This window comes from Oncorhynchus kisutch, linkage group LG10 (assembly GCF_002021735.2).
Source record: "Oncorhynchus kisutch isolate 150728-3 linkage group LG10, Okis_V2, whole genome shotgun sequence".
NCBI lineage: Eukaryota > Metazoa > Chordata > Actinopteri > Salmoniformes > Salmonidae > Oncorhynchus > Oncorhynchus kisutch.
The window spans coordinates 8,245,708-8,372,940 of record NC_034183.2 but is presented as its reverse complement, the minus strand read 5'-3'; the positions used below and the strand labels follow the sequence as shown (position 1 = coordinate 8,372,940).

The window sequence follows — 127,233 nt, the reverse complement described above, 5'->3', positions numbered from 1 at the left end:
CTGATGGGGCTCCTTGTCCACCTCTCTGATGGGGCTCCCTTGTCCACCCCTCTGAGGGCTCCTTGCCCCCTCTCTGATGGGGGCTCCTTGTCCACCTCTCTAAATGGGGCTCCTTGTCCACCTCTCTGAAGGGGCCCTTGCCCACCTCTCTGATGGGGCTCCTGTGTTCCACCTCTCTTTATTTTTTATTTTTTATTTTACCTTTATTTAACCAGGTAGGCAAGTTGAGAACAAGTTCTCATTTACAATTGCGACCTGGCCAAGATAAAGCAAGCAGTTCGACAGATAAAACGACACAGAGTTACACATGAGTAAAAACAAACATACAGTCAATAATGCAGTATAAACAAGTCTATATACAATGTGAGCAAATGAGGTGAGAAGGGAGGTAAAGGCAAAAAAGGCCATGATGGCAAAGTAAATACAATATAGCAAGTAAAATACTGGAATGGTAGTTTTGCAATGGAAGAATGTGCAAAGTAGAAATAAAAAATAATGGGGTGCAAAGGAGCAAAATAAATAAATAAATAAAATTAAATACAGTTGGGAAAGAGGTAGTTGTTTGGGCTAAATTATAGGTGGGCTATGTACAGGTGCAGTAATCTGTGAGCTGCTCTGACAGTTGGTGCTTAAAGCTAGTGAGGGAGATAAGTGTTTCCAGTTTCAGAGATTTTTGTAGTTCGTTCCAGTCATTGGCAGCAGAGAACTGGAAGGAGAGGCGGCCAAAGAAAGAATGGTTTTGGGGGTGACTAGAGAGATATACCTGCTGGAGCGTGTGCTACAGGTGGGAGATGCTATGGTGACCAGCGAGCTGAGATAAGGGGGGACTTTACCTAGCAGGGTCTTGTAGATGACATGGAGCCAGTGGGTTTGGCGACGAGTATGAAGCGAGGGCCAGCCAACGAGAGCGTACAGGTCGCAATGGTGGGTAGTATATGGGGCTTTGGTGATAAAACGGATTGCACTGTGATAGACTGCATCCAATTTGTTGAGTAGGGTATTGGAGGCTATTTTGTAAATGACATCGCCAAAGTCGAGGATTGGTAGGATGGTCAGTTTTACAAGGGTATGTTTGGCAGCATGAGTGAAGGATGCTTTGTTGCGAAATAGGAAGCCAATTCTAGATTTAACTTTGGATTGGAGATGTTTGATATGGGTCTGGAAGGAGAGTTTACAGTCTAACCAGACACCTAAGTATTTGTAGTTGTCCACGTATTCTAAGTCAGAGCCGTCCAGAGTAGTGATGTTGGACAGGCGGGTAGGTGCAGGTAGCGATCGGTTGAAGAGCATGCATTTAGTTTTACTTGTATTTAAGAGCAATTGGAGGCCACGGAAGGAGAGTTGTATGGCATTGAAGCTTGCCTGGAGGGTTGTTAACACAGTGTCCAAAGAAGGGCCGGAAGTATACAGAATGGTGTCGTCTGCGTAGAGGTGGATCAGGGACTCACCAGCAGCAAGAGCGACCTCATTGATGTATACAGAGAAGAGAGTCGGTCCAAGAATTGAACCCTGTGGCACCCCCATAGAGACTGCCAGAGGTCCGGACAGCAGACCCTCCGATTTGACACACTGAACTCTATCAGAGAAGTAGTTGGTGAACCAGGCGAGGCAATCATTTGAGAAACCAAGGCTGTCGAGTCTGCCGATGAGGATATGGTGATTGACAGAGTCGAAAGCCTTGGCCAGATCAATGAATACGGCTGCACAGTAATGTTTCTTATCGATGGCGGTTAAGATATCGTTTAGGACCTTGAGCGTGGCTGAGGTGCACCCATGACCAGCTCTGAAACCAGATTGCATAGCAGAGAAGGTATGGTGAGATTCGAAATGGTCGGTAATCTGTTTGTTGACTTGGCTTTCGAAGACCTTAGAAAGGCACGGTAGGATAGATATAGGTCTGTAGCAGTTTGGGTCAAGAGTGTCCCCCCCTTTGAAGAGGGGGATGACCGCAGCTGCTTTCCAATCTTTGGGAATCTCAGACGACACGAAAGAGAGGTTGAACAGGCTAGTAATAGGGGTGGCAACAATTTCGGCAGATAATTTTAGAAAGAAAGGGTCCAGATTGTCTAGCCCGGCTGATTTGTAGGGGTCCAGATTTTGCAGCTCTTCAGAACATCAGCTGAATGGATTTGGGAGAAGGAGAAATGGGGAAGGCTTGGGCGAGTTGCTGTTGGGGGTGCAGTGCTGTTGTCCGGGGTAGGAGTAGCCAGGTGGAAAGCATGGCCAGCCGTAGAAAAATGCTTATTGAAATTCTCAATTATGGTGGATTTATCAGTGGTGACAGTGTTTCCTATCTTCAGTGCAGTGGGCAGCTGGGAGGAGGTGTTCTTATTCTCCATGGACTTTACAGTGTCCCAGAACTTTTTTGAGTTAGTGTTGCAGGAAGCAAATTTCTGCTTGAAAAAGCTAGCCTTGGCTTTTCTAACTGCCTGTGTATAATGATTTCTAGCTTCCCTGAACAGCTGCATATCACGGGGGCTGTTCGATGCTAATGCAGAACGCCATAGGATGTTTTTGTGTTGGTTAAGGGCAGTCAGGTCTGGGGAGAACCAAGGGCTATATCTGTTCCTGGTTCTAAATTTCTTGAATGGGGCATGTTTATTTAGGATGGTTAGGAAGGCATTTAAAAAAAATATCCAGGCATCCTCTACTGACGGGATGAGATCAATATCCTTCCAGGATACCCCGGCCAGGTCGATTAGAAAGGCCTGCTCGCAGAAGTGTTTCAGGGAGCGTTTTACAGTGATGAGTGGAGGTCGTTTGACCGCTGACCCATTACGGATGCAGGCAATGAGGCAGTGATCGCTGAGATCTTGGTTGAAGACAGCAGAGGTGTATTTAGAGGGGAAGTTGGTTAGGATGATATCTATGAGGGTGCCCGTGTTTAAGGTTTTGGGGAGGTACCTGGTAGGTTCATTGATAATTTGTGTGAGATTGAGGGCATCAAGTTTAGATTGTAGGATGGCTGGGGTGTTAAGCATGTTCCAGTTTAGGTCGCCTAGCAGCACGAACTCTGAAGATAGATGGGGGGCAATCAGTTCACATATGGTGTCCAGAGCACAGCTGGGGGCAGAGGGTGGTCTATAGCAGGCGGCAACGGTGAGAGACTTGTTTTTAGAGAGGTGGATTTTTAAAAGTAGAAGTTCAAATTGTTTGGGTACAGACCTGGATAGTAGGACAGAACTCTGCAGGCTATTTTTGCAGTAGATTGCAACACCGCCCCCTTTGGCAGTTCTATCTTGTCTGAAAATGTTGTCGTTTGGAATTAAAATGTCTGAGTTTTTGGTGGTCTTCCTAAGCCAGGATTCAGACACAGCTAGAACATCCGGGTTGGCAGAGTGTGCTAAAGCAGTGAATAGAACAAACTTAGGGAGGAGGCTTCTAATGTTAACATGCATGAAACCAAGGCTATTACGGTTACAGAAGTCGTCAAAAGAGAGCGCCTGGGGAATAGGAGTGGAGCCAGGCACTGCAGGGCCTGGATTCACCTCTACATCGCCAGAGGAACATAGGAGGAGTAGAATAAGGGTACGGCTAAAAGCTATGAGAATTGGTCGTCTAGAACGTCTGGAACATAGAGTAAAAGGAGGTTTCTGGGGGCGATAAAATAGCATCAAGGTATAATGTACAGACAAATGTATGGTAGGATGTGAATACAGTGGAGGTAAACCTAGGTATTGAGTGATGAAGAGAGAGATATTGTCTCTAGAAACATCGTTGAAACCAGGAGATGTCATTGCATGTGTGGGTGGTGGAACTAATAGGTTGGATAAGGTATAGTGAGCAGGACTAGAGGCTCTACAGTGAAATAAGCCAATAAACACTAACCAGAACAGAAATGGACAAGACATATTGACATTAAGGAGAGGCATGCTTAGTCGAGTGATCAAAAGGGTCCGGTGAGTGGAGAGGTTGGTTGGTGATTTAGACAGCTAGCCAGGGCATCGGTAGCAAGCTAGCATAGGATGGAGGTCTGTTGTTAGCTACCTCTTGCGTTCCGTCAGTAGATTAGTGGGGTTCTGTGTGGTAGAGGGGATTAATCCAAATCACACAACAACAACAAAATAAAACAATAGATATAGTTATAGAGGCCCAAGAAGAAAACATAATAATAATAATAAAAAAATTAAAATAAAAAAAAATTGTCCGATTGTCTATTCAGATAGCAGCCGGTAAGACAGCTAACGGTTAGCAGGCCGCAGATGGGCGTTCAGGTAACGTCGCGACTGAGGAGCCAGCCGAATAACTCCTTCGGGTAGATAACGTCGGCAGTCCAGTTGTGAAGGCCCGGTGGGGCTCCGCGAAGGCAGTAAAACGGGTCCGGATAGGTGACTGCAGCCCAGGTGTGATTGATGGAACTCAGGAGTGATTGACGGAGCTTGCTAGCTCCGGAATAATTGATGTTTGCTCCGGAATCGACGAAGGCCGATAGTCACACGGATAGCAGCTAGCTAGCTGTGAGATCCGGGTATGAATGTCCAGAGAGCAGTCGAAATCCAGGGACATGGAGAGAAAAATTGGTCCGGTATGTTCCGTTCCGAGCCGCGCTGCGCCGTACAGAACTGGCGATAGATTTTCGAGCTAAAGGATAGCTGATGACCACAAACCGTGGTTAGCTGAATACTAACGATTTGCCAGTAAAGGAGCTAACTAGCTTCTGAACTAGCTTCTGGATTAGCTTCTGGCTAGTTTCAGGCTAGTTTCTTGGAGTTTCTGGCTAGCTTCTTCTCTGATGGGGCTCCTTGTCCACCTCTCTGATGGGACTCCTTGTCCACCTCTCTGATGGGGCTCCTTGTCCACCTCTCTGATGGGGCTCCTTGTCCACCTCTCTGAGGGCTCCTTGCCCACCTCTCTGATGGGGCTCCTTGTCCAACTCTCTGATGGGGCTCCTTGTCCACCTCTCTTATGGGGCTCCTTGTCCACCTCTCTGAGGGCTCCTTGTCCACCTCTCTGATGGGGCTCCTTGTCCACCTCTCTGATGGGGCTCCTTGTCCACCTCTCTGATGGGGCTCCTTGTCCACCTCTCTGATGGGGCTCCTTGTCCACCTCTCTTATGGGGCTCCTTGTCCACCTCTCTGAGGGCTCCTTGTCCACCTCTCTGATGGGGCTCCTTGTCCACCTCTCTGAGGGCTCCTTGCCCACCTCTCTGATGGGGCTCCTTGTCCACCTCTCTGATGGGGCTCCTTGTCCACCTCTCTGATGGGGCTCCTTGTCCACCTCTCTGATGGGGCTCCTTGCCCACCTCTCTGATGGGGCTCCTTGCCCACCTCTCTGATGGGGCTCCTTGCCCACCTTTCTGATGGGGCTCCTTGCCCACCTCTCTGATGGGGCTCCTTGTCCACCTCTCTGAGGGCTCCTTGTCCACCTCTCTGAGGGCTCCTTGTTCACCTCTCTGATGGGGCTCCTTGTCCACCTCTCTGATTGGGCTCGTTGTCCACCTCTCTGATGGGGCTCCTTGTCCACCTCTCTGATGGGGCTCCTTGTCCACCTCTCTGATGGGGCTCCTTGCCCACCTCTCTGATGGGGCTCCTTGCCCACCTCTCTGATGGGGCTCCTTGTCCACCTCTCTGATGGGGCTCCTTGTCCACCTCTCTGATGGGGCTCCTTGTCCACCTCTCTGATGGGGCTCCTTGTCCACCTCTCTGATGGGGCTCCTTGCCCACCTCTCTGATGGGGCTCCTTGTCCAACTCTCTGATGGGGCTCCTTGTCCACCTCTCTTATGGGCTCCTTGTCCACCTCTCTGAGGGCTCCTTGTCCACCTCTCTGATGGGGCTCCTTGTCCACCTCTCTGATGGGGCTCCTTGTCCACCTCTCTGATGGGGCTCCTTGTCCACCTCTCTGATGGGGCTCCTTGTCCACCTCTCTTATGGGGGCTCCTTGTCCACCTCTCTGAGGGCTCCTTGTCCACCTCTCTGATGGGGCTCCTTGTCCACCTCTCTGAGGGCTCCTTGCCCACCTCTCTGATGGGGCTCCTTGTCCACCTCTCTGATGGGGCTCCTTGTCCACCTCTCTGATGGGGCTCCTTGTCCACCTCTCTGATGGGGCTCCTTGCCCACCTCTCTGATGGGGCTCCTTGCCCACCTCTCTGATGGGGCTCCTTGCCCACCTTTCTGATGGGGCTCCTTGCCCACCTCTCTGATGGGGCTCCTTGTCCACCTCTCTGAGGGCTCCTTGTCCACCTCTCTGAGGGCTCCTTGTTCACCTCTCTGATGGGGCTCCTTGTCCACCTCTCTGATTGGGCTCGTTGTCCACCTCTCTGATGGGGCTCCTTGTCCACCTCTCTGATGGGGCTCCTTGTCCACCTCTCTGATGGGGCTCCTTGCCCACCTCTCTGATGGGGCTCCTTGCCCACCTCTCTGATGGGGCTCCTTGTCCACCTCTCTGATGGGGCTCCTTGTCCACCTCTCTGATGGGGCTCCTTGTCCACCTCTCTGATGGGGCTCCTTGTCCACCTCTCTGATGGGGCTCCTTGTCCACCTCTCTGATGGGGCTCCTTGTCCACCTCTCTGATGGTGCTCCTTGTCCACCTCTCTGATGGGGCTCCGTGTCCACCTCTCTGAGGGCTCCTTGTCCACCTCTCTGAGGGCTCCTTGTCCACCTCTCTGAGGGCTCCTTGTCCACCTCTCTCATGGGGCTACTTGTCCACCTCTCTGATGGGGCTCCTTGTCCACCTCTCTGATGGGGCTCCTTGTCCACCTCTCTGATGGGGCTCCTTGTCCACCTCTCTGATGGGGCTCCGTGTCCACCTCTCTGAGGGCTCCTTGTCCACCTCTCTGAGGGCTCCTTGTCCACCTCTCTGAGGGCTCCTTGTCCACCTCTCTGATGGGGCTCCTTGTCCACCTCTCTGATGGGGCTCCTTGTCCACCTCTCTGATGGGGGCTCCTTGTCCACCTCTCTGATGGGGCTCCTTGTCCACCTCTCTGATGGGGCTCCTTGCCCACCTCTCGGATGGGGCTCCTTGTCCACCTCTCTGATGGGGCTCCTTGTCCACCTCTCTGATGGGGCTTCTTGTCCACCTCTCTGATGGTGCTCCTTGTCCACCTCTCTGTTGGCTCCTTGTCCACCTCTCTGATGGGGCTCCTTGTCCACCTCTCTGATGGGGCTCCTTGTCCTTCTCTCTGATGGGGCTTCTTGTCCACCTCTCTGATGGTGCTCCTTGTCCACCTCTCTGTTGGCTCCTTGTCCACCTCTCTGATGGGGCTCCTTGTCCACCTCTCTGATGGGGCTCCTTGTCCACCTCTCTGATGGGGCTCCTTGTCCACCTCTCTGATGGGGCTCCTTGTCCACCTCTCTGATGGGGCTCCTTGTCCACCTCTCTGATGGGGCTCCTTGTCCACCTCTCTGATGGTGCTCCTTGTCCACCTCTCTGATGGGGCTCCGTGTCCACCTCTCTGAGGGCTCCTTGTCCACCTCTCTGAGGGCTCCTTGTCCACCTCTCTCATGGGGCTACTTGTCCACCTCTCTGATGGGGCTCCTTGTCCACCTCTCGGATGGGGCTCCTTGTCCACCTCTCTGATGGGGCTCCTTGTCCACCTCTCTGATGGGGCTCCTTGTCCACCTCTCTGTTGGGGCTCCTTGTCTTCCTCTCTGAGGGCTCCTTGCCCACCTCTCTGATGGGGCTCCTTGTTCACCTCTCTGATGGGGCTCCTTGTCCACCTCTCTGAGGGCTCCTTGTCCACCTCTCTGATGGGGCTCCTTGTCCACCTCTCTGATGGGGCTCCTTGTCCACCTCTCTGATGGGCTCCTTGTCCACCTCTCTGATGGTGCACCTTGTCCACCTCTCTGATGGGGCTCCTTGTCCACCTCTCTGAGGGCTCCTTGTCCACCTCTCTGATGGGGCTCCTTGTCCACCTCTCTGATGGGGCTCCTTGTCCACCTCTCTGAGGGCTCCTTGTCCACCTCTCTGAGGGCTCCTGATCCACCTCTCTGATGGGGCTCCTTGTCCACCTCTCTGAGGGCTTCTTGTCCACCTCTCTGATGTCTCCTTGTCCATCTCTCCGAGGGCTCCTTGTCCACCTCTCTGAGGGCTCCTTGTCCACCTCTCTGAGGGCTCCTTGTCCACCTCTCTGAGGGCTCCTTGTCCACCTCTCTGATGGGGCTCCTTGTCCACCTCTCTGATGGGTATATGGTATATGGTGACCAGTTGTGGTTCCACAATGTGAATCAATAGTCAATAACCTGTAGTCATTATGTATGTTATCATGTATCATACATGTCTTCTAGATGTTTATACTTTAAACACATTTTTATTACTGTAGTTCTCTAAATGCATGTATAGTAGACAGACCAGTTTAACATCTATAGTTTTACCAAACGATTAAGTGATTAATCATTAAAACTCAGTTGGATTAATTGATGGTCACATATATTTACAGAAAGAAGAAGAGAATGAAAGGAAAGTAATTGTGCATTGGGAAAGGCCATTACTTTATATGATTATTTATTTATTATTTATTATTTATAGGTTTGTGTTTGTTGATAAAGTTGCTGAAAATATGCTTCAAACTTCTGGAAAAAAAAAAACATTTTTTTATGATCGTTTTTTTAGTTTTGTTCTAAGAGTTGTGAAAGATGTCATCTAACCAGATTACAACCAACTGGTTTATGTTACAAAAAGATAAGTACGTCTTTTACACGCCGAGGTAAAGCATATTTTATGTGCTTCACATACAGTAACCAGAATACAACCTCACCGTTGTTGCACCCAGTTGTTCCAGCTGGGCAGTAACTGTATGCGTCTTTCAGCCACAGAATCATCGTGGAGTAATTATGCTGAAACAGGACCCATTTATCCCCCCTCCCCCTGGTAGAAAATCACTGTGCAGTATTTAAATACCTTAGTCTGGGTCAATATGTCTACTCTGGCAGGGAGAGAGAGAGTGCGGTTTGAGAGAGAGAGGGAGAGAGAGAGAGAGAGAGTGGGGGGTGCAGAGAGGGATGCAGAGAGAGAGGATAGGGAGAGAGAGAGAGAGAGAGAGAGAGTGCGGTTTGAGAGAGAGAGTGCGGTTTGAGAGAGAGAGAGAGAGAGAGAGAGAGAGAGAGAGAGAGAGAGTGGGGGGTACAGAGAGGGATGCAGAGAGAGAGAGGATAGGGAGAAAGAGAGAGAGAGAGAGTGCGGTTTGAGAGAGAGAGAGAGAGGGGGAGAGAGGGGGGGTGCAGAGAGGGATGCAGAGAGAGAGAGGATAGGGAGAGAGGGGGATTCTCTCTCTCACACGCTATGGTTTTGCTTGCCTATTTATCCACAATAATGTAAGAAGATCAGTGGAGAGACAAGACCGGTCTAAGAGAGATCAACCTGAACCAACGGAGAACAACACCAGTAATCAGTGATAGTTTGTTAGTATTTTTTCATGGTTGGTTTGCTCTGGGAGAATCTGCCAAAGGCTTTCCTTATTCCCTCAGCTGCAAAACATGGCTGCCTTGCGCTTCAACAGAAAGAGATGGTGGAGTGCACCCTCTATGGGCCATGCAAGGAATAGCATGATGTGCACTTTACCATAGACTGATGGTAAAGTGGAATATGTTGATTGACTAAAGAGAGTTCCTTTTCACGGGATAGTTTACCTTAGATTATTATAAAGGTTGTGAAATATTATAATTCACAAGTTATTAATGTCCATAGTGTAATTACTCCATAGCGTAATTACTCCATAGTGTAATTACTCCATAGTGTAATTACTCCATAGTGTAATTACTCCATAGTGTAATTACTCCATAGTGTAATTACTCCATAGTGTAATTACTGCAAAGCGGAATAACAAAAAAGTATGTTGATTGTGAAAAAATTACACATTTAACGGTGAATGGTGGAGTGCACCCTCTATGGGCCATGTAAGGTATAGCATGATGTGCACTTTTTTTGAGTGAAAACCTCCTTCCATCAGCAAGGGCATTGAAGATGAAACGTGGCTGGGTCTTTCAGCATGACAATGATCCCAAACACACCGCCCGGGCAACGAAGGAGTGGCTTCGTAAGAAGCATTTCAAGGTCCTGGAGTGGCCTAGCCAGTCTCCAGATCTCAACCCCATAGAAAATATTTGGAGGGAGTTGAAAGTCTGTGTTGCCCAGCAACAGCCCCAAAACATCACTGCTCTAGAGGAGACTCAATTATCATTGAGTTATCATTGAGTTGTAAAGCCTCTCACAAACTTGGTCTCCTTTTTGCTTAGCGACTCCTGTGGCGGGCCGGGCTCCTGTGGCGAGCCGGGCTCCTGTGGCGAGCCCGTACGGGAGTTGTAGCGATGAGACAAGATAGTAACTACTAACAATTGGATACCACGAAATTGGGGAGAAAAAGGGAGTTAAAAAAAAAAAAATCTATTTTGTTGTTTTTCTATTAAAGAAGTGTGACATTTTGAGGTCAGGTCAAATATTGACTAAGCAGCCAGGAGGGAAAGAGGTGCCATCTTGGAAATGTTTTTGTGAAATATAATATATATTTTTTTAAATTACAAAAAAGCCGACACTTTTATCCAAAGAGACTTCCAGTCATGAGTGAAAATATTTTTTAAGTATATATAATTGCTTCAATTTAATATGATTAATATAGCCTTTACTTAGGGGTGCTTATGCCACCCTTTATAAAGCACAGATTTATGTTATATTTGACATAGTGGGTTATGTCATGTTTGACATTAGTGGTTATGTCACACAGTTATGCCACATAACAGGCAATGCAGGTGTAGAAGCACGGTGGCTAGGAAAAACTCCCTAGAAAGGCCAATACCTAGGAAGAAACCTAGAGAGGAACCAGGCTATGTGGGGTGGCCAGTCCTCTTCTGGCTGTACCGGGTGTAGATTATAACAGAACATGGCCAAGATGTTCAAATGTTCATAAATGACCAGCATGGTCGAATAATAATAAGGCAGAACAGTTGAAACTAGAGCAGCAGCACAGTCAGGTGGAAGTTGAAACTGGAGCAGCAGCATGGCCAGGTGGACTGGGGACAGCAAGGAGTCATCATGTCAGGTAGTCCTGGGGCATGGTCCTAGGGCTCAGGTCCAACTCTCAGCAATGAACTCCCAGCAAAATCAACCTCTAGCAAAATCTCTCTCCAAAAAGATCTAACAAAATGTCTGCAAAAGATCCTTTTTGAACCCTTTATAAATGAACCCTTTATAAAGCATTGAACCCTTTATAAAGCATGACATACGGTTATAAATGATTTGTAACATGTATGTTGTGTTTATGAAGCCTTTATGAAGAGTTTATGGAGCCTTAATTAGCTGCACATCATTTAAAGTGGGACCCAGCTGGTTCATACAGACGTTTTCCCTCAAAGCCTTAACCTGCCTTCACCGTGTAAACTACACAGCCTTTAACCTGCCTTCACCGTGTAAACTACACAGCCTTAACCTGCCTACACCGTGTCAACTACACAGCCTTTAACCTGCCTTCACCGTGTAAACTACACAAATCAAATCAAATCAAATCAAATCAAATTTATTTATATAGCCCTTCGTACATCAGCTGATATCTCAAAGTGCTGTACAGAAACCCAGCCTAAAACCCCAAACAGCAAGCAATGCAGGTGTAGAAACACAGCCTTAACCTGCCTTCACCGTGTCAACTACACAGCCTTAACCTGCCTTCACTGTGTCAACTACACAGCCTTAACCTGTCTTCACCGTGTCAACTACACAGCCTTTAACCTGCCTACACCGTGTCAACTACACAGCCTTTAACCTGCCTTCACCGTGTCAACTACACAGCCTTAACTTGCCTTCACCGTGTCAACTACACAGCCTTAACCTGCCTTCACCTTGTCAACTACACAGCCTTTAACCTGCCTTCACCGTGTCAACTACACAGCCTTAACCTGCCTTCACCGTGTCAACTACACAGCCTTAACCTGCCTTCACCGTGTCAACTACACAGCCTTAACCTGCCTTCACCGTGTCAACTACACAGCCTTTAACCTGCATTCACCGTGTAAACTACACAGCCTTTAACCTGCCTTCACCATGTAAACTACACAGCCTTTAACCTGCCTTCACCGTGTCAACTACACAGCCTTTAACCTGCCTTCACCGTGTAAACTACACAGCCTTTAACCTGCCTTCACCGTGTCAACTACACAGCCTTAACATGCCTTCACCGTGTAAACTACACAGCCTTAACCTGCCTTCACCGTGTCAACTACACAGCCTTAACCTGCCTTCACCGTGTCAACTACACAGCCTTAACCTGCCTTCACCGTGTCAACTACACAGCCTTTAACCTGCCTTCACCGTGTCAACTACACAGCCTTTAACCTGCCTTCACCGTGTAAACTACACAGCCTTTAACCTGCCTTCACCGTGTCAACTACACAGCCTTTTATACAGATGTTTTCCCTCGCAGTCTTGATGACACAGTTAAGAGCAGCATAACAGCATAACAGCATAACAGCATAACAGCAATAACACAGCCGACATCTGTCAAAACCTGCCTTAAATACATGAACCAGTTTCCACATCAGCATGAGTCAAAACTCATTTACCGCTTCCCTGCCACTGTTTAGTGAGACACACACACACACACACACACACACACACACACACACACACACACACACACACACACACACACACACACACACACACACACACACACACACACACACACACACACACACACAGCGAGGTGTCTGAGGTAGGAGAGTTATTTGTCCTCACACAGCTGCCTGCTGAGAGATTTTCTTTCGCCTGTCAGAACAGCTGGGATCTACTGTGAACACACACGCACGCACGCACACACACACACGCACACGCACGTGCGCGCGCGCACACACACACACGCGCACACGCACACACACACACTCACAGGAATAAACCGAGTAAGAGTATTTTAAACAATACACACACACACGCACACGTGTCACGGGGATTAACTTAGTAAGAGTATTCGAAGCAATAATACACACACACACACACACACACACACACACACACACACACACACACACACACACACCCGTGTCACAGGGATTAATTTAGTAAGAGTAATCGAAGCCCCTACACATTTCCAGTGGCATTGACAGAAATGCATTGATGGCAGGGGCCAGTAAAAATGTAGGTGGGCTAAAATTTGGAGCACTCAAATCATCATAAAATGATCCTAAAAGCCTACCCTACCTAACTGTAATCGATCGCACACAAAAAGCCATCTAACATGGAATTTCACATTACAGACCAACTGGTCTTGCAGGCCTACGTTACTCCATGACTCTGGCATTTAACATGTGACTCACACAGACCTACACATAATAACCCATAGTGACAGTCTATATAGACTAGAACACAATGCCCTGGTACAACAGTATTCATCACAATAGGCAGACAGTCTATATAGACTAGAGCCCTGGTACAACAGTATTAATCACAATAGGCAGACAGTCTATATAGACTAGAACATAATGCCCTGGTACAACAGTATTAATCACAATAGGCAGACAGTCTATATAGACTAGAGCACAATGCCCTGGTACAACAGTATTAATCACAATAGGCAGACAGTCTATATAGACTAGAGCCCTGGTACAACAGTATTAATCACAATAGGCAGACAGTCTATATAGATTAGAACATAATGCCCTGGTACAACAGTATTAATCACAATAGGCAGACAGTCTATATAGACTAGAGCCCTGGTACAACAGTATTAATCACAATAGGCAGACAGTCTATATAGACTAGAGCACAATGCCCTGGTACAACAGTATTAATCACAATAGGCAGACAGTCTATATAGACTAGAGCCCTGGTACAACAGTATTAATCACAATAGGCAGACAGTCTATATAGACTAGAGCCCTGGTACAACAGTATTCATCACAATAGGCAGACAGTCTATATAGACTAGAGCCCTGGTACAACAGTATTAATCACAATAGGCAGACAGTCTATATAGACTAGAGCCCTGGTACAACAGTATTAATCACAATAGGCAGACAGTCTATATAGACTAGAGCCCTGGTACAACAGTATTAATCACAATAGGCAGACAGTCTATATAGACTAGAGCCCTGGTACAACAGTATTCATCACAATAGGCAGACAGTCTATATAGACTAGAGCCCTGGTACAACAGTATTAATCACAATAGGCAGACAGTCTATATAGACTAGAGCCCTGGTACAACAGTATTAATCACAATAGGCAGAGAGTCTATATAGACTAGAGCCCTGGTACAACAGTAATAATCACAAAAGGCAGACAGTCTATATAGACTAGAACATAATGCCCTGGTACAACAGTATTAATCACAATAGGCAGACAGTCTATATAGACTAGAGCCCTGGTACAACAGTATTAATCACAATAGGCAGACAGTCTATATAGACTAGAGCCCTGGTACAACAGTATTAATCACAATAGGCAGACAGTCTATATAGACTAGAGCCATGGTACAACAGTATTAATCACAATAGGCAGACAGTCTATATAGACTAGAGCCCTGGTACAACAGTATTAATCACAATAGGCAGAGAGTCTATATAGACTAGAGCCCTGGTACAACAGTAAGAATCACAAAAGGCAGACAGTCTATATAGACTAGAACATAATGCCCTGGTACAACAGTATTAATCACAATAGGCAGACAGTCTATTTTATTTATCTGTTATTCTACCAGGTAAGTTGACTGAGAACACGTTCTCATTTGCAGCAACGACCTGGGGAATAGTTACAGGGGAGAGGAGGGGGATGAATGAGCCAATTGTAAACTGGGGATTATTAGGTGACCGTGATGGTTTAAGGGCCAGATTGGGAATTTAGCCAGGACACCGGGGTTAACACCCCTACTCTTAGGGTAAGTGCCATGGGATCTTTAATGACCTCAGAGAGTCAGGACACCCGTTTAACGTCCCATCCGAAAGACAGCACCCTACACAGGGCAATGTCCCCAATCACTGCCCTGGGGAATTGGGATATTTTTTTTTAGACCAGAGGAAAAAGTGCCTCCTACTGGCCCTCCAACACCACTTCCAGCAGCATCTGGTCTCCCATCCGGGGACTAACCAGGACCAACCCTGCTTAGCTTCAGAAGCAAGCCAGCAGTGGTATGCAGGGTGGTATGCTGCTGGCTATATAAACTAGAACAACGGTCACTAACCTTTTCTTTGTCCAAATGCAAGCCGAATGCATTTCTCTGCTGGGCCTACAATGTATCGCGTGATATCAATTAAACGATCAATAGCCTATAGGGCCTGACTATAGTTAATGGGCGGGAAAAGCACGGGGCAAAGTACTATGTCCAATGAAAACGTATTTCCTAAAGCTGATAGGCTATTTACGTTGACTGGAAATAAATATTGTTTTATGCATTTGCCTCTTTTCATATATAATAAGAGACTTCAGATTTTCTCCATGTTGGCCTACCCTTTATTATAAATAACATAGAGTCCCTTAGATACCATAACTCGAGTCTCAAGCTAGGCTATAAGGTATCACTGGTCAGAGGTCAGCTGCTATAAGGTATCACTGGTCAGAGGTCAGCTGCTATAAGGTATCACTGGTCAGAGGTCAGCGGCTATAAGGTATCACTGGTCAGAGGTCAGCGGCTATAAAGTATCACTGGTCAGAGGTCAGCTGCTATAAGGTATCACTGGTCAGAGGTCAGCTGCTATAAGGTCAGAGGTCAGCTGCTATAAGGTATCACTGGTCAGAGGTCAGCTGCTATAAGGTATCACTGGTCAGAGGTCAGCGGCTATAAGGTATCACTGGTCAGAGGTCAGCTGCTATAAGGTCAGAGGTCAGCTGCTATAAGGTATCACTGGTCAGAGGTCAGCTGCTATAAGGTCAGAGGTCAGCTGCTATAAGGTATCACTGGTCAGAGGTCAGCTGCTATAAGGTCAGAGGTCAGCTGCTATAAGGTATCACTGGTCAGAGGTCAGCTGCTATAAGGTCAGAGGTCAGCTGCTATAAGGTATCACTGGTCAGAGGTCAGCTGCTATAAGGTCAGAGGTCAGCTGCTATAAGGTATCACTGGTCAGAGGTCAGCTGCTATAAGGTCAGAGGTCAGCTGCTATAAGGTATCACTGGTCAGAGGTCAGCTGCTATAAGGTCAGAGGTCAGCTGCTATAAGGTATCACTGGTCAGAGGTCAGCTGCTATAAGGTCAGAGGTCAGCTGCTATAAGGTATCACTGGTCAGAGGTCAGCTGCTATAAGGTCAGAGGTCAGCTGCTATAAGGTATCACTGGTCAGAGGTCAGCTGCTATTTATTTTATTTATTTTTATTTTACCTTTATTTAACCAGGTAGGCAAGTTGACAACACCTTTATTTAACCAGGTAGGCTAGTTGACAACACCTTTATTTAACCAGGTAGGCAAGTTGAGAACAAGTTCTCATTTACAATTGCGACCTGGCCAAGATAAAGCAAAGCAGTTCGACAGATACAACGACACAGAGTTACACATGGAGTAAAAACAAACATACAGTCAATAATGCAGTATAAACAAGTCTATATACAATGTGAGCAAATGAGGTGAGAAGGGAGGTAAAGGCAAAAAAGGCCATGATGGCAAAGTAAATACAATATAGCAAGTAAAACACTGGAATGGTAGTTTTGCAATGGAAGAATGTGCAAAGTAGAAATGAAAATAATGGGGTGCAAAGGAGCAAAATAAATAAATTAATTAAAATTAAATACAGTTGGGAAAGAGGTAGTTGTTTGGGCTAAATTATAGGTGGGCTATGTACAGGTGCAGTAATCTGTGAGCTGCTCTGACAGTTGGTGCTTAAAGCTAGTGAGGGAGATAAGTGTTTCCAGTTTCAGAGATTTTTGTAGTTCGTTCCAGTCATTGGCAGCAGAGAACTGGAAGGAGAGGCGGCCAAAGAAAGAATTGGTTTTGGGGGTGACTAGAGAGATATACCTGCTGGAGCGTGTGCTACAGGTGGGAGATGCTATGGTGATCAGCGAGCTGAGATAAGGGGGGACTTTACCTAGCAGGGTCTTGTAGATGACATGGAGCCAGTGGGTTTGGCGACGAGTATGAAGCGAGGGCCAGCCAACGAGAGCGTACAGGTCGCAATGGTGGGTAGTATATGGGGCTTTGGTGATAAAACGGATTGCACTGTGATAGACTGCATCCAATTTGTTGAGTAGGGTATTGGAGGCTATTTTGTAAATGACATCGCCAAAGTCGAGGATTGGTAGGATGGTCAGTTTTACAAGGGTATGTTTGGCAGCATGAGTGAAGGATGCTTTGTTGCGAAATAGGAAGCCAATTCTAGATTTAACTTTGGATTGGAGATGTTTGATATGGGTCTGGAAGGAGAGTTTACAGTCTAACCAGACACCTAAGTATTTGTAGTTGTCCACGTATTCTAAGTCAGAGCTGTCCAGAGTAGTGATGTTGGACAGGCGGGTAGGTGCAGGTAGCGATCGGTTGAAGAGCATGCATTTAGTTTTACTTGTATTTAAGAGCAATTGGAGGCCACGGAAGGAGAGTTGTATGGCATTGAAGCTTGCCTGGAGGGTTGTTAACACAGTGTCCAAAGAAGGGCCGGAAGTATACAGAATGGTGTCGTCTGCGTAGAGGTGGATCAGGGACTCACCAGCAGCAAGAGCGACCTCATTGATGTATACAGAGAAGAGAGTCGGTCCAAGAATTGAACCCTGTGGCACCCCCATAGAGACTGCCAGAGGTCCGGACAGCAGACCCTCCGATTTGATTTCTATAAGGTATCACTGGTCAGAGGTCAGCTGCTATAAGGTATCACTGGTCAGAGGTCAGCTGCTATAAGGTCAGAGGTCAGCTGCTATAAGGTATCACTGGTCAGAGGTCAGCTGCTATAAGGTATCACTGGTCAGAGGTCAGCTGCTATAAGGTCAGAGGTCAGCTGCTATAAGGCATCACTGGTCAGAGGTCAGTCGCTATAGGATAACACTGGTCAGAGGTCAGCTGCTATGAGGTATCACTGGTCAGAGGTCAGCTGCTATAGGGTATCACTGGTCAGAGGTCAGTTGCTGTAGAATAACACTGGTCAGAGGTCAGTTGCTATAGGATAACAAGGGTCAGAGGTCTGTCGCTATAGGACAACACTGGTCAGAGGTCAGTTGCTATAGGATAACACTGGTCAGAGGTCAGTTGCTATAGGATAACACTGGTCAGAGGTCAGTTGCTATAGCATAACACTGGTCAGAGGTCTGTCGCTATAGGATAACACTGGTCAGAGGTCAGCTGCTATAAGGTATCACTGGTCAGAGGTCAGCTGCTATAGGGTATCACTGGTCAGAGGTCAGTTGCTATAGGGTATCACTGGTCAGAGGTCAGTTGCTATAGGATAACACTGGTCAGAGGTCAGCTGCTATAGGATAACACTGGTCAGAGGTCAGTTGCTATAGGATAACACTGGTCAGAGGTCTGTCGCTATAAGATAACACTGTTCAGAGGTCAGCTGCTATAAGGCATCACTGGTCAGAGGTCAGTCGCTATAGGTATCACTGGTCAGAGGTCAGTCGCTATAGGATAACACTGGTCAGAGGTCAGTTGCTATAGGATAACACTGGTCAGAGGTCAGTCGCTATAGGGTATCACTGGTCAGAGGTCAGTCGCTATAGGTATCACTGGTGAGAGGTCAGCTGCTATAAGGCATCACTGGTCAGAGGTCAGCTGCTATAGGGTATCACTGGTCAGAGGTCAGTTGCTATAGGATAACACTGGTCAGAGGTCAGCTGCTATAGGATAACACTGGTCAGAGGTCAGTTGCTATAGGATAACACTGGTCAGAGGTCTGTCGCTATAAGATAACACTGTTCAGAGGTCAGCTGCTATAAGGCATCACTGGTCAGAGGTCAGTCGCTATAGGTATCACTGGTCAGAGGTCAGTCGCTATAGGATAACACTGGTCAGAGGTCAGTTGCTATAGGATAACACTGGTCAGAGGTCAGTCGCTATAGGGTATCACTGGTCAGAGGTCAGTCGCTATAGGTATCACTGGTGAGAGGTCAGCTGCTATAAGGCATCACTGGTCAGAGGTCAGCTGCTATAAGGTATCACTGGTCAGAGGTCAGTCGCTATAGGATAACACTGGTCAGAGGTCAGTCGCTATAGGATAACACTGGTCAGAGGTCACTCGATTTCGTCTCTGCGTTATATTGGCATCGAACATGTCACCCTACCTAGGAGAGGGGGTGACCTTGATAATTTATTGTTAAAACGAGAGGCTGCCTGGATCTTTAACTTAAAGACCCTTTGCTCCCTTCGGTCTCAATGTAGACTTTGATCTGAAGCCATTCTTGTGATTATTGTGACTTTGCCATTGTAATTGTTTGTAAGCTTGTGTAGTCTAAAATGAATCTATGATCGTATGCTATCCATTTGTTGTTTGTATGCTGTTCTTTGTATGACATTTTAATATTTGATAATTAACCAATGACATTAGGCCACTCTTGGCCATGATTACAGACACCTGTGTCTTCTGACACTATATAAATGAGTCATCCCGCAGTGTTTGTGGTTATACCCTGATGAAGACAGCTTGGCTGTCGAAACGTTGGTAATTACATTTTTGCATCTGAGCTCCTAGAGTGTGCGGCTCTCTTTTATTTTCCAGTTGCTATAGGATAACACTGGTCAGAGGTCAGTTGTTATAGGATAACACTGGTCAGAGGTCAGTTGTTATAGGATAACACTGGTCAGAGGTCAGTTGTTATAGGATAACACTGGTCAGAGGTCAGTTGTTATAGGATAACACTGGTCAGAGGTCAGTCGCTATAGGTATCACTGGTGAGAGGTCAGCTGCTATAAGGCATCACTGGTCAGAGTTCAGCTGCTATAAGTTATCACTGGTCAGAGGTCAGTTGCTATAGGATAACACTGGTCAGAGGTCAGTTGCTATAGGATAACACTGGTCAGAGGTCAGTTGTTATAGGATAACACTGGTCAGAGGTCAGTTGTAATTTGCCTATTACTTACGAGGAACATCGGAGCATAAAGTTAAATAACTTGGCATTTTTATTTCACTGGACTGATGGTGTGAATCGGGAAGTGGAGAAGCGTGTTTCATGATCTCTAAATATGAAAACATTTATTTGGGCCTGGCTCCCCAGTGGGTGGGCCTGTGCCCACCCGTGCCTACGCCCCTGGTCATTTCATGCATGTACAGCTCAATAACATCATGCCAGCACACATCAGACTAGGGTATGACTGGTCAGAGGTCAGTTGAATAGAGTGGAGGGGAATGTATGTGTGGTTGGGAACTTATATCACTGTTTAAGTTGATTTATTTCCATTAACATATAAACTATGTATACAAAAATATGTGGACACCCTTCAAATGAGTGGATTCGTCTATTTCAGCCACACCCGTTGCTGACAGGTGTATAAAATCGAGCACATGCAATCTCCATAGACAAACATTGGTAGTAGAATGGCCCGTACTGAAGAGCTCAGTGACTTTCAACGTGGCACCGTCATAGAATGCCACCTTTCCAACAAGTCAGTCAAATTTCTGCCCTGCTAGAGCTGCCCCGGTCAACTGTAAGTGCTGTTATTGTGAAGTGGAAACATCTAGGAGCAGCAACGGCTCAACAGCGAAGTGGTAGACTACACAAGCTCACAGAACGGGACCGGCGAGTGTTGAAGTGAGTGGCGCGATAAAATCATCTGTCCTTGGATGCAACACTCACTACCGAGTTCCAAACTGCCTCTGGAAGCAACATCAGCACAATAACTGTTCATCCGGAGCTTCATGAAATGGGTTTCCATGGCCGAGCAGCCGCACACAAGCCTAAGATCACCATGCGCAATGCCAAGCGTCAACTGGAGTGGTGTAAAACTCACCACCATTGAACTCTGGAGCAGTGGAAACGCGTTCTCTGGAGTGATGAATTACGTGTCACTATCTGGCAGTCCGACGGACGAATCTTGGTTTGACGGATGCCAGGAGAACACTACCTGCCTGAATGCATAGTTCCGACTGTAAAGTTTGGTGGAGGAGGAATAATGGTCTGGGGCTGTTTTTCATGGTTGGGGCTAGGCACCTTAGTTTCAGGGAAAGGAAATCTTACCGCTACAGCATGACAATGACATTCTAGACCATTCTGTGCTTCCAACCTTGTGGCAATGCACGAGTGCAGAATGCGAGGCCCATACAGAAATGGTTTGTCGAGATTGGTGTGGAAGAACTTGACTGGCCTGCACAGAGCCCTTACCTCAACCCCATTGAACACCTTTGGGATGAATTGGAATGCTGACTGCGAACCAGGCCTAATCGCCCAACATCAGTGCCAGACCTCACTTATGCTCTTGGCTGAGTGGAAGCAAGTCCCCGCAGCAATGTTCCAACATCTAGTAGAAAGCCTTCCCAGAAGAGTGGAGGCTGTTATAGCTGCAAAGGGGGGACCAACTCCATATTAATGCCCATGATTATGGAATGTGATGTTTGATGAGCAGGTGTCCACATACTTTTGGTCATGTAGTGTACTTTGTATCCCTCATTTAGTCAAGTGTTTCCATTATTTTGTCAGCTACCTCTATATTGCAGTGTTTTCCAACCCTGGTCCTCCAGTTCCCCCTACAGTACATATGAACAAACACACCTGATTTAACTTGTCGACTAAATCATCAAGCCCTTCAATGAGCTTTTCAACAAAAATACAACAAAAATGTATATTGGTTGGTTTCAATTTTATACTAATACAATTGCTCAGAGAAATATATATATATATATATATATTTAACAAGTGATACATTTTTTCCTCTCAGAAAAATTCTCATCTTGCGATGATAAACACCACTGAGCCTTTTTCTAAAATGTTTTATGAGATTGGAGAACATCCTGGATCCTGGACCATTCCTCCATACAGAATCTGTCCAGATCCTTGATATACTTCATCTGCGCTTATGGACTGTTCTCTTCAATTCAAACCACAAGTTTTCAGTGGGGTTTCAAGTCCAGAGACTAAAATATTGATTTTGTGGTCCAATTAACAATTTATTTTGTGAATGTTAATGTGTGTTTGGGGTTATCGTCTTGCTGTAAGATCCACTTGAAGCCAAGTTTCAGCCTCCTGGCAGAGTTGACCAGGTTTTTTGACTAAAATCTCCAAGTACTTGGTCAAATTCATAATGGCATTGACCTTAAAAAGGTGTTTGTTAGCCATCTACTTACCAGCATGCCGGTAAAAACCCACGGTGCCGTGACTGGATGCCATAATGTAACATGAACTTAACACTATTTGACGAAGTGGTCGCTTTTCAATTCGATTGGACAGGTTGCACGGACAATTCCGATCATGTCACAGGTGTTCAGTGCACATTTAGAGCGAAGTTACTTTATCAATTTGGGAAGAACTTTTGACGTGTCTTGCCAGGAAGTGAATCCTGAAGACGGCTGCTGTGCCGCCATTGACAGTGGATCTTGTAAGCGCTGACCATAATGTAAGTATCAGAGTTCGATGAGTGTCACGTTCTGACCTTTATTTCCTTTGTTTTGTATTTAGTTAGTATGGTCAGGCCGTGAGTTGGGGTGGGCAGTCTATGTTTGTTTTTCTATGATTTGGGTATTTCTATGTTTCGGCCTAGTATGGTTCTCAATCAGAGGCAGGTGTCATTAGTTGTCTCTGATTGAGGATCATACTTAGGTAGCCTGGGTTTCACTGTGTGTTTGTGGGTGTTTGTTTCCGTGTCTGTGTTTTTCACCACACGGTACTGTTTTGGGTTTCGTTCATTCCACGTTTATTGTTTTTGTATTCAGTTGTTCATGTGTACTATTGCTTATTAAAAGAACCATGGACACTTACCATGCCGCATATTGGTCCTCCGATCCTTTTCACCTCTCCTCTTTGGAAGAAGAGGAGGAAATCCCTTAAAATGAGTCTGAAACAATTAGCCAACATTTGAGGGGGATCGAAACGTTAAGATTATTCGACTGTAGCTGCTTCGACTTGTGAACGGTATACTTTCTATAGCACACCTGCACCACCTTCCCTATCTCTTTGTCCTGCACCACCTTCCCTCTCTCTTTGTCCTGCACCACCTTCCCTCTCTCTTTGTCCTGCACCACCTTCCATCTCTCTTTGTCCTGCACCGCCTTCCCTCTCTCTTTGTCCTGCACCACCTTCCCTCTCTCTCTTGGTCCTGCACCTCCTTCCCTCTCTCTTTGTCCTGCACCGCCTTCCCTCTCTCTTTGTCCTGCACCGCCTTCCCTCTCTCTCTTGGTCCTGCACCACCTTCCCTCTCTCTCTTGGTCCTGCACCACCTTCCCTCTCTCTTTGTCCTGTACCGCCTTCCCTCTCTCTTTGTCCTGTACCGCCTTCCCTCTCTCTTTGTCCTGCACCGCCTTCCCTCTCTCTCTTTGTCCTGCACCGCCTTCCCTCTCTCTCTTGGTCCTGCACCGCCTTCCCTCTCTCTCTTGGTCCTGCACCGCCTTCCCTCTCTCTCTTGGTCCTGCACCGCCTTCCCTCTCTCTCTTGGTCCTGCACCGCCTTCCCTCTCGCATTGTCCTGCACCACCTTCCCTCTCTCTTTGTCCTGCACCACCTTCATTCTCTCTTTGTCCTGCACCACCTTCCCTCTCTCTCTCTCTTTGTCCTGCACCACCTTCACTCTCTTTGTCCTGCACCACCTCCTCTCTCTTTGTCCTGCACCACCTCCCCTCACTCTCTTTGTCCTGCACCTCCTCCCCTCTCTCTCTTTGTCCTGCACCACCTCCCCTCTCTCTCTTTGTCCTGCACCACCTCCCCTCACTCTCTTTGTCCTGCACCTCCTCCCCTCTCTCTCTTTGTCCTGCACCACCTCCCCTCTCTCTCTTTGTCCTGCACCACCTCCCCTCTCTCTTTGTCCTGCACCGCCTCCCCTCTCTCTTTGTCCTGCACTGCCTTCCCTCTCTCTTTGTCCTGCACCGCCTTCCCTCTCTCTCTTTGTCCTGCACCGCCTTCCCTCTCTCTCTTGGTCCTGCACCGCCTTCCCTCTCTCTTTGTCCTGCACCGCCTCCCCTCTCTCTTTGTCCTGCACCACCTCCCCTCTCTCTTTGTCCTGCACCGCCTTCCCTCTCTCTTTGTCCTGCACCGCCTTCCCTCTCTCTCTTGGTCCTGCACCGCCTTCCCTCTCTCTCTTGGTCCTGCACCGCCTTCCCTCTCTCTCTTGGTCCTGCACCGCCTTCCCTCTCTCTCTTGGTCCTGCACCGCCTTCCCTCTCTCTCTTGGTCCTGCACCGCCTTCCCTCTCTCTCTTGGTCCTGCACCGCCTTCCCTCTCTCTCTTGGTCCTGCACCGCCTTCCCTCTCTCTCTGTCCTGAACCACCTTCCCTCACTCTTTGTCCTGCACCGCCTTCCCTCACTCTTTGGTTATTGTTCTTCCATCCCTAAGCCCCCTTTTCCATTGAGTCTGAGAATTGCCAGCACACAGCAGGTACGAAGGAATGTTGTCCACAAAAGGAGTTGCATTGTGTGTATAGTATTTGTAATTTACCCCTGAAAATCCTATTTAGCCATTTTATTGTGTGTGTTGTTGTCTTAGTCGATGTAGCTTGTGTCACTGGTGCTAATCATGATTAAAGGAGTGACTGAAGCCAAATGGGTGACTGAAGCCTACTTGATTGAAGCCAAATGGGTGACTGAAGCCTACTTGATTGAAGCCAAATGGTGACTGAAGCCAAATGGGTGACTGTAGTCTACTTGATTGAAGCCAAATGGGTGACTGAAGCCTACTTGATTGAAGCCAAATGGGTGACTGAAGCCTACTTGATTGAAGCCAAATGGGTGACTGAAGTCTACTTGATTGAAGCCAAATGGGTGACTGAAGTCTACTTGATTGAAGCAGGGTTCATTGATCCTCCTCCCCATCAATCTCTGTAGTTGGTTGCATTTCCTAAAAGCCTAAATAATTCACTTTTATATTATGTGATATCAGATTTACTTAGTTTTATTTATTTTTTTCTTTCAAGCATTCGGACAGGAGATAAATTGTTACAAATTGTACAAATCAGCACACTTTAGGGCACCCGGGGGCCTATATTAGGCTTATTGAGCTAATTATTATATTTAAATGTCAAATGTCTCACCATTATTTCTCATGAGTGCTCAAAAGTTACCATGATCAGGGTTATGTTTAGTGGTCACCAAACAGGAAACTTACTGAAACAGGGAGGACCTATCTGCACTTGTCCAATAAGAAAAGCACATTTTCATTTTCCTTTCTAAAATATTTAAAAAACATCTTCCTTTGTGTGCCCTAATGGACACGACCAAGCTCAACTCATAACGAATTTGTAGAATACACAAATACACTAGATAATTAATCGCTGGTGCAAGGTAAATTACAGTAAAACAAAAAATCGTACACAACAACAGTGCTTTCATGAACACACATTACTTCCCTTTTCTGGGCTTAGTCTGATGTTATGTTCTGAAAAGGCAGCAACTTGAATGTTAAGGTCGTAAAGTAGGTAGGACTTGGAGAGCTCGCGTAGAGACTCAGGAACTGCTTGGAGTAGCTCTTTCTGTGGCGACACTTAGGAGTGGAGTCACTGCCTGGTCCTCGGGGGGTTTGGGGGGGGGGGGCAGGCCTGTCCTTCCTCCATCTGGAGTGGAGTCACTGCCTGGTCCTTGGGGGGTTGGGGGGGGGGGCAGGCCTGTCCTCCTCCATCTGGAGTGGAGTCACTGCCTGGTCCTTGGGGGGTTGGGGGGGCTGCTGAAACGGGTCACTGGAGTGGGGGGGGGGGGGGGGTTCAAAAGGACGGACAGAGTTCAAAGGAGGAATATGTCAACAAGGCCAGACATAAACTATGTAGGTGTCACAACTGACAATCTTTGAAGTGTTGTTTGGCTGTAGGTGAATGTTATTGAACATTGTTGTTTAGATTTGAATGTTGTGGATATTGTGTACTGTTGTTTGAGTTTGAGTTTGAGTTTATTTTTATTTTTACAGGGACAGTGCACATTAATCAACATTTCAGTAAAAGTGCCGGTTTTAGCCAACCGGCTAATTTTCAACCGCAGTCCCTGGGCAGGTTATTAAAAACAATTACAATATAGACAATAGCAACATAGGACAAGCAAGACATAGCATACAGACAGAGCAACATAGGACAAGCAAGACGTAGCATACAGACAGAGCAGCATAAAACAAAAAGCAGCAAGACAAAATTCATAAAAGCAACAAAGTGTTTCCACACCTCACAAGCTACAGACAACATGGAGTGGCAACACACAGCTAGGGACCATGTTCACAAATCTGATTGACCTTTAGCCATGTCTTCAAGCATTTTGTGAAAGTGTGATATGTGGTGCAGTTATGTGTGTCTGATGGCAGTGTATTCCAGACATGGGAAGCTCTCACAGAGAATGCAGATTTACTAAAGGTGCTTTTCCTTAGGGGAACTATACAGTCACCTCTCATGGCAGACCTTGTGGATCTGCTGCCATATGTCTGGGTTTTCTGTTTAACAAAAATATTGAGTGGAGGGGGAGCCAGGCCATTGAGGATCTTGAATACAAGACATGCGTCGGTGTATTGCACAAGATTTTCCCAACTCAAGAGCTCATGCTTTCTAAGGATGTGACAATGATGATGGCTATTGGGCTTCCTATCAAGCACTTTGAGAGCCTGTTTGTAGACAGACTGAATAGGTTTTAATGTTGTACAGCAAGCTTGGGCCCAACTAGTCAAGCAGTATGTTAAGTGGGGGAGTATCATAGATTTGAAGTACAGTTTTGCTACCTCTGTAGTCAAACAATTTCGTATAAATCGGAAATTAGCTAGGTTGAATTTGGTTATTTGAATTACCTTTTTCACATGCTTTTTAAAAGAGAAGTTGGAATCAAGTATGATGCCAAGGTACTTAAAATCGGATACCACCTGGAGCTTCTCCCCTAAACACATAGACATCTGGCTCAGTAGCATCTGTTGCCCTCTTTGTGAAGAACATGCAAACAGTTTTTTTCACATTGAGATGCAAACACGAGTCACTGAGCCACTTTGTAACCTGGACCATTACAGTAGTGAGTTCTTGTGCAGCTTGTTGTTTGCTCTTTGCATGCACATATATCACTGTATCATCTGCATACATTTGAACTTCAGACCCAGTACAGACAGAAGGCAGATCATTAATGTACAGGCTGAACAGGAGGGGCCCCAGTATTGACCCTTGGGGCACGCCCACATCATAGCTACGAGTGGGCGACAGCTCATTGCTCACTCTGACACACTGAGTTCTGCCGGGGAAAAGTTGAACTTGGACAATTTTGTGATGAGAATCTCAAAATTCTCATGGTGGATGTGTTTTTTTGAACTTGTGACCTATATCGTTTGGGTGTATGTCAGAATTGTTGACACAGTCGTGCAGTATGTTGTTTGGGTGTATCTAGGAGGGTTGTGCAGTATGTTTGGGTGTATCTAGGAGGGTTGTACAGTATGTTTGGGTGTATCTAGGAGGGTTGTGCAGTATGTTTGGGTGTATCTAGGAGGGTTGTACAGTATGTTTGGGTGTATCTAGGAGGGTTGTACAGTATGTTTGGGTGTATCTAGGAGGGTTGTACAGTATGTTTGGGTGTATCTAGGAGGGTTGTACAGTATGTTTGGGTGTATCTAGGAGGGTTGTGCAGTATGTTGTTTGGGTGTATCTAGGAGGGTTGTGCAGTATGCTGTTTGGGTGTATCTAGGAGGGTTGTGCAGTATGCTGTTTGGGTGTATCTAGGAGGGTCGTGCAGTATGTTGTTTGGGTGTATCTAGGAGGGTCGTGCAGTATGCTGTTTGGGTGTATCTAGGAGGGTCGTGCATTATGTTGTTTGGGTGTTTCTAGGAGGGTCGTGCAGTATGTTGTTTGGGTGTATCTAGGAGGGTTGTGCGATGCTTACAGCTCGGAAATATGCCCTTGGATTTGCACATTGAAAAGTAGTGGAACACAGGGCTACACTTTACATCCAACACAGCACCCTGTTCCCACAATCCTCCTCAGACGAGTAAGTGGGCAGGCTCTCCAATCTCAGGTAACTGGCCTCGTTGAGCACTGCCATCTTGGAGAAGGAGAACTCCCTTATTGGGGGATATGGTGGGCGCCGGGAGGGTGAACATGCTCTGCTTCTCAATGGAAGTGAGCAGGACCTGCTGACGCACTTGGCTGGTCCACAGCTGCTTCTCCGGGTCCTTGAAGCGTGCCAAATTAGCAATCCTAAATTAGCTCAGGTGCAACCAATCACCTTCAAAATCACACACAAAGTTAATTGGCCTCAACCTGTGTTAAATTGTAGTGATTCACATGATTTCAGGATAAATTCCGCAGTTCCTGTCGGTTCCCTTTGCTGGGTAGTGAATTAGAAAGCAAACCCTCAACCATGAGCACCAAAGAGCATTCAAAAGAAATCCAGAACAAAGTTGTGGAAAGGCACAAATCATGAGATGGGGATAAAAAGATTTCAAAGGCCTTGAATATCACTTGGAGCACGGTCAAGACGATTATTAAAAAGTGGAAGGTGTATGGCACCACCAAGAGCCTGCCTTGTTCAGGCCGTCTCTCCAAACTGGATGACTGAGCAAGTAGGAGACGGATCAGCGAGGGCTACCAAGAGTTCAATGGCAACTTTGAAAGAGCTACAGGCTTCTATGGCGAAGTCTAGTCATAGAAATGAATGATGTTTCTCATTGTCAGGGACTGGGGCACTGATAGAAGGGAAACTTAATGGAACAAGGTTCAGAAAGGTCCTTAAGGAAAGTCACGTTACGCAACAGGGTTACAGAAAAACACACAGATTGTTGCTCTATAAATAATCATCTATAAACGGCATCACAACATCTTATTATTGGACCAAATTCGGGGAAAGCAGTGCAGAGGGATGGCCACTAGACTACACCCACTGGAGAGGGATGCCCATTGGACTACACCCACTGGAGAGGGATGCCCATTGGACTACACCCACTGGAGAGGGATGCCCATTGGACTACACCCACTGGAGAGGGATGCCCATTGGACTACACCCACTGGAGAGGGATGCCCATTGGACTACACCCACTGGAGAGGGATGCCCATTGGACTACACCCACTGGAGAGGGATGCCCACTGGACTACACCCACTGGAGAGGGATGCCCATTGGACTACACCCACTGGACTACACCCACTGGAGAGGGATGCCCACTGGACTACACCCACTGGACTACACCCACTGGAGAGGGATGCCCACTGGACTACACCCACTGGAGAGGGATGCCCACTGGACTACACCCACTGGAGAGGGATGCCCACTAGACTACACCCACTGGACTACACCCACTGGAGAGGGATGCCCACTGGACTACACCCACTGGAGAGGGATGCCCACTAGACTACACCCACTGGACTACACCCACTGGAGAGGGATGCCCACTGGACTACACCCACTGGAGAGGGATGCCCACTGGACTACACCCACTGGAGAGGGATGCCCACTGGACTACACCCACTGGAGAGGGATGCCCACTGGACTACACCCACTGGAGAGGGATGCCCACTGGACTACACCCACTGGAGAGGGATGCCCACTGGACTACACCCACTGGAGAGGGATGCCCACTGGACTACACCCACTGGAGAGGGATGCCCACTGGACTACACCCACTGGAGAGGGATGCCCACTGGACTACACCCACTGGAGAGGGATGCCCACTGGACTACACCCACTGGAGAGGGATGCCCACTGGACTACACCCACTGGAGAGGGATGCCGACTGGACTACACCCACTGGAGAGGGATGCCCACTGGACTACACCCACTGGAGAGGGATGCCCACTGGACTACACCCACTGGAGAGGGATGCCCACTGGACTACACCCACTGGAGAGGGATGCCCACTGGACTACACCCACTGGAGAGGGATGCCCACTGGACTACACCCACTGGAGAGGGATGCTCACTGGACTACACCCACTAGAGATGGATGGCCACTGGACTACACCTACTAGAGAGGGATGCCCACTGGACTACACCCACTGGAGAGGGATGCCCACTGGACTACACCCACTGGAGAGGGATGCCCACTGGACTACACCCACTGGAGAGGGATGCCCACTGGACTACACCCACTAGAGAGGGATGGCCACTGGACTACACCCACTAGAGAGGGATGGCCACTGGACTACACCCACTGGAGAGGGATGCCCACTGGACTACACCCACTGGAGAGGGATGCCCACTGGACTACACCCACTGGAGAGGGATGCCCACTGGACTACACCCACTGGAGAGGGATGCCCACTGGACTACACCCACTGGAGAGGGATGCCCACTGGACTACACCCACTGGAGAGGGATGCCCACTGGACTACACCCACTAGAGATGGATGGCCACTGGACTACACCCACTAGAGATGGATGGCCACTGGACTACACCTACTAGAGAGGGATGCCCACTGGACTACACCCACTGGAGAGGGGTGGCCACTGGACTACACCCACTGGACTACACCCACTGGATAGGGGTGGCCCCTGGACTACACCCACTGGAGAATGATGGCCACTGGACTACACCCACTGGACTACACCCACTGGACCACACCCACTGGACTACACCCACTGGACCACACCCACTGGACTACACCCACTGGACCACACCCACTGGACCACACCCACTGGACCACACCCACTGGACCACACCCACTGGACTACACCCACTGGACCACACCCACTGGACTACACCCACTGGACCACACCCACTGGACTACACCCACTGGACCACACCCACTGGACTACACCCACTGGACCACACCCACTGGACCACACCCACTGGACCACACCCACTAGACCACACCCACTAGAGAGGGATGCCCACTGGTTCCTGGGCACCACTGCTCCTCAGCTGTCAGAGAGAAACACAGAGAGAGAGAAACATGAAAGAATAAAGAGAAGTGTGAGAGGCTTACATGTCATAACCCACACACATACCTGCTAGGGACTATGCCTGCTAGGGACTATGCCTGCATAAATAAAGAGAAGTGAGAGGCTTACATGTCATAACCCACACACATACCTGCTAGGGACTATGCCTGCTAGGGACTATGCCTGCTAGGGACTATGCCTGCTAGGGACTATGCCTGCTAGGGACTATGCCTGCTAGGGACTATGCCTGCATAAATAAAGAGAAGTGAGAGGCTTACATGTCATAACCCACACACATGCCTGCTAGGGACTATGTCTGCATAAAACTCTTTGGGGAAAAAAGGGTTCCAAAAGAGTCTGTCGGAATGGGAGATAACTTTTTGAATCCAGGTAGAACCCTTTTGAGTTCTATGCAGAACCCAATGTGGACAGGGTTCTACCTGGTACCAAAAATGGTTCTTCGAAGAGTTCTTCTATGGGGACAGCCTTTAGAACCCTTTCAGGTTCTAGTTAGCATCTTTTTCTGTGTAGTGTCCACAGAAAAAAACGAATGTTCGAAATACTTCCTCTGCTTCTAATTTCCATGAACTATAATAGAGGGTCACAGTAATAAGGGCCTGTACCTTTCACATGAATGACAGGAGATCAGAGTGAACTCAAGGACAAAGGAGAGCGTGCAGAAACAAATGTGAATTGGGTTGTTTGACTATCTCAAAACACGCAGCAGAAGTAGGGACAGCAACAGTGCAAGAGGACAGCAACAGTGCAAGAGGACAGCAACAGTGCAAGAGGACAGCAACAGTGCAAGAGGACAGCAACAGTGCAAGAGGACAGGCCGTGAACACAACAAGGTTCCAGCCAATGTCTCCGCTCTGAGGTATGAGTGCTACTGTGGTCAGCACAATGACACACTGGCCTTGTGGCTTTCGCTGGTACAAAATTCATCCCTCTCATGACACCTCCTAACACGACCGGCAAGGTCAGACACACAGAGTCCAATAACAACCCCCCTGCCCTGACAATGGAGGTGCATCCATTTCCCCTATAACCAACCTGTCAGACTTAAAGGGGCTGGACACGCCTTACATTTGTAATAGAAAGTAATCCGCCCCGACATAGATCATAAAACATCTCTTTCCTCCCGGCACGGCAAGTTGCAGTACAGGCACACAGCCCATTTCATTTCCATTAAAAAACACAAATTAGTTTGGAGTCAAATTCAAAGCAGTCCCACCTCCCAATCATGATGAAGTTTCGAGGTTGGGAGGTTTTTGACTTTCAAAGCCCTTCAGAGTCAGTTGTTGTCCTTTTCAGGAGAGTTAGTTTCAAAGCCCTTCAGAGTCAGTTGGTGTCCTTTTCAGTAGCTTTAGTTTCAAAGCCCTTCAGAGTCAGTTGTTGTCCTTTTCAGGAGAGTTAGTTTCAAAGCCCTTCAGAGTCAGTTGTTGTCCATTTCAGGAGAGTTAGTTTCAAAGCCCTTCAGAGTCAGTTGTTGTCCTTTTCAGGAGTGTTAGTTTCAAAGCCCTTCAGAGTCAGTTGGTGTCCTTTTCAGGGGACTTAACTAGGTGGAAGTTTCACCGTAAGGGTTTTACCTATCAGATCCTCACTAGTGCATAGAGTTTAGGGTCTAGATTGGTTTTATTGCCAGTAGAGTATATATTGAAATATTTGCCCAGTCAATATTTGTATGTTTTCAATATTCATGTTTACATTTTACAATATTGCTAAATTAATGTTATTAAATACTACTCATATTTCAGAGCAAGCGGTTAAACTTCATGTGACACCAACGTTTCATTGAAAACACCTACAGATGAAACATGATGGCGTCATAAAGGAGGCCTGTAACACCTACAGATGAAACATGATGGCGTCATAAAGGAGGCCTGTAAACACCTACAGATGAGTCATAAAGGAGGCCTGTAACACCTACAGATGAAACATGATGGCGTCATAAAGGAGGCCTGTAACACCTACAGATGAAACATGATGGCGTCATAAAGGAGGCCTGTAACACCTACAGATGAAATATGATGGAGTCATAAAGGAGGCCTGTAAACACCTACAGATGAGTCATAAAGGAGGCCTGTAACACCTACAGATGAAATATGATGGAGACATAAAGGAGGCCTGTAACACCTACAGATGAGTCATAAAGGAGGCCTGTAACACCTACAGATGAAACATGATGGAGACATAAAGGAGGCCTGTAACACCTACAGATGAAACATGACGGAGTCATAAAGGAGGCCTGTAACACCTACAGATGAAATATGATGGAGTCATGAAGGAGGCCTGTAACACCTACAGATGAGTCATAAAGGAGGCCTGTAACACCTACAGATGAAATATGATGGAGACATAAAGGAGGCCTGTAACACCTACAGATGAAACATGATGGAGTCATAAAGGAGGCCTGTAACACCTACAGATGAGTCATAAAGGAGGCCTGTAACACCTACAGATGAAATATGATGGAGACATAAAGGAGGCCTGTAAACACCTACAGATGAGACATAAAGGAGGCCTGTAAACACCTACAGATGAGTCATAAAGGAGGCCTGTAACACCTACAGATGAAACATGATGGCGTCATAAAGGAGGCCTGTAAACACCTACAGATGAGTCATAAAGGAGGCCTGTAACACCTACAGATTAAATATGATGGAGTCATAAAGGAGGCCTGTAAACACCTACAGATGAGTCATAAAGGAGGCCTGTAACACCTACAGATGAAATATGATGGAGACATAAAGGAGGCCTGTAACACCTACAGATGAGTCATAAAGGAGGCCTGTAACACCTACAGATGAAACATGATGGAGACATAAAGGAGGCCTGTAACACCTACAGATGAAACATGATGGAGTCATAAAGGAGGCCTGTAACACCTACAGATGAAATATGATGGAGTCATGAAGGAGGCCTGTAACACCTACAGATGAGTCATAAAGGAGGCCTGTAACACCTACAGATGAAATATGATGGAGACATAAAGGAGGCCTGTAACACCTACAGATGAAACATGATGGAGTCATAAAGGAGGCCTGTAACACCTACAGATTAAACATGATGGAGTCATAAAGGAGGCCTGTAACACCTACAGATGAAACATGATGGAGTCATAAAGGAGGCCTGTAACACCTACAGATGAAATATGATGGAGTCATGAAGGAGGCCTGTAACACCTACAGATGAGTCATAAAGGAGGCCTGTAACACCTACAGATGAAATATGATGGAGACATAAAGGAGGCCTGTAACACCTACAGATGAAACATGATGGAGTCATAAAGGAGGCCTGTAACACCTACAGATTAAACATGATGGAGTCATAAAGGAGGCCTGTAACACCTACAGATGAAACATGATGGAGTCATAAAGGAGGCCTGTAACATCTACAGATGAAACATGATGGAGTCATAAAGGAGGCCTGTAACACCTACAGATGAAACATGATGGAGTCATAAAGGAGGCCTGTAACACCTACAGATGAAACATGATGGAGTCATGAAGGAGGCCTGTAACACCTACAGATGAAACATGATGGAGTCATAAAGGAGGCCTGTAACACCTACAGATGAAATATGATGGAGTCATGAAGGAGGCCTGTAACACCTACAGATGAGTCATAAAGGAGGCCTGTAACACCTACAGATGAAATATGATGGAGACATAAAGGAGGCCTGTAACACCTACAGATGAAACATGATGGAGTCATAAAGGAGGCCTGTAACACCTACAGATTAAACATGATGGAGTCATAAAGGAGGCCTGTAACACCTACAGATGAAATATGATGGAGTCATAAAGGAGGCCTGTAACACCTACAGATGAAATATGATGGAGTCATGAAGGAGGCCTGTAACACCTACAGATTAAACATGATGGAGTCATAAAGGAGGCCTGTAACACCTACAGATGAAACATGATGGAGTCATAAAGGAGGCCTGTAACATCTACAGATGAAACATGATGGAGTCATAAAGGAGGCCTGTAACACCTACAGATGAAATATGATGGAGTCATGAAGGAGGCCTGTAACACCTACAGATGAGTCATAAAGGAGGCCTGTAACACCTACAGATGAGTCATAAAGGAGGCCTGTAACACCTACAGATGAAATATGATGGAGACATAAAGGAGGCCTGTAAACACCTACAGATGAGACATAAAGGAGGCCTGTAAACACCTACAGATGAGTCATAAAGGAGGCCTGTAAACACCTACAGATGAAACATGATGGAGTCATAAAGGAGGCCTGTAACACCTACAGATTAAATATGATGGAGTCATAAAGGAGGCCTGTAACACCTACAGATGAAACATGATGGAGACATAAAGGAGGCCTGTAAACACCTACAGATGAGACATAAAGGAGGCCTGTAAACACCTACAGATGAGTCATAAAGGAGGCCTGTAAACACCTACAGATGAAACATGATGGAGTCATAAAGGAGGCCTGTAACACCTACAGATGAGTCATAAAGGAGGCCTGTAACACCTACAGATGAAACATGATGGAGTCATAAAGGAGGCCTGTAACACCTACAGATGAAACATGATGGAGTCATAAAGGAGGCCTGTAACACCTACAGATGAAACATGATGGAGTCATAAAGGAGGCCTGTAACACCTACAGATGAAACATGATGGAGTCATAAAAGAGGCCTGTAACACCTACAGATGAAACATGATGGAGTCATAAAAGAGGCCTGTAACACCTACAGATGAAACAAGATGGAGTCATAAAAGACTCCATCATCACTATTACCAATCTGCTCTACTCCCAGCCGTGTGTGTGTGTGTGTGTGTGTGTGTGTGTGTGTGTGTGTGTGTGTGTGTGTGTGTGTGTGTGTGTGTGTGTGTGTGTGTGTGTGTGTGTGTGTGTGTGTGTGTGTGTGTGTGTGTGTGTGTGTGTGTGTGTGTGTGTGTGTGTGTGTGTGTGTGTGCGTGCGAGAGATAGATTGTGAAGCAAATTTGTCACAAAAAAAAAATCAACATTAAAATATGTATTAAATTCTGTCACTGTGCAGTTACCTCCCTAACCCTCCATAGTTACCTCCCTAACCCTCCATAGTTAACTCCCTAACCCTCCATAGTTACCTCCCTAACCCTCCATAGTTACCTCCCTAACCCTAACCCTCCATAGTTAACTCCCTAACCCTCCATAGTTAACTCCCTAACCCTCCATAGTTACCTCCCTAACCCTAACCCTCCATAGTTACCTCCCTAACCCTCCATATTTACCTCCCTAACCCTCCATAGTTACCTCCCTAACCCTCCATAGTTACCTCCTTAACCCTCCATAGTTACCTCCCTAACCCTCCATAGTTACCTCCTTAACCCTCCATAGTTACCTCCCTAACCCTCCATAGTTACCTCCCTAACCCTCCATCGTTAACTCCCTAACCCTCCATAGTTACCTCCCTAACCCTCCATAGTTACCTCCCTAACCCTAACCCTCCATAGTTAACTCCCTAACCCTAACCCTCCATAGTTACCTCACTAACCCTAACCCTCCATAGTTACCTCCCTAACCCTCCATAGTTAACTCCCTAACCCTAACCCTCCATAGTTACCTCCCTAACCCTCCATAGTTACCTCCCTAACCCTAACCCTCCATAGTTACCTCCCTAACCCTAACCCTCCATAGTTACCTCCCTAACCCTCCATAGTTACCTCCCTAACCCTAACCCTCCATAGTTACCTCCCTAACCCTAACCCTCCATAGTTACCTACCTAACCCTCCATAGTTACCCCCCTAACCCTAAACCTCTATAGTTACCTCCCTAACCCTAACCCTCCATAGTTACCTCCCTAACCCTAACCCTCCATAGTTACCTCCCTAACCCTAACCCTCCATAGTTACCTCCCTAACCCTCCATAGTTAACTCCCTAACCCTAACCCTCCATAGTTACCTCCCTAACCCTAACCCTCCATAGTTACCTCCCTAACCCTAACTCTCCATAGTTACCTCCCTAACCCTAACCCTCCATAGTTAACTCCCTAACCCTAACCCTCCATAGTTACCTCCCTAACCCTAACCCTTCATAGTTACCTCCCTAACCCTAACCCTCCATAGTTACCTCCCTAACCCTAACCCTCCATAGTTACCTCCCTAACCCTAACCCTAACCCTCCATAGTTACCTCCCTAACCCTAACCCTCCATAGTTACCTCCCTAACCCTAACCCTCCATAGTTACCTCCCTAACCCTAACTGACAAAGGGAATAGTGCACTACAAGGGGAATAGTGCACTACAAAGGGAACAGTGCACCACAAAGGGAATAGTGGTCTACAAAGGGAATAGTGCACTACAAAGGGAATAGTGGTCTACAAAGGGAATAGTGCACTACAAAGGGAATAGTGCACTACAAAGGGAATAGTGCACTACAAAGGGAATAGTGCACGACAAAGGGAATAGTGCACTACAAAGGGAATAGTGTACTCAAAGGGAATAGTGTACTCAAAGGGAATAGTGCACTACAAAGGGAATAGTGCACTACAAAGGGAATAGTGCACTACAAAGGGAATAGTGCACTACAAAGGGAATAGTGCACTACAAAGGGAATAGTGCACTACAAAGGGAATCGTGTACTCAAAGGGAATAGTGCACTACAAAGGGAATAGTGCACTACAAAGGGAATAGTGTACTCAAAGGGAATCGTGCACTCAAAGGGAATCGTGCACTCAAAGGGAATAGTGCACTACAAAGGGAATAGTGCACTACAAAGGGAATAGTGTACTCAAAGGGAATAGTGCACTCAAAGGCCTGGCACCTCCAGGTGTTTAGCTTTTAATTGTTTTATTTCGTCTTTATTTAACAAGGCAAGTCAGGTATGAACAAATTCTTATTTACAATGACGGCCTACCCCGGCCAAACCCAAACCGGATGACACTGGGCCAATGGTGCGCCACCCTATGGGACTCCCAATCACGGCCGGTTGTGATACAGCCTGGAATCGAACCAGGATCTGTAGTGATGCCTCTAGCCCTGAGATGCAGTGCATTAGACCGCTGTGCCACACGGGAGCTTTTAGAGCACTGCTGCTGTGGGGAAGTCAGCCTCTCCTGGTTCCTGTGGTCTCGTCTGTGTGTGACTGACTGGAGCCCTGCTCAACTGAACCACACCATCTCTGCTACTACCAATGTCCAGGATCTTCAGCTCCTTGATGTCCATGTCACTATGGGAGAATAGAGTCATATAAAGGCTGATATCCATTGCATTGTGGGAGAATAGACAGTCTACTAAAAGCTGATGTCCATTGCATTGTGGGAAAATAGACAGTCTACTAAAAGCTGATGTCCATTGCATTGTGGGAGAATAGACAGTCATATAGAGGCTTCGATTTAGTCGGCATGGCACTGTGGTAGACAACAGGGAATTCTGGAAAAGTGATAATAGAATTGATCTCAACCCTGGTACAACAATCAGTTTAAGGTGATCGTTTTGAAAAATGTAAAGGTATTTTCTCCTGAATGAATTGATGATGTGTACATTTGTATAATTTCACAAGAGGGAAGTGTGAAACATAACCTGTCTTTTGGGGTGTGAGGAGGGATGGAAATTAAGCCCGTTAGCCCGAGGCTAGTACTTTTCAGAAAGGTCTAGTAGAAAATGTGCCCAACTAGCTGGCTAGGGAAATGTTGTCTTTTCAAATATCATATGGCACACATTTAGGACTGTGGCTACTTAAAATGTCAGTCTACTAGCCTAACTGGCCAGTGCCCAAAATCCTTCAATTCCATCCTTGTTGGTTTGCACATGTAGGACTCATGTCACTGTCATAAGAAACAGGGGTGAGTTTCCTGAAAGCTTTGTAGTACTAAGATCATTGTTTTGGTCCATTGCCTACAATCAGTGTTCACCTTGGACTGAAATAGGTGCCTGTATTCATTTTGGGTGCCAGTACCGTTTATGTTTCCATTCAGGAATTCTACAATACTTTAGAGTTTATCTTCTATAAAAGGTGCAGAAACTCGGGCAGTAGAAAATCGCTAGGTGTGGGGACACAGTTCTGCTGAGCTCCTGCCCAAGTCAATCATTGCCTACATTGGAGTTATTAAGGAACTTAGTGCTACAAAGATTTCAGGAAACTATAAACAGTTGTACCTAAAAGTGACCTTGGGCACAGGGCACTTGACTCCATTGTGTAAGGGTTGACTGAGGGAGATGGTCTGACTAGACTCGTCCACAGGCGACACCTCTCCCTGGTACACCCCTAGGGTTTCTCCACAGTTTATCCACACCAGGCTACACAACCGGTCTGTAGCCATGCTGTCTAGTCAAAACGAGAAGAGCATGAACACACGCCACTTTGATATAGCTACACCCGGTTGTGAATTTTCGTAGCAGGTTTAGAGAGCCTTTTCGCTAGACCCCAGCTGGGCCCCGAAGTGAGAGGGCCAGGAGGTATGCGGTCAACAATGCTTGACTCAGGGAGGAGGACGCCCCTGCCATGCATAGTCCCATGGGATGTTGGCTATCAACAACAAGGCAACTCCTATGACTAATTGGGAATGGGACGCAAGCGTAGGATTGATCACCCTGTCGCTGGCCGCCTTTGGGGAGGGTGTATAGTGTGAAAGGCCGAAACACCCTAGGAACCAAAGGTACACTACTGACGATGCGCTCCCCAAATTTCACCAGGCTCACTGTTCATGAACTCTTGGAAGTGCGTGCACAAAGGATAGTAACATCTCATCCTGTGTTCTTGGAATCCTAACCGCAATCTAATTCTTCTAACCTGCAACAACAACAACAAAAGTCACTTCAGGTGATAGCTGTATTGAAGTGGCGTGTTTTTAGTGAATCTTCTGAACACATATCATAAGAAGGGTTGTGTTCTACTAGGAGGGGTAATCAACTGTTACCCTACGAGGTCTGGAGCCTGCTAGTTTTGTGTTTTACCTGATCATTTCTTGTACCACCTGGTGTCCCAGGTCTAAATCAGTCCCTTGATTAGAGGGGAACAATGAAAAACACAGTGGAACTGGCTTTGAGGTCCAGAATTGAGTTTGAGGGTACTAGGCCAATGCTAGATTAAATATAATATGAGTTCACCACTAAATCATTTTTGCTATATTAACCAGCTAGCTAGTGGTTACTGAGGATGTAGATAGCTAGCCAATTGTTTTCTACTGGTTAACTTAGATAGCTAGAATCTTAGCTAGTTAGTTTAATAACAGACTATAGAATGTCAGTTGCAACCGAGTGTGAATTAGCTAATGATTTTGTGTAACATTAATGAAAAGAGTCAGGTTTGCAAGCTCAGTCTCCTCAGCTAGCTAGCTCTGGCTAACATTAGCTAAAACATGGCCTCTTGACTTCTCATTTCGTCAATTCAATTTTATTTATTTATTATTATTTATTTTTTACCTTTATTTAACCAGGCAAGTCAGTTAAGAACACATTCTTATTTTCAATGACAGCCTAGGAACAGTGGGTTAACTGCCTGTTCAGGGGCAGAACGACAGATTTGTACCTTGTCAGCTCGGGGGTTTGAACTCGTAACCTTCCGGTTACTAGTCCAATGCTCTAACCACTAGGCCACGCTGCCGCCCCAATTAGCTTTAATGAACTGTATTAATCCACGAGGGGCAATTATTGCTGGCTAGGATACAAATAGAATGACAACAAACATACACAACGAACAATATGTTATCAGTGCATTGGAAAAGTATTCAGATTCCTTCATTTTGTTACAGCCTTATTTTAAAATGGATTCAATAGTTTTCCCATCACGAATCTACACCCGATATCCCATAATGACATCACAATATCATCACAATACCCCGTAATGACATCACAATACCCTATAATGACATCACAATACCCCATAATGACAAAGCAAAAAACAGGTTTAGAATAGTTTTGCAAATGTATTAAAAATAAAAAACCTTGAAATATTACATTTACATGAGTATTCAGACCCTTTACCAGTGGTGTAAAGTACTTAAGTCAAAATACTTTCAAGTAATACTTACGTAGTTTTTTGGGGGTATCTGTACTTTACTATTGATTTTTATTTAAAAAAAATGTATTTAACCTTTATTTAACTAGGCAAGTCAGTTAAGAACAAATTCTTATTTACAATGACGGCCTACTCCGGCCAAACCCGGACGACGCTGGGCCAATTGTGCGGCGCCCTATGGGACTCCCAATCATGGCCGGATGTGATACAGCCTGGTATTTTTGACTATATTTACTTTTACTTCACAAAATGTCCTATTAAGGTATCTCTACCTTTAGTCAAGTATGACAATTGGGTTTCAAACTTTTTTGGTACCCTTCTCCAGATCTGTGCCTCGACACAATCCTGTCTCGTAGCTCTACGGACAATTCCTTCGACCTCACGGCTTGGTTTTTGCTCTAACATGCACTGTCAACTGTGGGACCTTATATAGACAGCTGTGTGCCTTTTCAAATCATGTCCAATCAATTTAATTTACCACAGGTGGACTCCAATCAACTTGTAGAAACATCTCAAGGATGATCAATGGAAACAGGATGCAAAAGAGCTCAATATACTGTCTCATAGCAAAAGGTCTGAATACTTGTGTAAATAAGATATTTCGGTTTCATTTTTAATAAAATGTTTTTTTAAAATCTAAAAACCTGTTTTTATTTCGACATTACGGGTTATAGTGTGTAGATTGATGAGGGGGAAAAAATATTTGATCCATTTTAGAATAAGGCTGTAATCTGGAAAAAGTCAAAGGGTCTGAATGCTTTTCAGAGTGCACTGTACATGTGCACTGGAAGGGTATACTTGAATGTTTACATTGAAAGGGTCCTTCAGCTGTAAATTAACATATTCAAATTGAGATCAAGTCTGGAGAGGGGGAACGTTATTAAACCTACAGCCTCAAGAGCTAACAACAAGTCACTGAAAAAAACCTTACCTGTTACACAACAAGACTTACAGAGAGGTACATTGTATTTCAAAGTAACCTCATTGAACAAAAAATATTTTGTACAGGCCTGGTTAAAGACAACCCCACTCGGAGTCTGAAGCTGCAGTTGGAGAGGACCCAGAGGGACAGGTGTGTGAGCTCAGCAACCAGCTGGCTGAGACCAAGGCCCACACCAACAGGCAGGGGCAGGAGACTGCAGATGAAGGAGGAACTAATGACTGTGAGAGACGTGAGAGATATGAATGGATACTGGTGGGTTATGGATTGTGGCATGTGACTGAAAATAGACAATAAATTCTTCTTCAATGGTTATGCCTGTTCAAATATGACCATAATCATATATTTGTCTATGACATGGTCTTCAGATTAATGAAAAGGTGACATCACAGCTGGAGATGACCTAACAGAGGCTGGAGTTCTCATTGGCTCAGCTGCAGGAGCTAGAGGCGGAGAGAGTCATCCACACTAATCAGATCGCAGCTCTGGGGACCGGGCGCAGCCAGCTGATTGGAGAGAAGAAGGATGTTGCTGAGCGCTATTGGACGGGGACGGAGGACAGGAGCAGGAAGTGACAGAACTGAGGTAGATATGCTGTCAGCTCAAGTGAGAGGAGGGAGGAATAGACTAATGAGTAGATGTGATGCACGTTTGGAGATATGGCACTGGCAAAACATCACCACACACTTTATCACAGCAAGGAACTAAATGTTTAAAAGGATTGGCCTGAGAAAGGGTCTGCGTAGAGTCACTGATCTAGATCATGCATCTCAAATAACTACTCATTCATGTGATCAAGAAAAGGCTAATCTGTGCCTCTCCTTGAAAAAAACCCCCACAAAATGTCTGACACTTTTACGCGTAGAAAATCATGCACAAGAGCTATGCGCACATGTATTAATGGTGGGATTGTCATGTCTCACATCATGTCACCAGAAATACCAGAGATTGCAGAACTGCTGGAGTGAGAAGTGGCAGGATGTGGCCATGGATCTGCACACCGTCCTAGGCAGAACTAGAGGAACTCAGAGAGAAGAACCCTGGCGATTTAGTAAAATCATATCTAATGTATCCTGTTAGACATCCATCCATCCATTAAGATGTCTCGACCAACCAACCAACCAATCAATCAATAACATGATTCATTATGTACCATTGGGGCCACGTAAACTCATTCAGCATAGCCAGAAGAGGACTGGCCACCCCTCATACCCTGGTTCCTCTCTAGGTTCTTTCCTAGGTTTTGGCCTTTCTAGGGACTTTTTCCTAGCCACCGTGCTTCTACACCTGCATTGCTTGCTGTTTGGGGTTTTAGGCTGGGTTTCTGTACAGCACTTTGAGATATCAACTGATGTACGAAGGGCTATATAAATAAATTTGATTTGATTCAGATTAGCATTATTGTGCTGTCTGTACTATTAAAAACTGTTGATGTGTAATATGTTGACTCCAGCTTCAAGAAAAGGACAGCTGATGGTGGAGGTTGAGTCACTTCAGACAGAGAGGGGCAGAGAGACAAGTGAGTACGGACCTTCCGTGATGTGTACACTACATGATACCCTGAGCATGTACAAATATACATCCCTGGCTGTCTATGCTTATAACCATAACATTACTAATACATCTGGTCTTCCTCAGGGAAGAGATTCAGAATCTTCTTCTGCACTGGGCCAGTACAGAGGTAGAGCTGAGCAGAGTCAGAAAATATACTGGTTATCTGTTGAAAGTAGAGCTGAGCAGAGTTAGAAAATATACTGGTTATCTGTTGAAAGTAGAGCTGAGCAGAGTCAGAAAATATACTGGTTATCTGTTGAAGGTAGAGCTGAGCAGAGTCAGAAAATATACTGATTATCTGTTGAAGGTAGAGCTGAGCAGAGTCAGAAAATATACTGATTATCTGTTGAAGGTAGAGCTGAGCAGAGTCAGAAAATATACTGATTATCTGTTGAAGGTAGAGCTGAGCAGAGTCAGAAAATATACTGATTATCTGTTGAAGGTAGAGCTGGATGCTTGTAAACAACAGTCTGGAGCTGGAGAGCAGCATGAGTCTGACTCTGCACAACAAACTCAAAGGTAACAGGCAACCCTCATATCTTGGGATTAAACCTCATATCTTGGGATTAAACATCATATCTTGGGATTAAACCTCATATCTTGGGATTAAACCTCATATTTTGGGATTAAACCTCATATTTTGGGATTAAACATCATATCTTGGGATTAAACCTCATATCTTGGGGTGAAGTCTCATATTTTGATTTTAAACTTCATATCTTGATGGTACAGAGCACAAGGGGGCGATAAACTCCTGTTTTTTACTGTTGTCCTCTGCAGGTGGGGAAGGAGTACACACTTCTGATAAAGGAACAGAGACAGAGTGAGTATGAGCCGATTATTCAATATATATAACTGTTTAGTATTTTCTATGGGTCTTGATTTTAGAACTAGGACGACATGCATAAGCATCGTAACGTTTGAATTCTGATGAACCATAACCGTGTCTTTCTGTTGTCTGTCTCTAGACTCTAAATGCAATACAACTGGATTTATACAGAGACAAAGGAACATTTTACATTTGTTATGTCCTAGTATACCACTACAGACACAGGCTGCACAGGTGTCTTAGGAGGAGTCGGATAGTGAGCTGGGCCAGGTGGGGCAGAGCTACAGATGGTGTCCCTGGAGGAGGTGGATTGGGGCCAGGTGAGGGCAGAGCTACAGATGGTGTCCCTGGAGGAGGTGGTTTTGGCCAGGTGAGGGCAGAGCTACAGATGGTGTCCCTGGAGGTGGTGGTTTTGGCCAGGTGAGGGCAGAGCTACAGATGGTGTCCCTGGAGGAGGTGGTTTTGGCCAGGTGAGGGCAGAGCTACAGATGGTGTCCCTGGAGGAGGTGGTTTTGGCCAGGTGAGGGCAGAGCTACAGATGGTGTCCCTGGAGGAGGTGAATTGGGGCCAGGTGAGGGCAGAACTACAGATGGTGTCCCTGGAGGTGGAGGAATGGCGCCAGGTGAGGGCAGAGCTACAGATGGTGTCCCTGGAGGAGGTGGATTGGGGCCAGGTGAGGGCAGAGCTACAGATGGTGTCCCTGGAGGTGGAGGAATGGCGCCAGGTGAGGGCAGAGCTACAGATGGTGTCCCTGGAGGAGGTGTTAAAGATCTATCTGTCTACAGAGCATTCGGAAAGTATTCAGACCCCTTCCCCTTTTTCCAAGTTTTGTTATGTTACAGCCTTATTTCTGAAATGCATTACATTTTTTAAAAATCCTCACCAATCTACATACAGTACCCCATAATGACAAAGCGAAAGCAGTTTTTTAGAATGTTTTACAAGTACTTTATTTACATACAATACCAGTCACAGTACAACTCATTCACGGGTTTTTTCTTCATTTTCTACATTGTAGGATAATAGTGAAGACATCAACACTATGAAATAACACATATGGAATCATGCAGTAACCAAAAAAGTGTTAAACAAATCAAAGTATATATTTTAGATTTTAGATTCTTCAAAGTAGCCACCCTTTGCCTTGATGACAGCTTTGCAAACATTTGGCATTCTCTCAACCAGCTTCATGAGGTAGTCACCTGGAATGCATTTCAATTAACAGGTGTGCCTTGTTAAACGTTAAATCGTGGAATTTCTTTCCTTCTTAATGCGTTTGAGCCAATCAGTTGTGTTGTGACAAGGTAGGGGTGTTATACAGAAGATAACCCTATTTGGTAAAAAGCCAAGTCCATATTATGGCAAGAACAGCTCAAATAAGCAAAGAGAAACGACAGTCCATCATTACGTTAAGACATGAAGATCAGTCAATACGAAACATTTCAAGAACTTTTAAAGTTTCTTCAAGTGCAGTCGCGAAAACCATCAAGCGCTATGATGGAACTGGCTCTCATGAGGAACGCCACAGGAAAGGAAGACCCAGAGCTAACTCTGCTGCAGAGGATAAGTACATTAGAATTAATTGCACCTCAGATTGCAACCTAAATAAATGCTTCACAGAGTTCAAGTAACAGACACATCTCAAAATCATCTGTTCAGAGGATACTGCGTGAATCAGGCCTTCGCGATCAGATTTCTGCAAAGAAACCACTACTAAAGGACAGTAATAATAAGAAGAGACTTGCTTGGGCAAAGAAACACGAGCAAAGGACACTAGACCGGTGGAAATCTGTAAATTGCTGTGATGAATCCGAATTTGAGATATTTGGATCTAACCGCCAGGTCTTTGTGATATGTTTGAAGCCTGAAATGTGGCAAAAGGTCGCAAAGTTCAAGGGGGCCGAATACTTTCGCAAGGCACTGTATATATATATATATATATATATACACAGTTGCAGTCGGAAGTTTACATACACTTAGGATGGAGTCATTAAAACTCATTTTTCAACCATTCCACAAATTTCTTGTTAACAAACTATAGTTTAGTTAGGACATCTACTTTGTGCATGACACAAGTAATTTTTCCAAAAATTGTTTAGACTGATTATTTCATTTATAATTCACTTTATCACAATTCCAGTGGGTCAGAAGTTCACAAAATTCCACAAAATGATGTCATGGCTTTAGAAGCTTCTGACAGAAGCATGTGAGTCAATTGGAGGTTTCCCTGTTGATGTATTTCAAGGCCTACCTTCAAACTCAGTGCCTCTTTGCTTGACATCATGGGAAAATCAAAAGAAATCAGCCAAGACCTCAGAAAAAAATTTAAGACCTCCACAAGTCTGGGTCATCCTTGGGAGCAATTTCCAAACGCCTGAAGGTACCACGATCATCTGTACAAACAATAGTACGCAAGTATAAATAGTACAAGGTACAAAAGTATCTATATCCACAGTAAAACGAGTCCTATATCAACATAACCTGAAAGGCCGCTCAGCAAGGAAGAAGCCACTGCTCCAAAACCGCCATAAAAAAGCCAGATTATGGTTTGCAACTGCACATGGGGACAAAGATCGTACTTTTTGAAGAAATGTCCTCTGGTCTGATGAAACAAAAATAGAACTGTTTGGCCATAATGACCATCGTTATGATTGGAGGAAAAAGGGGGAAGCTCGAAAGCCGAAGTTCACCATCCCAACTGTGAAGCACGGCGGTGGCAGCATCATGTTGTGGGGGTGCTTTGCTGCAGGAGGGACTGGTGCACTTCACAAAATAGATGGCATCATGAGGGGAGGAAAATTATGTGGATATATTGAAGCAACATCTCAAGACAAGTATGTGGACACCCCTTCAAATTAGTAGATTCTAAAATCCAGCACACCTCCATGCAATCTCCATAGCCAAACATTGGCAGTAGAATGGCTCGTAGTGAAGAGCTCAGTAACTTTAAACGTGGCACCATCATAAGATGCCAACAAGTCCAACAAGTCAGTTCATCAAATTTCTGCCCTGCTAGAGCTGCCCCGGTCAACAATAAGTGCTGTTATTGTGAAGTGGAAACGTCTAGGAGCAACAACGGCTCAGCCCTGAAGTGGTAGGCCACACACGTTCACAGAATGGGACCGGCGAGTTCAGAAGCGTGCAGTGCTTAAAAATCTTCTGTCGTCACTTGCAACACTCACTACCGAGTTCCAAACCTCCTCTGGAAGCAATGACAGCACAATAACTGTTCGTTGGGAGCTTCATGAAATGGGTTTGTCGAGATCGGTGTGGAAGAACTTGACAGGCCTGCACAGAGCCCTGACTTCAACCCCATCGAACACCTTTGGGATGAATTGGAATGCTGACTGCGAACCAGGCCTAATCGCCCAACATCAGTGCCCGACCTCACTAATGCTCTTTTCGCTGAATGGAAGAAAGTCCCCGCATCAATGTTCCAACATCTAGTAGAAAGCCTTCCCAGAAGAGTGGAGGCTGTTTTGCTGCAAAGGGGGGACCAACTCCATATTAATGCCCATTCTTGGAATGAGATGTTTGACAAGCAGTCCACATACTTTTGATCATGTAGTGTATTTACAGTACACAGCTACAATACCTCCCCCAAGCTGTATGATTATATCATATTCAATGCTTGTATTCTCCAGTTCAAATGCCAGTTTAAAGCATGCAAGTTTTCCTTTTCAAGTGTCTCTCCAAAAAGTCATGCTCACGTTCACTTCCAGTCATGCTCACCAGATGGTACAGTATCACTCCATCCAGCTATATTAGCAGTCTATGATCTGCTCAATCCCAGGAAAATGTTGGTGGGAAGAGGTCTTCATGGCTTTCTAGCCAATGGATTTTCTCATGGTATGGCTGTCTCAGATTGTTTTGAGTCCATCAGGGCCAAAGGTGAACTGGTTGAATTGTCCAGAGTACATCAGAGATTGGCTGATGATGTCCTATAGAGGTTCTGGTTGGTCAGTATCTCAGAATTCTGGAGTGTAATTGGTTGGATCTAGGCTATGAGAAAATGTTGCCGTTTTGAAGCAAATTTTCTGCTATTTTACACATTTTACTATCATAAACTATCTGGGGGGGCCGGTAATCCTGCGTGCCCATTCGGTAATCCGGATCTGTCCTGTTATTAGTTTAGTATCCCAATGTTCTGGAGTCTGATTGTTTTTTATTGTTTTCCAAAGGTTCTTGTTCGACGGTGTGCCAGCGTGCCCTCTCCACCTGACCCTGGCTACACATGTCCCTCCAATGAGAACGTCCCGTCTCTGGAGCCTCTGGACCAATCAGAACTCTCCCCAGCACCGTGTTATTGGAGTACACGTGCTCCTGTCACAGGGGGGGGGGGGGGGGGGTTTACTTGCAATAGTTACTTGTTTTTCCTACTTTAGTTGAATGCACTGACTAAGTCGCTCTGGATAAGTGTCTGTTAAATGACTACAATGTCAATTATAGAAGGGGTTATGCTATTTCTGTAGGGTCTTTTTTTACAGAAACCCATATTTATATATCTAATGTGAGGTAATCATATGTCATATGAAAAGCAGAGGAAAGTAGCTCCTCCTACCTGCATGACGATGAACTCCATCACGAGGGGCAGCGTAGTGACATCACCAGGGGGCAGGTCAAACAGGAAGGGGGTGTTGGCCCCGCCCACACCCTTGGTCTCCTTGGTTCCGATCACCAACCCGTCATGACGCAGGTTGATCACCACATGGGAGTCTGTAGAGAGTAGAGACGTATACAAATATCAGACTCTACTACCTCTCTTCAACAACACAAATGCTAACTGCTTCAGGGTATTCCTACAGTATTCCTACAGTATTCCTACAGTATTACTACAGCATTACTACAGTATTACTACAGCATTACTACAGTATTACTACAGTATTACTACAGTATTACTACAGTATTACTACAGCATTACTACAGCATTACTACAGTATTACTACAGTATTACTACAGCATTACTACAGTATTCCTACAGTATTACTACAGTATTACTACAGCACTTCCAGATGTGGAAATAGAGCAGCTGTGGTAAGAGAGGACCAACAATAATCACAGAGAGACAGAGAGGGAGGGAGAGAGTGAGAGAGAAAGACACTTATTCAGCAAAGAAATATGATTTAATATGAATATAATAAACATATCACATTTTATTCTAGAGTCCGAGAGGCATATAATCCACAACAGTGAACAGGAAGGCTGGATCGATGCTATAAATTACACTCTCATTCCAGTATCCCAGCATTAAACTGTCAGTCTAAAGCTGACCAACCAAGAAGCAGCTCTTTAAATCAGCACTGGGCTAGATGGGATTGAAACATTGTCTGGAGGATTGTGAAGAGAGAGACAGAGAGGATTAAACCACAATCACAATGTCATTTAAAAAAAAAGAAGGGATGATCTCCTGCTGCATTAATTTGGCTCCTGTAAGACATCATTTAATCCCCAAAACATTAAAAGCAAACATGAGGGTTTACTTTACTGTTACCTCTGGCCCTAAAAAGCAAATCTCAGAGGCCAGGGCAACAACCCACGCAGCTCAACGACCTTACATAATGTCTGGATCTGAGTGGATGGATGGATGAACACAATATGGCTGTTTGGTGAGGGAATAGAACCCAGGTAGATGCAGAGGGAGAGAGATGGGGAAGGAGACAGAGAGAGGAAGATGGAGAGAGAGAACGAGAAAGAGAGAAGGAGGGAGAGATTGAGATCAAGAGAGAGAGAAAGAGAGAGAGAGAGAGAGAGAGAGAGAGAGAGAGAGAAAGAAAGAAAGAAGAAAGAAAGTAAGAAAGAAAGAAGAAAGAAAGAAAGAAAGAAAGAAAGAAAGAAAGAAAGAAAGAAAGAAAGAAAGAAAGAAAGAAAGAAAGAAAGAAAGAAAGAAAGAAAGAAAGAAAGAAAGAAAGAAAGAAAGAGAGATTGGGACAAGGAGGTAAAGAGAGAGAGAGAGACAGAGAGGGAGGGAGGGAGAGAGAGAGAGAGAAAGAAAGAGATGGGGAGTCAGAGACAGAGAGGGAGTGAGAGATGTTCCACCTGTTTCTCCTAGTGTATGGGTTTGCTCCTATATGTTAGGTTGACCAGATACAGAGAGACAAAGTTAGAGACAAAGTAGTTTACCTGGTGCTCCTAGTGTGTGAGGTTGGGTTACCTGGTGCTCCTAGTGTGTGAGGTTGGGTTACCTGGTGCTCCTAGTGTGTGAGGTTGGGTTACCTGGTACTCCTAGTGTGTTGGTGTGAGGTTTGGTTACCTGGTGCTCCTAGTGTGTGAGGTTGGGTTACCTGGTGCTCCTAGTGTGTGAGGTTGGGTTACCTGGTGCTCCTAGTGTGTGAGGTTGGGTTACCTGGTACTCCTAGTGTGTTGGTGTGAGGTTTGGTTACCTGGTGCTCCTAGTGTGTGAGGTTGGGTTACCTGGTGCTCCTAGTGTGTGAGGTTGGGTTACCTGGTGCTCCTAGTGTGTGAGGTTGGGTTACCTGGTACTCCTAGTGTGTTGGTGTGAGGTTGGGTTACCTGGTGCTCCTAGTGTGTTGGTGTGAGGTTGGGTTACCTGGTGCTCCTAGTGTGTGAGGTTGGGTTACCTGGTGCTCCTAGTGTGTGAGGTTGGGTTACCTGGTACTCCTAGTGTGTTGGTGTGAGGTTTGGTTACCTGGTGCTCCTAGTGTGTGAGGTTGGGTTACCTGGTGCTCCTAGTGTGTGAGGTTGGGTTACCTGGTGCTCCTAGTGTGTGAGGTTGGGTTACCTGGTACTCCTAGTGTGTTGGTGTGAGGTTTGGTTACCTGGTGCTCCTAGTGTGTGAGGTTGGGTTACCTGGTGCTCCTAGTGTGTGAGGTTGGGTTACCTGGTGCTCCTAGTGTGTGAGGTTGGGTTACCTGGTACTCCTAGTGTGTTGGTGTGAGGTTGGGTTACCTGGTGCTCCTAGTGTGTTGGTGTGAGGTTGGGTTACCTGGTGCTCCTAGTGTGTGAGGTTGGGTTACCTGGTGCTCCTAGTGTGTGAGGTTGGGTTACCTGGTACTCCTAGTGTGTTGGTGTGAGGTTGGGTTACCTGGTGCTCCTAGTGTGTGAGGTTGGGTTACCTGGTGCTCCTAGTGTGTGAGGTTGGGTTACCTGGTGCTCCTAGTGTGTTGGTGTGAGGTTGGGTTACCTGGTGCTCCTAGTGTGTGAGGTTGGGTTACCTGGTGCTCCTAGTGTGTGAGTTTGGGTTACCTGGTACTCCTAGTGTGTTGGTGTGAGGTTGGGTTACCTGGTACTCCTAGTGTGTTGGTGTGAGGTTTGGTTACCTGGTGCTCCTAGTGTGTGAGGTTGGGTTACCTGGTGCTCCTAGTGTGTTGGTGTGAGGTTGGGTTACCTGGTGTAAGGTTGGCCAGGTGATCTGCTTGGAGGACCATGGCCTTGACGCGGTGGGCCAGGGTCTGATACTGGAGCAGAATAAACAGCTGGCCCTGGACCTGTGGGCTGAGGCTCAGTCCTCTACTGGTCGCCGCATCCTGGGAGGTCAGGCTCTGCACGGGGTCAAAGGTAAAAAGGGCAAACAATCTGATGCCCGACTGTAAGCAATCTAGAAGGCATGGAATTCTGTCACAGACAACCTGTAGCCTTACAAAACAAGCCTTGGGACACAGGGTAGCCTAGTGGTTAGAGTGTTGGACTAGTAACTGAAAGGTTGCAAGTTCAAATCCCCGAGCTGACAAGGTACAAATCTGTCGTTCTGCCCCTGAACAGGCAGTTAACCCACTGTTCCTAGGCCGTCATTGAAAATAAGAATTTGTTCTTAACTGACTTGCCTGGTTAAATAAAGGTAAAACATTTCTCTGAGACTGTGTTTGGCCATGTTCCAGGCCGTCAGTTGAGTACCAAATCTCACAACACCTGGATAAATGTTAATCATGTAACGTCAGTAATCACATCAATATAACATCGCAATCCGATGCCCAACTGACTGCGATCGAGATGCCGTGGCATTCATTCAGTGGTTAATTTGTGCAGCAAAACAATTGCTTTGCAAACGGTTCTGGAACGCACCCAGACGGACTGTTTTCATACAGCAGTGTACAGTTAATAATGGCAAAGTGCGCTGGACTGCTTGGATCATTGTCACATGACTAAAGGACACTAACTAAGCCTGTACCATGATCCCTGCTATCACAGAGCAGGTCTTACCCTTGACGCTGCCCGTAACACGACATAACAGAAGAAAATATAAATGAATTTGATCGATGTAACCTATTTTTCTCTTCACGCTGTCTTTCATACTAAAATGCTCATCTACATTACCATTAACCTCATTTCAAATGATAAAATCACAAACTCCATCTGTCTTGGTCATAACAATCCCATGTTCACCCGTAGATCTCTTCGTCACAGATCCCCAGACTGACGTCAATTCAAAACACCAGTAGATGTATCATCTTTCTCATACTAATGCTCTTTCCAATACAGTACATTAACCTAATTTACACAGATTCAATTGATAAACTCATCCATGTCCTCTTCACACAGATCACAGAAGTCAATTCAAAACACGTCATCAGTATCACCATCACAATTATATTTTGCTGAACACATCAATTCAAACCACCAAAGACCACTACCTTTTTTAGCTTCCACTTCTTGGGGCTAAGCTCCTTAGTACAATAGATGGAATGATCTGTCTTCCAGTCCTTTCCCCCCAGCTGTACCTCTAGTTCCCCCAGCAGAGAGCCCCTCAGGCTGGGTAGGTTTCGTGTGTACACGACCAGTCTGAGCACACAGCGCTGAAGTTCCTCCAGGGAACCAGCCTTCATGGTCAAGCCCAGGGTGTGGGGGTCCGGATTAGGCCCAGGGCTAAGGCTGGAGTTGGGGCTAAGGCTGGGGCTACAGAGGGTGGAGGCCTGGAGGGGGCAGGGGCACAGAGGGGCTAGGTTGGCCATCACAGACACCTCCCCCAGGTGGTGAGTGGTTCCGGTCAGGCTGAGGACCGTGATGCTCAGGGTGCCTTTCTCTGAGGAGAAGGACATGGTGAAGTGGAGGGTTGGGGCCGGCCGAGCTGGTGCTCTGCAGCTGGACCCGTAGTGGAGGGTGTGGAGTGGGATGGGGGCGAAGTGGCCATCCTCTGGGGCGCAGGTGGAAGGAGTATGGTATGAGGATGTACTGGTGAGTCTTCTGCGCTCGCTGTACAGGCTGTGTCCTGTGATGGAGCAACTCCGCTCCAGAGTCTGGCGAGTCTTGGAGATGAGACCCAGACGAGGGAGGGAGGGGAAAGAGGAGCGTCCACCACCATGGTGGGAGTTCATGGGCTTGTAGTGCGGGGAGGCGATGGAGGGTGTGGATAGACGACGCAGGGGGAAGTAGGACTTGGGATGCTGCTCCTTGTGCTCGGAGGAGGCTCCACGGGAGGAGCGATGGGAGGAGAGGGGAAGGGTGGTGAAGTCGTCATCGGAGGGAGTAGAGCTGCTGAAGGTGGTGGGGTAATCCACAACCTCCCTGTCTAGATCCTCGTCCTGCTGCCTGGTTGTGGTGCTCCCTGCCTGGGGAGGATGAGGTGAAGCGGGGCTCTGTGCCTGGACTCCCAGGGTCATGGTGTCACCAGGTGGTGGTGGTGTTCTGGGCTCCTGGTCTTGGAGAGGACAGGTCTTACTCCTCTTCCAGCACAACACACAGCCCAGGATTAGACAGAGACAGAATGTCACCAAGCCAACCAACAGCAGAACCTGCAGATGGACTACAGAACAAGGAAGATTTAAAAAATATATATATATTGATTGATTTAATGCTTCCTTCTCCATTTTGTACCAGGATCATTGTCAATGACTTACTAGCAAGCAGATGTGGACTGGGACTAGAAATCAGTCCTGCTATTTCACACGGCCCATTTGAATTATATACAGTATATATACATAATTCAAATGGGCGTGTGAAATACACTGCTCAAAAAAATAAAGGGAACACTAAAATAACACATCCTAGATCTGAATGAATGAAATATTCTTATTAAATACTTTACATAGTTGAATGTGCTGACAACAAAATCACACAAAAATTATCAATGGAAATCAAATTTATCAAACCCATGGAGGTCTGGATTTGGAGTCACGCTCAAAATTAAAGTGGAAAACCACACTACAGGCTGATCAAACTTTGATGTAATGTCCTTAAATCAAGTCAAAATGAGGCTCAGTAGTGTGTGTAGCCTCCACGTGCCTGTATGACCTCCCTACAACGCCTGGGCATGCTCCTGATGAGGTGGCGGATGGTCTCCTGAGGGATTTTTTGAGCAGTGTATATAATTCAAATGGGCCGTGTGAAATAGCAGGACTGATTTCTAGTCCCAGTCCACATCTGCTTGCTAGTAAGTCATTGACAATGATCATGGTACAAAATGGAGAAGGAAGCATTAAATCAACCTTTTTCTTACAGACCTGAGCTCAACATTATAAGTCAACAACCACATTTTAAGTTAAAAGAAAACTTGACATTGTTACATTATTGTACAGTATTTGATAATATTAGTCATATTTTTTTACGCTGAGATGATTTATAACAACATATCGTTTTTTTTGCTAGCTGAACCATACCTCCATGCTGAACCATACCTCCATGCTGAACCATACCTCCCAGCTGAACCATACCTCCCAGCTGAACCATACCTCCCAGCTGAACCATACCTCCATGCTGAACCATACCTCCATGCTGAACCATACCTCCCAGCTGAACCATACCTCCATGCTGAACCATACCTCCATGCTGAACCATACCTCCATGCTGAACCATACCTCCATGCTGAACCATACCTCCCAGCTGAACCATACCTCCATGCTGAACCATACCTCCATGCTGAACCTATGCTGAACCATACCTCCATGCTGAACCATACCTCCATGCTGAACCATACCTCCATGCTGAACCATACCTCCCATGCTGAACCATACCTCCATGCTGAACCATACCTCCATGCTGAACCATACCTCCCAGCTGAACCATACCTCCATGCTGAACCATACCTCCCAGCTGAACCATACCTCCCAGCTGAACCATACCTCCCAGCTGAACCATACCTCCCAGCTGAACCATACCTCCCAGCTGAACCATACCTCCCAGCTGAACCATACCTCCCAGCTGAACCATACCTCCCAGCTGAACCATACCTCCCAGCTGAACCATACCTCCCAGCTGAACTATACCTCCCAGCTGAACCATACCTCCCAGCTGAACCATACCTCCCAGCTGAACCATACCTCCCAGCTGAACCATACCTCCCAGCTGAACTATACCTCCAGCTGAACCATACCTCCCAGCTGAACCATACCTCCCAGCTGAACCATACCTCCCAGCTGAACCATACCTCCCAGCTGAACCATACCATCCTCCCAGCTGAACCATACCTCCCAGCTGAACCATACCTCCCAGCTGAACCATACCTCCCAGCTGAACCATACCTCCCAGCTGAACCATACCTCCCAGCTGAACTATACCTCCATGCTGAATCATACCTCCCAGCTGAACTATACCTCCATGCTGAACCATACCTCCCAGCTGAACCATACCTCCCAGCTGAACCATACATCCACGCTGAACTATACCTCCATGCTGAACCATACCTCCCAGCTGAACCATACCTCCCAGCTGAACCATACATCCACGCTGAACCATACCTCCCAGCTGAACCATACCTCCCAGCTGAACCATACCTCCCAGCTGAACCATACCTCCCAGCTGAACCATACCTCCCAGCTGAACCATACCTCCCAGCTGAACCATACCTCCATGCTGAACCATACCTCCCATGCTGAACCATACCTCCCAGCTGAACCATACCTCCCAGCTGAACCATACCTCCCAGCTGAACCATACCTCCCAGCTGAACCATACCTCCCAGCTGAACCATACCTCCAGCTGAACCATACCTCCCAGCTGAACCATACCTCCCAGCTGAACCATACCTCCCAGCTGAACCATACCTCCCAGCTGAACCATACCTCCCCAGCTGAACCATACCTCCCAGCTGAACCATACCCTCCCAGCTGAACCATACCTCCCAGCTGAACCATACCTCCCAGCTGAACCATACCTCCATGCTGAACCATACCTCCCAGCTGAACTATACCTCCATGCTGAACCATACCTCCCAGCTGAACTATACCTCCATGCTGAACCATACCTCCCAGCTGAACTATACCTCCCAGCTGAACTATACCTCCCAGCTGAACCATACCTCCCAGCTGAACCATACCTCCCAGCTGAACCATACCTCCCAGCTGAACCATACCTCCCAGCTGAACCATACCTCCCAGCTGAACCATACCTCCCAGCTGAACCATACCTCCCAGCTGAACCATACCTCCCAGCTGAACCATACCTCCCAGCTGAACCATACCTCCCAGCTGAACCATACCTCCCAGCTGAACCATACCTCCCAGCTGAACCATACCTCCCAGCTGAACCATACCTCCCAGCTGAACTATACCTCCCATGCTGAACCATACCTCCCAGCTGAACCATACCTCCAGCTGAACCATACCTCCAGCTGAACCATACCTCCATGCTGAACCATACCTCCCATGCTGAACCATACCTCCCAGCTGAACCATACCTCCCAGCTGAACCATACCTCCCAGCTGAACCATACCTCCCAGCTGAACCATACCTCCCATGCTGAACCATACCTCCCAGCTGAACCATACCTCCCATGCTGAACCATACCTCCCAGCTGAACCATACCTCCCAGCTGAACCATACCTCCCAGCTGAACCATACCTCCCAGCTGAACCATACCTCCCAGCTGAACCATACCTCCCATGCTGAACCATACCTCCCAGCTGAACCATACCTCCCAGCTGAACCATACATCCACGCTGAACCATACCTCCATGCTGAACCATACCTCCCAGCTGAACCATACCTCCATGCTGAACCATACCTCCCAGCTGAACCATACCTCCCAGCTGAACCATACCTCCCAGCTGAACCATACCTCCCAGCTGAACTATACCTCCATGCTGAACCATACCTCCCAGCTGAACCATACCTCCCAGCTGAACCATACCTCCCAGCTGAACCATACCTCCCAGCTGAACCATACCTCCATGCTGAACCATACCTCCAGCTGAACCATACCTCCCAGCTGAACCATACCTCCCAGCTGAACCATACCTCCAGCTGAACCATACCTCCATGCTGAACCATACCTCCCAGCTGAACCATACCTCCCAGCTGAACCATACCTCCATGCTGAACCATACCTCCCAGCTGAACCATACCTCCCAGCTGAACCATACCTCCCAGCTGAACCATACCTCCCAGCTGAACCATACCTCCATGCTGAACCATACCTCCCAGCTGAACCATACCTCCCAGCTGAACCATACCTCCCAGCTGAACCATACCTCCCAGCTGAACCATACCTCCCAGCTGAACCATACCTCCATGCTGAACCATACCTCCATGCTGAACCATACCTCCCAGCTGAACCATACCTCCCAGCTGAACCATACCTCCCAGCTGAACCATACCTCCCAGCTGAACCATACCTCCATGCTGAACCATACATCCACGCTGAACCATACCTCCCAGCTGAACCATACATCCACGCTGAACCATACCTCCATGCTGAACCATACCTCCCAGCTGAACCATACCTCCCAGCTGAACCATACCTCCCAGCTGAACCATACATCCACGCTGAACCATACCTCCATGCTGAACCATACATCCACGCTGAACCATACCTCCCAGCTGAACCATACATCCACGCTGAACCATACCTCCATGCTGAACCATACATCCACGCTGAACCATTCCTCCACGCTGAACCATACATCCACGCTGAACCATACCTCCACGCTGAACCATACATCCACGCTGAACCATACCTCCCAGCTGAACCATACATCCACGCTGAACCATACCTCCATGCTGAACCATACATCCACGCTGAACCATACATCCACGCTGAACCATACATCCACGCTGAACCATTCCTCCATGCTGAACCATACATCCACGCTGAACCATACCTCCATGCTGAACCATACATCCACGCTGAACCATACCTCCATGCTGAACCATACATCCATGCTGAACCATACATCCACGCTGAACCATACCTCCATGCTGAACCATACATCCACGCTGAACCATACATCCACGCTGAACCATACCTCCACGCTGAACCATACATCCACGCTGAACCATACCTCCATGCTGAACCATACCTCCCAGCTGAACCATACATCCCAGCTGAACCATACGTCCACGCTGAACCATACATCCACGCTGAACCATACCTCCCTGCTGAACCATACCTCCCTGCTGAACCATACCTCCCAGCTGAACCATACGTCCACGCTGAACCATACATCCACGCTGAACCATACCTCCCTGATGAACCATACCTCCACGCTGAACCATACATCCACACTGAACCATACCTCCCTGCTGAACCATACCTCCCTGCTGAACCATACCTCCCAGCTGAACTATACCTTCCAGTTGCTTGGTAAACAGAACCTGTATGAGCAGCCAGAAGAACAGTACGACCATAATGCCTTCGATCATTCCTTTACAGCAGAAGAGTACCACTGCCTGCCACAGGGTCTGGTCAGGGTATTCCTCATCGTGGTAAGGCATGGTGCTGGTGATGCCCGAATGTCTTATTGGACTTGAGTTATTATTTTAAGTGAAGCGAAAGGTCTTAAGAGTGCATCTTCGTGGATGCCCTTGGGCTCTATAGAGTGAGCAGAAACGTCAACTTAAATATGGATCCTAGGAGAGATAGCTTACTCCATAGCTCAACTCCTACTCCAGTACATTAGATCCAGAAGAATTTGTAGATATATAAGTGGTTCTACAGGGAGGACCTGGGTCCCAGAGGTCTTATTGGGACTTGACTTATTCCGTTCAGCTCCTAGTGGAGCAGAGGGCCTCAACAGTGCTAGTCTCTAGAGAATCGTGGGATCCTACTGGAAATTCTCCACAGAAATATGGTGCCTCGAAACATCCAATGGATCCATTACACAGAGTTAGGACTCATTGCTGAGCTAGGATGGATAGCACATTCTGTTCAGTAAAGGGAAACCCTGAGTTTAGATATGAGGTATCTAAACATCCACAGCAGAATACAGTCCCCAGGTTCCACAAAACTACAGTTAGGGTTTAGGATGGATATGTTATTGTGTGCAGCATAAGGAGAGACAGTTCTGGTTTAGGATTGTTGTCATTCTGTGCAGCATAGGGAAGAGCCTGAGATTAAATCCTGTAGGTACTTCACTTTATTTCGAAACATCCGTACCAGTTCAGGGAATCCAGAAGAGTTCGGACGGATTGCAGAGTTCGTTCGGATTGCCGAGTTAGGACGGATTACCGAGTTCGGACAGATTGCTGAGTTCGGACGGATTGCCGAGTTCGGACGGATTGCCGAAGTTAGGACGGATTGCAGAGTTCGGACGGATTGCCGAAGTTAGGACGGATTGCAGAGTTCGGACGGATTGCCGAAGTTCGGACAGATTGCCGAAGTTAGGACGGATTGCAAAGTTCGGACGGATTGCCGAAGTTAGGACGGATTGCAGAGTTCAGACGGATTGCAGAGTTCAGACGGATTGCCGAGTTCGTACGGATTGCCGAGTTCGGACAGATAGCCGAGTTCGGACAGATTCCCGAATTAGGACGGATTGCCGAGTTCGGACAGATTGCCGAATTAGGACGGATTGCCGAGTTAGGATGGATTGCCGAGTTAGGATGGATTGCTTTATGATTGCATTCTGTGATGCAGAGCAGTGTTTCACTCATGTCAGTACTTCCTCTGATCCGTGTCTTTATTCCTGCTCCGTGTCTTTATCCCCGCTCCGTGTCTTTACTCCTGCTCCGTGTCTTTACTCCTGCTCCATGTCTTTATCCCTGCTCCGTGTCTTTACTCCTGCTCCGTGTCTTTACTCCTGCTCCGTGTCTTTACTCCTGCTCCGTGTCTTTACTCCTGCTCCGTGTCTTTATCCCTGCTCCGTGTCTTTACTCCTGCTCCGTGTCTTTACTCCTGCTCCGTGTCTTTACTCCTGCTCCGTGTCTTTACTCCTGCTCCGTGTCTTTATCCCTGCTCCGTGTCTTTATTGCTGCTCCGTGTCTTTATCCCCGCTCCGTGTCTTTACTCCTGCTCCGTGTCTTTACTCCTGCTCCGTGTCTTTACTCCTGCTCCGTGTCTTTACTCCTGCTCCGTGTCTTTACTCCTGCTCTGTGTCTTTACTCCTGCTCCGTGTCTTTATTCCTGCTCAGTGTCTTTATTCCCAATCCAAAATCTCTCTTTCTTTCTTCTTTAGCTTTTCTCTTCAGAAGGCTCTTTGTTTGCCCCACATTGCTTCAGAGTGATGATCAAAGTCACAAAGAAAGGAAAACCACAACTTTGAATTTTGCTTCTGACAAAGCTTCCCTGGCAGTCAACATCACAATGTCCTTGACGTCTAGATGACATGACAGAATGGTCAGGAAGATCTAATCTGTACAACTCCATAGTTATTATTAGTATCACAAAGTCTGAACTTCACAAATGTTTAATGATGCATCAACCTTATATCATTCCAAAAATCCCCGTTTCCACACTGCTTCAAGGATGGGTTGACCAATCTTGCAGTCCTTCTCCAATGTCCTCTCCGTGATTCAACTCAGTCTCAATCCAGCCAGGATAATAATTCCAGAGATTAAACGTTTTGGTAATTCCCTCTTCTACAGAGAGACTCCCCAGTGAGAGAGGGGCTGGGCGGGGGAGGAGGGAAGGCAGGAGGGGGCGGAGGGGCCGGGCGGGGGAGGGGGGAAGGCGAGAGGGGGAGGAGGGGCCGGGAGGGCGGGAGGGGCCAGGAGGGGCCGGGAGGGGGAGGAGGGGCCGGAGGGAAGGCGGGAGGGGGAAGAGGGAAGGCAGGAGGGGGGAGGAGGGGCCGGAAGGGGGAGGAGGGGCCGGGAGGGCGGGAGGAGGGAAGGCGAGAGGGGGAGGAGGGGCCGGGAGGGGGAGGGTGGGGCCGGGAGGGCGGGCGGGAAGAGGGAAGGTGGGAGGGGGGAGGGGCCGGGAGGGGGAGGAGGGAAGGCGGGAGGAGGGGCCGGGAGGGGGAGGAGGGAAGGCGGGAGGGGACAAGGGAAGGCGGGAGGGGGGAGGAGGAGGAGGGGCCGGGAGGGCGGGAGGAGGGAAGGCGGGAGGGGGAGGAGGAAAGGCAGGAGGAGGGGCCGGGAGGGGGAGGATGGAAGGCGGCAGGAGGGGCCGGGAGGGGGAGGAGGGAAGGCGGGAGGAGGGGCCGGGAGGCGGAGGAGGGAAGGCGGGAGGGGAACGAGGGAAGGCGGGAGGGGGGAGGAGGGGCCGGGAGGAGGAGTGGCTGGGAGGGCAGGAGGAGGGAAGGCGGGAGGGGGAGGAGGGGCCGGGAGGGTGGGTGGAGGGGCCCAGGAGGGGGAGGAGGGAAGGCGGGAGGGGGAGGAGGGGTTACAGGGTAAATTAAATCTACTTTAGTAAGTAATTTTTCCAACAATTGTTTACAGACAGATAATTTCACTTAAAATTCACTGTATCACAATTCCAGTGGGTCAGAAGTTTACATACACTAAGTTGACTGTGCCTTTAAACAGTGTGGAAAATCCCAGAAAAGATGCAATGTCTTTAGAAGCTTCTGATAGGCTAATTTACCAAATTTTTGTCAATTGGAGGTGTACCTGTGGATATATTTCAAGGCCTACCTTCAAACTTAGTGCCTTTTTGCTTGACATCATGGTAAAATCAAAAGAAATCAGCCAAGATCTCAGTAAAAAATGTCCTCTGGTCTGATGAAACAAAAATAGAACTGTTTGGCCATAATGACCATCATTATGTTTGGAGGAAAAAGGGGGAGGCTTGCAAGCTGAAGACAACATCCCAACCGGGGGTGGCAGCATCATGTTGTGAGGGTGCTTTGCTGCAAGAGGGACTGGTGCACTTCACAAAATAGATAGCATCATGAGGAAATAACATTTTGTGGATATATTGAAGCAACATCTCAAGACATCAGTCAGGAAGTTAAAGCTTGGTCGTAAATGGGTCTTCCAAATGGACAATGACCCCAAGCACACTTCCAAATTTGTGGCAAAATGGCTAAAGGACAACAAAGTCAAGGTATTGGAGTGGCCATCACAAAGCCCTGACCTCAATCCTATAGAACATTTGTGGTCAGAACTGAAAAAGCGTGAAAGAAATAAATCTGAAAGGAAATATTGTCTCTAATATTATTCTGACAATTCACATTCTTAAAATACAGTGGTGATCCTAACTGACCTAAAACAGGGGATATTTACTTGGATTAAATGTCAGGAATTATGAAAAACTGAGTTGAAATGTATTTGACTAAGGTGTATGTAAACTTCTGACTTCAACTGTATATCTATATACATCCATACACATACATCTACACATCTATACACATATCTATACATCTATACACATATCTATACATCTATACATATACTGTATCTATACACATACATCTATATATCTATACACATACATCTATACATATACTGTATCTATACACATACATCTATATATCTATACACATACATCTACACATCTATACACATATCTATACATCTATACACATATCTATACATCTATACATATACTGTATCTATACACATACATCTATATATCTATACACATACATCTATACATATACTGTATCTATACACATACATCTATATATCCATACACATACATCTACACATCTATACACATATCTATACATCTATACATATACTGTATCTATACACATACATCTATATATCTATACACATACATCTATACATATACTGTATCTATACACATACATCTATATATCCATACACATACATCTACACATCTATACACATATCTATACATCTATACACATATCTATACATCTATACATATACTGTATCTATACACATACATCTATATATCTATACACATACATCTACATATCTATACATCTATACACATACAGATCTGCCAGTCAACCAGACTCTTCCAGATCCGCCAGCCAGCCAGGATCTGCCGGAGCAAACTACCTGCCTGAGCTTCCTCTCAGTGCTGAGCTTCCCCTCAGTCCCGAGCTTCTACCTCAGTCCCGAGCTGCCCCTCGTTCCAGTGGGGTCCTTGGTGAGGGTTGTTAGGCCAAGGTCGGCGGCGAGGGTCGCCAATCAAAGGACGCGTTACAGGGGGACTAAGACTTGGTTGGAGTGGGGTCCAAGTCCCGAGCCGGAGCCGCCACCGTAGACAGACGCCCACCCCTATGGGTTTTAGTGTGCGGCCGGGAGTCCGCACCTTGGGGGGGGGGGGGTTCTGTCACGCCCTGGTCTTAGTATTTTGTGTTTATATATTTATTTGGTCAGGCCAGGGTGTGACATGGGGTTATTTTGTGTTGTGTTGTGGTATTGGGGGTTTTAGTAGGTATTGGGATTGTGGCTGAGTAGGGGTGTCTAGCATAGTCTATGGCTGCCTGAGGTTCTCAATCAGAGTCAGGTGATTCTCGTTGTCTCTGATTGGGAACCATATTTAGGTAGCCTGGGTTTCACTGTGTGTTTGTGGGTGATTGTTCCTGTCTCTGTGTTAGTTGTCACCAGATAGGCTGTAGAGGTTTTCACGGTCCGCTTATTGTTTTTGTATTGATCGTGTTTTGTCTTCATTAAACATGTATCGAATGAACCACGCTGCATTTTGGTCCGACTCTCCTTCAACGGAAGAAAGCCGTAACACTATACACATACATCTATATACATACAACTATATATATCTATACACATACATCTTTATCTGGCCAATGGCCAAATAACACATATCCTTTTTCAGACTTAATATATATGGGGCGGCAGGGTAGCCTAGTGGTTAGAGTGTAGAGGTGGCAGGGTAGCCTAGTGGTTAGAGTGTAGAGGTGGCAGGGTAGCCTAGTGGTTAGAGTGTAGAGGTGGCAGGGTAGCCTAGTGGTTAGAGTGTAGGGGGGGCAGGGTAGCCTAGTGGTTAGAGTGTAGGGGCGGCAGGTAGCCTAGTGGTTAGAGTGTAGAGGTGGCAGGGTAGCCTAGTGGTTAGAGTGTAGAGGTGGCAGGGTAGCCTAGTGGTTAGAGTGTAGAGGTGGCAGGTAGCCTAGTGGTTAGAGTGTAGAGGTGGCAGGTAGCCTAGTGGTTAGAGTGTAGAGGTGGCAGGGTAGCCTAGTGGTTAGAGTGTAGAGGTGGCAGGGTAGCCTAGTGGTTAGAGTGTAGAGGTGGCAGGGTAGCCTAGTGGTTAGAGTGTAGAGGTGGCAGGGTAGCCTAGTGGTTAGAGTGTAGAGGTGGCAGGGTAGCCTAGTGGTTAGAGTGTAGAGGTGGCAGGGTAGCCTAGTGGTTAGAGTGTAGAGGTGGCAGGGTAGCCTAGTGGTTAGAGTGTAGGGGCGGCAGGTAGCCTAGTGGTTAGAGTGTAGGGGCGGCAGGTAGCCTAGTGGTTAGAGTGTAGGGGCGGCAGGTAGCCTAGTGGTTAGAGTGTAGAGGTGGCAGGGTAGCCTAGTGGTTAGAGTGTAGAGGTGGCAGGTAGCCTAGTGGTTAGAGTGTAGAGGCAGCAGGGTAGCCTAGTGGTTAGAGTGCAGAGGTGGCAGGGTAGCCTAGTGGTTAGAGCGTTGGACTAGTGACCGAAAGGTTGCAAGTTCAAACCCCCGAGCTGAGATACAAGATCTGTCGTTCTGCCCCTGAACAGGCAGTTAACCCACTGTTCCTAGGCCATAATTGTAGAATTTGTTCTATAAAATAAAATAGACAAATTCCTCCCATTAATCCCCTATTACAGAAAAAAACACTATTTCCATTGATCGTTAGTTCTCTATTGACTTCTCGTCCTGTATTTGTCTTTGAAATATTATATAGTGGCTAGGAAAATCTCCCTGGAAAGAAAGGAACCTAGGAAGAAACCAGAGTATACGAGTTTAAGGGTCATTAAGGCTAGCTCGTTCTTCAAGATGTTCAAATGTGCATAGAGGACCAGCAGGGCCAAATAATAATCACAGTGCTTATAGAGAGTGCAAAAGGTCAGCACCTCAGGAGTAAAAGTCAGTTGTCTTTTTATAGCCGAGCATTCAGAGGACAGGACAGCAAGTGTGTTATAGCAGGAAAGAGAGCAAGAGAAGGTCGAAACAGCAGATCCTGGTTCCATATCCGCAGGCAGAACAACAGAAACTGGATCAGCAGCATGACCAGGTGGACTGGGGACAGCCAGGAGTCGTCAGGCCAGGAAGGTCTGAGGCGTGGTCCTAGAGCTCAGGTCCTCCAGGAGGAGAGAGAGAGAGCGAGAGAAGGTCGAAACAACAGATCCTGGTTTCATATCCGCAGGCAGAACAACAGAAACTGGATCAGCAGCATGACCAGGTGGACTGGTGACAGCCAGGAGTCATCAGGCCAGGAAGGTCTGAGGCATGGTCATAGAGCTCAGGTCCTCTGGGAGAGGAGAGAGATGGGAGAATATTTAAGATCACAAAGGACACCAGATATCTGTGAGGTTATGGTAGAGGCTTAATAAAACAGTAATACACATTTGTAAATAAACACAGCACAGATATGGACTCTGCTCCAGAGATGTCGCTGGATGTAATCTGTTTAAGAGGCAATGCCACCCCCAACAGGTCACTGGATCATACTGCATCCATCCTATACTGCATCCATCCATCCTATACTGCATCCATCCTATACTGCATCCATCCATCCTATACTGCATCCATCCATCCTATACTGCATCCATCCATCCTATACTGCATCCATCCTATACTGCATCCATCCTATACTGCATCCATCCTATACTGCATACATCCTATACTGCATCCATCCTATACTGCATCCATCCTATACTGCATCCATCCATCCTATACTGCATCCATCCTATACTGCATACATCCATCCTATACTGCATCCATCCTATACTGCATCCATCCTATACTGCATCCTTCCTATACTGCATCCATCCTATACTGCATCCTTCCCATGAATAGCCTCTTCATAATGCATAAGTAAACATAACACCTTATGTCAGTTATGAGACATTCATAATGTATGACACACGTGCTAATAACGTGTCATATCCGCAGGCAAAACAACAGAAACTGGATCAGCAGCATGACCAGGTGGACTGGGGATAGCCAGGAGTCGTCAGGCCAGGAAGGTCTGAGGCATTAAGACCAACCAGGCTTTGGGTCTTTATGAAGCAGCATCACAAATAGCAATAAAAAAAATGAGAAAGCGACTTATTTCCTCAAGTTTATTTAGTTTCTCTTGTCCACATAAGAATACACTGAGTGAACAAACACCAAAAACATTTGAATCGTTTCCTATCAATACATCAGGTCTTTGGTATATAATGCAGCTAGCTGGTGATTCTGAGGCATTTTGTGTGTGTGTGATTTGTGTAGTTTGCAGTGTGAGGTATACATGATTGTTAGCCTGGTTAAATCAGACTGAATGTTTTCGCAAAGTGAGATTAACGCTGATCTATAAACACTGACACAGCATTCATTTCAGTATGGTTTTACCAGGCTATGATTATGGCCCCATGATTGTACATACAGTATTATCATATTAAATAAAGGTCCCTGACCAATGACTGGTTTGAAAGATAGACAGGTAGCTGAGCCCCCACCCCAGCCAACTACTTTCAAAGCATTTTACGCTAATGAACACAACCCAGCTCCCATGACACAGATGCCACAAGTGAGGTAGACCTATTTCAGTGTCCCGCTGTATGAAAACTGAACTATTTTCCTGAAGAGTATTCTAAGACAGACTACCCTGGTCCTGTGTGTTCCTGAGAAAATCACTTCCTGAGATGGAAATGGGAAGTTCAATATTTTACAACTTAAACACTAGATGGATCCTCACCCTGAAAGTACAGTTTCTCCAGGGACATAGACTACGTTCAGGGTGAGGAACAATGTAAACATCAAGTTGTAAAATACTGAACTTCCCCTTTAAATGAGGTAAGACGTGTATAGTTTCCTGTTTTACAAAACAGCTCGTCTCTTCAGCTATTACCAGTTGTTTACCTTTAGCTAATTGTAAGAGAACATGACTTTTGGGTGCATCAGTTTCACCTCACCCTGCCTGTGAACAGGGGGAGCTTGCACTTTAGGATGGTCTAAAATGTGCCAACTCCACCCAACCGGCGCCAAAGGCGAGTTAAAATGAACGCACCGGTTGAAAGCCCTTATTGGCATCCATATTGTCCTGCTGATGGTTATAATAACATATCATAAACAGAAGTGACGGCTACATAATGTTAAAACCATCAAATGAGGTAGACAACTAATCGGCTCCAGAGTATAGCCAATCACCACACAGTATTTTGATGTAAAAACAAAAACACAAAATTAAAAAAAAATAATGTTTTCTTCACAAAACTTTTCAAATCATGCTTTTTTGCTTTATTCTAAAAGGTTTAGAAAATAAACTAAAATCCAATTGTGACTTCTCCTTACATGACTTAAATAGATTAGTCTGTTCACAAGCAGTTTGTGATGTGGCAATGAGGGAAACGGTTCTTTACTAATACTGTAGCTCTCACAGCCAATGAATTGAGGTATACAAAGAAAACAGCACTTTTTTTGTAATACGTGAAATTAAAAGAAACCCCCAAAAATAAAAAAACATTGCAGAATACAAAATGTGCCTCGTCACCTGGTTCTAATTTAGATTTGTCCCAAAATGCATTTGTGTTCAATACAAAGATAAAGTGATTGTACAACAGTTGTTTGGTTGTCAGGGGTGGAATTAGAAAAAAAGGAACTTATTAATAAAAAAGTTAATGAGCTTTTTTAAGGTAAATTCCTTTGATTTTCCACTCTCATATTTGTCGTCAGTAACACAGACAAATTCAGTTTGACTAAAGAAGAGGTATTTGATTGAGCACTAATTTGTCCTCAGCACTAATTTGTCCTCAAGGCCAATAGAATAACATGAGTAACACTGGAGAGAGACTGAGGGAGCACCATGCTCAGTTTGGCCCCTTGGAGGAAGAGGAGGATGCGGAGGAAGGGCTCTGAGAGGAGGAGAGGACACCAAAACCACTCTGTCCAGCAGGAGCCACGGTCTCTGACATCACAGAGGCTGCACCAGGAGTCTTCTGTGCAAACAGCATTCCTGCAGGGGAGACAAGAACACATTTGTTGGTGAGTAGTGGGCCTCTGTGTGAGTGTGACAAGTTCAATGCCAAACCGCCTAAGGAATAAGGGGATCGGAGTTGTTTCTGGACGGGTACGAAATGTCTCAAGAATCTGAAATACAACATTACTAATCATTTGATTACTCTCACCTGAGTATAGAGTTCCATTGACCTCCACAGACACACTGATGCTGGCTGCCCCACTACTGGAAATACTGAGAGACAGGTCTTGTTCAGTGGTACTCTCTGAGGTGGGACAAAGACAAAATGAGACCGTCTGTTAATGTTTAAAATTCAATTATGTGAGTAAATGTTTATGTTTGGCTTGACAATGGGCTGCAAATGGAGTTTAGAAAAAGAACAAAACAGATCTGAGAACAGGCTAAACCCGACTACGTAAGTGGTAGAATATGACAACTAACTGGTAGCCAACACACCCAGCCCAGTACCAACCGTTTCTGTTGTTGTTGAGTTTGAGTTGCTTCATGCCGGGGTTGAAGTGAGAGGCCATAGCCAGAAGGTTCTGCTGGAACGCCTGTTGCATCAGTCTCTGCTGTTCCTCCATGGCCAAACGAGCCATCTTCATGTCTGGACCCTCTCCTCCGCCAGCAGCCCTCTCCAGCTTCTCTCGAAGGTGCTCCAAGGTGGCGGCCTGGGCTAGCTGCTGCTGCTGCCCCAGGGAGAGAGCATGGGCCATGGGTAGACAGCTTGGAAGCATGGGGGTTGAAATCTCCTCTGAGAGGGAACAGAAGGAGAGAACTTTTCATAGATTAATCACCCCTCAAATATCAACATTTTTCAAAACATGCCCATTAGATTAGTTTCAGAAGCATGGCCATTAGATTCAGAAGCATGGCCATTAGATTCAGAAGCATGGCCATTAGATTCAGAAGCATGGCCATTAGATTCAGAAGCATGGCCATTAGATTCAGAAGCATGGCCATTAGATTCGGAAGCATGGCCATTAGATTCGGAAGCATGGCCATTAGATTCAGAAGCATGGCCATTAGATTCAGAAGCATGGCCATTAGATTCAGAAGCATGGCCATTAGATTCAGAAGCATGGCCATTAGGTTCAGAAGCATGGCCATTAGATTCAGAAGCATGGCCATTAGATTCAGAAGCATGGCCATTAGATTCAGAAGCATGGCCATTAGATTCAGAAGCATGGCCATTAGATTCAGAAGCATGGCCATTAGATTCAGAAGCATGGCCATTAGATTCAGAAGCATGGCCATTAGATTCAGAAGCATGGCCATTAGATTCAGAAGCATGGCCATTAGATTCAGAAGCATGGCCATTAGATTCAGAAGCATGGCCATTAGATTCAGAAGCATGGCCATTAGATTCAGAAGCATGGCCATTAGATTCAGAAGCATGGCCATTAGATTCAGAAGCATGGCCATTAGATTCAGAAGCATGGCCATTAGATTCAGAAGCATGGTCATTAGATTCAGAAGCATGGCCATTAGATTCGTTTCAGAAGCATGGCCATTAGATTCAGAAGCATGGCCATTAGATTCGTTTCAGAAGCATGGCCATTAGATTCGTTTCAGAAGCAAGGCCATTAGATTCAAGGCCACTATCTGGTGAGTGATTCATTTTTAATTAAACTTTTATTTAAGTAAGCAAGTCCGTTTAGAATAAATTATTATTTACAATGATGGCCTACCCCGGGCCAAACCCGGATGATTCTGGGCCAATTGTGCGCTGCCCTATGGGACTCCCAATCACAGCCGGATGTGATACAGCCTGGATTCAAACCAGGGACTGTAGTGACCTCTTGCACTGAGATGCAGTGGGGTGGCAGGGTAGCCTAGTGGTTAGAGCGTTGGACTTGTAACCGAAAGGTTGCAAGTTCAAATCCCCGAGCTGACAAGGTACAAATCTGTCATTCTGCCCCCGAACAGGCAGTTAACCCACTGTTCCTAGTCCGTCATTGAAAATAAGAATTTGTTCTTAACTGACTTGCCTGGTTAAATAAAGGTAAAATATATTTTTTTTAATTAGACCGCTGCGCCACACTGGAAGCCCAGTGATCATCAGTACCATTTTCTCATTTCATTACTACTTTGTATTACTTCTTTGTGTAGAGGAGAGCATTTCACTGTTCCATGTACACCCTGTATCCTGTGCACGTGACACATTTGATTTGAATAGTAGACAGATCACTGTATATAGATTTTTTTTCTATTGTGTTATTGACTGTACGTTTGTTTATTCCATGTGTAACTCTGTGTTGTTGTTTGTGTCACACTGCTTTGCTTTAACTTGGCCAGGTCGCAGTTGTAAATGAGAACTTGTTCTCAACTGGACTCCCTGGTTAAATAAAGGTGTTCTCAACTGGACTCCCTGGTTAAATAAAGGTGTTCTCAACTGGACTCCCTGGTTAAATAAAGGTGTTCTCAACTGGACTCCCTGGTTAAATAAAATAAACAAACTAAACAGCAGAGGGTGTCATAACACATTAACTCTTTGTAAATGTGGTCTCAAAACTAGGCAGCCACATGATAGCAGCTATCACAGTAGATAAACAACTAGGTAGCCACATGATAGCAGCTATCACAGTAGATTAACAACAAGGTAGCCACATGATAGCAGCTATCACAGTAGATGAACAACAAGGCAGCCACATGATAGCAGCTATCACAGTAGATGAGCAACTAGGTAGCCACATGATAGCAGCTATCACAGTAGATGAACAACTAGGTAGCCACATGATAGCAGCTACCACATTAGATTAACAACTAGGTAGCCACATGATAGCAGCTATCACAGTAGATGAACAACTAGGTAGCCACATGATAGCAGCCATCACAGTAGATGAACAACTAGGTAGCCACATGATAGCAGCCATCACAGTAGATTAACAACTAGGTAGCCACATGATAGCAGCTACCACATTAGATTAACAACTAGGTAGCCACATGATAGCAGCTATCACAGTAGATGAACAACTAGGTAGCCACATGATAGCAGCCATCACAGTAGATGAGCAACTAGGTAGCCACATGATAGCAGCTATCACAGTAGATGAACAACTAGGTAGCCACATGATAGCAGCTATCACAGTAGATTAACAACAAGGTAGCCACATGATAGCAGCTATCACAGTAGATGAACAACAAGGCAGCCACATGATAGCAGCTATCACAGTAGATGAGCAACAAGGTAGCCACATGATAGCAGCTATCACAGTAGATGAACAACTAGGTAGCCACATGATAGCAGCTACCACATTAGATTAACAACTAGGTAGCCACATGATAGCAGCTATCACAGTAGATGAACAACTAGGTAGCCACATGATAGCAGCCATCACAGTAGATGAACAACTAGGTAGCCACATGATAGCAGCCATCACAGTAGATTAACAACTAGGTAGCCACATGATAGCAGCCATCACAGTAGATGAACAACTAGGTAGCCACATGATAGCAGCCATCACAGTAGATGAACAACTAGGTAGCCACATGATAGCAGCCATCACAGTAGATGAACAACTAGGTAGCCACATGATAGCAGCCATCACAGTAGATGAACAACTAGGTAGCCACATGATAGCAGCAATCACAGTAGATGAACAACTAGGTAGCCACATGATAGCAGCCATCACAGTAGATGAACAACTAGGTAGCCACATGATAGCAGCAATCACAGTAGATGAACAACTAGGTAGCCACATGATAGCAGCCATCACAGTAGATGAACAACTAGGTAGCCACATGATAGCAGCTATCACAGTAGATGAACAACTAGGTAGCCACATGATAGCAGCCATCACAGTAGATGAACAACAAGGTAGCCACATGATAGCAGCTATCACAGTAGATGAACAACTAGGTAGCCACATGATAGCAGCCATCACAGTAGATGAACAACTAGGTAGCCACATGATAGCAGCCATCACAGTAGATGAACAACTAGGTAGCCACATGATAGCAGCCATCACAGTAGATGAACAACTAGGTAGCCACATGATAGCAGCCATCACAGTAGATGAACAACTAGGTAGCCACATGATAGCAGCCATCACAGTAGATGAACAACTAGGTAGCCACATGATAGCAGCCATCACAGTAGATGAACAACTAGGTAGCCACATGATAGCAGCCATCACAGTAGATGAACAACTAGGTAGCCCGTCACAAGGTAGCCACATGATAGCAGCTATCACAGTAGATGAACAACTAGGTAGCCCGTCACAAGGTAGCCACATGATAGCAGCTATCACAGTAGATGAACAACTAGGTAGCCACATGATAGCAGCCATCACAGTAGATGAACAACATGGTGGATTTCCTATCTACATACCAAAAACAATTACACATTTAAAATATGTATAAAAATACCTGTGGATCTTTTCAGAGATGGGCTGGGGGAGGTGTGCAGGCCGTTGTGACCAGCCGAGGAGTGGTGGGGCATCTTGGGGGGGGAGAGGAGGGAGTGGTGGGGCATCTTGGGGGGAGAGAGGAGGGAGTGGTGGGGGTGGCCAGGGGTGGTGGAGGGGGAGAAGTGGTACAGGCTGTTGCTGTGTCTTCGGCCTTCCCTCCGGTTACCGTCTATAGCAGCCTGGAGCTCGCCTGGAGAGCTCAGCCCTTTCTTCTCACACTCGTACGGGTACAGGTACTTCATATACCTGGGTGGACGAATGACAAGGCAGTGGTTGGATTTGTTATGCATTTAGAAGTACATTTCTATCATGAACAGAAAAATATTTGTTGCCTATGAAGAAATCATTTCTCATTTGAAAACAACTAACATCTACTGAGTAGCCGGGGTTTGTTGGTAGTTGTAGATAGTGCTGGGTTGTGTTCATTTGGGCACACTGTAAGAAGACGGTATAAACTGGTATGCAAAGGAAAAATAAAAAACATTTCTTATTGGACAGGTTCACATAGTACCTCCCCCGTTGATCTCAATTTCGGGAGCATTTCCTTCTGTTTTGGTGCAGAATGAACATGGTCCAGAGTAGACTCACTGTGTGCGGAGAGTGAAGGCTGCTGAGGTGATGGAGGTGGGCAGGTTGAGTCCTCTCGTGATCTCTCTCCAGATCTTCTTGTTAATGACCTCCACCAGGCCACCCTTCTCAGTCACCAGCTTGTAGAGCATGTACAGGTCCAGAATCTGCTTCGCCATGATGGGGATGCGGTTCACCGGGGTGCCTGGAGAAAGAGGTTAACAACTAGGTAGAAGAGTTGAAACTAGAGGTCTACAGATCCAAGATGGTGGCAGATATCATGATGGGAATGCGGTTCACTGGGGTGCCTGGAGAAAGAGGTAAAAACAGGTAGAAGACTTGAAACTAGAGGTCTACAGATCCAAGATGGTGGCAGATATCATGACGGAGATGTGGTTGACCAGGGTGCCTGGAGAAACATGGGTAACACTGAATGCATTCAACTGAAATGTGTCTTCCGCATCTGCAATCCAACCCCCCTGAATCAGAGAGGTGCGAGGGGGGGGGGGGCTGCCGTAATCAACATCCACGTCTTCGGCACCCGGGGAACAGTGGGTTAACTGCCTTGCACGGGGGCAGAATGACAGATTTTTACCTTGTCGGCTCGGGGATTCGATCCAGCAACCTTTCGGTTACTAGTCCAACGTGAAGAACACCTATTTAACCCAGATTAAAACAGTCAGGTAATTGGAGAACTATTGTAAATGGCAGGTGGACTGAGTCATGGAGAGGAAGAGAGTGAGGATTGACAGTCAATCCTAAAACCAATTAACGAAGGGGGCTAAACGGCAGTTGTTGGGTTGGGATTATTTCTTACTTTAGACATGGGGATGAGTGTGTAAAACGCACATAAAACACACACACGTGTTTTCAAATCATGTCATTTGTTTCCGAGTGGGGAATTAAGGACAGGAAGGGCCGACATGTAGCACAACCAGTAAACTTCTGTAGATGTCCGTCCCAAACGATGTCATCTATTGTGGGTCCATTTGCCTACAAACCTACAGTAAAGCTAGAAGTCTATTCAGCAGTTCATGAAGAACCTGTGTTTTGTCTTGCAAACCACTGTTTCATATCATAAAATTCAAAATAAATTAGGAAGATTGAATTTATTATTTTCAGCTTAACTGATTTGTAATGGAATTGATCCCTACCCTGACAACGAAATCCAACACTTCAGAGATATAAAATTAAATGTAAAATGAAGCCATTTCCATCTATGACCGATCACTGTAGCTTCTTGCTCTTTTAGCTTCTTGCTCTTTTGCACCCCAGTAGTTCTACTTGCCCATCTATCACTTCAGTGTTAATGCTAAATTGTCATTATTTCACCTCTATGGCCTATTTATTGCCTTACCTCCTTACTTCATTTGCACACACTGTATACAGGTTTTTATATTACGTTACTGACTGTAAGTTTGTTTATCCCATATGTAACTCTGTGTTTGTTCTCAACTGGCCTACCTGGTTAAATAAAGGTGAAAAATAAAAAGCTGTCCGCCCGGCCAAACTGAGCAATCGGGGGAGAAGGGCCTTGGTCGGGGAGGTGACCAAGAAACCAATGGTCACTGACAGAGCTCCAGAGTTCCTTTGTCGAGATGGGAAAACCTTTCAGAAGGACAACCATCTCTGCAGCACTCCACCAATCAGACCATTATGGTACAGTGGCCATACGGAAGCCACTCCTCAGTAAAAGGCATGACAGCCCACTTGGAGTTTGCCAAAAGACACCTAAAGGATTCTCAGACCATGAGAAACAAGATTCTCTGGTCTGACAAAACCAAGATGAACTCTTTGGCCTGAATGTCAATCGTCACATCTGGAGGAAAACTGGCACCATCCCTACGGTGATGCATGGTGGTGGCAGCATCATCATGCTGTGGGGATAATTTTCAGCAGCAGGGACTGGGAGACTAGTCAGGATGGAGGGAAAGATGAACGCGGCAAAATACAGAGAGAACCTTGATGAAAACCTGCTCCAGAGAGCTCAGGACCTCACACTGGGGCGGAGTTTCACCTTCCAACAGGACAACAACACTAAGTACACAGCCAAGACAATGCAGGAGTGGCTTCGGAACGAGTCTGAATGTCCTTGCGTGGCCCAGCCAGAGCCCGGTCTTGAACCTGATCTCACATCTCTGGACAGACCTGAAAATAGCTGTGCAGCGACGCTCCCCATCCAACCTGACAGAGCTGGAGAAGAATTCCTCAAACCTCAAAGGTTTGCCAAGCTTGTAGTGTCACAACCAAGAAGACTCGAGGATGTAATCGCTGCCAAAGGTGCTTCAACAAAGTACTTAGTAAAGGGTCTGAATATTTATGTAAATGTAATTTCAGTTTTTTATTATCACTTTTAATACATTTGCAAAAAAAATTCTACGAACCTGTGTTTGCTTTGTCATTATGGGGTATTCTGTGTAGATTGATGAGGGGAAAAACGATGTAATCCATTTTAGAATAAGGCTGTAACCTAACAAAGTGTGAAAGGTCTGAATACTTTCCGAATGCACTGTTTGTGTGAAATTAGTTTGGATTTAGAATGGACCATTATCATACACCTGTCTTGGAACAGGGGGGGGGGGGGGACTGTCATGTCTACTAATGACCATAAGCAGCATCAGAGCTTGGAGAAGCCTCATTACCGTGACCGAACGGTCACGTGGAATTCAACTGCGGTCATGAGTCGTGACCGCCAGTGTGGCGGTAATATAGTCACACTAACAACCCCTAGGCGTGAATACTTTCTGAAGGCACTGTATGAAAGAAGAGGCCCTGAATTAGAGAGGCTTGTTCATCCATCAGGCCTAATTGAAACACAGGGGCCCCTTTATCCAGACCCTTAACCCCCTTTATACCCCCCTCCTCACCCAAACACACCCTCCATTACCCTACTTTGCATTGCTAATAGTGTTAGCGCAATAACATGCTAGCCGTTCCCATAAACTTCCAGTCATTGAGCTAACAATTGTTAATTTAAAAGCGCATCTAAGCAGAAATATACATACATTTGAAAACTATCAATATTTGAGTATGGGGGAAAGACTGAACATACGGAGAGCATGGTTAGGGGGGCTAAAGAGGGTACATTATTGTAAGGCGGAAAGAATGGCCCTAGCTTTAATCACAGCTGACATCTTCAATAACATTTGAACTGTTTAACCCGCCATTACTGACATTCCTGCAGTATTGCACTCATAAACCATGAATTTTTTCTAATTTTCTCATGAAATGCAGTCTACAAATAAAGCTGGAGGAATTTCAGGAAACCGTTTAGAGGGACCCCAGGGAATCAAACCCACAGACATGGCTCCTAGGACATAAGGTTAAGATCGATCCTTACTTCTTAAAGATTGGTTCTGGAAAGAGTTGCTCATTTTTTCACAAACTGAAAGAGGAAATTGAACATTAAACAAGTCTTGGGTGAGTGGCGTGCTACGCTATTCTATGAGAGTTTAGATGAGTGGCATGCTACGCTATTCTATGAGAGTTTAGATGAGCGGCGTGCTACGCTATTCTATGAGAGTTTAGATGAGTGGCATGCTACGCTATTCTATGAGAGTTTAGATGAGCGGCGTGCTACGCTATTCTATGAGAGTTTAGATGAGCGGCATGCTACGCTATTCTATGAGAGTTTAGATGAGTGGCATGCTACGCTATTCTATGAGAGTTTAGATGAGTGGCATGCTACGCTATTCTATGAGAGTTTAGATGAGTGGCATGCTACGTTAATCTATGAGAGTTTAGATGAGAGGCATGCTACGTTATTCTATAAGAGTTTAGATGAGTGGCATGCTACGTTATTCTATGAGAGTTTAGATGAGGCATGCTACGTCATTCTATGAGAGTTTAGATGAGCGGCATGCTACGTTAATCTATGAGAGTTTAGATGAGTGGCGTGCTACGTTAATCTATGAGAGTTTAGCTGAGTGGCGTGCTACATTATTCTATGAGAGTTTAGATGAGTGGCATGCTACATTATTCTATGAGAGTTTAGGTGAGAGGCATGCTACGTTATTCTATGAGAGTTTAGATGAGTGGCATGCTACATTATTCTATGACAGTTTAGATGAGAGGCATGCTACATTATTCTATGAGAGTTTAGGTGAGAGGCATGCTACGCTATTCTATGACAGTTTAGATGAGAGGCATGCTACATTATTCTATGACAGTTTAGATGAGAGGCATGCTACATTATTCTATGAGAGTTTAGGTGAGAGGCATGCTACGCTATTCTATGACAGTTTAGATGAGAGGCATGCTACATTATTCTATGACAGTTTAGATGAGAGGCATGCTACATTATTCTATGAGAGTTTAGGTGAGAGGCATGCTACGCTATTCTATGACAGTTTAGATGAGAGGCATGCTACGTTATTCTATGACAGTTTAGATGAGAGGCATGCTACATTATTCTATGAGAGTTTAGGTGAGAGGCATGCTACGCTATTCTATGACAGTTTAGATGAGAGGCATGCTACGTTATTCTATGAGAGTTTAGGTGAGAGGCATGCTACGCTATTCTATGACAGTTTAGATGAGAGGCGTGCTACGTTATTCTATGACAGTTTAGATGAGAGGCATGCTACATTATTCTATGAGAGTTTAGGTGAGAGGCATGCTACGCTATTCTATGACAGTTTAGATGAGAGGCATGCTACGTTATTCTATGACAGTTTAGATGAGAGGCATGCTACGTTATTCTATGACAGTTTAGATGAGAGGCATGCTACATTATTCTATGAGAGTTTAGGTGAGAGGCATGCTACGCTATTCTATGACAGTTTAGATGAGAGGCATGCTACGTTATTCTATGAGAGTTTAGGTGAGAGGCATGCTACGCTATTCTATGACAGTTTAGATGAGAGGCATGCTACGTTATTCTATGACAGTTTAGATGAGAGGCATGCTACGTTATTCTATGACAGTTTAGATGAGAGGCATGCTACATTATTCTATGAGAGTTTAGGTGAGAGGCATGCTACGCTATTCTATGACAGTTTAGATGAGAGGCATGCTACGTTATTCTATGAGAGTTTAGGTGAGAGGCATGCTACATTATTCTATGACAGTTTAGATGAGAGGCATGCTACGTTATTCTATGAGAGTTTAGGTGAGAGGCATGCTACATTATTCTATGACAGTTTAGATGAGAGGCATGCTACGCTATTCTATGACAGTTTAGATGAGAGGCGTGCTACTCATCTAGAGAGTTTAGAATGTGCAGTATAATCTTAAAACAGCTCGACTGAAGGTTCACATGTTCACTCCAAGTGAGGAATCCCCGGGTGCAATGTTTTCGAACAAAAGCAGAACTGGCTTTATAGTAAAAAAAAAAAAGACTGGAGGTTTACCTCTTTTCTGCATGAAGACAAACAGTTCATCGAGGAACTCCTTCCGGTTTGGGTCACTGTCCAATTCATACAGCTGGGGGTGGAAATGAACTGGTTAATAACTTTATCACAGAGTTAAATAGTCGCTTTCAAACTAGGGATTCCGTTGCTAAATGAGTTCAGACAGTAATTGTGTTCATAGATTCTGCATGCAGGAACTACTTATTGTCACAACCAGCCAAAAGTGGGAGGTTTTTAAAAATACTCACGTAGTTTAACCCAAAATTCACCAGACCTCAGTTTATAAAGTTGATTATTAAAGTGAAGGAACAAACTTAGTTAACCCCATCAGCCCCGAGATAGCAGCCAAAAATCGGCTTTTCCTTGATCTGACTTTCATTTATCTGGGATTTCCTATGATCTATGTAGAAGAACCCCTTACAGTATTATAGACACTATGTCCTGGTATTTACTATGATCCATGTAGAAGAACCCCTTACAGTATTATAGACACTATGTCCTGGTATTTACTATGATCCATGTAGAAGAACCCCTTACAGTATTATAGATGCTATGACCTGAGATTTACTATGATCCATGTAGAAGAACCCCTTACAGTATTATAGATGCTATGACCTGAGATGTCCTATGATCCATGTAGAAGAACCCCTTACAGTATTATAGACACTATGTCCTGGTATTTACTATGATCCATGTAGAAGAACCCCTTACCTTCTAACAACTAGTGTAGCTTGTGGGGTCATAGAGCAAAACATGTTACATGTGCGTGTTCTTGAGGGTCTCAGCTTGTCATAGATTGGTTTGAGCTACAAACCTTCGGACTCTTTGTATAAAAAGACACGGCCCCGGGCCCCGTTAATCACGCACTAATGGTTGGTATATACAGATGCAGAGGAAACCAATCTATTTAAAAAAAAGGTTTAAAAGTCCAAAATAGGCCAGACTTATGGTGGGACTCATTGGGTTAATAACCATCCAAACACAACTGTATGTTTATTCACTATTCACACATACTATCCAGTGGACGGCCCACGAAGACCATTGGAGAAAATCTAGACTCATCTCAACAAGACTGGCTGTCAACTGCATTCACATTCCAGAACTCTGTAGGTATGCCACACTGAACATTTGACAAAATAGGAGACACATCAAGATCAAGTGTACAAAATGAATCATCAAAAAGGAATCCAGGCTGGAGTATAGGGCTGAGTACCTACTCTCTACCCTCCAAGAAGTGTGCACTTGTTCACAACCCACTCAGGCATTTAAAAAGGCATTGGATTGGTGCAAGCATAGTTGGAAGGAGTTTCCACCATATTTCCTGACACCAGTCCCGCTCCTTCTAAATACACGGGTAGAGCATCATAATGTAGCTTAGCTTTGCTCAGACGGGTCTGTGTGGATTAGTTTTAGTTTAGCTGAGCTTAATGCATCAGCTTACATCCTTCTTTAAAATCTGATTACCTTGGCGAAGTCTCTGGACGGCTCTCCTCTTGTTTTGCATCCTTCATTCTCCTCCGCCCAGCCCACACTGCCTTTCTGTAAACACACACACAAAACAAACATGGTTACACACACACACACACACACACACACAAAGGAGCTGCTGCCTCCAGTGCATGTGGAGGCATGGGCATGGGAGCAGTGCAGCTGCTGCAGCAGAAGGGGTCTGAATCCGTGCTAGTGCCATGTCAGCACCCTCTCCTCTTTCTATACAATAAACCTACGAAGACTTAATAAAAACACACACACGTTCAAAAGTTTCGGGTCACTTAGAAATGTCCTTGTTTTTTAAAAGAAAAGCCTTTTTTTTTGTCCTTTAAAATAAAAATCTAATTGATCAGAAATACAGTGTAGACGTAGTCATTTACAACATTAACAATCGTAGCTGGAAACAGATTTTTTTTAAATGGAATATAAATATAAATATAGGTGTACAGAGGCCCATTATCAGCAACCATCACTCCTGTGTTTCAATGGCACGTTGTGTTAGCTAATCCAAGTACAGAGGCCCATTATCAGCAACCATCACTCCTGTGTTTCAATGGCACGTTGTGTTAGCTAATCCAAGTACAGAGGCCCATTATCAGCAACCATCACTCCTGTGTTTCAATGGCACGTTGTGTTAGCTAATCCAAGTACAGAGGCCCATTATCAGCAACCATCACTCCTGTGTTTCAATGGCACGTTGTGTTAGCTAATCCAAGTACAGAGGCCCATTATCAGCAACCATCACTCCTGTGTTTCAATGGCACGTTGTGTTAGCTAATCCAAGTACAGAGGCCCATTATCAGCAGCCATCACTCCTGTGTTTCAATGGCACGTTGTGTTAGCTAATCCAAGTACAGAGGCCCATTATCAGCAGCCATCACTCCTGTGTTCCAATGGCACGTTGTGTTAGCTAATCCAAGTACAGAGGCCCATTATCAGCAACCATCACTCCTGTGTTCCAATGGCACGTTGTGTTAGCTAATCCAAGTACAGAGGCCCATTATCAGCAACCATCACTCCTGTGTTTCAATGGCACGTTGTGTTAGCTAATCCAAGTACAGAGGCCCATTATCAGCAACCATCACTCCTGTGTTCCAATGGCACGTTGTGTTAGCTAATCCAAGTACAGAGGCCGATTATCAGCAACCATCACTCCTGTGTTTCAATGGCACGTTGTGTTAGCTAATCCAAGTACAGAGGCCCATTATCAGCAACCATCACTCCTGTGTTCCAATGGCACGTTGTGTTAGCTAATCCAAGTACAGAGGCCCATTATCAGCAACCATCACTCCTGTGTTCCAATGGCACGTTGTGTTAGCTAATCCAAGTACAGAGGCCCATTATCAGCAACCATCACTCCTGTGTTTCAATGGCACGTTGTGTTAGCTAATCCAAGTACAGAGGCCCATTATCAGCAACCATCACTCCTGTGTTCCAATGGCACGTTGTGTTAGCTAATCCAAGTACAGAGGCCCATTATCAGCAACCATCACTCCTGTGTTTCAATGGCACGTTGTGTTAGCTAATCCAAGTACAGAGGCCCATTATCAGCAACCATCACTCCTGTGTTTCAATGGCACGTTGTGTTAGCTAATCCAAGTACAGAGGCCCATTATCAGCAACCATCACTCCTGTGTTCCAATGGCACGTTGTGTTAGCTAATCCAAGTACAGAGGCCCATTATCAGCAACCATCACTCCTGTGTTTCAATGGCACGTTGTGTTAGCTAATCCAAGTACAGAGGCCCATTATCAGCAACCATCACTCCTGTGTTTCAATGGCACGTTGTGTTAGCTAATCCAAGTACAGAGGCCCATTATCAGCAACCATCACTCCTGTGTTTCAATGGCACGTTGTGTTAGCTAATCCAAGTACAGAGGCCCATTATCAGCAACCATCACTCCTGTGTTTCAATGGCACGTTGTGTTAGCTAATCCAAGTACAGAGGCCCATTATCAGCAACCATCACTCCTGTGTTTCAATGGCACGTTGTGTTAGCTAATCCAAGTACAGAGGCCCATTATCAGCAACCATCACTCCTGTGTTTCAATGGCACGTTGTGTTAGCTAATCCAAGTACAGAGGCCCATTATCAGCAACCATCACTCCTGTGTTCCAATGGCACGTTGTGTTAGCTAATCCAAGTACAGAGGCCCATTATCAGCAACCATCACTCCTGTGTTTCAATGGCACGTTGTGTTAGCTAATCCAAGTACAGAGGCCCATTATCAGCAACCATCACTCCTGTGTTTCAATGGCACGTTGTGTTAGCTAATCCAAGTACAGAGGCCCATTATCAGCAACCATCACTCCTGTGTTTCAATGGCACGTTGTGTTAGCTAATCCAAGTACAGAGGCCCATTATCAGCAACCATCACTCCTGTGTTCCAATGGCACGTTGTGTTAGCTAATCCAAGTACAGAGGCCCATTATCAGCAACCATCACTCCTGTGTTTCAATGGCACGTTGTGTTAGCTAATCCAAGTACAGAGGCCCATTATCAGCAACCATCACTCCTGTGTTTCAATGGCACGTTGTGTTAGCTAATCCAAGTACAGAGGCCCATTATCAGCAACCATCACTCCTGTGTTCCAATGGCACGTTGTGTTAGCTAATCCAAGTACAGAGGCCCATTATCAGCAACCATCACTCCTGTGTTTCAATGGCACGTTGTGTTAGCTAATCCAAGTACAGAGGCCCATTATCAGCAACCATCACTCCTGTGTTTCAATGGCACGTTGTGTTAGCTAATCCAAGTTTATCATTTTAAAAGGCTAATTGATCTTTAGAAAACTCCTTTTCAATTATGTTAGCACAGCTGAAAACTGTAGTGCTGATTAAAGAAGCAATAAAATTGGCCTTTAGACTAGTTAAATATCTGGAGCATCAGCATTTGTGGGTTCGATTACAGGCTCAAAATGGCCAGAAACAAAGCACTGTCTTCTGAAACTCGTCAGTCTATTCTTGTTCTGTGAAATTAAGGCTATTCCATGCGAGAAATTGCCAAGAAACTGAAGATCTCATACAACGCTGTGTACTACTCCCTTCACGGAACAGCGCAAACTGGCTTTAACCAGAATAGAAAGAGGAGTGGGAGGCCCCGGTGCACAATTGAGCAAGAGGACAAGTACATTAGAATGTCTAGTTTGAGTAACAGACGCCTCACAAGTCCTCAACTGGTAGCTTCATTAAATAGTACCCGCAAAACACCAGTCTCAACGTCAACAGTGAAGAGGCGACTCCGGGATGCTGGCCTTCTAGGCAGAGTTCCTCTGTCCAGTGTCTGTGTTCTTTTGTATCCAACACCTCAGTTTCTTACCCCCATACTCTTTGCCCTATATTCTCAATCTTCTACCAGCTACAAAACAGGGTTCAGGGAGAGCCAGTGGATGGAACCGTGTGTGTGTGTGTGTGTGTGTGTGTGTGTGTGTGACTTCACCTTTATTTGCATAGCGTGACCCATGAGAGATGTTCTCCATTTATACAGCTGTGGATTTTGTTTGTTCCCCTGGCTTCAAGGACACAATGACCTACTCCAGACTGCTCTGCTCCCAAGCACTGAAACAATTATACAGACAACTCTGATCATAAAGTACTGTTAAGATCTGAATAAGGGGTCATATTAAAGTACATTTTACCATAGTCCAGTGGCTACGTGAAACAAAATTACAAAAGTGTGACAGAGCCACACCCAGCTAGGTCATGTTTAAATACGTTTTTTGTTGTTGCCTTAGTGACATTCAAATTCTTCCCCTCCTCATCTCCACAGAGGAACTCTGGAGTTCTGTCTGAGTGACCATCGGGTTCTTGATCACCTTCCTGACCAAGGCCCTTCTCCCCCGATCGCTCAGTTTGGCCGGGGAGCCAGCTCTTGTTGGTTCCAAACTTCTTCCATTTAATAAGGATGGAGGTCACTGTGTTCTTGTGGACCTTCAATGCTGCAGACTTTTTTTGGCACCCTTCCCCAGATCTGTGCCTCTCCATAATCCTGTCTCTGAGCTCTACAGACAACTCCTTCGACCTCATGGTTTTGGTTTTTTGCTCTGACGTCCACTGTGGGACCTTATATAGACAAGTGTGTGCCTTTCCAAATAATTTTCAATCAATTGAGTTTACCACAGATGGACTACAATCAAGTGTTAAAAACATCAAGGATGATCAATGGAAACAGGATGCACCTGAGCTCAATTTCGAGTCTCATAGCAAAGAGTCTAAATACTTATGTAAATAAGGTATTTATACATTTTCAAAAAAAAACTAGAAACCTGTTTTCACTTTCTCTTTATGGGGTACTATGTGTAGATAGAGGAAAACAATTAATTTAATAAATTTTAGAATAAGTCTGTAACGTAACAAAATGTTAAAAAGTGAAGGAGTCTGAATACTTTCTAAATGCACTGTCCTTCAAACTTTATGCGGAAATGTGGTGGAAATGTCCCCTAAAATTACTGTTCTGTTATTTATAAATGGGCCATTAATAAATTACATAATGATGGCTTAAAATGTTCATGGAGAGTAGAAAATAAAATCAAAGAGATCATGTTTATTTTATTTTATTATATGACCAAAAATGTGCCCAAAATGCTGTCTAGATGTTTTATTTCAAAAGTATATTTTGATCCCGCGATTGAGAGGATAACATTTTGAGCCTGCTCCTAATGATTTCAAAATATTGTGTAATATCTCTGGATTAGAATGATATAGAACATGTACCAAAACAGTGGTTGAACAAAAAGTTAATGGTAGCCTTAGTATCATGTCCCATTCCATGGTTCCATTGTCAACATTCTATGTACAGCGGAGGTTTCTCGTCACATTTCTAGAAATTGACAAAATGCAGAATGTCATATTTTATAAATCACTGTATTTAGTAGACTTTAGGAAACACTCATTTGACAGATGAGTGTTTACATGTAAAATACAGAAAAGTAAGACGAAAGTATGTTCAAGAATCAGTATCTTGGGTAGTTTTTTGGGGGACCTTTTTCTTCAAAATATTAAAAAAGGACAAATATCAATAGCTCTGACCATTTTATAGGTGTTCAAGATACCAACTAACATTTTTAAGCCATCATTGGGCATTATGTACCAGTTATTTATGGAGATATGAATCCTTTCCAATATGGTCCTACGGAGCTGGTCGGTGGTAGTTTTTGGAAAATGTAGTATAAAATCACTGTTGTAGAAGCCGCCTGGCGAATCAATGTCTCGCAAGATCCACTTAAATGGATGATTAATTTGTATTCCGCATAACAATACTTTTTCTTCATGCTCCCTGTGTTTTTTTATTCTTTGGTTTTATTCTTCGGTTCTCTCATGTAGCCAGACCTGGAGACCACCAGACCTGGAATAGCTATGGGGGGGGGGGGGGGGGGGGGGGGGGGGGGGGGGGGGGGCTATTCTTTAGGAACAGTCCATCTACACAAAATCCTCAATTCGTCGGGGCATGGACTCTACAAGGTGTCGAAAGCGTTCCACAGGGATGGTGGCCCATGTTGACTCCAATGCTTCACACAGTTGTGTCAAGTTGGGCTGGATATACTTTGGCTGGTGGACCATTCTTGATAGACAGGGGAAACTGTTGAGTGTGGAAAAACCCAGCAGCGTTGCAGTTCTTGACAAACCGGCACCTAGTACCATAATACCATGTTCATTATTTTGTCTTGCCCATTCACCCTCTGAATGGCACACAATCCATGTCTCAAGATTTCTTTAACTGGTCCTAAAGAAATCCTTCTTTAACCTGTCTCCTCCCCTTCATCTACACTGTTTGAAGTGGATTTAACAGGGGACAGCAATAAGGGATCATAGTTTGTGTGTGTGTGAATGTGTACACACACACAAATGTTCAAAAGTTTGGGGTCACTAAGATATGTCAATGTTTTTGAAAGAAAAGCATCCGCAAAACACCAGTCTCAACATCAACAGTGAAGAGGCGACTCCGGGATGCTGGCCTTCTAGGCAGAGTTGCAAAGAAAAAGCCATATCTTAGACTGGCCAATAAAAAGAAAAGATTAAGATGGACAAAAGAACACAAACACTGGACAGATGAACTCTGCCTAGAAGGCCAGCATCCCGGAGTCGCCTCTTCACTGTTGACGTTGAGACTGGACAGAGGAACTCTGCCTAGAAGGCCACCATCCCGGAGTCGCCTCCTCACTGTTGACGTTGAGCGTGGTGTTTTGCGGGTACTATTTAATGAAGCTGCCAGTTGAGGACTTGTGAGGCGTCTTTCTCAAACTAGACATTCTAATGTACTTGTCCTCTTGCTCAGTTGTGCACTGGGGCCTCCCACTCCTCTTTCTAATCTGGTTAGAGACAGTTTGCGCTGTTCCGTGAAGGGAGTAGTACACAGCGTTGTATGAGATCTTCAGTTTCTTGGCAATACCCCGCATGGAATAGCCTTCATTTCTCAGAACAAGAATAGACTGACGAGTTTCAGAAGAAAGTGCTTTGTTTCTGGCCATTTTGAGCCTGTAATCAAACCCACAAATGCTGATGCTCCAGATACTCAACTAGTCTAAAGAAGGCCAGTTTTATTGCTTCTTTAATTAGCACTACAGTTTCAGCTGTGCTAACATAATTGCAAAACGAGTTTTCTAATGATCAATTACCCTTCTAAAATTAGAAACTTGGATTAGCTAACACAATGTGCCATTGGAACATAGGAGTGATGGTGGCTGATAATGGGCCTTTGTACGCCTATGTAGATATTCCATTAAAAAAATCAGCCGTTTCCAGCAACAATAGTCATTTACAACATTAATGTCAACACTGTATTTCTGATCAATATTATGTTATTTTAATGGACAAAATAAATTGCTTTTCATATATAAACTCACTGCCAAGTGCGCTTATTTTAAGCAAACTTAACATGTGTAAATATTTGTATGAACATAACAAGATAACAACATAACACAAGCTGATCAAGTTCCACAGACATGGGACTAACATAAATGGAATAATTTGTCCCTGAACAAAGGGGGGGTAAAAAATCAAGTAACAGTCAGTATCTGGTGTGGCCACCAGCTGCATTAAGTACTGCAGTGCATCTCCTCCTCATGGACTGCACCAGATTTGCCAGTTCTTGCTGTGAGATGTTACCCCACTCTTCCACCAAGGCACCTGCAAGTTCCCGGACATTTCTGGGGGGGGGGGGGCTGGCCCTCACCCTCCTTATACAACAGGTCCAAGGCGTGTTCAATGGGATTGAGATCTGTGCTCTTCGCTGGCCATAGCAGAATACTGACCTTCCTGTCTTGCAGGAAATCATGCACAGAAGGAGCAGTATGGCTGGTGGCATTGTCATGTCAGGATGAGCCTGCAGGAAGGGTACCAGAGGAGGGAGGAGGATGTCTTCCCTGTAACACACAGCGTTGAAATTGCCTGCAATGACCGATGTCCGATGCTGTGACATTCCGCCCCAGACCACAACGGACCCTCCACCTCCAAATCGATCAGATGTTCATCCTGTCTCCCTGTAGCGCTGCCTTAGGTGTCTCACAGTACGGACATTGCAATTTATTGCCCTGGACACATCTTCATGCCTCCTTGCACCATGCCTAAGGCACATTCACGCCGATGAGCAGGGACCCTGGGCATCTTACTTTTGGTGTTTTTCAGAGTCAGTAGAAAGGCCTCTTTAGTGTCCTAAGTTTTCACAACTGTGACCTTAATTGCCTACTGTCTGTAAGCTGTTTGAGTCTTAACGACCGTACCACAGGTGCATGTTCATTAATTGTTTATGGTTGGGAAACAGTGTTTAAAGCCTTTACAATGAAGATCTGTGAAGTTATTTGAATATTTACGAATTATCATTGAAAGACAGGGTCCTGAAAAAGGGACGTTTCTTTTTTTGCTGATGTGTATACAAACACACACACACACACACACACACACACAGTTGAAGTCAGAAGTTTACATGCATAAACTAGTTTTTCAACCACTCCATAAACATCTTGTTACCAAACTGTAGTTTTGGCAAGTCGGTTAGGACACCTACTTTGTGCATGACACAAGTCATTTTTCCAACAATTGATTATTTCACTTATAATTCAGTGTATCACAATTCCAGTGGGTCAGAAGTTACCATACACTAAGTTGAGTGTCTTTCAACAGCTTGGACAAATTCCAGAAAATGATGTTGTGGCTTTAGAAGCTTCTGATAGGCTAATTGACATAATTTGAGTCAATTGGTGGTGTACCTGTGGATGTATTTCAAGGCCTACCTTCAAACTCAGTGCCTCTTTGCTTGACATCATGGGGAAAAAATCCAAATAAATCAGCCAAGACCTCATTAAAAAAAAATGTAGGCCTCCACAAGTCTGGTTCATCCTTGGGAGCAATTTCCAAACGCCTGAAGGTCCCACGTTCATCTGTACAAACAATAGTACGCAAGTATAAACACCATGGTACCACGCAGCCGTCATACCGTTCAGGAAGGAGATGCGTTCTGTCTCCTAGAGATTAATGTACTATGGTGCGAAAAAGTGCAAATCAATCCCAGAACAGCTGCAAAGGACCTTGTGAAGATAATGGAGGAAACAGGTACAAAAGTATCTATATCCAGAGTAAAACGAGTCGTATATCGACCTAACCTGAAAGGCCATTCAGTAAGGAAGAAGCCACTGCTACAAAACTGCCATAAAAAAGCCAGACTATGGTTTGCAGCTGCCCATGGGGACAAAGACTGTACTTTTTTGAGAAATTTCCACTGGTCTGATGAAACAAAAATAGAACTGTTTGGCCATAATAACCATCGTTATGTTTAAAGGGAAAAGGGAGAGGGTTGCAGGCCGAAGAACACCATCCCAACCGTGAAGCACGGGGGTGGCAGCATCATGTTGTGGCAGTGCTTTGCTGCATGAGGGACTGGTGTATTTCACAAAATAGATGGCATCATGTGCGAGCAAGGAGGCCTACTAACCTGACTCAGTTACACGAGCTCTGTCAGAAGGAATGGGCCAAAATTCTCCCAACTTATTGTGGGAAAGCTTGTGGAAGGCTACCCGAAACATTTGACCCAAGTTAAACAATTTAAAGGCAATGCTACCAAATACTAATTGAGTCTATGTAAACTTCTGACCGACTGGGAATGTGATGAAAGAAATAAAAACTGAAATAATTCTCTACTATTATTCTGACATTTTACATTCTTAAAATAAAGTGGTGATCCTAACCGACCTAAAACAGGGAATTTTTACTAGGATTAAATGTCAGAAATGGTGAAAAACTGAGTTTAAATGTATTTTCCTAAGGTGTATGTAAACTTCTGACTTCAACTGTATGTATGCATGCATTTCACACACACTCTCCAGAGTGGCAGGACTAATGTAAAAGGCATTTAACCCATAGGGTGGAACAGGACTAGGGGTGTAAAGGGTACATGTATTCGTACCGATGGTTCAGTCCGCACTGTGAATCCTAATTAATACCTACCAAAAATGTACAAAATAAAAACAAAGGCCACTAGGCTATGCTGCGTTCTAGGCCTCGAGTAAATCTGAGCTGAACACATGCCAGGCTATTCCCTAAACTAGAGACTATACACAAGGTGTAAAATTCTATTCTTAAATGACGCATTCCAAAAACTGTCCTTTTGTGAGGCGCAGCCGGGAACTAGTTCTATATGATGTCGAGTGGTGGGGTGGATAAACCAGAATTGGAGGATCTTCCATTGTCCTTTAAAAATCACCAGTTTGGGAACATTTTAGCGTCCCAGAAGATTCCCAATGATGTACAGAGAGTTGTGGATCAAAACATTAAACAGTGTGTTGCCACAACAACAACAGCCTATGCAGCTGCCAACACCTCACACACGTTGACCCATGTCACGCAAACATCACCCCAGTACAACGGACTGGCACGAAAAGAAACAACATTGTCTCCCCTCTGAATTCAAGCAGCCCTTGGCAGCTGATTCTGACCGGGACAGAATAAATTACAAGAGTAGTGGGTATATATATTTTTTAAAGACTTTGGTTTATAGCCACGGATATGAGGGTCGTCCGAGTTTGGCCGGGGTATTCTGTCATTGTAAATAAGAATTGGTTCTTAACTGACTTGTCAAGTTAAATAAAATGTTAAATTTAAAAAATGTTTGTAAACAAATAACTGAGTTCATAAACCACATGAATAGATAGCTTTTTATAAAATACTGTTTTGTTGTTGTATTTAACTGCCGAAAATGCTGTACTAGAGGCCATTTCTTTAGTCGATGAGGTCACCATGTGTGAGAATGAGTAAATCACCAGTTTGAGAGCTTTTCAAGTGTTTTCTTCCTAGTCGTATGTGGTAGATTCCCACTTGGTTACGAACGCACCATGACACCGCCTCCTTCAGCGCCAGATGCACACTTGTGACCCTCATAAAAGGAGGCTTGTTTGTAGCACGATGGGGTAATGTGATTGGGCTGTCACTTATTTTTTATTTAACCTTTAACTAGGCAAGTCAGTGAATTTTTTTTTTTACCTTTATTTAACTAGGCAAGTCAGTTAAGAACAAATTCTTATTTTCAATGACGGCCTAGGAACAGTGGGTTAACTGCCTGTACCGACCTTGTCAGCTCGGGGATTTGAACTTGCAACCTTTCGGTTACTAGTCCAATGCTCTAACCACTAGGCTACAATTCTTAATTACAATGACGGTCTAGCCTGGTCAAACCCTCCCCTAACCAAGAACGACAATGGGCCAATTGTGTGCCGTCCTATGGGGTGACAACATAACAGCTGTACTTTTAGTGTATGGTTGACACACCTGGTTGGCCATTAGCCAAAATGGCATTTCTCAACTAGTTCAAACCACATGAATTCATCCTTTATTTACGACTTAAATTCCCACCTCCTACATGGTTAAAAACGCAGCATCAGAATGGAAACTTGAGAGGCTTAACGTGTCGATCCGGTCACAACAACAATGCAAGGAACATTGTGAACGCTGAACATTGTGAATGGCATTTAACGTTCCCCAAACACTGCAATATGTACAAAACCATGGGTTCGGTGAACTGTTACACCGCTAGGCAGAACTAATGTAAAGACCCTTTAACTTTCTCTATTTGGTTTATAAACCATCTTGTATCCACAAGACAGTTGGTCCTCATCAATCAACGTAAATGAGGCCAGAGTAAAACCAAATCAGGGCCGTGTTTAGGGCTCCATAGATCATGTGCAGCTGTGCTAAAACTGCAGCACAAAGCGTTGCCGAGCGACAGCTGAATTATGCAAGGACCAGGGGTGGTCAATGACGTAAGTACTGAATTGATTTAATTTAACCAGGCTAGCCTCGTTAAGACAAATAACTTTGTTATTGACAGAAATGAAGTACTAAAAAGAAGATCTCCTCTTGGGCCCACTCACAAGGTCAGGCCCCTTTAAACTCATGTTTATGGTATCGATTTTGCCATTAATAATATATAGTATTTAGCAGACTTTAGCAGACAAAAATCCAAAGTGATATAGTGCTGCGTGCATTCAGTTCACGCATGGGTGGTCCTGGGAATCTAACCCACTATCATGGCATTGCAAGCACCATGCTCCACCAACTGAGAAACAGACAACCATTTTGTATTTGTATTTATTAAATGATCCCCATTGGCTGCTGCCAAGGCAACAACAACTACTCTTCCTGGGGTCCTGCAAAAGAGGCAGTAAAAACATCACAATAAATTCATGACAGAATCCACAACACACTTAAGTGTGTGCCCCCTCAGGCCCATACTCCACTACCACATATCTACAACGCAAAATCCATGTGAACGTGTGTATATAGTGCGGATGTTATCATGTGTGTGTACTGTATGCTTTCTATGCCTATGTTACTATTTGTTTATGAATTTAACCTTTATTTAATGAGGAAAGTCAGTTCAAAGAACAAATTCTTATTTACATCTATTGAGCAAAAAGCTTTAAATTAAAAACCCATCCTCCAATCTCTCATTTGTAAATGGATTTTATGGCATCTGCTAGCCTTTGTACGGACAGACAGTGCCATCAAACCAGTCTGGCTCTCCACCTCCATCTTTAATGACATCTGACCCTGAGACTAAGGAGGAAAACTAGTCTATAGGCTGCAGTAAAAGATGAAAGGGAATTAAAGCATTTGAGGCAGACTTATTCTTTATCCAGGACACTGTCCTGGTACTACACCCATCCAACTTAAAAAAAAAAAAAAAAAAAATTAAAATGTACTTATCTCACTGAGGGAAAAGTTTGAATTAAACCAGAGATATGGGGGAAGTATCTTTCTTTATGGTTTCTTAACTGGATTGAACACAGAAGGAAAATCAGAAAGATGTAATGATCTCAAACAAATCCTCTCACCTACACAATCATTAATGAAAAATGACACTAGGACCAAAGAGGAAGACAATTCTATAGGGTGCAGTAAAGATGAAAAAGAAATGGAATGGTTCAAATTACAAGGGGTCGGGGTAGTGGATACATGACCTTCTTCAAAAAGAACAAGTAAAAGATTGACGTCAGGCACCTCTAAAGAAATCCGCACCGCACTCATTATCTTACACCACACCCAGGTAAAAGTCACCCCCACACCCAGCTAACTCAAAGTTTAATAAAAGCGTTTCTCAGTCTATGTCCAACCTTTTGTTAGTTCTTGGAGGTTTGTTACTGAAATACCTTTAATGCAGGGAAACAAGGCGTTTTACCTCATGTCTATCAGCATGTTAAATGTGCAACCAGATGGAGAAAAATAAATAAATAAACTCTAGACCACCTTTACTCCACACACTGAGATGTATACAAAGCTCTCCCTCGCCCTCTATTTGGCAAATCTGACCATAATTATAACCTCCTGATTCCTGATTACATGCAAAAACTAAAACAGGAAGTACCAGTGACTCAGTCTATAAAAAAAAGCAGATGCCAAGCTACAGGACTGGTTTGCAGCACAGACTGGAATATGTTCCAGGATTCTTCTGATGGCATTGAGGAGCATAACACATCAGTCACTGGCTTCATCAATAAGTGCATCGATGAAGTCGTCCCGAAAATTGACTGTACGTACATACCCTAACCAGAAGCCATGGATCACAGGCAACATCCGCACTGAGCTAAAGGGTAGAGCTGCTGCTTTCAAGGAGAAGGACTCTAACCCGGAAGCTTATATGAATGGATGACAAAGGAACACCTGTGTGAGAATGCTGTTCATTGACTACAGCTCAGCGTTCAACACCATAGTGCCCTCAAAGCTCATCAATAAGCTAAGGACCATGGGACTAAACACCTCCCTCTGCAACTGGATCCTGGACTTCCTGACGGGCCGCCCACAGGTGGTAAGGGTAGGCAACAGCACGTCTGCTACACTGATCCTCAGCACGTGGGCCCCTCAGAGGTGCATGCTCAGTCCCCTCCTGTACTCCCTATTCACTCATGACTGCATGGCCAGGCACGACTCTAACACCATCATTAAGTTTGCCGATGACAACAGTGGTAGGCCTGATCACCAACAACGACGAGACAGGATATAGGGAGGAGGTCAGAGACCTGGCCGTGTGGTGCCAGGACAACAACTTCTCCCTCAACGTGAACAAGGCAAAGGAGATGATTGTGGACTACAGGAAAAGGAGGACTGAGCACGCCCCCATTCTCATCGACGGGTGGAGCAGGTTGTGGAGGACAAAGAAAGACAAATTCGACACCATCTTTCATCGAATCAGATGGCTTATTCATCACAAAACCATTTGATGTTGCCAATTATTTGAGTGATTATTTCATTGGCAAAGTGGGCAAACTTAGGCAGGAAATGCCCGACGACAAAAAGTGAGCAATTATATTCATGTATAAAAAAAACAATGAAAGAAAAGCAGTGCAAGTTTGAATTTTGTCAAGTTAGTGTGGGAGAGGCAGATTTTTTTTAATGATCAATAATGACAAACCTCCTGGCATTGACAACTTAGATGGAAAGTTGTTGAGGATGGTAGCTGACTCTATAGCCACTCCTACTGAGGATGGTAGCTGACTCTATAGCCACTCCTACTGAGGATGGTAGCTGACTCTATAGCCACTCCTACTGAGGATGGTAGCTGACTCTATAGCCACTCCTACTGAGGATGGTAGCTGACTCTATAGCCACTCCTACTGAGGATGGTAGCTGACTCTATAGCCACTCCTACTGAGGATGGTAGCTGACTCTATAGCCACTCCTACTGAGGATGGTAGCTGACTCTATTGCCACTCCTATCTGTCATATCTTTTATATGAGCCCAGAGGAAAGTCTTTGTCCTCAGGCCTGGAGGGAGGCTCTAGTTTTATCTAGATTATTGTCCAGTCATGTGGTCAAGTCCTGTAGGCTCTAGTTTGATCTGATCTTGATTATTGTCCAGTCATATGGTCAAGTCCTGTAGGCTCTAGTTTGATCTGATCTTGATTATTGTCCAGTCATGTGGTCAAGTCCTGCAGGCTCTAGTTTGATCTGATCTTGATTATTGTCCAGTCATGTGGTCAAGTCCTGTAGGCTCTAGTTTGATCTGATCTTGATTATTGTCCAGTCATATGGTCAAGTCCTGTAGGCTCTAGTTTGATCTGATCTTGATTATTGTCCAGTCATGTGGTCAAGTCCTGCAGGCTCTAGTTTGATCTAATCTAGATTATTGTCCAGTCATATGGTCAAGTCCTGTAGGCTCTAGTTTGATCTGATCTTGATTATTGTCCAGTCATATGGTCAAGTCCTGTAGGCTCTAGTTTGATCTGATCTTGATTATTGTCCAGTCATATGGTCAAGTCCTGCAGGCTCTAGTTTGATCTAATCTAGATTATTGTCCAGTCATATGGTCAAGTCCTGTAGGCTCTAGTTTGATCTAATCTAGATTATTGTCCAGTCATATGGTCAAGTCCTGTAGGCTCTAGTTTGATCTGATCTTGATTATTGTCCAGTCATATGGTCAAGTCCTGTAGGCTCTAGTTTGATCTGATCTTGATTATTGTCCAGTCATGTGGTCAAGTCCTGTAGGCTCTAGTTTGATCTGATCTTGATTATTGTCCAGTCATATGGTCAAGTCCTGTAGGCTCTAGTTTGATCTAATCTAGATTATTGTCCAGTCATATGGTCAAGTCCTGTAGGCTCTAGTTTGATCTGATCTTGATTATTGTCCAGTCATGTGGTCAAGTCCTGTAGGCTCTAGTTTTATCTTGATTATTGTCCAGTCATATGGTCAAGTCCTGTAGGCTCTAGTTTTATCTTGATTATTGTCCAGTCATATGGTCAAGTCCTGTAGGCTCTAGTTTGATCTGATCTTGATTATTGTCCAGTCATGTGGTCCAGTTCTGCAAGGACAGACCTAGTTAAGCTGCACCTGGCCCAGAACAGAGCTGCACGTTTTGCTTGTAATTATAATCAGAGAGCTGATATTAATACTATTCATGTCAGTCTCTCTTGGCTAAGAGTTGAGGAGAGACTGACTGTATCACTTCCTTTAATAAGAAACATTAATGTGTTGAAAATCCCAAATTATTTGCCTAGTCAACTTACACACACACTTACCCCACCAGACATGCCACCAGGGGTATTTTCATAGTCCCCAAAGCCAGAACAAATTAAAGAAAACATACAGTATTATATAGTCATTATTGCATGGAACTTCCATCTCATATTGCTCAAATAAACAGCAAACCTGGTTTCAAAAAACAGATAAAGCAACACCTCACGGCACAACACCTCTCTCCTGTTTGACCTAGATAGTTTGTGTGTATGTATTGATATGTAGACTGTGTGTGCCTTTAAAAAAATATATATCAATCAAATGTATTTATAAAGCCCTTCTTACATCAGCTGATGTCACAAAGTGCTGTACAGAAACCCAGTCTAAAACGCCAAACAGCAAGCAATGCAGGTGTAGAAGCACGGTGGCTAGGAAAGACTCCCTAGAAAGGCCAGAACCTAGGAAGAAACCTAGAGAGGAACCAGGCTATGAGGGGTGGCCAGTCCTCTTCTGGCTGTGCTGGGTGGAGACTATAACAGAACATGGCCAAGATGTATGTATGTAGACCTGTCCTTGAGCTGTTCTTGTGTAATGATGTTCTGTATAATGTTTCATGTTTTGTGTGGACCCCAGGAAGAGTAGCTGCTGCTAATGGAGATCCTAATTAAAATATCAAATACCGGTACCCCCTGCATATAGCCTCGCTATTGTTATTTTACTGCTGCTCTTTAATTATTTGTTACTCTAAATTTCTTATTTTTGTAGGTATTTCTCTTAACATTTTTGATTCGGGGCTTGTAGGTAAGCATTCCACTGTAAGATCTACACCGGTTATGTTCGCATGTGACAAATAGAATTTGATTCGATTGTCTGCCTCTGCCCCCCCCCCCCCTCCTCCTCCTCCCCCCCCCCCAAAAACGATTTGATGTCATATTCATTCACAAATACTAGTCTCACACTTTATGGCCTATCACTTCTCATTCTGAACCAGCTGCTTCCAGTAGTTCCCATTCATTCAACAGTGTCTTGGACAGAGGCCAAGGCTACTTAGCTCTGCCAAGAACCCTTCTGTGTGAAGAGTGTGGAGGGTACCCTCCCAAACGGAACCCTATTCCCTATATAGTGCACTACTTTTGACCAGAGTCCATGTAGAAAGTAGTGCACTATATTAGGAATAGGGTGCCATTTGGGACGTTAACAAGAAGAAGTCACACGGAGCCAAAAGGAGAAGGTGGGAAAACCCCTGGAGCGCCCCGGCTGAATAAACTCCCCTCCTGTTGGGCTAGTGGCCAGGAAGACACGATGACAAAAGAAGAAAGTGGGAGAATGACCTCCTCTCCCCTTCCTGTTGGGCTAGCTGCCAGGAGAACACAGTTCTCTGTGCTCTCTGCCTGACCTCTACATGTGAAGAAACAGGAAGCAGAAGCAGTGCAGGCTGTCAGTGCAGGCTGTCTGTGCAGGCTGTCTGTGTAAACTCAATTGTTAAGAGGATTTCAGTGGTGCTACAAGCAATGCCAAAGTCATGAGTTCATGTCCAATAAGGATCACACCCCTACTAAAGAATGCATTAATCTCAGTGTGCTGGCCAGCTATTCCATTTATGTTAACAGCCCGTCAAGAGAATTTTAAAAATGTAGGCTCTATGCAATCACTCTAGTCTACCAAGTCATTTTGGATAAAAACACAGTTTTGCTAAAGTGGGACATTGTACGTTACTATATTATTTTAGCAGCAGGAGCAGAGATGGCAGTGTGCCAGTGTTCGGTCCTTGACTCTCAGTGTGAGTGGGTCAACAGAGAGTAAGGAGGGATGGAAACAACCCCCCCCCCCCCCCTCACTGTGAAGCATTATACAAGTTTCATATGAAGCCAGTCATTAAATACCACTTCGCAGTAGTCGAACAGTAGATAATAGCCTGTTTTACATAGAACTGCTGTGATCGATGGAGGGGGAAAAAAAAACTCCATGAACACTTTTGAAACCTGGTAAAGTGGGTGTGGATTCAATATGATGTCTGCTGCTGGGCTGTTTGCTGCACATGGGACACCTAATGCCAATTTCTCAGTAAACGCATGCATACCATCAGTGTCGTCCTACAGTTTAGGCTACACATTCCCTGAATAGAGACCCATTCCAATGTTCTTCAAGTGGAAGTAGATCACACGCCTGGCTTTTGGAATGTAAAATCTTCAAACAAAACATTTACAGAGTCTAAGGGGTTGAAGGGTCAAATACAACTTACTTGTTTGAATGGTCCATCATCAAAGCTCCAATCTCCAAATCCATTGGACGATGTGAAGGAGTGTTGTTCTGTGGTAGACTGGTCCTTCTCCTCAGACTCTTGCTTTAGATTCATAGGAAGGGAAGCGGCGCTGGGTTTAGCAGACGCTGACGGAGAGGTCGAATACAGAGGAAAAGATAAGGAACTATCCTGTTGGAGTGGAGACATCTTCGTCATGTGGCCACCATCATCCTCATCCTCACTGTTCTCTTCTTCATATGCCGTCCTTTCTTCTTCCTCATCATCTTCCTCTGACCCTTCACCTCCCAGTCCCTCTTCTCCGTTCTCCCCATGCACACCACTTTGAGTGTTGGTGTTACTACCACCAGCCTCGGTCTGTTGCTGACCCATCTGAGGGGTCCTTCCTGTCCCAGTTCCTTCCACCCGTTTGCCCAGGAATGCAGAGTCCAGGGGGGCTCCAGTGTTCCGGGTGGCAGTTACGTGTTTAATGAACATCATCTGGGCCTGGCGAAGGTGTTTCTCCTGCCGGTCCATCTCCAGCTTGGCCTCCTGCTGTCTCTGGAGCTGCTCCATCACAGCCTCTAGTCTGACACCAACAGGGCTACCCAGACCCAGACCACCCCCAGCCTCCTGCGATAGGTTGGTCTGTAGGGAGAGGAAAGCAACGAAATGTAGAGTAAATATATTGTAAACAGATATCTTATTTTTCCCCACAGATGTAAGGAAGTAAAAAATATTGTACAAAAAGATACATTATGGAATTTATAGACTAGAGATAAACAATGTACACACAGATACATTGTGGAGGCCGTCATTTTAAATAGCAATTTAAATAACGGATATATAATAATGAAGATTTTTTTTCCCAAAGATAGAATATTCTTATTTGTATAGTTATGTAGTTTATGGTTTTACAGGGGTGTAAGACTGTGTCCGATATGTGGGGTTCTGGGTAGACAGCAGATCCAACCTGCTCGGTTACAGCTGCACCAGGGTCGGACAGCATTCCCGTGTATATCAAGACAGGGTTTCCAAACTAAATCAGCTGCCCCCCTAACTGCATATTTTGTTTTTTTCCCCCCCAAGCACTACACAGACAATTCAAAGAATGAAAGCTTAATGATGAGTTGGTTATTTCAGCTGTGTAGTGCTGATTTAGCACAAGATATGTCTCTGAAGATGTTCCTCAATCCAAGGATGAGAAATGCGTTGTACTCCGAATTGTCTTATTATCCTAACTGTTACACAGTAAAGATTAAACTGCTAGCTTAATAAGTATAGCAGTTGTTCAATCTTCTCAGTTTAACAGTTGGAATAATGGGCCAATTCAGAGTCCAATACATATTTCATCCCTGGATTGAGGTACGTTTTCCAAGCCATATCTCACAATGGCTACACAGTGTCCTTAATATACACAGGGACGCGGTCTGCCCCTAGTGCAGCCAGTAAGCAAGCATGTCGGATCTGCTGGCTAGGGTTCTGGGTAGAGCCTCAACCACTCCACTTCAGAATTTTACCTACACAATGTATGGTCAGCTGTTAACATATAGGTCTATAAATTACCCTGAAAGAAAATGGCGGCAGTGTAAGAGTCAACACAGTTTCTATAATTGGCTTTTCTTTTCAGCATGTTCAAAGTGATTTAAAAAGCGTTTCAAGGAGAGGCATGTTTTCTTTGATAAACAGGGGCAGTTACCTACCACACGGTATTATGCCCAATAAGACATCAAAGGGGAAAATATGATTAATTAAATATTATTTATTCAACCAAATTAGTTAAATAAAATATGCCCCTATCGAAATGACCGTTAGTACAGTCCCCGATTTTTTATTTTTTGAATAAATAGGATACACTGGCACGTGGATGGCTCAAACAAACTTATTGTTGAGAAAAATAAAATCTCACGCCTGGTCTACATTACATTTAAACCATGCCAACAGATGAATTTACAATTACGATTGATCTACAAAGGGTTATAAGGTGAATAGAAAACATGTTGTCGAATGATTATTTCACGAGATTCCATCGACAACAATGTATCAATCTACAACTTTCTAAAAGGTGATCTCTTCTGCTCCGTGGTGATAGTAAAGCAAACATGACGTGTACAACAGTCGCCTACTTTTCCAAAGTAGTGTCTCAATCTTTAAACACGTATAGGAATAAGGTAAACAATTCACCGACCAGGTAACAAAATGTCGTCCCATCATAGTTTATTAAATATTAGTTTCAAAAGTGTAAAACTACATATCACTTTCACGACTGTTGCCCAATTTGTTACAGTATCTAACTAAATGGGGGAACGGTGCCAAAGGAAACCGTCCGTCAGCAGCGAACTGACTCGATCGAAACTCACCATTTGCGATTTCGAGTTTTCCATCCTCCCCTCAGCTTCCCAATTTAACCTTCTTTTCCACTCGTTCTCTCTCCTACGTAAATCAATTTATATGGCAATATAGTTTATTATGATAAACGTTCGGTTGAAATCCATATAATGCCTGTAACTGTTGTGATAGGAAGATTGGCGAGGAGGCCAGTGTAGGGTAAATGCCGGGCCTCACCTCCCTGACCGCAGCCTGAACATAAAAAACCCACCCTGGTCTTGATTGTCTTTGCCTGTATAGGTTAGTAGTCTACTACACCCCCACAGTAACAAGAGAAGGCCCGCCCTACTTCAAAAGTGGTCTTCGTTCGCAACATGATGGTGTTGGTCAATTCTTGCCACAGTGCTCCTCAGACAGCGAAGTAAAATACTATTCAGTGTTTATAGAATAAATGACGCAACTGTAGCCTGCTATGTGAAGCTGTTTTTCATAACATAGTTTATATCCTACTAACCAACACCATCAACAATACATGTACATGGGTGATCCACGTATTTTACACGTGTAGCAGGGTTAGTTGCGTTCCCACTTGACGCTGCAGAAATATGTATTCAATGTTTATGTATTCCTATTGGTTGGTTGAATTGACATATCAAAAAGGTGTTACGCCATTGGTCATGCTTGTAGATTAGGGGGGGGATCGCGAACATTCATTCTTCCCCGTCTGATATTGACATGCATGCAGTCGGTCACGTTCTGAAATACTGGATTCTATTCTCAGATTTACAATGTGTATGAGTTCACTATGTTTATATAAATATATGTATGGTACCTGTTAGGTGTTGGGGGCGTCCTGATATGTGCTTTTTGTATGCTATTGCTGTAAGAGCGAGTTAGCTTAGCATGCTGTAATTGTAATGGTCACATTAGCTCCCTGCTAATTCAGTTATTTTCATGCCAACAGACTAATCTACAACCAACAACATACTGTTGTCCCGCTCATCAGAAGAAACACCAATCAACTGGGTTTACTGGCTGGACAGTCGTTTCTTTAAAAGCACAACGCTAGGAAGTACGATCACATGTTACACTGGTGCGGAGACCAGACAGCGGTTATCAATTTCTTTTCATGGCATATTTCTATACCATGTTTTTTTTTTAACTATAACCATACCATGTTTATGCCTACAATCTATATCTAGGTCTGCTCTTTGGCCATGTTGATGTAGTCTCCCCCATTTTATAATGGAGACCATCCACGCGCTTCAGCGTGATGTGCGCATATTAAGGTCATTGCTTAAACATAATATAGTTTATGTCAAAAGTGGATTTTTTGTTGTTGGTGTATTTTAGTTAAACCCTTTTCCTAACCTTAACTTAGTTATCCTAACCTGCTGAGTATGTTCCCCTAACCGGCTATAAAAGAAAAAGACATTATGGTAAATTGTGACAAACTATACTCTAGTCAAAACCGCATATAAAAATCTGTTACAGTACTTATTAAATTCAGGACTCGATTCTGCTCCCTGGTGGCATAAACACACTAACATGACGGACTGCATCACCAGTTGCTATAGTCACGGTAGAGCAGTGCAAGAGTCATTCGTTTAGTAGTAGGCTTATACGTTCTCCGGTGCTATAGTGCTACTCGAATGCAATATAAGGAATTAAAAGCAAATAATTTTGGTCACGGTTGGACGGAAGATCTCAGAGACCATGGACAGAGGAAGAAGCGAAAGTGAGAAGTTTCTCTGCCCAAAATCTGTCCACGAAAATAAACCCCAAAGCAGTGGTGGAAAAAGTACTAAATAGTCGTGAGTAAAAGATGACCCAAGTAAAAACAGAAAATGGCTCAAGTAAAATGTACCCAGTAAAATACTACTTGAGTAAAAGTATTTGGTTTTAAATATACTTAAGTATCAAAAGTAAATGGAATTACTAAAATGTGTTTTTAGTTTAAACTGTAGTTGGTTAAGGGCTTGTAAAGTAAGCATTTCACTGTAAGGTCTACCTATACCTGTTGTATTCGGCGCATGTTACAAATACAATTTGATAAAAGTATAAATCATTTAAACTTCCTTATATTAAGCAAACCAGACAGCACACATTTATTTTTATTGACTGATAGCCAGGGGCACACGCCAACACTCAAGACATAATTTACAAACGAAGCGTTTGTGTTTGGAGTCCGTCAGATCAGATGCAGTAGAGATGACCAGGGATGTTCTCTTGAGAAGTGAGTGAATTGGACCATTTTCCCGTCAAAATGTAACGAGTACAGAGAAAATGGAGTAAAAAGCATATTTTATTTAGGAATGTAGTGAAGTAAAAGTTGCCAAAAATATCAATATTAAAGTAGAAATACAAAACAAAAACTACTTCAGTAGTACTTTAAAATATTTTTATTTAAGTACTTTACAACACTGCCCAGAAGTGAGGAGTTCTGTATGAAGGTCAATGAGAGTCTTTATTTGGTAAACAAAAAAAAGGTAATTGCTCATTTGCTACTTGTGGTTTATTTGATTTAATAGATGTTTGGAATGTTTAGGTTGTTATAAATGCACTGAGTGGCTGCCCATGCTGTCACAGATGCTATAACAACACTGATACAAATGAGTCCTCTCTCTCTATGGCTTGGTCACCTTTTGGCAACTTACCCAAAAACAAACTTATCAGAGTTGTCATCAGCCCGTTGTCAGAGACTAAATCACAGATAATGTGTTTTAGCATGGACATTGCCAGAGGGCTTCTACCATTTTAAAGTAGTCAACTGGGTGGCAATTCCTGAGTTGAGCAATCAGACAATGATGAAAATGGACTACTTTAAAATTACTAGAATGGTCCTTGCAAATGGGTCCTAGACTTCCTGACAGACCGCACCCACCACCTCAACGATCAATTACAATAATGGCCTACCAGGGAAGAGTGGGTTAAACCGCCTTGTTCAGAGGCAGAATTACAGATTTTTTTACCTTGTCAGCTCGGGGATCCGCTCCAGCAACCTTGCGATTACCAGCCCAAAGCTCTTACCACTTGGCTACCTGCCGCCCCAGCAGACGTGAGGCATTTTGGTTAAACTGTGACTGATCTACGAATAATTAATAGTTCTTTATGACGCAAGGCAATCTGTAGTTCAGTCAGTCGGCAATCACATAGGGCGGAGCACAACTGGCCCAGCATCGTCCGGGTTAGGGTTTGGCCGGTGTAGGCCATCCTTGTTCTTAACAGACTTCCCTAGTTACATTTAAAAACGGGAAGAAAATAATAAAAATCACCTGCAATGTTGAAATGCAAACATCTAAAATGATACCAAGAAGAACATTTGACACATTAAAAATAAAAAATAAAATGTATTTTTTCCTTTATTAGGTTCATCAATATTTTACAAGCAAAATAACTTAATAAAGGCCCAAATTAAATATCACATTTATACGAGGCAAAGACGAAGTACAAGGTTCCCAGAGAGACAACAGCAGCCCAGAGAGTCCCAGAGAAAACAGCAGCCCAGAGAAAACTAGGGAGGAAGACATTATTTCAGTTAAGAGAACAGGCCATGGACAGGTATAAGCAGTATTGCTGCATTTCCACCAGGCCTATCTAAGGGTAATATACAAGATGGGGCCATCGCCATATTACTTACACCTATCCAATCCTCTAAGATCTATACAACTGCCTAGGGCGTGACTCATGTAGTCTTTCACTAGGCCCGAAGGGCCGCACTGAAAATTGGTTATATTTATTTGCTGTCAATTTGCCCTCCACCCAAGATACTCCTCCAGCCATTGGTTGTAAATAGTAAGAGCATAAAACAATCTAGCTTTCAGTTCAGTGATTATCAGCAAGCTGGACACAGTAAAAATAATAATAATAATTTCTACACCAGTTTCAATTCGGTTTTAGTTATTTTAAAGCACATTGAGTCCCCCCCCCCCCCCCCCCCAATATAAATATTATTTAAAATGACAAACAAAACATGTGCCGATTAGACAGGCTGAATCAGGCTGTATGTTTGACACCCCTTTCCTAGGCCAGGGGTTCATTTGGGATTCAAGGTATAAAGACTGTAATAAACTGGGTGGTTCGAATGCTGATTGGCTGACAGCCGGAATATCAGACCGTATAGCACAGGTATGACAAAACATTTATTTTTACTGCTCTAATTACATTGGTAACCAGTTTATAATAGCAATAAGGTACCTCAGTGGTTTGTGGTATATGGCCAATATACTACGGCTAAGGGCTGTATCCAGGCACTCCGTGTTACATCGTGCTTAAGAACAGCCCTTAGCCGTGGTATATTGGCCATATACCACACCCCCTCGGCCCTTATTGCTTAGACAGTGCATGTCCATTGGATACCTTACCCATCTATACTTAGTCCATGCCAAGCTCTTCAGGTGTAGAGATACCAAGCTCATCTAGTGTTGGTCGCAGCTCCTGAATTAAGTATGGGTAGATTTTTTTGTGGGGGCCAGATTTGTCCTGGGGGAAACAACATAAACCAACTGCTTTGAGGAAAATGTCAGGGACGATGTGTAGCAAAACATAATATATATATATATAAATGTTTTGTTTATTTCTGGGCAGAATGATTACAAAAAAATATATATAAAATTGGGAGTTTGTAATATACCTCATGTTCAGAGTAAACATACAGAAAGGGGATAGACTAGTGACTAGGGGGGGTCAAAGGGGTCATTGCCATTCAACACGTGTTCTTCTCGGAACACTTCAAAATGATAACGATCAGTTCTAGGAGCATCCTCCAACTCACCTTGACAGCCTCCAGGATACGTATGGCGCTAGCCAGGTCATTTAATCTGCGGCAGGCTCGGAGAGCTGCTTCCAGGATCTTAGGCTCAGGCACCAGGTCGTATCCAATCAGCGTGTTCATCCCTGGACAAACAACGTCAGGGTTAGTTACCACAGGATGATAGAAGAGGTCTACTTTTCACAACAGTTGCTTTTTTTAAAAAACTAATGACGGCAAGTCACTTGAGACTCCAAAAGGATAGATTTGTTCACTCAAATCATTCCTTAAAAAAATGTTTTGCTCATCTAGGGCGCTGGTTCTGCCGTACTACCATTACCCCTGGGGAAGACTCAGGGCAGAGGAAAATATGATTGGGGTTCAGTAACCAGGACAGGTTGAGCATAGGGCTGGCATGGTGACCATCTTACCGCCACATCGGCAGTCACAAGTCATGACCATTGAGTCATGGCAACTAGGCTTCTCCAAATTGCTCTGATGTCACTGATGGTCATTCATAACCTACAAAAACTTGCTGATGGCCTGGTACTCAGTGCTCTATTGTCCCTCTCATCTCTGACATCAATGCTAATTAAATAAATAAATAAAAAACAGAGCCCTGGCATTGAGTTGGAGCGTAATAGGAGCACCTGTTCAGCGAGAGCCAGCTCCTCATTGCTGGTTGACGCATGGATTTAAAATAACTTTCTATTAAAGACATATTGTACAATTTTTCTTTAGGCTAAACGCAACTGATGTGAGAAAGTTGATGGCCTGTATTAAAAAGATCACATCAGCATTCTATAGGCTAGGCCCATTTATTTCTCAACTTTGCTAATATTAATGAATTAATATCGCGTCACGACAAGAGTAGCGTACCTGGCTGGCATGAAAATGAACTGCAGGAAGAGAGTCCTCTATTCGTTATTCAAGTGCATACCCGTATTTTAGAAATGTTTTCCATCCCGAGAATAAATCACTTTACTCCCGGTTAACCCAGGATTTCCTGCTAAAACCGTAAGTGTCATTCAAAAGTATATAAATGTCTGGATTTGATTATAGCCTTGGTATAAAATTCAAGCCCTATGCTACCGGAGCCTGAACTGTATTACTGTATCATACAGACAGGAATCATTTAAACCATGCTAAAGCAAGTAGAAGCTAGCGAATTTGATTATAATAGGGCCTATTTGTATAATTAGTAGGCTGACATGTATACAGAGCATTTGGAAAGTATTCAGGCCCCTTGACGTTTTACTCACATTGTTACGTTACAGCCTTGTTCTAAAATAAATGACATGTATATTTTCCGCCCTGTCTACACACAATACACCCTAAATGACTCATCGAAAACAGGTTTAGAAATGGTTTGCCCGTTTATAAAAACTAAACAGAAATACTTTATTTATTAAAGTATTCAGACTCTTTGCTATGAGACTCGAAATTGAGCTCAGGTGCATCCTGTTTCAATTGAATATCCTTGAGATGTTTCTACAACTAGGAGACCACTTATGGTAAATTCAATTGATTAGACAATTTGTAAAAGGCACACACCTGTCTATATTAGGTTCCACAGTTGACAGTGCATGTCAAGAGCAAAAACCAACCCACGAGGATGAAATAATTGTCCGTAGAGCACAGAGACTGCGTCAAGGCACAGATCTGGGGAAGGGCACCAAAACATGTTTGCAGAATTGAAGGTCCCCAAGAACACATTGGCCTCCATCATTCTTAAATGGAAGTTTGGAACCACCAAGACTCTTCCTAGATCTGGCCGCCTGGATAAACTGAGCAATCGGGGGAGAAGGTCCTTGGTCAGGGAGATGACCAAGAACCGGATGGGCACTCTGACAGAGCTCCAGAGTTCCTCTGTGGAGATGGAAGAACCTTCCAGAAGGACAACCATCTCTGCAGCACGCCACCAATCAGGCCTTTATAGTAGTGGCCAGACAGCATGACAGCCCGCTTGGAATTTTCCGAAAGTCACCTGAAGGACTCTCAGACCATGAACCAAGATGAACTCTTTGGCCCGAATGCCAAGCGTCACACCTGGAGGAAACCTGGCACCGTCCCTATGGCGAAGCATGGTGGTGAAAGCATGATGTTTTTCAGCGGCAGCGACTGGGAGACTAGTCAGGATCGAGGGAAAGATTATTGGAGCAAAGTACAGAGAGATCCTTGATGAAAACCTTCTCCAGAGCGCTCAGGACCTCAGACTGGGACGAAGGTTGGGATAAGTCTCTGAATGTCCTTGAGTGGCCCAGCCAGAGCCTGGACTTGAACCCGATCAAACATCTCTGGAGACCTGAAAATAGCTGTGCAGCCATCCAACTTGACAGAGCTTGAGAGAATCTGCAGAGAAGAAATGTGGAAAAGCTCCAAATACAGGTGTGCCAAGCGTGTAGTGTCACACCCAAGAAGACTCCAGGCTGTAATCGCTGCTTTAACAAAGTACTGAGTAAAGGGTCTGAATACTTATGTAAATGTTATAAGTTTTGTTAATAAATTATCAAAAATGTCTAACCACCATTAAAAAAAAAAAGATTATTTAACACATTCGTAGGTTATATGTAAATACGAAATAAAAATGGAGAATAGTCTGATGGTGAGAATAACATCAAGTCCTTGTCACATTGTGAATGAGAGACTGATTGTGTGTAGTCTGACCAATTAACTGAGCAGAGGTCATGCCTTTCATGCAACTTTTTTCAAAACATATTTAGTTTTATCATGCAGCCTAAGAATGTATTAGAAACCAAAACATTTGGCCTAAGGTTCGGATCACAACTAAAGTTGCATTAAAACATTATTTATTTTTTACTTTACAGTAAAGCATGAGGACCTGTTTCAAATAATAATTTTGTTAACTGTTCAACTCCTCCGGAAATCATATCTTCTATTTTATTATTTCAGCCACGTTCAATTGTATTAGTCTTACTATAAAATAATCATTAGCAAATCTTGTCTGCTAAATTAACTAGTGTAGCCTACAGCCATATGGCATAACCAGATCAAGGCCCAACATAAGGATGACTCAGAATACGGTATTCTGTTCTTCTGAAAAACGACATTTTCACAATGTGTTTCTTGAGAACTTTCTTTAGTATGTCGGTCTGTTATAAAGCCCTTTTGTGGAAAAATGAATTCTGATTGGCTGAGCCTGGCTCCCAAAGTGGGTGGGCCTATGCCCTCCCGGGCCCACCCATGGCTGTGCCCCTGCCCAGTCATGTGAAATCCATACATTAGGGCCTAATGAATTTCTTTCAATTGACTGAACCTTATATGAAATGTAATTAAGCCAAATATTTTATATTGGTGCATTTATATTTTTGTTGAGTATAAATTGATTTATTAGACTTTCAATTATAGATGTTCCAAAGGTCTGCATCAGTGGTTTGTAGGCTATGAGTGAAGATGCTAAACATGCTTTGTTAATTAACGGTCAATTACCATGAGACCAGCAGTTATTTGCATGACAGTTACCAGCTGACAAAATGTCATGACTTCCACAACCCTAGTTGAGAACTACTGATATCTAGTCAACTGTATATAGAGATTTACACACACACACACATAAAAACATACATACACACAAACACACTCTTCCACGTAATCAATGCAGCTGTGCACTATGCTCTTCGTCATAATCGTAGGGCTGACCATGTGATTTCCTCATCACTCACCTTTCCTCAGCTCCCACGCATCAATATCTGCCTTGTTAAAATAGGTTACCCAGCGGGCATCAAACTCCTCGTCCGATTCCAGCTTCCCACCATGGGCGTAACACCTCTGGGCCAGTGGAGCTGCAGGAAAAGATACAGGGATTATTAAAGAAAAATGTCACCTCAGTCTTATACCACCATGGATTTTGGGAGTCTTCCCCAAAGAAAAGGGGTGGGGCTTAGAGAGCCTATGGTCTGACTAGAGCATCGCCTCAGACTCTATGCAGGGCCACAGATATTCAGATCCCAGTTCAAAACATGGGAGGGGCTGAGTATGCATAGCAACAACACTTGGGCTGCTCAGCTACTCGCTGTTTATTATCTATGCATAGTCACTTCACCCCTACAAACATGAACAAACTTACCCTAGTTATTGATGGGGGAAAAAAGAGAACAGGCCCTACCCTGCCCTAACCTGATGTCTAACGTCAGGGGTCGGGTAGCAGAGCCATCACTAGTCAAGTGTATTTAGCTACATCTACTAGGGCTGTAGATGTAAATAAGTAAAAACTGACATTGTGTGACCAGTGTATTTGCATGACCTAGCTAGATGGCAGTCATGGCACCATTAATGGTTCAATTGTTCACAGTCCAACAGGGTGAGGGAATGGAAGCCAGGTTTGACGGCACAGTAAATTATAGCCCGACGACTGACTAAATGCTTCCGCTGCTCTGTCGTTCCCTACATACTTCAGTCTGAGACTGCCATCATTTTAGTCATTTAAGGTGATGAGGAGTGTTGTACATAGTAATCAGCAATTGGATCATATAACCAATCAGAGTATCAAAGTTATGAACTATTTTTTTAACCCTGCTTTACCCACCTGTGGGCTGGGTCTGGTCTAACCAATCGGTTTCTGGACCAATCCGACAGACCCAAATGTGTGAGCTTTCAGTGCAGGGTCAGGGAGGTAACCAGTGTCATTGTGGAGAATATAATAACATCTGTGTTTGTCCGGAGCAAGGAGTCTGGGTAGCCAGACTAGCTCAGGCTTGAGCTATGCAGTGCAGCACCTCGCTCTAGAAAAACCTTAATATAACAGTAGGGATTTCAGTGGTTAGCGTCGGCCACGTTGGTGAACTAAAATTCCGACGCTGTGTTAATAACGTTTTAAAGTCAATAATCGTCACTTGATAAATGGTTTTCAAACCATATACTGATATGCCCCTTATCTTTCATATCAGCGAGAAATAGTCTTAAAAACACTTACTGTAGCAGCTTTGCACATATCCATAAACTGTGTGTGTGTCTCCAGTTAAAGTGAACGACACTTCCTCCCCAGTTACACATAAGGCGTCTGCCTTATGCCATCCTCCCCAGTCGAAACCGTTCGTACATATGGCATCGTTTGGCTGTCAAAGATTGTGTGACACCTTCATATTATGGTATTCCAGTAAAAGAAGAACTTCCATATTTAGGCATAACCATTACAAAGGATCAGAAGTCTAGAGGCTTTCTAAATTTTAACCCTCTTATTAAAAATACCCCCAGAAGACACTAAACCAATGGCTACAAAGGGACTTATCTTTAAAAGGTAGAGTCCTAATAACCAAGGCTGAAGGTATCTCTAGACTAACATATGGTGCTCTATCTTTATATCTTGACCGTAAAATAAGCAAGGAGATAGACCAGATGCTTTTCAACTTTCTTTGGAGAAACCTTACCCATTACATTAGGAAAACTGTTGTAATGAACACTTATGAGAATGGTGGACTGAATTTTCTGGATTTTACTACTTTAAATAATACTTTCAAGATCAATTGGATAAAACAATTCCTAAGACCCACTTCTATCTGGAATTTTATTCCTCATTATGTCTTCTCTACTTTTGGTGGCCTTAACTTCATGTTGTTTTGCAATTATAATATCGACAAAGTTCCAGTGAAACTTTCTGCTTTTCATCGGCAGGTTTTCTTGTCATGGTCCTTCATTTATAAACACAATTTTTCTCCACACAGATATTATATGGAATAATCGGGATATATTGTATAAAAATACCTCTCTGTTTTTAGAATATTGGTTCAGAAATAATATCCAATATCCAATAATATCCATTACAAGCATTTCGCTACACTCGCATTAACATCTGCTAACCATGTGTATGTGACAAATCAAATTTGATTTGATATCCTATTGGTGAGCCAACTGGTAAATGCAGAGGGTCTTTTACTCAGTTATAAAGAATTCTTATCACTTTACAAAGTCCCTGTAACACCTAAAGATTTTGCAATTGTTTTAGATGCCATTCCCTCAGGTGTTGCTATGTTATTCAGGAACATGTCAAGACCTGACCCTCAGAGCCTACCTTCTATTGACCCTGTTGACTCATCAGTAGGAAAGATTTGTTTCTCTTTTGGTCCATTCAACAACAGAGCGATACGATCCTTGTTTCAGCAGGATGTTGTATCTATACCTTATGTCATGCCTTATTGGAATGGATTTATTGATAATAACTGTTGGAAAACAGTTTGAATGTTGCCACACACACACCTACTTAACAAAATTAAGGAAGTTTCCTTTTAAATTATTCATAAATATTATCCTGCCAACCACTATATGAAGAAGTTTAAGGAAAACATCAACTCAAATTGCTCCTTTTGTAATGACCACCCAGAAACAGTTGTGCATCTTTTTTGGCATTGTATGCATGTAAGAAAACTGTGGCAAGACATCAGTAGGTTTATAATTGAACACATTTATGAAGATTTTACACTATTGTGGAGCGATGTACTGTTTGGATTCTTTACATACAATAGAAATAAGCGGAATCATTTTTATGTAATTAATTTCATTATTCTTTTGGCCAAATTTCACATACAGAAATGTAAATTTACAAACAGAAAACCACATTTTCATACCCTACAAAAAGAAATTGAACTGTATTTTAAGACGGTTAAATGCTCTACTAACAAAAAAAGCTGTTAGAATTGTATGTATATGCATGTCCCTTAAGGTCCTTGTGTAATTCCCCTTGCTCGATTGTCTATTGTTTGTAATCTATGTATTCTTGTGTTCCCTCATGTGCTTTATGTATCGATTTGATATTAATAAAAATAATAAAAAATATAAATAAATAAATATAATATGACATCGTTTGTTCGTTTTGGACTTCGGTTTTTTTCGGGCACAAATGATCTTGAGGAAAACGGAAGTACGGAGCCGAAGTCTACACCCCTTCATCGATGATTGGTCAACAGTAGGGACTCTTCAATAAAAGTATGTTATTCAACGAGAGACTACTAGTTTTCATGACCATTTTCCTCATTGAAAAATACTGCACCAAATATTATCTGAAATTGTCCAATTAAGATATCTGCAAAAACAAATTATTGACCGATTTCAGTTCTTAGATTAATTCGGACTATTGAGGAAGTGGATACTGGCTTCAAATTGTAAAAAAAAAGAAATTGACAGACAGTACTATTGCCGAAGGTATTTTAAGGGAGTAACATACAAGGTTAGCTAAATTCGGCTAGGCACCAGCCACACCGAAGCCTTTACACCGGTGTTTGGAGCCCGCCAGCTAATTAGTACAGGTGGCCGCCCATGTTCAGAACGAGCTTCGGGGATCTTAAAATACCCCTGGCCATAATATACCATCGTCAATAGGCACCAAATCAGTGAGCAGGTCTATTAAAGGGTTATGCGGCAATGCACTATTAACCAGCAGTAGTTCGCTACTAGTTAGTTGAGCTGGTTTGCTAGCTAGAGTTGCTGCCTGTTTAGTAGTAGTTAATGTTACAGTCCTTCATTTAAAAGCACAATCTATTATCTCGAGTTGAACAACCATACCAGTCTATATGCAAACGTAAGCTAGTTAACTAGAACGTTTAGCTAGTTAGACATGGCTGGCAAGTCATCTGCTATCCAGTGCTAATTCGCTAGCTAGTATTTGACAAATATAGGCCATGGTTATGGCATTAGATAGTTAACTTGCTAGTTACAGGCCTAAGCCTCACCTCAAGCAGTCGGTCATTGCAAGGACATCAATTATTATTTTTTTTAATTTTTTTTGTAAATCCACTTGAATATTACAGAGCGTTTTTAAAAATTGCATTTGTTTTAAGGATTAAAGGGATATAGCTCATCCAACACGTCTACCACTTGTAGTTCACCGAAAACGTGTATTCTGTAGTTATCCATTCGCAACTGATTGTGCTAGTAGCTAACGTAGCTAGCCAGCCAATAACGACTGCGGACAGTGATTTCCGCATGAACGTCCCAAACTACGAAATTAAGTGATAACACAATAATACCTGTAAGTCCGAGCTGTGGCCGTGTCAAACTCCGGGCACCGGACACTGAAAGTCGGACGGCGGCTCGAAACATGATGCAGGGACAGTCAGCTAACGTTACGGACAAGCAAATATAGATGGGATCAGACTTCGACTCAAGGATGTTAGCTGGTAGCTCAGTACCAAGTTCCCACGGCGCATGCGCAAGGTTATAAAAGTAACTCTCTCCACTCACGTTTAATACATAGTGCCCGCCTTCAGGAAGTATTCACACCCCTTGACTTTTTAAAATGTATTTTTCCCCCTAACATTGGTTGTGGTACAGTCCGAATTTAAAGATTGAAAAATGTATATTGTGCCACTGATCTACACAATAACCCACAATGTCAAGGGGGAATTTTGTTCAGACATTTTTATAAATTATTAAAAAGCTGAAAATGTTGAGTAAATAACTACTTGTAAGGGAGCGAACCGAGAGTAGCCAAGGGAGGTGATAGAATGAGGACCCATCATTGTACAAAAACAATACTTGCATTTATTAGAGATACTGAATTTCAGGACACATGACTTGTTATGCAAATGAATTGCTTAAAAATCATACAATGTGATTTTCTGGAATTTTGTTTTAGATTCCGTCTCTCACAGTTGAAGTGTACCTATGACAGACCTCTACATGCTTTGTGTGTAGGTAACCTGCAAAATGGGCAGTGTATCAAATACTTGTTCTCCCCACTCTATATGTACATATATATATGTAGTACCAGTCAAAAGTTTGGACACTACTCATTCAAAGTTTTTCTACATTGTAGAATAATAGTGAAGACAAACTATGAAATAACACACATGGAATCATTTAGTAACCAAAAAGTGTTTAACAAATCTAAATATATTTGAGATTCTTCAAAGTAGCCACCCTTTGACTTGATGACAGCTTAGCACATTCTTGGCATTCTCTCAACCATGAGGTAGTCACCTGGAATGCATTTCAATTAACAGACATGCCTTGTTAATTCATGGAAATTCTTTCCTTCTTAATGCGTTTGAGCCAATCAGTTGTGTTGTGACAAGGTATGGTTGGTATACAGAAGATAACCCTATTTAGTAAAAGACCAAGTCCATATCAGGTCAAGAATAGCTCAAATAAGCAAAGAGAAACGACAGTCAATTACTTTCAAATATGAAGATCAGTCAATACGGAAAATTTCAATAACTTTTCAAGTTTCTTCAAGTGCAGTCGCAAAAACCATCAAGCGCTATGATGAAACTGGCTCTCAAGGACCACCACAGGAAAGGAAGACCCAGAGTTACCTCTGCTGCAGAGAATACATTCAGAGTTTGAGTAACAGACACATCTCAACATCAACTGTTCAGAGGATACTGCATGAATCAGGCTTTCATGGTCGAATTGCTGCAAAGAAACCACTAAAGGACACCAATAAGAAGAGATTTGCTTGGGCCAAGAAACACAAGCAATGGACATTAGACCGGTGGAAATCTGTCCTTTGGTCTGATGAGTCCAAATTTGAGATTTTTGGTTCCAACCGCAGTGTCTTTGTGAGACGCAGAGTAGGTGATCTCCGCATGAATGGTGCCCACCGTGAAGCATGGAGGAGGAGGTGTGATGGTGTGGGGGTGCTTTGCTGATGATACTGTTGGTGATTTATTTAGAATTCAAGGCACACTTAACCAGCATGGCTACCACAGCATTCTGCAGCGATACGCCATCCCATCTGGTTTGCTCCTATTGGGACTATCATTTTTTTTTCAACAGGACAATGACCTAACACACCTCCAGGCTGTGTAAGAGCTTTTGACCAAGAAGGAGAGTGATGGAGTGCTGGATCAGATGACATGGCCTTCACAATCACCCGACCCCATCCCAATTGAGATGGTTTGGGATGAGTTGGAATAGCAGAGTGTAGGCATTGCAGCCAACAAGTGCTCAGCCTATCTGGGAACTACTTCAAGACTGTTGGAAAAGCATTCCAGGTGAAGCTGGTTGAGAGAATGCCAACAGTATGCAAAGCTTTCATCACGGCAAAGGCTGGGTACTTTGAAGAATCTCAAATATAAAATATATATTTGTTTAACATTTTTTGTGTTACTACATGATTACATGTGTTATTTATAGTTTTGAGGCCTTCACTATTATTCTACAATGTAGAAAATTGTAGAAATGAAATGAAATGAAAGAAAACCCCTTGACTGAGTAGGTGTGTCCACACTTTTGACTGGTACTGTATATATAAATACACACTGACCCCAAACTTTTGAACGGAACTTAGAAATGTCCTTGTTTTTGAAAGAAAATCTCATTTTTTTGTCCATTAAAATAACATCAAATTGATCAGAAATACAGTGTAGACATGGTTAATGTTGTAAATGACTATTGTAGCTGGAATCGGGGTATGTACATACGGTCACCGTGAGGACGACATCATCGATGCACATCGATTGATGAAGCCAGTGACTGATGTGGTGTACTCCTCAATGCCATCGGAGGAATCCCGGAACATATTCCAGTCTGTGCTAGATACCCAAATCATACAGGGTTTCTGTGCTAGCAAAACAGTCCTGTAGCTTAGCATCTGCGTGTGAGTTCAAGCCCTGGTCAGGATGGAATATGAATTTAGTCAGATAGGGTAATTTGGGGCTTGAACCCAAGAGGTTGGTACCCTGGGTGCTGGTACCCAAAATCATGCAGGGTTTCTGTGCAAAACAGTTCTGTAGCTTAGCATCTTCTTCCTCCGACCACTTTTTTTTTATTGATCTAGTCTACTGGTGCTTCCTGCTTTAATTTTCATTTGATTTTTGCTTGTAAGCAGGAATCAGGAGAATACAATTATGGTCAGATTTGACAAATGGAGGATGAGGGAGAGCATTGTATGTGTGTGGGGAGTTACAGGCCTAAGCCTCACCTCAAGCAGTCGGTCATTGCAAGGTGGTCCAGAGTTCCTATTCCTCTAGCTGCACATTTAACATGCTGATAGAAATTTGGTAAAACGGATTTAATGTTCCCTGCATTAAAGTCTCCGGCTACTAGGAGTGCCGCCTCTGGGTGAGCGTTTTCTTTTTTGCTTATGGTGGAATACAGCTCATTCAATGCTGTCTTAGTGCCAGCCTCTGACTGTGGTGGTATCTAAACAGCTACAAAGAATACAGATTAAAACTATCTCGGTAGGTAGTGTGGTCTACAGTTTATCATGAGATACTCTACCTCAGGTGAGCAGTAGCTCGAGACTTCCTAAGATGTCGCGCACCAGCTGTTGTTTACAAAAATACATAGATCGCCGCCCCTTGTCTTACCAGACACCGCTGTTCTATCCTGCCGGTGCAGCATATAACCAACCGTCGTTCAGCCACAACTCCATGAAGCATAAGATGTTACAGTTTTTAATGTCCCGTTGGTAGTTTAATCTTCCGCAGAACTCATCTATTTTATTGTCCAAAGATTGCACGTTTGCTAGCAGAATGGAGGGAAGTGGGGGTTTATTTGATCGCCTACAAATTCTCAGAAGGCAGCCCGACCTTTGGCCCCTCTTTCTCCGTGTCCTCTTCACGCAGATCACGGGGATCGGGGCCTGTTCCCGAGGAAGCAGCGTGTCCTTCGCGTCGGGCTCGTCAGAGTCGTGAAAGGAAAAAGAGGATTCTGCTAGTCCGTGGTGAGTAATCTCAGTCCTGATGTCTAGAAGTTATTTTCGGTCATAAGAGACGGTAGAGGCAACATTATTAACATTACATTAACATTAAGTTATGGTCTCGGTAATCCCCTTGCCTGACCCGGTAAAACTACCTGACATTTTGTATCGAGGCCATTATTAATATCAACAGCCCACATAGCCTATGTGGGCTGTTTACTTGTCTACTTGTCTCCTGAGAGAGGGCCATCTGGTGTTGGGGATATGGCTGTCTGGAGGCTGTGTTTTTGAGGGGAGCGGGACGCAAGGTTAGTGTGGTGAAAAACTCAGCAGTCCCCATCCTCATCACACCTCATGTCCCTCACTGTGTGAGTGACCCAGAAAAGGAAAGGGATTTGGCACATTATCAATTAGTAAGATGATTGTACTCAAGTTCTTCATTTTACTTGGTTAGTAGTAACATACTGGAAAAACGTAGTTTGATATTTGTCAGAACATACGAGTCTTTCATCTTTCTCTTTTCTGGTGAGGAACCACACTCTTAGAAATAAAAGGTACTAAGTAGAACCATACAGGGTTCTTCAGTTTGTACCCATAGGGGACCTCTTTTTGGTGCTGGGTCGAACCCTTTGCACAGGGTTCTATCTAGAACTGTCTATGTAGAGTTCTTCAAATAACCCCCTGTATACGGTTCTTCCCAGAACCCTCTATGTAGGGTTCTACCGAAAACCCTTTCATCTTTGGAGGGTTCTAGGGTTTCCCTAAGAGTTCAGCTATCACTTCACCTTTAATAAGGGCACTGTTCTAGTTCAGCTATCACTTCACCTTTAAGGGCACTGTTCTAGTTCAGCTATCACTTCACCTTTAAGGGCACTGTTCTAGTTCAGCTATCACTTCACCTTTAAGGGCACTGTTCTAGTTCAGCTATCACTTCACCTTTAAGGGCACTGTTCTAGTTCAGCTATCACTTCACCTTTAAGGGAACTGTTCTAGTTCAGCTATCACTTCACCTTTAAGGGCACTGTTCTAGTTCAGCTATCACTTCACCTTTAAGGGCACTGTTCTAGTTCAGCTATCACTTCACCTTTAAGGGAACTGTTCTAGTTCAGCTATCACTTCACCTTTAAGGGCACTGTTCTAGTTCAGCTATCACTTCACCTTTAAGGGAACTGTTCTAGTTCAGCTATCACTTCACCTTTAAGGGCACTGTTCTAGTTCAGCTATCACTTCACCTTTAAGGGCACTGTTCTAGTTCAGCTATCACTTCACCTTTAAGGGAACTGTTCTAGTTCAGCTATCACTTCACCTTTAAGGGCACTGTTCTAGTTCAGCTATCACTTCACCTTTAAGGGCACTGTTCTAGTTCAGCTATCACTTCACCTTTAAGGGCACTGTTCTAGTTCAGCTATCACTTCACCTTTAAGGGCACTGTTCTAGTTCAGCTATCACTTCACCTTTAAGGGCACTGTTCTAGTTCAGTTATCACTTCACCTTTAAGGGCACTGTTCCATAGCACAGCCAGACAATTCATAGATGTTATGTCTCCACTTATAACCCATTTGATGTCTTTATCTACAATACAGCCAAGCTATTGTTCTGCTTCCTTATCCAATAGTATGCAATACTCGCTAGAGTAGTAGAGTGATTTGACATGAAGCAGTTGCTGTGGCCCTCATATGGAAAAGGTACAGTGTTATAATGCTGAAATTATTCCTGACAGAATACACACACACACACACACACACACACACACACACACACACACACACACACACACACACACACACACACACACACACACACACACACACACACACACACACACACACACACACACACACACACACACACACACACACACACACACACACACACACACACACACACACAAGGCTAACTACGTGTCTGTATCTCCTCCTTGTGGACATTGATGACACTCCACTGTCCTGTGAAATGGGAGCACCTGGTATATGGCACGTACTGTACACTATCTCCATGACAGCCTGCAGTGCTGAGCATCCCCACCTTGTGGCAGAGCACTGAAATGGTTCAGTCCGTAGGTTAGAGAGACTGGGTCTGAGTAGTGATTAAATGGTTCAGTCCGTAGGTTAGAGAGACTGGGTCTGAGTAGTGATTAAATGGTTCAGTCCGTAGGTTAGAGAGACTGGGTCTGAGTAGTGATTAAATGGTTCAGTCCGTAGGTTAGAGAGACTGGGTCTGAGTAGTGATTAAATGGTTCAGTCCGTAGGTTAGAGAGACTGGGTCTGAGTAGTGATTAAATGGTTCAGTCCGTAGGTTAGAGAGACTGGGTCTGAGTAGTGATTAAATGGTTCAGTCCGTAGGTTAGAGAGACTGGGTCTGAGTAGTGATTAAATGGTTCAGTCCGTAGGTTAGAGAGACTGGGTCTGAGTAGTGATTAAATGGTTCAGTCCGTAGGTTAGAGAGACTGGGTCTGAGTAGTGATTAAATGGTTCAGTCCGTAGGTTAGAGAGACTGGGTCTGAGTAGTGATTAAATGGTTCAGTCCGTAGGTTAGAGAGACTGGGTCTGAGTAGTGATTAAATGGTTCAGTCCGTAGGTTAGAGAGACTGGGTCTGAGTAGTGATTAAATGGTTCAGTCCGTAGGTTAGAGAGACTGGGTCTGAGTAGTGATTAAATGGTTCAGTCCGTAGGTTAGAGAGACTGGGTAGTGTAGTGATTAAATGGTTCAGTCCGTAGGTTAGAGAGACTGGGTCTGAGTAGTGATTAAATGGTTCAGTCCGTAGGTTAGAGAGACTGGGTCTGAGTAGTGATTAAATGGTTCAGTCCGTAGGTTAGAGAGACTGGGTCTGAGTAGTGATTAAATGGTTCAGTCCGTAGGTTAGAGAGACTGGGTCTGAGTAGTGATTAAATGGTTCAGTCCGTAGGTTAGAGAGACTGGGTCTGAGTAGTGATTAAATGGTTCAGTCCGTTGGTTAGAGAGACTGGGTCTGAGTAGTGATTAAATGGTTCAGTCCGTAGGTTAGAGAGACTGGGTCTGAGTAGTGATTAAATGGTTCAGTCCGTAGGTTAGAGAGACTGGGTCTGAGTAGTGATTAAATGGTTCAGTCCGTAGGTTAGAGAGACTGGGTCTGAGTAGTGATTAAATGGTTCAGTCCGTAGGTTAGAGAGACTGGGTCTGAGTAGTGATTAAATGGTTCAGTCCGTAGGTTAGAGAGACTGGGTCTGAGTAGTGATTAAATGGTTCAGTCCGTAGGTTAGAGAGACTGGGTCTGAGTAGTGATTAAATGGTTCAGTCCGTAGGTTAGAGAGACTGGGTAGTGTAAATGGATTTTCACTGATTTAACAAGTCATGGTTAAACAATCCGCCAAACTTTAATACAAAATATGGTCATAAGAAATGATTATAAAAGTATTGCACGAGAATAGTCATGTTCTTATACAAACCACTGTTCACTGTATTGTGATATATGTTTTAAAGGCAAGTCAAATCCATTGTTTAGTTTTTTTAGAGGCAGTTGCATGATGACCAATGTGCAAAGCCTAATCGTGTTATAATCACATTATAATATTCATAAGGGAAAATCCCTCCACATCTGTCACATAGCAAATCCTATTGCCTCTAATGACAATGAAATATGACATTCCCTTGGAGGTCAATAGTGATCAGGTCTCCATGTGAAGTTGTGTGACTGCCTTTGGTAAGGACACTCTTTCTTTCTTTCTTTCTTTCTATGTGGAGCTCCCTATTGGTCCATGCAATATTCTGAGGTCTCCCCATTGGTCCATGCGATGTTCCAAGTTTCCCATTGGTCCATACGATATTCCAAGTTCCCCATTGGTCCATATGATATTCCAAGTTCCCCATTGGTTCATATGATATTCAGAGTTCTCCATTGATTCATATGATATTCAGAGCTCCCCATTGGTCCATATGATATTCCAAGTTCCCCATTGGTTCATATGATATTCAGAGTTCCCCATTGGTCCATGTGATATTCAGGGTTGGTCCATACGATGCTCCAAGTTCCCCATTGGACCATATATGATATTCAAAGTACCTCATTGGTCCATACGATATTCAGATACTTGATTTATGTGGTCCATGTGTAACCAGGCCAGTGCAGCACAGCTCTGCGGCATTGTAGTAGTGTTTCAGTAGTGTTTAAATGGCAAGAGTCCCCTATCCTCCCTGGGTCCATCTGTGTATCCCCAGCCAGACCCATACTGTACATATAGCTGTGTATCTCCTGCCAGAGCTATACTTTACATATAGCTGTGTATTCCTGGCCAGAGCTCTACTGTACATATAGCTGTCTCCAGCCATACTGTACATATAGCTGTGTATCTCTGGCCAGACCCATACTGTACATATAGTTGTGTATCTCTGGCCAGACCCATACTGTACATATAGCTGTGTATCTCTGGCCAGAGCTCTACTGTACATATAGCTGTCTCCAGCCATACTGTACTTAAAGCTCTGTCTCACATGTCCTGCTCAGATAGGCTTAGTCTCAATCGCCTGTATTATCTCTTGCTCAATCCTTATGTCCTGGGTGTTGATGTCGGCATCTCCCACCTGGCCGTTCTCATACCTAAAGAGAGAGAGAGAGAGAGAGAGAGAAAGAGAGAGAGAGCGAGAGAGAGAGAAAGAGAGAAAGAGAGAAAGAGAGAGAGAGAGAGAGAGAGAGAGAGAGAGAGAGATTTTGGGTTGTGTTCATTAGGGCACCAAACATTTTCAAACAGAAAATGTGTTTTTGGACAAGTCCATGGTAGTCGCTCCCTGTTTCAGTCTGTTTTCTTTCATTTGGTGTCTAATAAACAAACCCTGATGTATGTAGTCCTAATAGCTGTGTTGTGTTTCAGTGAAAGGGGATTGAAAGGTCAGTGAAAGGGGATTGAAAGGTCAGTGAATTTTTGTTTTCGTGTTTAGTTTACTGAAGCTCCATGCTCACACAAAGAAGAATCGTGTGCAGACGTGGTCGGATATTGGACACACCCATGTGTCCCCATGTTTCTGAAGGTCCTTTGATGTTATCACTGAGGAAACAATAATCAATCTATCAGTCAATCAATTGCTTTATACATTTAATAGACCGGGGGGGTACGGGGGGGGGGGGGACTACTGGGAAAAACCTGATTCATAGACCAATCAAATAAGCTTCAGGCTACAAATGCAGGACAGTCATGTCTGTTTATTTTTGATATCATAATGATAAGTTGTACTGGAAGGTGAAAGGATTGTTTTCTGTACCTTCACAAAGTGCGATGCAGTTTAAATTCCTGCTCTGAAGAAACCTGGACTGGCCCTGTCTTTCCTGAAAGGACAAAGAGTTACTGTAAAAACACATTCAATATAACTTGGAACAAAATCATTTCTTTACTTAGATGTGCCTGTATGTAATTCTGTTCCAGTAGTGTGTTTTGTTGTACAGTATGTCAATGTCTTCAGATGTACCTGTTGTATGGTGTTGATACGGTTGTAACGTTTGCCCAGCTCCTCTTTGGTGGTCACGTGGTGCTGTCCTCTACCCATTCCTGAGTATCCATATGAGACGCTAGAGACAGGACTCAGGTAGATACCCTTCCCGTACGCAGCACCATGCAGCTTGTACAGGACATTTGAACAAAGGGTGAACTGAAGGACATTTGAACAAAGGGTGAACTGAAGGACATTTGAACAAAGGGTGAACTGAAGGACATTTGAACAAAGGGTGAACTGAAGGACATTTGAACAAAGGGTGAACTGAAGGACATTTGAACAAAGGGTGTACTGAAGAACATTTGAACAAAGGGTGAACTGAAGGACATTTGAACAAAGGGTGAACTGAAGGACATTTGAACAAAGGGTGAACTGAAGGACATTTGAACAAAGGGTGAACTGAAGGTAACCATTTTATCAGAGTTTTTAAACTTTTTAAAAGACTACCATATCAGATAGACAGGAGATCTAGAATTGTCATCCCTTGGTACAATTATCTAAGATTACATTTTTAGAAATGAATGCGTTTGTTACTTTGAGTGTTACATACCTGCAGTTTTGTGCATGAGGCGTTGACAAGTCCATTTCTCAGAATAGAATGCCAGTTCTCTATGTGGGAACCACTGGAGAAACAGAATGACAAAGATGTTCGAGTGACTATAAAATGGTGTGTGTATGTGTGTGTGTGTGAGTGAGAGACTTACTGGAATGCGAAGGTGCTGCCATATAGTTTCCTAGCAACCCGGAAGCGTGCTTCTTTAGCAGGAGGGCTACTGGTCAACAGGAACTGATGTGGAGTGTGCATGAACTTCAGTTGCTATGTAGGAGGCGGAACGAAAATAATTTGGGAAAAGAAAAACGCACAAGAGAATGTCCGGTGTATAAGGGTGAAGCTGGACATGTGGCTGACACTTTGAGCAGAACAAAATGTGACTGGAATACAGTCAGGGGAGCAACTTTCACTGGGGACATGTCCCCCCCCCCCAACATTCTGAAATTGCATTTTTTTGTTTTATCATAGGAATGTGATACAAAACGAGGAAACGGTGTGCTTTAGGACCATGCGGACGCCTCCGAGTGGTCGGGTAGGCTGTTTGGAGTGTTTATCCCACCGGATAAAAACAATTATATATTTTTTAAAGTTATGTCCCCCTCACTTCTAAAATCAAAGTTGCGCCCCTGGGTAAACACCCCCAAAAAGTTGAGAACCACTGATTACAAAAAAAACTAGGCACTGGCAGCCTTTTTGTTTTTTTTACCACTGTCTTCCACATATTATCAGCTGCTACCTCCAGGAAGTGAATGAACAGCGTTATTGTCCCAGCGTACCCTGTTCAGCGGGAGCTTGACAATATGTGATCTGTTGCTTGATGTGATCCATTGAAGCAGAGGGTGAGCAAGAGGATCTATGGTGTCCATCTGTTTCTTGATTGATGAATACGGACCCTGAAAAACAGTTTGTGATCATACATAGTAAAGTGAATGAGTCGGTAGATGAAGAGACATTTGAAAAACGTTTGAATGTGTGATTTCATTGGTTGCGTTAGTCACCTGGGTCATCTCCCTGATGGTCATGATGCTGTCCAGAGCTTTCTGCAGTCGATCGTAGCTCTTCTTCTGTGACAGAAGAAAACACGTTATACAGGTTAGTTTCAGTAAAAAGGAAGACCTGTAAGAGATACTTTTAATGGTCAGACATTCGGTGCGCACTGTAAAGTCTGCTTCATCAGCCAGGTCTCACACCACTGTAACGTCTGCTTCATCAGCCAGGTCTCACACCACTGTAAAGTCTGCTTCATCAGCCGGGTCTCACACCACTGTAACGTCTGATTCATCAGCCAGGTCTCACACCACTGTAAAGTCTGCTTCATCAGCCAGGTCTCACACCACTGTAAAGTCTGATTTATCAGCCAGGTCTCACACCACTGTAAAGTCTGCTTCATCAGCCAGGTCTCACACCACTGTAATGTCTGATTTATCAGCCAGGTCTCACACCACTGTAAAGTCTGCTTCATCAGCCAGGTCTCACACCACTGTAAAGTCTGATTTATCAGCCAGGTCTCACACCACTGTAAAGTCTGCTTCATCAGCCAGGTCTCACACCACTGTAAAGTCTGATTTATCAGCCAGGTCTCACACCACTGTAAAGTCTGATTTATCAGCCAGGTCTCACACCACTGTAAAGTCTGCTTCATCAGCCAGGTCTCACACCACTGTAAAGTCTGCTTCATCAGCCATGTCTCACACCACTGTAAAGTCTGATTTATCAGCCAGGTCCCACACCACTGTAAAGTCTGATTTATCAGCCAGGTCTCACACCACTGTAAAGTCTGATTCATCAGCCAGGTCTCAAACCACTGTAAAGTCTGATTTATCAGCCAGGTCTCACACCACTGTAAAGTCTGATTTATCAGCCAGGTCTCACACCACTGTAAAGTCTGATTTATCAGCCAGGTCTCACACTACTGTAAAGTCTGCTTCATCAGCCAGGTCTCACACCACTGTAAAGTCTGATTTATCAGCCAGGTCTCACACCACTGTAAAGTCTGCTTCATCAGCCAGGTCTCACACCACTGTAAAGTCTGCCTCATCAGCCAGGTCTCACACCACTGTAAAGTCTGCTTCGTCAACCAGGTCTCACACCACTGTAAAGTCTGCTTCATCAGCCAGGTCTCACACCACTGTAAAGTCTGCTTCATCAGCCAGGTCTCACACCACTGACTGAAGTCTGATTTATCAGCCAGGTCTGCAGTGAGATGATGAGGTCATGTGGCCTGAACAGTGTGCTAGTCCAGTACCTTGGGACTGAAGGCCAGAGACTTGGGGTTGAATGGGGTCGACAACAGTACCTTGGGACTGAAGGCCAGAGACTTGGGGTTGTATGGGTCGACCTCAGTACCTTGGGACTGAAGGCCAGAGACTTGGGGTTGAATGGGTCGACCACAGAGGGGTATGGCTCGAAGATGATGCTCTTCCGGGAGGACTCCAGAGCTGCCCGGCACATGGCTACCAACAAGTCCACTACCTGGAGGTCAAAACCCAGTACGGTAGTTATAATCACTGATGTGTGTGTGTGTGTGTGTGTTTGTGTGTGTGTATTTGTCTTACCTCTGCTCCATTCGACACCTCCTCTGCAGCTCCTGCCATCACTCCCAAGGTGTAGAAAGAAAACACGCACAGTTCCCTGCTACACACTGCAGGCTGTAAACACACACAGTTCCCTGCTACACACTGCAGGCTGTAAACACACACAGTTCCCTGCTACACACTGCAGGCTGTAAACACACACAGTTCACTGCTACACACTGCAGGCTGTAAACACACACAGTTCCCTGCTACCCACTGCAGGCTGTAAACACACACAGTTCCCTGCTACACACTGCAGGCTGTAAACACACACAGTTCCCTGCTACACACTGCAGGCTGTAAACACACACAGTTCCCTGCTACACACTGCAGGCTGTAAACACACACAGTTCCCTGCTACACACTGCAGGCTGTAAACACACACAGTTCCCTGCTACCCACTGCAGGCTGTAAACACACACAGTTCACTGCTACACACTGCAGGCTGTAAACACACACAGTTCCCTGCTACCCACTGCAGGCTGTAAACACACACAGTTCCCTGCTACACACTGCAGGCTGTAAACACACACAGTTCCCTGCTACACACTGCAGGCTGTAAACACACACAGTTCCCTGCTACACACTGCAGGCTGTAAACACACACAGTTCCCTGCTACACACTGCAGGCTGTAAACACACACAGTTCCCAGCTACACACTGCAGGCTGTAAACACACACAGTTCCCTGCTACACACTGCAGGCTGTAAACACACACAGTTCCCTGCTACACACTGCAGGCTGTAAACACACACAGTTCCCTGCTACACACTGCAGGCTGTAAACACACACAGTTCCCTGCTACACACTGCAGGCTGTAAACACACACAGTACCCTGCTACACACTGCAGGCTGTAAACACACACAGTTCCCTGCTACACACTGCAGGCTGTAAACACACACAGCTCACTGCTACACACTGCAGGCTGTAAACACACACAGTTCCCTGCTTTACACTGCAGGCTGTAAACACACACAGTTCCCTGCTACACGCTGCAGGCTGTAAACACACACAGTTCCCTGCTTTACACTGCAGGCTGTAAACACACACAGTTCCCTGCTACACACTGCAGGCTGTAAACACACACAGCTCACTGCTACACACTGCAGGCTGTAAACACACACAGTTCCCTGCTACACACTGCAGGCTATAAACACACACAGTTCCCTGCTACACGCTGCAGGCTGTAAACACACACAGTTCCCTGCTTTACACTGCAGGCTGTAAACACACACAGTTCCCTGCTACACACTGCAGGCTGTAAACACACACAGCTCACTGCTACACACTGCAGGCTGTAAACACACACAGTTCCCTGCTACACGCTGCAGACTGTAAACACACACAGTTCCCTGCTACACACTGCAGGCTGTAAACACACACAGCTCACTGCTACACACTGCAGGCTGTAAACACACACAGCTCACTGCTACACACTGCAGGCTGTAAACACACACAGTTCCCTGCTACACACTGCAGGCTGTAAACACATACAGTTCCCTGCAACACACTGCAGGCTGTAAACACACACAGTTCCCTGCTACACAATGCAGGCTGTAAACACTCAGATAAAACCAACTATTATAGTAACTACTATATTTCTGTAGTAAAGCCATCCAGTTAACAGAATATTTGAATTCACTTTACTTATATACTGCATGTATAATTCCTTGTTATGTGGTTGTAGTAAGCATGTATTGTCGCCCCAATAATGTCTCAGAATTATCCGGACTAAATAACAGACGTTTTAAGAGAGCATACCTTCAACATAGAGGCGTATTGAAAGATGTGTCGTTCGTCACAGACCACACAGTATTCATTCAGAGTGGGGATTCTCTGTTCTGCGTATTTCATTACCTACAATCCACACAGAAAGGAATGAGTCAATGTTATGACGTATTGCTATAGCAGATGAGAAAATGATAATATCCCCAGTTACTGTGGTTATATTTCTGCCTCAGTAAACACATCTGAAAAATTGCCTTGCCTCAAGCCGTCCAAGGTTTTGTTTTGCCGTCTGGCAACATGAGATTAACCTGGATACTGTATAAAACCTGAGATTAATCTGAATACTGTATAAAATATGAGATTAACCTGGATACTGTATAAAACTAATCTGGATACTGTATAAAACATGAGATTAACCTGGATACTGTATGAAACCTGAGATTAATCTGAATACTGTATAAAATATGAGATTAACCTGGATACTGTATAAAACCTGAGATTAATCTGAATACTGTATAAAATATGAGATTAACCTGGATACTGTATAAAATATGAGATTAACCTGGATACTGTATAAAACC

The 127,233-nt window shown here is 44.6% G+C and overlaps 3 protein-coding genes across 5 annotated transcripts in view; all 3 read right to left on the bottom strand.

Moving 5' to 3' along the window:
• Positions 1-66,277: 66,277 nt before the first annotated feature.
• On the bottom strand, positions 66,278-100,568 carry LOC109897697 (AT-rich interactive domain-containing protein 3B). 2 transcript variants are annotated; one of them, XM_031833009.1, is made up of 9 exons: positions 100,024-100,568; positions 97,667-98,311; positions 79,963-80,037; positions 78,499-78,571; positions 73,169-73,352; positions 72,540-72,826; positions 68,641-68,946; positions 68,338-68,433; positions 66,278-68,165 (listed from the first exon to the last, which is right to left on the bottom strand). In XM_031833009.1, the coding sequence occupies exons 1-9, from the start codon at positions 100,045-100,047 to the stop codon at positions 68,020-68,022; spliced, it is 1,836 nt and encodes a 611-aa protein (XP_031688869.1). In that variant the 5' UTR covers positions 100,048-100,568; the 3' UTR covers positions 66,278-68,019. The 2 variants fall into 2 exon arrangements, with proteins under 2 accessions (XP_031688869.1, XP_031688870.1); XM_031833010.1 differs by having other exon boundaries at positions 67,752-68,165; positions 68,641-68,922.
• Positions 100,569-102,378: 1,810 nt separating this feature from the next.
• LOC109897696 (cytochrome c oxidase subunit 5A, mitochondrial-like) lies at positions 102,379-112,952 on the bottom strand. Its single transcript, XM_020492216.2, has 5 exons — positions 112,721-112,952; positions 108,425-108,544; positions 104,766-104,887; positions 104,356-104,473; positions 102,379-103,505 (listed from the first exon to the last, which is right to left on the bottom strand). The coding sequence occupies exons 1-4, from the start codon at positions 112,791-112,793 to the stop codon at positions 104,366-104,368; spliced, it is 423 nt and encodes a 140-aa protein (XP_020347805.1). The 5' UTR covers positions 112,794-112,952; the 3' UTR covers positions 102,379-103,505; positions 104,356-104,365.
• A 6,716-nt stretch (positions 112,953-119,668) lies between these two features.
• LOC109898264 (protein mono-ADP-ribosyltransferase PARP6-like) overlaps positions 119,669-127,233 on the bottom strand; it is a 32,143-nt gene continuing 24,578 nt past the window's right edge. Inside the window, exons 9-19 of one of the 2 annotated variants that reach the window (XM_031833007.1) lie at positions 126,686-126,781; positions 124,906-124,998; positions 124,697-124,822; positions 123,349-123,414; positions 123,127-123,243; positions 122,502-122,614; positions 122,348-122,420; positions 121,774-121,923; positions 121,570-121,633; positions 121,271-121,355; positions 119,669-120,910 (exon numbers count right to left, since the gene is read on the bottom strand). In XM_031833007.1, the coding sequence (XP_031688867.1) occupies positions 120,814-120,910; positions 121,271-121,355; positions 121,570-121,633; positions 121,774-121,923; positions 122,348-122,420; positions 122,502-122,614; positions 123,127-123,243; positions 123,349-123,414; positions 124,697-124,822; positions 124,906-124,998; positions 126,686-126,781 (1,080 nt within the window). In that variant the 3' untranslated portion in view covers positions 119,669-120,813. The remainder of the gene's footprint in view (positions 120,911-121,270; positions 121,356-121,569; positions 121,634-121,773; positions 121,924-122,347; positions 122,421-122,501; positions 122,615-123,126; positions 123,244-123,348; positions 123,415-124,696; positions 124,823-124,905; positions 124,999-126,685; positions 126,782-127,233) is intronic. The other variant, XM_031833008.1, reaches the window with a different exon arrangement.

What these genes read in the sequence shown, in the direction of transcription:
- LOC109897697 (XM_031833009.1), bottom strand. Translation starts at nt 100,047, where the DNA reads ATGGAAAACTCGAAATCGCAAATG. An exon ending in GCCTTCACTCTCCGCACACA is followed by an intron (nt 72,827 to 73,168) that starts GTGAGTCTACTC and finishes TCGTCCACCCAG; the next exon opens with GTATATGAAGTACCTGTACC. An exon ending in ACTCAACAACAACAGAAACG is followed by an intron (nt 68,434 to 68,640) that starts GTTGGTACTGGG and finishes GTCCCACCTCAG; the next exon opens with AGAGTACCACTGAACAAGAC.
- LOC109897696 (XM_020492216.2), bottom strand. Translation starts at nt 112,793, where the DNA reads ATGTTTCGAGCCGCCGTCCGACTTTCAGTGTCCGGTGCCCGGAGTTTG. An exon ending in GCCACAGCTCGGACTTACAG is followed by an intron (nt 108,545 to 112,720) that starts GTATTATTGTGT and finishes CTTTTCCTGCAG; the next exon opens with CTCCACTGGCCCAGAGGTGT. An exon ending in GTATCCTGGAGGCTGTCAAG is followed by an intron (nt 104,474 to 104,765) that starts GTGAGTTGGAGG and finishes TGTTTCCCCCAG; the next exon opens with GACAAATCTGGCCCCCACAA.